The sequence below is a fragment of the Ambystoma mexicanum genome, chromosome 2q (assembly GCF_040938575.1).
Source record: "Ambystoma mexicanum isolate Mex_15411 chromosome 2q, UKY_AmexF1_1, whole genome shotgun sequence".
Classification (NCBI taxonomy): Eukaryota; Metazoa; Chordata; class Amphibia; order Caudata; family Ambystomatidae; genus Ambystoma; species Ambystoma mexicanum.
In genome coordinates, this window is record NC_090924.1 from 453,830,539 (window position 1) to 453,974,717 (window position 144,179).

A 144,179-nucleotide genomic window follows, 5' to 3' on the forward strand; every position below is an offset into this window, starting at 1 on the left:
TCCCACTTGATGCCCAAAAGGCATTCGACATGGTATCATGGCAATACATGTGGCACGTCCTGGAGACGATGGGAGTGGGCCCTTCATGATGCAATATATTAAATTGTTGTACATGTGCCCCACGGCTAGAGTACTGGTCAATTCAATGACATCGGCACTTATCACACTACTTAGAGGCACCAGCCAGGGATGCCATTATCCCCCATCCTTTTTGCTCTGGCCATCGAGCCTATGGCGGACTATATCAGGGCGAGGCACTCCCGGAAAGGTATTCGCTTAACAGATGCCCCTGAAATAATCTCACTGTACGCAGATGAAGTGCTATTATACGTTAGGGACCCGACCTCTCAACTGGATCCTATCCTTCAGGTCAAAACAGAAATTGGCACTTTCTCAGGCTTCACTATCAATGACTCTAAATCAGAGATATTCCCGCTCACCACCTCTACTCAGCAACCGCCTTGTGGATACCCCCTCCGTTGGTCCCCGGGTGGTATCAAATACTTGGGAGTTAAGGTATCACTGTACAGGCCATCCCTGCTCGCCGACGATTAAACTGCGACCGCACAGCATTTTGGATCTAAGATGCTGAGGTGGCGATCCCTACCTCTATCGTTGGCCGGAAAGTTATCTTTGATCAAGATGATACTGGTCCCAAAGCTCCTATACATCTTCGCTAATGTCCCAATATGGCCTGGGAGAAAATACTTAATTTACACAAACTAAGCTCACAGTTCCTATGGCATGCAGGTGCGGTCTGGAAAAAGTGGGAACACATGACATTACCCTCTGAGAAGGGGGGCTTCACAGCCCCTGACCTAACTCTATACTGGTATGCAGCCCAAGCCCAGCACGCTACACACTGGTACAAACACTCAATAGCCCCACCCCATGTCATACTCAAACAGCTGGCGACGGCCGGATTGCATACTATGTCTCTTGTCCTTAATTGCAAGTATGCAACTGACGGGTAGCTGATCCCATTGCATCCACACTTAGCGCGGGCCACCGTCTTATTGATATGTCATCTGACCGCACCCCTAGTGTTAGGCAGAAACCTGTGCAGTTCCCTTAGGGACCACTGCAAAAGGCTTAAGACTACAGGTGTTTGGCAGTAAACCCACTTGGTAGCAGTCTGTACCACACAGATTCACTTGGTAGCTGTGGCTGACCAGTCAGACGTCCCTCAAGAAGAGTTAGGCAGTATATAGAGTATACACAATAGGTACAGAGATACAGTAGCACAAGCAAACACTGACCAGAGCTTTGGGTAAAAGTATATAATTATTTATTTAAAGACACACTTGTAAATTACACTAGCATAAAGAGAAAAGTAAATTCAGCACACAGTCACTATTATATATATACAACCCTAATTGCTTATTAGACAAATCTTAGTGAGAAATGCCACTTATTTTCAGACAGAGGTGAGCGCTTAACATAAGATGGCACTCTAATAAGTTATTAAAAAGGGAGGGAAAAAGGCAGTTATGGAAGCACACAAATGTCAATACTTTTAAAAGAACCACAGTAAGGCAGGATAGGAAGAGTTCTACTGGAGAGCAAGGAAGTCAATTGCAAGGCCCACTCTTGGAGAGAGCAAGCAGAAGGGGTCCAGGTTCACACAGTGGGGTGATGCCCAAAGAGTCTTGTAGATAGTTCGCACACAAAGAATGAAATTAAAGTCAGGAAAATTTAGCTAGGTTGTCCCAGGCCAGCCCAGGTTAGAAAGTCGAGGCTTTACTGTCACCCCAAACGATCTGTCGCAAGGGAAGCCAGGCGGGACACAGTACCTTAAGTGTGAAGGAAGCTCCAGCGGGGGCAGTTCTTCCTGGCAGCGGGTGCAAGTCGGTGAGGAGGTCTCGCCGTGGAGGAAAGATGAAGGTCTTTGCAGTGCCAGGGAAGAAACCAGCCGCGGAGTTCTTCGGTTAAAAGGTACTACCCTTCTCTTCGTGGTAGTGGTAAACCGTGGTGTTCCGGTTGCCGGGGTGCTTGGCACGGGCAAGGCGGCCACGAGATGCTCCAGGAAGGTGAAAAGAAGGCAAAACTGGTTATCCCCACCAGTCAAAGGAAGAAGACTCTTCGGACTGGAGATCTCCTCTGTCGTCGGGAAAAGTGGTGAGACGGTTCAGCAGGGCTCCACCGGTGGTGTCGTCGTTGCAGGTCGGCTCAGCTTCTCCCTCCTCGGATTCTTAGGTCCTGTGCCGACTTCTGAAGTTCCAGTCCCCAAAGCCCTGCTTTTATGCAGCAAACCCCCATTCATTCAGCCTAGCTGTCAATCAAACATGCTAAGTGGTGAGCCGGCCGGCTCACCACTTGGGCCAATCACACAAGAGTGTGACTTGAGTTGCCAGGGCAACTCAGTCCAGGGTGCCTAAAACCCCTCCCACACCCCCTGTGGTACCCAGACAGAGTGGCACCACTTTTGGAGGCTTCTGTGGAGAAGCCTGCCAAAAAGTGGAACAAAAGGCTCGACTTGGGTTGGAGTCACAGAAGAGAACACAAACGACATTTTAGAATCGAGTTCTGGCAAAAAATACCAACCGGTGAATTAATATTAAATAAATAAACCGGCGGTATGTTTGAGGCTATACGAATTAAATAATCAAAGTTGGTAGCCTCGAACAATGGGAAAAACCCATAGAGATATATTTGCGGTCGAATATAAAAAGTAGTATCACTGCCACCAGCCAAAACTCGATCAGGGGGGACGGAGACGTGCCCCCTCGAACAACAGACCCCGGGCAATCGAATTGCCCCAACCAGTACGTCCACAATATGATAGTTTGTACTGGTTTCTGTTCATAATTTGGGAATAGTAAAGTCAATTGTGACTTTACATGCCCTGGGAGACAGTGGTCAGTCCCAGGGTATGGAGTCTATGTTTTGGGGGGTCGCTACGACACCCCTGGGTTACGGCATGGAGGGTGCTGTGTAACCGACATAAAAAACACATGAGACCCTATGGAGTAAAAGACCCCATAGCCCATAAAACACATGGAAAGACAAAGGAACACCTCAAATCATGTCTAAGAGTGGGAGTAAAAGAGTCTCACTCTTAGCAGGAGAAAAAAATAAACCCCAAAAATCCAGCAAAGCTGCTGGGGGACTCACTAGGTTTGGGAAATTAGCCTTTACAGAGAACACCCCTACTACAGGTGGCTCCCCATATGTGAATTCCCCGGCTTGAGCCTACACATGACGAGCTTTTATCTCACTGGTGGCAGGAATTGGGATACCAGGTTTCATCTGATCTATTCCCACCGGATCGGCAATGGAGATGTTGCAATACTACAGACTGCGCACTGCGGTCCAGTCCATATGGTCTTCATACCCAGATAAACCCCAAGAAACACCCAAATTGTAATATATAGCTAACTCTAGTAATAGTCACGGGATAGTCTCCTCCATATACAAATTGCTGCTGGCAAAGTCTCCGGGACTACCTGCTCGAGCCCGCAATGATTGTGCCGGTGAGCTTGGCCTTGAGATCACAGATGGCTTATGGAAAAAGATGTGTTTGCATACGAGTAGAGTCTCCCTGAACTTCAAATTCCGATGTATGCAGTACAAATTACTGAACAGGGTTTACTACACTCCGCACAAACTAAATCGGTTTGCCAGCGCCCATGCTCACGTCGGCCCGGGGTGCCGTCTTGAAGAGGCTGACACATGTTCTGGTCATGCCCTGAGCTCAATACATATTGGACTGGGATCCTTGGGGCTCTTTCTGTGATTGTGGACACTGAGGTGGACTTAGAGCCGCTGGGTGTGCTATTTGGGGTTTGGGGCAATGACGATGTCAAGAAAGTGTCCAAGTTTCTGAATGTAAGCATTATGGTGGCCAAGAAATGTATATTGCAGTTTTGGAAACGTTCATCTGCGCCTACTTTCACAATGTGGTTAAATGCACTCACTTGGACGCAAACCTTTGAGGAGGAATACATTGTAAAGCTGCCGGCACAATTGCGTCCCAAAACTGTTTTTGTTGCATTCAGCAGTTACCTTCACAAACGGATCGAGGAGCCACCGGACTCTCCACCCCCGAATCATGAACAATGGAACTGAATCACGTCACAGTCAATGTACCACGTGCCCGTTGTAGGATAAGTAATGTACCCTGTACCGCTGTACAACGAAATGTGAATTGCTAATTTTCTTTTTGTGAATCCTCACTGTGTGTAACTGCTACTAACCTCTGCCAACTGAAAATAATTTTTTTTTAAAAAAAAAAATACATACTTTAGGAGTTTCCTGAAGTGGGTGGAGCCTAGTGTCCCACTCAGAGTTCTGGAGGTAAAGTAGGATGATGAGGGCAGAATGGTATTGCTTTATGGACAACAGAGAGGTGTGTATAGTGAACACGTATGCCCCTAATCATGACGCTAGACCCTTTTTCACCTCTTTCTATCTGCGGTTGACTCCGTACAGAGGGGTCCTGTGGATTGGGGGGGAAGACTTCAATTGTACTTTGAATCCCATGATCGACAGGTCTGACACAAAGCATATAAGGCCGGCCCCACAGGCCATGGCCTTGACGGCACTACTGAATCATCTTGAGCTAACGGATACATGGGTAGACTCGCTGCTACTCACATTATTTGGCTCCATGCAAAGTGTTTACGCTCATAGATTATTTTTTCACTGGGGAGGAAACCCTAGGGGCGTTCGGGGAGATAGAATATCTGCAGAGAGTAGTCACAAACCACACCCCATTATTGGCCTTGTGGAAGAGGACGATACGTAGGCCGCTGATCCCTGCTTGGAGGTTGAGAGCCAAAGCCTTACTGAAAAACACTTTCAGGAGACATATGGCAGATAGCATTGAGGGCTTCTTTGAGAACAATGAGGGCAGTGTTGACAGTGCGGGCACGCAGTGGGAAGCCTTCAAAATAGTGATAAGAGGGGAATCAATAGGCACAGTGTGCAGCATCAAAAAAGGGCTCCTGAGAGCTCTCTTGGACACAGAGGTCAAGATGGCAGCGCCAGTGCGGAGGAAGGCAAGAAAGGTGGAAGATACTGGAGATCTGGTTAAGCTGAGCCAGAAGTGCCTGGTGCATTGGGACAGGTTGGGCAAGTTTGATTATGCAAGGTACACGGAAACAGCACGAGGGTGGAGATAAACCGGGAAGACTACTAGTGTGACTGTGTAGAGGGGAAGTGAAAAAGGAGATGTTTTGTGGTATTAAAGATCAGGAGGGTATCGAGTGGAGGATGCAAGAGAACATAAATGAAGTGTTTGCTGCCTATTATGAGGGATTCTACAGTGAGGAAAAGAAGGGAAATCAAATTGATATCTATGAGGCCTTGTTGCAGATTGAGCTGCCAAGCCTTGGTGAGATGGGCAGAGAGATACTGGATGCTCCACTGACGGCAGAGGAATTGAAAGAGGCCATCAGGAAAGGCAAAACTCTGGGGGCGGATGGGCTGCCCGGTGAGTTATATAAGGAATACCCTGAGGCCCTGGCACCCAGATTACTAGAGGTGCTAGAGGAGGTGTATGAGAGAGGGATGATGCCAGTGAGTTTACAGGAGTCTATAATAGTACCAATTATGAAACTAGGGAAGCCCCCGCTGGAGTGAAGCTCTTACAGTCCCCTCTCTATGGTAAACTCGGACTGCAAGATCCTCACAGCAGTGCTAGCAAACAGACTAAAGGGGGTGATAGGCACGCTGGTCCATTCGGACCAGACAGGATATGTACCGAGGAGGAACACCTCTGAGAATCTGAGACGATTACAGCATATCATAGACTGCACTAACCACATGCATGAGGAGTGCACGGTCCCCTCTCTAGATGCAATAAAAGCATTCGACTCTGTCCAGTGGGATTGGCTACATGAGGCATTGAGGCGCTTTGGCATTGGATCAGGCTTTCTGAGGTGGGTACGCATGGTTTACACAAGGCCCATGGCAAGGGTGCGGACGGGAAGATACATATCTAGGTGCTGGGAAGTCTAAAAGGGGAACGAAGCAGGGATACCTACTGTTCCCCATGCTATTTTTCCTGGCATTGGAGCCGCTGGCAGCGTTCTTGAGGGGGTTATACGTGGATGCAGGCATCATGGTGCCGGGGATCAGATATGTTGTCTCGCTTTACGCAGACAACATGCTTCTTTACATAAACCAGACGGGTGTTAACCTCCCATACGTACTAGATGTCTTAGACAGATTTGCAGACCTGACAGGGATAAGACTTAGCCAGGAGAAATATTGCTTGTCCCCGCTGGGTGACATGAAGGGGCTTAGGCGAGAACAGCTGCCAGAATTGGGATTGAGGTGGAAATTACAGACATTTAGGTTCCTATGGGTAAATATCCGACACGACATTGAGGCCGAGCATGAACAGAACACGCAGGGGGTGCTGGTCGTCCCTGAAAGGTCCATGCAGTTCTGGAGGAAATTGCTGCTGTTAATGGCCAGAAGTGTGGTCCTGGTGAAGATGGTGGCCCTGGTTGCTGTACCACCTAGTGAATATCCCATACAATATACCCGGGAAGTTTTTCCACGAGTGGAAATGATTACTAGGGAGTTTCGTTGGGGCAGGAAGAGGAACAGAATAGCGCTGAGGATGTTACAAAGAGATTATACTGAAAGAGGACTCAAACTCCCCAATTTCAAATACTATTATGTAATGGGACAACTGCAGTTTGTTGCGACCTGGCTGGCGGACGAGGTCTCGCTGGACATGCATCTCATGTAACCCTGGGTGGAACCCCACTATCTGAAAGAAATTTCTTGGATAGATGTGGCAAGCCTGCCCAGACTGTCGCATCTACTAGTGCATGGGAAAAGGATATGGCACAGAGCATGGAAGTGCCTTGATGACAAAGACCCTTTTTCTACACACATGCCCCTGGTGGCGATAGCAGGGCGACGCTTGGACATGGAAAAGGATATTGGAAGACACTGGGAAGAAAGTGGGATACCTACTCGGGGAAGGGCGGGTGATAGATTTTACAAAATAGCACAGGAGAATGGTATTCAAGCGGGACAATTCTTGACCCACATGAGCTTGGTCCAGGTGATTGCAAAAAGATGGCCTGAGATCAGGCATTGGACGTCCTATATGACGTGTAGGAGGGAGGCCACGTGGTATCAAGATTATATGAGTTACTTCTGAGTCAGGGCGGGGGAGGGGACCTGAAAGTGAGGGGGAGCTGGGAAACGGATCTGGGTAGGAAGTTCACTAATGCTGAATGTAGTGGGACCCTTCTGTACCGGCCAGAGCGTTTCGGGAAATGCCAGATTCAAAGGAGTACAACTGTACCTGACGCACCGCGCATACCTGACACCTCATAGGATATCTCAGTTCACTGGAGCAGCAGGCATGGATGCCCCAGTTGTGATGGAGATGGGGCCGGGATACTACATATGTTCTGGACCTGCCAAGTGATTCCAAAGTATTGGGAGCCGATCGCGGATAGGTGGTGGGGTGGAGATGCATGATTGGTCCCCTGATGCCAGCCTGCTGGGCATGTTTCCCTGGTGCAGTAGGGGAGGGAGGACAGGCAAGCATGCAATGCATCTGACGAAGATGAAGGACCATATTTGCGTGCTGGAAAAGCGCAGAATAGCCATGGCATGGAAGTCAGCAACGAGCCCCAACATTGATGCATGGTGGGGGGAACCTAAGAAAATGGGCAATGGCGCGGAGACAGTGGTCTAGCAAAGGGCGGTAAATAGGGGTCTGAGGCAATGTTTGACAACACGCTGCAGAACGGCAAATGCAGAGCGGAATGGAGGATGGCGTCTGAAAGGTGTTGAGAGCAATGAGAATGGGGGACAGGGTGAACCCCAAGGCATGCAGCTGGTTGGGGAAAGGGAGGCTAGTAATGTTGGAAAATGCTTGAGCACGGACAGTAACACTGCCGGGATGACCGGCCCCTCAATTCCCTCAATTGACACTAATACACACTTTTTCTGTGCAGAGATGAAAAGTACCAACAGGTAAACACTGTGTGATATTGAAATGGTCCGACACACTCACTCAGCCAATCACTCGCTCACATGAGGGCTGCAGGAACAGATGTTATGCTAAGGGGGTCCTTAAAGTACTAGGGGATTATATTCCTAAAGTCCTGAGGATCTCTCTTCTTATATACGAGGAGGTAGTCCCACAGCATACAATCTTAGATGTCTTTTTTTAAATCTGGAATGTTTATGGCTCACTGTAAATCAGGGTGGCCCCTCAAGAGGGACAATTCTCCAGTTACAGAATGAGCCTGGTCCCTGGTGAGTTTTTGGCCCAGATTGTTGCTGGTTTTGACTGACATTTACTGACAGATGAGCAGGTAGTGCCAGATTTGAAGAGGTGTTACCCATTGCAGGCACTTCTTAAATTCTACCACAAAACAATTGTAAGGTAATGGAAGTAAAGGACATGAACGAGCTTTGTTATGTCGAGATGCTTTGTTGTAATCATGAAGATATTCAAAGCATGTTCTATTGCCATTCTGTGTAGGTCCCCAGTTTCCCTGTGTAGGGCGTTGAAGGTCAACAAAGTCAGCTTGGCTGTGTAAAGGTGGTGCTTTCATCGTTCATTCCTTCCACCCAGGCGCAGCCCCATTCATAATGGATCAGAAGGTTAAGATTAAATTACAAAAAAGTGCATAGATGTATAAAGTTCAGTGAACGTTTAAGTCTTTTAAACTGTAGCATTTATTTTGAATGAAATAAAGAGTTCTGATTATCAACAAAAAACACTCAATGTTTTCTACTCTACCCTCCCATAAATCATCTACATAATCTACATAAAACAAGGTACAGTTATAAAGAACACATTTAAAAAAACGTTATTTCGCCAGTTGCCACAAAAGTCAAAATACACACATAAAATAAACATTAATGTCAAAAAGATTCATATTGAAAAAACTATAAAAAGTACGCGATATTAGGGGAAGAGCCTTTTTTACGAATCTAACTAGCAGACGTCCTTGTTATATACTAAGCTGATAAAAATGGGCTCTATGTAGTAACTCACTTTATTTGCCTTGGACAAAGGTGCAGATTTGTTAGTTAACTGGGGGGGGGGTTGTGTGGGCTTTCACTTGAACAGTTTTGAAGTAAGGCTAGGGATTGTCAATTTCCCCAATGACAAGCAAGAGGAACTGAGCCAGGGGAAATCCCCTGCACACAAAAATGGAAGAGTCCAAAAATATGACAAATCATATTGTCTATTGAAAGCTTTCGAAACAGGGATCAAGTTATGGACAACGCATGATTCTCCAATACTTTCCTGTCGGTTACAGGCTTGTCATGAACTTTTAAGGCAACGTGACATGCCAAAAATGAGACATTACAAAAACCTAAGGTAACATGGGATTGGTTAGTGAAGTAGGCTACATATAGGATATATATATGATGTTAGTAACCTTATTGGCCAAACTCTATCTGATGGCTCCTCCTATAACCACCCTCCAAATGTTGCAATTTACAGGCATGTCAGGTTAGTGCGTTGCCATTGGGCCTTGCGCCAAAGTGTGAGCTAGCGTGGAAGGCGGGTAGGGATTGGTCAGTGAGGGTCCTCTCAGCCATGGCGATTTGGAAAGTTACCAGCCCATTCAAGGTGGTGGGAACAGCCCCAAAGGTGCTGCTTGTACCCAATAAGCTACTGTCTCCGATCCTCTAGGCCTTGAGACAGAACATTAAGCTTTCAGCCTGGTATTACTTTTGGATCTTCTTGCCTTCAGTTGGATGGGAACAATGGTCTCCGTCTGGCTCAAATGAATAGTCTTTGTCTTCCAGGTTCAAATCATGTGTGTAGGGACATCAAATTAATTTTCCTGCTTGCATTTATGAGGATTTTAGGCATTTATGCATGCAGGTGTTCTATCTCTTCTGCTAATGTGAAACGTTCTCTCCCTCTGTTTCCTTGGTCTACTGGTCGGGGCCCCTCTGCAAAATTAGCATGTCAAACCTCTCTCTGTACTCTCAGGCTCTTTCAGTGCATTCAGTGCATTCCATTCATTTCAATGTGTTTGTGGCTTCCATCTTTACTTACATGGCCACTCATGTTAGTTGCATTCAGCGTCAGCAAGCAGTTAATGTGCATTCTTGTACAACTTGCGGTTACTGCATAGCAAAAGTGTGTCTCTCCTCTGTCTTAAGTGGGTCATAAGCAAGTTCTTCATATCTACGAGTGACTTAATCTATGTGTCTGCGTAACTTCATGCAGGAGTATATATGTGCTTCATGTCAAACCATCTATGTCATAGTCTCAGTGATGATGTCATCAGCCTTTTGTATGGTCACATTCAGTCCACCTGCTCCATTGACTGCAAAAGTATCTCTTCAACTACGTCATCAGGATTGGGTCGAAATGGCTGTTTGAGGGAATAGCGTTTCTCACATCGTGGTACATCGAGGATGGGGAGGAAGAGGCCAGGAACGATGTACACCTTTCACTTCTGTGATGTTGAGACAAGGGTGAAACCGGTGCAATGAGGGCCACATTCATGTCTCCCTCTTCAGTTTATTCGTGCATAAGAAAAAAACTGCTGATAACAGAAAGTTGTGTTTACAAACTGATTGCCAAGCCTTTTTTAGGGCCCTTCTGGGGGGCATTGTTTAGCTTTGGGAACTTGTCAGAGCAATGTTTACTATTCAACGGGAACTAAGCATGCTGTGGAATCTTCTGAAACAAGTGCATTAATGACTTCAACAACGTGTTTTACAACATTCCTTTAGTGTAGCAAGGTATAGCCTTGGAACGTGTACATAAGAATCTCCATGGTATACTGACCTGACAGACCTAAAGAGAATGAGTTTTTGTTTACTGGAAAGTAACTACTATGATTCTTGAAGCTTTCCATGAAAGTTTCTTATTGCCCTTTTTTTACTGGAATACATGCATATTCAATGTTCAAGTGGTTAAGGAATTATTGTATCCAATTCTTTGGCTTCAAGAAAGCCTAATAAAAACGGGCAAATGACAAAAAATGTAATAAAAGTAAGCCCTAGGGGCAAGTTTGCTCCCTTGAGCAATGCCCTAGAGGGTCAAGGTGCGGAGGTGGTGGGGTGTTAAAACAAAATGGTGCTGCGTGCCTGCATACATGTATGGGCACTTGCCTTGCATTTCGGTCTCCCACCTGTGTTCAGATTGTGCCTTTCTTAGATTGTAAATACTTTAATACAAAAACTAGTGATAAGAAAAAAAGACTGTCACCATGTTTGAACGCACCCGTAGGGCAATACGTTGATGCCTGAAGGACCGCACTGACAGCCTATGCACTGCGAGACCGTTTTTAGGGCCTATATAACCCTCTTTTTATTACAGTGCACTTCCCAACTTGTAGTTTTTAACAATAGTACTAGCCTAATAAGTTTAAATTACATTTTCCAAAATAGTTTCTAAAAAAAAAATACACGTTCCTAGATGCTACTCAAACAACTTGACCTGAAAACTCTCGAATTTTGATTTGGCTATGTGGCCTGTTTTCTTTCTCGGTCCTGGAGGCTTTTTTGACCCAGTCTGACCCTTCCACTTGCTTAAAAGTGGGCTTTTAGATATCTGTTTCCGGATTCGACTGCTGCCTCGGTATTTACCTCCTCGTTTGTTTGAAAATATCCTGGCAGTGTCTTCGGAATCGGGGCAGCTCACCATATTTTGCAGGGACACACCTCCCATTATTTTGTTTGTTGTCCAGACAAGGCCTTCTTCCTCAAACAGGTACAGATGTATGTTACTTTAGAGGTGAATGAGGGTGGACTTGGACCCGTTACCTAGACGTTCACACCTGGGCCCAGTCAATGATTAATGTGCGGTTATTAGGTAGGGCTTCTGATCGCTGCTGTGGCCGGTGCCAGAGGAAGCCTCTGGGTGGGGGCGGAAAGAGCTTCAAGGGAGTGGCAGTCGCGAGAGCCTCTGTTGCCTGTCATGAGATAGAGAGCGCAGAGGTTCCTTGGCGTGGGGGGCACGAGAAAAAGACAGGTACAAAGAAAGTGATATGGATAGAGGCGGTGGAAAAGAAAGCAACATGAAGACGGCGAGATAAATGAATTTGAACGGAAAATGAGCGAAGAACGGATCTCAGCGCCCAGCTGTCAGACCGCAACATGTAGACATATTGCAGAGGGAAAGGTAGGAAGTAGGGTGGGGAAGAAGGGAGGGCGAAAGTAAACGAAGAAGGAAGTAAAAGGGACGAGCGAGACCACCAGGGCCCTGGCAGAGCAGCCCATGAAAGAGAGGAAATGGCAAAGCCGTCGAACTGCTCTCTCCCAGGAGGCAACTTCCCGCTGTCCTCTGAGTTCTTCCAAGGTAAGGAAGCTGCCTGGGCTCTCGTCCTGTCAGGCGTCACGCGAAGCGCGACAGTGCTGCGCAGCTGCTGAGTTCCAGTGTAGAGCGAGTCCTGAGGGGAGAATGGATTACACCATTTTAACTGGGTCTTAATATTTTAGTTTAGCGAGTGAAATGTTCCACTTTGTGCTAACATGACTCTGTTTGCGTTCTTTATGAATAAATGTGTCCATTACCACATTTATTCATGAAGTCGGCGGCGTAAGAATGATTTCATAGCTTTACTACCTCTTGCCAAGATTGCGATAAGGACAAAGGCCCTCATTACGACCCTGGCGGAGAACCATGGCGCAATTTGCACCATGGTCCATGGCGCTAAGCTGCCAACTCCGCCATGGAGGTTGGCGGACTTACCGCCCCATTCCGACCTTGGCGGGGCGGTAAGTCCCCAATCCCCATTTTCCCTTCCCCATTCCCATTTTTGCCCCATAGGGTATAATGGGAGTGGGGAAGGCGTTAATTACGCCACCGTAAATTACGGTGGCGTAATTAACAAGTCCCGTAGCGCCATGGATTTTTCCGCCCGGAAAAAGCAGGCGAAGAAAGCACCATGGCGCTACGGGAACTCGTAGTCAGGCGGAAAGGTACGCCATGCATTACGCCGGCGTAAACCCCTTTCCGCCAGGGTCGTAATGAGGGCCAAAGTCGGACTGGGACAAAAAATGGTACCGGCAATGTCCGGCATGACGGCATCTAAAATAATCAGTTCGACTTTCATGAATCGTAGCAAACTTAGTTTCTATGGCACATTTTTGCAGACATTTGTTGGAATAAAATGTAATTTAAAAAAGAGAGGAAGGTGCACGGAAGGAATAATATATATGAAAGAAAATTAAATGTGACAAAGACGGAGGTGGAAGTGTGGTAAAGAAAGAGAGAGGTGGAAGTGAGAGTAAAGTGCAGTTGCAATGGCAGTGGCAGAGACAAATTTTTTGGGTGGTTGGGGATGGGAGAACTGAAGTTTGTTCCCAGTGACCATCCAATGCCTCTTGGGAGTGTTCACAAGCACCCAAAAGAACACGCTTGGAAAATACAGAAAAGAAACATACACCTTTCTCTCGCCTCATCTGACTGCCAAAAATAGTGAATGAACCCCCACACAATAAATAATAATTGTAATTTTATATTTATTTTCCAAAATGTCAGACACAATACCACGAGAAGAAACAATACGAACAAATACCTATTAGATAATAAACCAAATGTTACAACTGTAGAAACACACTTGTAAAGCTACAGGGGCTAATTTTTGTGTTAACCCATAATTCGGCTGCGGGGATTACGTGTAGACATAAGAGTGGGCTGTTGTGGACCCCATTGTGATGTTCTCATCCGCTGGGGCACGTGCGGATGTACGAGGCAGAGGCAGGGCCTCGGGCCGATGCTCGCGCTGATACGCGGTGCGCGGGGCGGCGCAGTACACAAGACGCGACCACTTTCTTGGTTGCTTAAACCCGGACTGGCGTTACCCCGCCAGTTCCGGTGATACCTTTATTTCTATTCTTCGCGCGCTGTGTCACGTGACTCTGTCCGTCCGGACACGTGACACCACATTCCTCCCCAACTTGGAGGCAAATTTACTACGGCTAACAACAACACAATTCACTATGGTTAACAACAGCACTAATGCTCAGTCTTACTTCTGAACAGGTAGGTGTCTCTACTTCAGTCTTTTACGACGTATTCTATCCACCAAGTATCCCTGGAGGCGGGATGACGGCTTGGGTCTTTCTCTCAGATTGTATCGGGTGTTTCTCTCCCGGGGTGGCTCTTCGGTGACAACCTCCGCTTCTATCTCTTCTTCTTGCGGTGCCTCTGCGCTCCGCTGTGGTGTGAGTCTTTGGGGTGTGCGTGTTACTTCTCTTCTCTGGGGTGACGGGTACTCTTCCCACATTTCTTGGGGCACTTTCCTGAAGTGGGAGACGTTCCTGGTTACGGTTTCTTCTCCTCGGGTTGCTGTGATCATGCTATGGTTGGTGGTCTTGACAGTCCATGGTCGAACTTCGAAGTTGAGGGACATTTTCTTTGGTGGTGCCCGGTTCCTGACGAGGACTGTATCACCTGTATTTAGTTCTCTGTGGTAGGCTCGTCTGGCGATGCTTTCTCGTTCATTGTGTCTTTCTCGCTTTGCATCCATCTCGAGGATGTCTGGATCTGGCGTTGTCCAGTTGGGGTGCACCGGTAGTACGGCATGTATAGGCACTCCAAACATGAGGGCGGCTGGGCTGACTCCAGTGGCTGAGTGTGGGGTTTGCCGGTGTGTTCTCAGAAACCGATACACAGTCTTCAACCAAGGGTGTCCTTGTTCTTTGGCAATCCTGATGACTTTGTTCAGTGACCCCATGAAGCGTTCAGCGTCACCATTTGCCTGAGGCCATCTTGGGGTAATGCGTTGATGCTTGACGTTTACTTCCTTGAAAAATTCACGCAGCTCTTGACTTGTGAATGATGGCCCATTGTCACTTTTTATTTTCCTCGGGATCCCATGTGTGGCGAACATTTTCTCTAGTGTGAGGATGGTGGTCTCGGCGCTGGTCGAAGCTACATGTTCCACTTCGGGGTATCTGCTAAATTCATCAATTACTACTAGCAGGTATCCTTCCCCTTCGATGGTGCAATGGTCCATGCTAACGGCGTCCCACCGTTTTCGGCTTCGTGGGGCGTTGCTGATTGGTTCTGGGTTTGCTGGTCTCCGTGATGCTTGGCAGGCTGCGCAAGACTCTACGAGCTCGGTTATCCTCTGGTGCATGTTTGGCATCCACATTCTGGATTTTAGGTAAGCTGTTGACTTGACGATCCCTTGATGTCCACTGTGGGCCAGCTTGAGCGCTCTTTCTTCTAGGGATTCTGGTAGTATGATTCGGTGTCCCTTCAATATCACTCCTTCTGGGGCTACTGAGAGTTTGTGTCTAATACCGAACAGGGCCCTGAGTTTGGCTTGGGCTGTGGCTGTTCGGTGAGTCATTGACATGAGGTAGTTTTTCCAATTTCCTGATTGGATGGCAGCGGTCGTGTGTTGCAGGACGGTGTCTTCTTCTGTTTCTTGCACTACTTCCTGCAGTGTCAGGGCTCGCGGTCGGGCACACGCTATTACATGACAGACGTGCTCGTCTGTTTCTGTTGCATGGTGTTGCTCTTTGTCTGTGGCCGGCCGCGGATGGCGGGACAGGTAGTCTGCCGGGTTGTCTGATCCTGGGCGGTATTCTACCTCGATGTTATAAGGTTGAAGTTGCAGCATCCACTTCTCTATGCGGGCTGGAGGATGCGGGGCAGAGCCCCGGAATATCGGGATTAGGGGTTTATGGTCGGAGAAGACCTTTGCTTGTTTTCCTAGCAGGTATACTTTGAAATGGCGACACCCACACAGGATTGCCAGGGCCTCTTTTTCGATGTGCGCGTAGTTCAGTTCGGGTTTCGTGAGGGCTCTACTGGCAAATGCGATTGGGAATATTCTGCCATCTCTATCTGTTTGGGTCAGCACTGCTCCCAGGCCAACCGGGCTGGCGTCGACGAGAAGCTCGGTCTGTCGATCTATGTTGAAAAACGCCATGGTGGTGGAAGCGGACAGGGTGTCTTTTATTAGTTGGAACGCCTGTTGGTGTGTCTCCGTCCACTCCCACTTTTGGTCCTTCTTGGTTAGTTCCCTGAGTGGGCTCGCAATGCTTGCGAGATCAGGAATGAAGCGTGAACAGTAGGTGGCCATCCCCATGAAACTTCTCACTTCCGAGGCGGATTGTGGTGGTTCAAATTCTTTTATGTCTTGTACCTTGGACGAGTCAGGGGATACACCTGCTGCGCTGAATATGTATCCGAAGAAACATAGTTCCTTTTTGTTGAATTTGCATTTTTCTGCGTTGAGGGTCAGGCCTGCATCTTCGAGCCTCTTTAGAACCGCTGCTAAGCGTCGATGCTGTTCGTCCTTGTTCGATGCGTATACTAGGATATCGTCGCTGATGTTGGTGGTCCCTTCGAGCCCTGTGATGACTTTGCGGATTTCGTGCTGGAATACTTCCGCAGCAGACGATATCCCAAAGTTGAGTCTCTTGTACCTCATCAGGCCAAGGTGGGACGAAAATGTTGTAATGTATCTGGATTCTTTGGATAGTTTCAGCTGGTGATAGCCAGACCGGAGGTCGAGCTTGCTGAAGATCGCCGCTCCCGTGAGGTCTACGATGAGTTCGTCGATGGTGGGAGTGACATGGCGTTCGCGGCCGATGTCTATGTTGGGGAGCCTCATATCGATGCATATTCTTACCGCGCCTGGTTGTTTCGGTTTCTGGGCTACTACCATCGGTGAAATCCACGGGGCTGGTCCTGACGTCCTCTCGATGATCCCTGCATTTTCGAGCTTGAGTAGTTCCTTTTCTACAGCATCTCTCAGATGAAACGGAATTCGTCTATGTCGTACTGCCTTGGGCTCGATAGTGGGGTCTATGTGGAGCTTGACGGTTCTCCCTTTGAGGCGTCCGATGCCCTGGAACAGCTTCTTGTGCCGTCCTAAGAGGTTGTGTAGTTCGTCGTGTTGCGCACTGAATGCGAAGTGTATCAGCTTCAACTTTTTGGCTGTTTTGCAGCTCAGGAGGGTCTCGCACCCAGCATCTACTACGTATATTCGGGCACGGCAGTTGGCGTTATTGTGAGCAAAGTCCGACTCAAACGACCCTTGTACTGGCAGGGGTTTCTTAGATCCATAGGCGTATAGCCTGACTTTCTTCTTGAGGAGTTCTGGTCTGGGGTTGAGTCTGTTGAACTCTGTCACGGGCATGACGTTTACTGTAGCGCCCGTGTCAATGATCACTTTCAGTGGGTCTCCGTTGGAGAGGACTGTGCATGATGGTCTCCTCTTCTGTCGTGACTTTCGTGGGTCGACCGCTGATATTAGATGTACTCGGTGTACTCGCTTCTTCCCTTTTTTCTTCCTCTCTTTGCCTTGCCTTTCAGGAGAGGAGTCGCTGTCGCTTTCGTCGCTGTCACTCGTGGCTGGTGATCTTTGCGATTCATCGACTGCTCTGGCTTTTCCTTTTTGCGTTTGTTGGCGGGATCCTCTGGGCGCGAATCTCCTTCGCGGTCCCCGTGTAGGCCGTGAGTCTGGGTCCTTGTCACTCTTGCCCGGCGGGTTCAGGCAGACTGCGGCATAGTGATTCAACCGGTTACATTTCCTGCACGTGGATCCCCACGCCGGGCAGGATTCGCCTTTGTGCCATGGGCCTCCACACCATTTGCAGGTTTGATCTCGTCCCTGTGATGAGTGAGGTCTCCGGTACTGTTTTGGGCGAGTGTCTTGTTGTCGGGAGATGGCTGCTACATCTTCCGCAGGTCCAGGGTCGTCCAGCGGTAGTTTCTGGATGGCTGCTTCCATTACTGCTACCTGGTCCTCTGTTTGTTCGCGGAGTCGCGCCATCTCGAGGATGCGGGATAGTCGTACATTTTTCTCCGAGAGTATCGCTCTCCTCAGTTTTTCGGAGGAAATTCCATTGATGATTTGGAGGCGGATGGCCAACTCCTCGTCTGGGAATTCACAGCCTACAGCCATTTCGCGAAGGCGAGCGTGAAATTTGTCCACTGTTTCTTTTTCTCGTTGTCTCGCCATGCAGAAATGGAAACGCTCGTAGTCCGGGTTGAGGTCTGGTTTGAACATGTTGGTGAGTGCGGCTTTTGCTGCGGCGTAGTTGGCGTCGCTTCCGCGGTTTGGCGTGGCGTTGAATAGGCGCAGGGCGGCAGATCCTATATTGAGTAGGAGAAAGGTACGCATCTTTTTGGGTATAGTGATGTCTCTGGCATCTAGGTGCATCTCAAACTGCTGTAGCCATATTTCCCACCTGATGGCCGCTCCATTGGTGAAAGGGTCGAATGGCGGCATGAAGGTAGTTAGCGTGGGGTCAGTGCGCTCGTCGGTGATGCTCCTCCTTGACGAAGACCAAGTGCCGGCCCCTGTTGGGCTAGATGTCGGGTCTGACATGCTATGCTGCGCAGTGTTGCAGCGCTGTGCTGCTGTTCGCCGTGCTGTTGCTGTTGGGCCTTGTGTTTGCAAGGGCGCGTGGTCCCACGTGCGGCATAGTCGGCAGGGCGGGCCGCGTATGATGGCAGGGCGGGCCGCGTGTGATGCGTGGGCTTTTTGCACCTCACATGTGGTGTGGGTGCTGCTGATGGCTTGTTTCAGCTGCCGGAGCTCGAGACATTGCTTTCGTTCGCAGCTGATGCGGGTGGATTCTGACGAAAACGGGTGGGGCCGGCGTCGGCGCATACCGGCCTCGTGGTTTTCCTAGGGCGCGGGTCCGTGGATGCGATAGCTCCCTTTGATCTCGGGGCACGCGAACCACTTACCGCCTCGTCGCCAGTGTGATGTTCTCATCCGCTGGGGCACGTGCGGATGTACGAGGCAGAGGCAGGGTCTCGGGCCGATGCTCGCGCTGATACGCGGTGCGCGGGGCGGCGCAGTACACAAGACGCGACCACTTTCTTGGTTGCTTAAACCCGGACTGGCGTTACCCCGCCAGTTCCGGTGATACCTTTATTTCTATTCTTCGCGCGCTGTGTCACGTGACTCTGTCCGTCTGGACACGTGACACCACACCCATCGGGATCCCCAGCATTAGCATCAGCATTAACATGCATGCCGGCATACATGCTGCAGTATTTGGATGACGATGAGGAAAGAAGGCAGCGGAAATGTAAGTTACGTTCCACCCCATCTCTCCACCATACAAATGGACGAAAATGAGCCATGACGTGAATGCATAACGTAAAAGCCTTACACAAAGATTTTAAGCCATCCATTTACGTTACTGCTCAGTAGAACGTTAGCTCTATAGTATAGTATACAAATCTCTACATGTTCCAGTCCCATAGGATTATCAGCCCTTCTTCAGGGGAAAGTAATAGTACTTGGTGTCTGTACAAAATGGGTGAGGATACCAAAAGTATGGCCCGGACGGATGGCTCATAGAACAAGAATATCCAAACATTTTCTAAAAAGGAATTGGGGACTAAAAATTGTGAAGAGTGGTTTGAGAGAATCTATTGTAAGTGCTCCTGCCTGCAGCCTGGTGGATTGCACCATACTTTCCCTTTTTCCTGAACCAAACTGCCTCATTAGGGTTTAGTTGTTCCATAAACAGTTTCTGAATACATACTACTACTTGCCCCTAAAGAAGGGCCCATCCTTCTAAGGACCTGAAACATGTAGGACTTTGTATATTACACTGTATCTTTAGAAGTGTGTTTCAACAATTTGAAGATTTTGTTTATCTGATATGTATTAGTTCACATTTTTTGTTATAGGGCTATTTTGTCTGACTTTTTGGAATATAAGTACAATATTACAATACTTATTGTGTGAGGATTCTGACCACGTTTGTCTGCAAGCTGTTTCATCACCATCTGTGTCTCGCTAGTGGTTAAAAAAAGTGACACATAGTATGTTCCCACTACCAGCTTTTGATTTTGTATACTCAGCAGTTATGTTATGCTACTTCACATGCACATTACTGTTATGCTTCAACACATGGGCATATTATGGTGTCCTGGGCTTGCATGATAGTACGTAGGAAAGTGGGACATTAGTAGAGTACTTATTGCAAAGGTTAAGCTGATGTTTCTGGATACTAGAAGAACATCTGGGAAGGTATTCCAGCAACCACAACAGTTAGACAGACACAATCAGAATACAAAAGGCAACACAGAAACATGTTGGACAGTGTGTGGAAAAATTCAGAAAAGAGAAAGAAAACATCAAAATATCTCTCAGCTCATTTGATTGCAGAGGAATGTGTGAAATATTCCTCACTCCTAGCTTTGTTTAGCATGTCATTGTGTGTTCCTGTACAATCATTTCATGTTCTAGCTATATTTCTAAAGTGTAACTGTGCATTGGCAAAGTCAGTAAATGTGCATGTGTTAGGCATGAATGTGTGTCGGCCCAATAGAAAATGTGCAAGCTCAAAGAACATGCAAGCAGAAGGGCCACTCACCATGTAACCGTTGTTAAGTGATCTGTTAGGCTCTGCTACCTGATTATAGGCTTCTAACATTTAACATCAGAGCAGACACACAAAGCAAGCAGTTTACGGATCTCAGTACCACCTGGCCTGGCATCTTCAGTCATCTTAAATCACGCCTTCAGTCTCTATGTGCCAAACGCTCTCAACTATCCCCAACTGAACAGTGTAACCCCATATCATCTGGTCACTAAAAGGCCAAGCAGTAGGACTGCACCACTCTGAAATAGAATACAAGTCTACATACAATATGGGCCCAGGTGGAGGGGGGTATGCACGGCTGTTTGCAGTAAAATGAGAATATTGTGCCGTACCAACATCCAGCAGCGGTTTACCAGCCATAACTGTGCAAAGAGTACATCAACATTCATGTCAACATGCTAGTTATAACCAGTGAACGGAAGATCTGATCAAGTGGAGGTGGTATACCTGTTTCTGGCTGGGAAACATTTAATCATCATTCATGACCTACCATTTAACTTGAGGACATGTGAAGCAACTGCTCAACTCAGTCATTGCCTGCAAGTTCCATGCTTAATACCAGAGCTTAATTCCATGCATATCCCAAACCATCCAACCAAGCAGGGGCCCCTTTGAGGAAATATAGGAATACTACCCGCACATCCATATGCAGCCTTAGGGTGCTTGTTTCAATGTAACATAGCAACATTTCTGTAGATTATGTCACATTTTATGCTTTCTGTGTCCAGTCTCTTACAAACTCTCCCTGCTAATTTTAATTCTTCCCCGTCATACACAGTTTTCACTGCAACCAGCACCACACTCCCCAGTGAGATGAAGGGAAAAAGAGCAAGCAAGGGAGAGAATAAGAAACAGGGCTATATGAAGGGGAGAGTACGAAAAAATATATTGGGCGTTACAGATGGGGAATGAGAGCGACTGGCCGAACAACTGCAGGAGAGACAGACAAGGACTTTGATGAAGTAGAAGGACTAGAATAACATATAACCACTTGTATAAAGGATTTAAGACTCACATCCAGAACAAAGGTGCATGACTGGGATTAAGTAGTGGAAGAACTACTTGGAGAAAGCAGAAGAAGGCCAACAAAGACGCAGACTCGATCGCAAGGACGGGAGGGGCCAGCACTTTTGAGGTTGAGATTCAAGCAATTACTTTTTTCGTTCTTACAAGACTACTTATGCATCAAGATACAGTTACTGGACTAGCCCTGATGTGATATAAAGTACCACCAAATGTGATTTGAGTGGTTCTTCACAAGAAATATTGTGTGGACCTTCATTTTTTCATGGCGCATGAACCTAATATGAAGCAACATCATACTATTATTCCTTGTTAAATGGGGTAGAGGAACCATAAATCTCCGTTTGCTTACCATATTCATGTGACAATATTTTGTCTGACTTGGATATAATCTTTTTAGGGTGCTGAGGTCTACTCATTAGTATCCACAGTAAAGGGTTCCTCAGCTATCCCCCAACAAAGACAAAGGGCTTGGACTAAAGCAAAAAGCTAGGACAAAGGAGAAAGACTGGACAAAGAAGAAAGAGTAGGATGAAAGAGAAGAAGTGGACTGAAAGAGAAACTGAGATGAAGGATAAGGGTTGAGGCAAAGGAGACGGAGAAAGACTGTGATGACAGAAGGACTTTGACAAAGGAGGGGTCTGAAATGAAGGAGAAGGACTGAGACAAAGGAGAAAGCGGGTTGGGATGAAGAAGAACTGGAAGAAGAACAAAGGAGAACTGGAATACAACAGAAGGACGTTGACAAAGGAGAAGGAGAAAGAAAAACTGGGATAACGAAGGATAAGGACAAGGGGGAAGAAGGACTGGGATGAAGGAGAAGGACTGTAGCAAAGGAAAAGTTGAAGGATAGGGATGAATGTGTAGAAAGACTAGGGTGAGAGAGGGGGACTGGCACAAAGGATGAAGTGAGAGAAGGACTGGGATGAAGTACTGGGATGAAGAAGAAGCACTAGAGAGAAAGACTGGAACACAGAAGAATGATTGGAATGTAGAAGAACAAAGAATGGAATGAAGAATCAGAATTGCGATGAAGGACTGGTATAGAGTAGTACTGGGATGAAGCAGAGGGGCCCAAATGAAGAAGGGGGACTAGGCAAAGGAAGAGGACTGCAGTAAAGAAGTCGAATGATTCGAACAAAGTAGGAGTACTGGAACAAAGTAGAAAGACTGGGAATGACGGAGAAGGACGGGGGAAAAGCAACAGAACTGGGAAGAAACATTAGGACTGGGATGAAGCAGAAGCACTGAGACAAAGGATCAAAAGGACTGGTATGAGGGAGAACAATGATCAGTACGAAGAAGAAGGATTTGGTTGAAGGAGAAGGAGCAGAACTGTGACAAAGCATCAGAATTGGCACGAAGGATAAAAACTGAGATGAAGCAGAAAGAAAAGGACGAAGGAGACAGACTCGGATGATGTAGAATAAGGACTGGGTGGAAAGACTTGGTTGAAGGAGAAGGACTGGGAGGAAGAGGGAGTAGGAGGAGGATTAGGATGAAGGAGAAAGACTGGGGAGGAGAAGAAGAAAACTAGAACGAAAGAGGACTTGGACAAGGAAGAAGGCCTTGGATGAAGGGAACGGAGAAGGACTGCCATGAAGGACTGGAATGAAAGAGAATAGGGACTGTGATGAGGAAGAAGGAGAAGGATGGGGACGAAGGAGATGAACTGGCATGAAGGAGAAGGATGGGAATGAAGGGAAAGGAGAAGAAATGGCATGAAAAAGCAAGACTGGAAAGAAGGAAGAAGACTGGCGTGAAGCAAATGTAAAAGACTTGTGCGAAGAAGGATTCAGATGAAGAAGGAATGCAATGAAGGCAAAGGCCTAGCATTAAGGAGAGACTGAAGGCCTGGGATGGAGTAGAAGGGCAGGGATGAAAGTGGAGGAGGACAGGAATGAAGGTGGAGGAGGACTGGGGAAGGACTGTGATGAACGTGAAGGAGGACTTGGAAGTATGTGAAGGAAGCCATGGATGCATGTGAAGGAGGACTGGGACAAATGAGGAGGAATACTGGGATGAATTGGAAGGAAGAGGACTGGGACAGAGGAGTAGAAACAGGACTGGGGCAAAGGAATAAGAGGAGGACTGGGACGAAGGCAGAAGAGGACATAGACGAAAGAGGAGAACTGGGATAAACAGATGAAGGACTGTCATGAAGAAGAGGAAGGTCTGGGATGAATGAGTAGGATGACAGTGACAAGGATGAGGAGTTGGAGGATTAGGATGAAAAGATAAAGGCCTGGTATGAAGAAGATGATGGACTGGGAGGAAGGAGGAGGACTGGGACGAAGGACTAGAGATGAGAGACAGACTGCCTCAGAGCGTAAATACTACCATAAGTTACAGGACTCGGCATATTTTATTTGCTTGTGCCTGTGCCCAGATATGCTACCAGAAGAGAGAATGGTGATCAGCGGGTCACAAACAAACTGTATACATGCACACCAGAAAGGAAACTGCAAGATGGCGTGCATGCACTAAGCTTGCATGTATGCACACTAGGAAAGGAAAGATAGCTGCATTACACTGTGTATCCTTGCACCAATCTGAAAAGCAATCTACACAGGAATAGTTTTGCAAAGTTGGCTTTGCCAACTTTCAGCCAGAACGAAGAGGTTTACTTTGTGATCCAATTCACTATGCAGGAAGGACACAACTTGGGACTATAAAATGTATATGTCACAACTGCAGTGTTGATTAACAATGATTAATTAATGCATTCCGCAACTGTTCAGAGAAATGGGTCTATCACAAACTGTTATCATCACTAGCGAGGTGTCGGCTGCAGTCTGTACTACAAAAGCTCTTCCTCTAAACACGCATTACCTGCTGGCAGTGTGTAGGTGAAGTGGGAGCAGGCTTGAGAGATCTTGTGGCCCTGCCCAGTGCTAGTTTGCCATGCTTTACTAACATTTTGGGAGGACCAAAGCCTTTCCAATCCCATATATGGTGGTACCCCTGTAGAGGTAGGTGGGGGATATATATATATATATATATATAGTTTATTTTTTTGAGAAAGAAGGAAAAGTAGATACACTTTTCCCCACAAGGACGGCACTAACTTCGAAAATGAATCAGTCCATCATCAGCCAATATTCTCGTTCCATGTCCAGCTTTATTAAAGGCATCACAACATACGACGCGTTTCGCAACGCTCCCGTTGCTTGTTCACATAGAAAACATGAGTACAATGCACAATGCTTTTAAATATAGACGGGCTCAGTCTCTATGGTTCTGCCCAGCAAGTTTTGTCCCTTTTCTCTTTCTCCTCTCTTAACTCCTTGTGGACACACTTTATCAAATACATGCGGCCATTTTGGAATGTGTTTGGTCTTACTCTCAATACATTTACACTTCCGTTTTGAATGTTTGGAAATATTTCACGTGCATATTTAAAAGCCATTGAGTGCACACCGGATACGTGAGAAAAGACTTAATTTTTTGAAAATTTTCTTCAGAGAATACATGATTTCTTTAAATAGACAATATATCTCACATTGATTTCCAATTCATGTGCACTACAATTATAAAATCATGCACAGCTAGCAGGTTTTTTTGTAAAACAATTTAAGGTTTGTGACCACTCTAATGCTAGGTGCACGAGATAAGGCCTGCATTACTGTGTACTTGCACGTTTTAACCCATTCAAACCCGGATCTGCAGTTGAATACTGACTCATAACATAATATTCTGCTGCCACCAATTAGCATATAATGCTATCCTGTTTATCAATTATGGATATATCGCGAAACATAGCGTTCTAATCCTTTGGTCATCCTCAGGTTCAAGATTGTAAAGTGCATAGTGCTGTAAACATAACTCTCAATCAATTCACCTTTAAAAAACAGTCCTAAAGTGCATAGTGCAGAGTGCTTAATATCTTGAACATTGTTCCTTATATATTGTCCATTCATTTTTCTAAATGATTTCTAGATAGTTTGGTTATCCTATGTGGCAGCGACATAAAAGGTTATTAAAGTGCTTAGTGCTGTAAAAATACATTATTCCTCACAGTCAGTATTGAGTGTACAGTCTAAAACCACGATTTGGGGAGTATAGATGAGAGTATAGAAAAAAGGAGAGAGAGGATTAAAACAGGGGCTAAAAGCTGTGCAATTCTCACTATTACATAAAAAGTCAATACACATATACACATATATACTGCAAATAGTTAAAATAGGCTCAACTACCTAGGTCAGCAAAAGTTTTTTTACATTAATGATTTTCAGAATTGATCAATACTACAAGGGATGAGGAAGTTTATGTCCCAAGGAATGTATACAATTCTTCATCCAGATTGTGTCCTCCTGGTTTCTTGGTTGGAAAGTCTAGAATAAATCGTGTCTCCATTTGACGTAATTCCAGCTCTCGGTTCCCGCCCGTGGATTAAGTTTGGCGTGATGCACTCTGAACAATCTAAAGTTGTCTAGTTTACTCTGATGTTGGTCTCTAAAATGTACTGCCATTGGGTAGGAATCATCTACATTTTTGATGGCACGCATATGCTGCAAAATTCTCAATTTTAACTTGCCAATGGTGCTTCCCACATACCAAAGATTACATGAGCAAAGTAGTACATACACAATGAATTCAGTATTACCTGTTATTTTAGTTTTCACCTCAACACTGTGGCCTAATATTGGATGTATAAAATTTGTTTTCTTCAGAGCAAATTGACACGCTTTACACTGCATTTGGAAAAGCCAGAGTTCTTCGTGTTCAACCACGTAGGCGCAGCATGAGTTTCTGTCTTTGGGGACATGAAGCTGTTAACTAATGTATCTTTAATGGAGATTGATTTTCTATAGGTTATGTTAACTCGTTCCCCTATGAATGGAAATAAGGCTTCATCAGTTTTCAAGACATGCTAGTGTTTATGTAGTATTTTTTTTATTGTATTAGTGTGTGAGCCATACGTGAGTATCAATCTTACATCGTCCGGTTCCAATGTTTTTTCTGGTATTGGATTAGTAGATATTAATGCACGTTGATCAAGATTACGTGCTTTAGTGTAGGCTCTTTCTATGATTGCCTTTGGGTATCTTTGTTTGGCAAAATTCTGAGCTGTGATCTTGCATTCTCTATCAAAGCAATCTAGATTGCTGCAATTGCGTCGAATTCTGACAAACTCTCTGTACGGTATACTCCATTTTAATAGAATTGGATGGTAGCTTGTCGCAAATAATGGCATGTCTGAACTTGGTTTTCGAGGAAGTTCAGTACTGATTTCTTTTTGATCGGTTTTCACCAGTACATCTAAAAAGATTAAGAATTCGTGACTATGAGTCTCTGTAAATTTGAGATTCAAATTGTTTACATTCAATATGGTTACAAAGTCAAGCCAGTCTTTCTCTTTACCATTCCATAGGATGAACAGGTCGTCGATAAACCGTAGCCAGAGGACTACTTGATTAGTATACTTGGTATTGGCATTAGTCCACGCAATGACTTTTTCCCACCATGCCTTGTCAAATTTGCATAAGACGGTGCAAAACTTGTTCGCATTGCTGTTCCCTGCAATTGGTTGAAGTAAATATTATCGAAAAGAAAGACGTTATTGGTTAGGCATAAGTCTATCATCTCCCTGATCATTTATATTCAGCAGCATGAATTGTGGGAATGAAACATTTATTATTATAGTGCGTATAAGAGAAGGAATGTGCCATGAAATTCTACTATACAGAAAGGAAATCTGATAATTGGAGGCAAGTAAAAACTGGGAGATGATGGAGAGTTGAGAACAGACAGCAGTGAGAAAGATAGCAGTGAGAGGTAGAGCTAACTTGTCAATAACTATTTGGATGCATCAGAATTGTCCAATCGTGTGAGAGAAGAGGTACAGAGAATAAGAACAGTGTCTAAAAGTAGTGAAAGAGGTGATAATATTCATTGCTTTCAATGCTGTCAGTGAAGCTTTCCCTGCTTTTGCCAGTGCTGTGCTTTTCAGTGTGGCCAAACCTCTGCTTCTTTTGCTTGTTTCGTACCTGTTGTGTGTGTATGTGAAGAAAAGTGACACTGAAGCTGCACTTGTTCTGTTTGTTTTGAGTATAGTTTGTCCTGCTGAAAAGTGACACTGAGGCTGCACTTGTTCTGTTTGGTTTGAGTATAGTTTGTCCTGCTGTACGTGCCGTTTCTGAGTGAAGCGTTCACTGCTGCTGCCTGTGCTGTACCTGTTTTGAGTGGGGGACCCTAGCAGTACAAAGTGCCTGCAAGGTACCTGCTGTGTGGGGGCGCAAGGAGCTAGCAATGCTGCTAACCACACTCTACCTGGTGTGAATGAAACTTGCAAAACTGTTGGCCATGCTGTACTGTTCTACAAAGGGGGAGCTTTCACTTCGGCTGCGCACACACCGCCTTTCGCGTGTGCTTTGAGTGTTTGATTGAACAGTTGCCTTTCCGCTGACTGTGCTCTGTAGCAATCTATATGAGTTCTAGCACTCAAGCAAACTTGTTGCTATAGCGCGGGACGTTCAGCAATGTAGTGCGTGGGCATAACTCTGCGGGTTCCCTTTACTGGTATAGAAGGGGAATGATTCAGTTTCAGCAGATATATGTTATGTTATGTTATTTTGCATTTATATAGGGCCTTATATACCATTGGTATGGTCTGAAGGCGCTGGTAGGTTGAACGCCCTCGGGAACCAAAGTTCGGGTCAGTAGAGACAGAAGAGAGAGTCAAAAAGTGCGTGTGTGCACCAGGTATGTGTGCAGCTGGTGCGGAATTCAGGTGGTAGCTGCTTCTTAGCGGTAGGTGAGGTGGTTGAGAGATCAGGAGTATGTGTTCGCTCTGGCTGGCTTTATCAAGGACGAGTGTGGCTGCGTTAGGCCTGAGGAGAACCCCTGGCTGGGGGGTGTAAAACCAGCAATGTTTACTTAGAGTGTTTTGGAGTGAGCGGGAGATGTAGATATGAGAACAGTTATACGGAATGGTGTCATAGTATCTCTGTGTTCTAGTTGAGTGGTGGTGTAAGGGAGAGAGTAAGCGTGAGGTGTGTTATGATAAGTACTCTTTCAAATGTTCCCTGCATTCCAAAGCATATTATGTATGTCACGCAGTTCCGAGCGGGCAGGTCCGTTCTATTCATTTTGTTTGTTTCAGGCGTTCGGGATTGTCCTACACATTCATACTTGCTTGACCTATTCTTTCTCCAGTGTGCCTCACGCATGCTCTCATGTGTTCCATAAGTGTGCACTCCTGTCTTTCTTGTGCATGCATTCCAGTCTACCCAGCGCATGAACTCCTGTCTGCCTACGCACTCATCCGCTCTGTATACTCAAACGCTTTCTATACACTCATCCGGCCTCCACATTCATCCGCTCCCCACACTCATCCGCCGGCCACATATAACCATTAATGTGGCCTTTTGGGGGTTCCAAGAGCAAAACAGCAAGGGTTCCGGTGCAGTGGAGGAGCCAGTGTGGTGGGGCGGGGGCACCCCTCATGTGCCCCCTCTGGTGCCCAATGCGCCCACCAGTCTCCCGCTGGCACCCGATTGTCTTCCCACCGGCACATAAAGCTGCCTCCGCTACTGTCCCAGTGGGTCTGATTTGTCCATTGTCGAAGCTCTGTGTATCAAAGTACTAAAATAATGGATTGCTGACTGTCAAGCCTGAGGTATTGTTGTTATTAAGCTACTGCACTTCTCTTTAGCGTCCTTATACCTCTAGCCAATCCCCAATATGAAGTGTCGACTGGGGCCATGAGTCAGAGGCCTTTTAGCAAAGAGCAGAACGGCTGGAGGCTGCCCTAAAGCTAGGGCAGGGTTCCTACACTGTCCCCCACTGCCTTCATCTCTCTCACGGTTCTGCTCCTCCATCCACCTGCCTGAATCGCTCTCTCTTTCCCGGCATCATGCTTCATGTCTTTCACCCACAAAGCTTTGCCGTAGATTGCCTGCCTTCTTAGGTGTAACCTTTTTGGTATTATGGTCCGCAACCTCTGCTTTAATAATATTTCACTCTGCACTTCTCTAAACCAGCTCCACCCCTAAAATGTTAACAATCCTCCTCTTTAGCTTTTCAGTACCCTCTGCCATTGCCTCCTTCACCTGCTTGATATTATTCAGCGTTTTCCTTTCACTTCTATCGATCACCTCCTCCTTAAGTTAACCTCATACACCTCTTGGAACAATTGTTCCATCAACTCTTCCTCCCTTTCCTCTATCTCCTGTTCTTTTCTTTCACACCCCTCATCAGTATTTTCCAGCCATCTACCCTCCTTCCCAGCTTCTTCAGCCCTCTGGTCATCTTCTTCACTTCAATGGACACTTCTAATATAGCAGTCAGGGTCACCTTTTTCTCTGCAATCACTCCCATCTCCTGGGCCTTCCTTTCCCCAACCACCTGGGTCTTCCTTCTGGGTCTCTCTTCCAGCCTCCTGTCTCCAGCTTTCCCCAAGCTCCAGCAACTCTCCTTCACTCTCCTATTCAGCTCTTACTCCTTCTCTAGCTTTTTATGTTCTCTTCTCCAGCCAGCACTGATCTTGCGAGGCCACGCTTCCACACCAGTTTTAGAAATACATAAATGTTAATTGAACTAAATTAATCCAGCGAAGCTAAAGCTGCATCTACAGGTAGGAACCTCAAATCCAAAACCACATCGAACGGAAAGGAATTGCTTTGCCCAGTTTTACCAAGATCACAGCAGGCAGCCACATTTCTCCTTTCCTCACTGCCCCCTTCGCCATCAATGACTTGCGATAACTCGTAGCACACACTTTTGACCTCTGTTAGGGAAGAATACAATTTTGAGGGTTCTGTAGATTCATGTTATAAGGCCCCCAGCCCACCCTCCCCTTTGGTTTTTAGCTTTTGACTTATTTTTGAGGTCAGAATCCTCCTGCCCTTGCAACACTTTTTTGTATATGGTCCTATGATTGCCCACTTTGTTCCAAGGACAATGGTGTTTTCTAAGTCATACAGTTTGGCCCTGGGGTGAACATCAACCTACATTGGGGTTAGGGAGTAGGGTTAGGGAGTAAGCTGGGGCTGCTGTACTGTAGTTTTGGTTTCACAATGCGTGCAAACTGATTTACCACGTTATTTGCCCACTGCCTACCTTTTTGGTAGCCATTGGTGCCCTTATGTATTTTTCCAATTCCGGCTGTTTGCTATTGTGTTCTAGAGGCTTTTCTCCCTGGAGTTTCACCAAAACTTGAATTGTGAGCTTCTACACCAACTTTGTGTTCAATTCTGTGCACGTCTTCTCATGGACTTTCCCAAAAACAATCTTTGGCAATGGCAATAATTCTGTCTCTTTGTCTTTGGACAATGAACCTATGAGATGTAGTAATGGATATATTAAAGTCCAAATAAATCAGGGAATTGACTCTCTCAAGTTTGATATTACAAACAGACTAATTCAAGATTTTTGGGGCCCTTTTCTTGGTAAAAAATCAAAATCTTGGATTTGGCTCCATTCATACGTAAATTGTTTAAATGGGTGTAAGAGGAAAACGCATTACATTTACTTTGCAGGAGAATCAAGGAACAAGGCGTCCTCATACGCCAACCAATGCAAATAACACTTTCCCAATTTAACCGGTATACAGTTGGTATTTCCTGTTGACTCTATCAAAAGCACTGGACATATCTATGCTTGCTATATAAGTTGTTAAATCAGAGTTGTTTCTGGTCTGTGCCTGCATTTGTGCTAGAAAATACCCCATGTAATGATGTACCCAACCTTTTGCAGAACCCAATTGGAAATTTAGATATTAAATCAAGTTTTCTTGCCCGCCTTTCAAGGCAGAAGGGATGAAAAGATCTTGCAATAGTTCTATAATTGGGGGGATTATTTCTATCTCCTTTTTTAAACAGTGGGATAATGTATGAGACATGCCAAGAAGAAGGAATAGTTTCCTGTTCGATAATATTCCGAAAGAATCTTTTCTAAATAAAAGACCAGAGCTCAGCATAATATTTAATAGTAATCGGAGCTATGTGGCCGGAACACGGGCCCTCAAGGCATTCGATTTCATGATGGCAGTCATAATATCAGACCTAGCAAAACCATTAGCCCAACTATTCAAATTAGACCACATGATCGTATTGTAAGTCTTCACTGCTATAGGAGACACATACATAGATTTAAATGTTAAACCCATTTGGATTCTTCAATTGGGCTAACATAATTCGACTCCTTAGGAAACATAGAACAGATGACAATGTCCCAGAAAGCTGAGACTTGTACTCAAGTACTTGAGGCTTTTACAAAAATGTTGGTAGTGCTGGCAAATCTTTTTTTTTCCTGTTTGCAAACCTCAATATTGTTAAATGTATTTTGTTTAAGGTCTCTAATTTGTGCCCTTTTTGCCCTCTTAGCCTTAGCAATCCTTGCGTTGTATGTATGGGCCAATTGTTTATTTATCCAGGCAAGTGCCCTCTCCAGATAACCTAACCAAGTATGAAAATAACATTTTACTAAAGTCATTAGCACAGCATAAATAATCAAATGTATCAGGAGAGAATACAGTAAAAAGGCTACTCAATTTGTACATGGATTTTTTCAAAGAGGGTGAATTCTGCTTCAAATTGATACCCCTTCTATATGGTTCAACAAAAGCCAAGCATGGCACGATCTGAAAAGCTCAACAATTTCAATTCAACAGTAAAATATAGCATGGCATGGTCACTAGGACCATTCAAATTAATATTTACCAAGGAGGACCTAGAATGGAAGGGGACGAAGAGAAAAACATAATCGATTTAGGAAAAAGAGTTCCGTCTATTCCAGGTATAGATTTATCAATGAGAGGCCATGACTAAGGTAAGAGAGAGAAATTCCAGGCCCCAAGACTCCATGAAGTCCACCCAAGATTGAGTTCTCTTCCCGGCAATAGTAGAAAAGAAATTCAAAGAGACATTATACAATTCTTATACAAGGTATTTTGAAAATACATGGCAAGTTAAAGTCACCAGCTACAATGATGGCCAATCCTCCAGAATAACACTAATTTCATTATGTATGTCATCCAAGATCCTGATGGCTATATTCCAATATATATTAAACATTAGAATTTCTTGGTTCACCTCATTGAATCCCAATAATAATTTAACAACCAAATGACTATCAATTAATGTGTCAATAGGAAAAGGGGAAAATCCCAGTTTTAGATCCATGTCAATGAGCAATCCATCATTAGGGCAGACCTTACAACCTCGTTTATCTTCCTTCATAAGTACGTGGTAGCCCTGAATCATTAATGGAGAAAGGTGCATCACTTCTTAGAAAAGAAGTATGTCAAACTCTGCCCAGTGTAAAGAATTGCCAACATTAAGAACATTTTGAGATCCCCAACTATTCCATGAAAAAATTATCTGATAATTCTGGCTAAACACAAAGGTCAATGATGTCCTTCCTGTTGTCTTTCAATAGGGCAGTAGTCAGCCATGACCAATCGGCTTGTTTATTGAATTGTGTTCCTAATTTATTTGCACCAAACACTGTCCTTTGACCATTTATATTCAGATCTCGTTTAATGGTAAGATGATTTGGGTAGTACTGAGAGTACTTAAGACATCTTGTTTAGTAAAAATGTCTATTTAAATTGTGAATGTCGAGACCCATAGCTCGAAAAAGGTCCTACTGATCCCACACCAATCTTGCGATGATAGATGGAAAAAAAATGAACCACAATTTTGTCCCCATCGCTGTCTGGTAAATCTACTCTGTCAATGTCCCCAGAGTGTAACGAGCGTAGAGCTGGAATCAGAGAGAAAATATGGCATATGGTTGACCTATTAAAATGGATATAGTCATAAAATTGGCTAATGTACTTAAAGCCAATAGCTCTTCCCATAGCGTCATCATAAGAGTGCAATAAAGGTATGGTTGCCAAATTTCTAGCACTGTTAGAAACAAATGAAAGCCGAGTACCCTTGTTTTTAGACGTATTGGAACCCACAACATGATGAACAGGCTCTTGTTGATCTGCACCAGAATCCTTAAGAAGGCACAGGTTGGTTTCCGTTCCGGATGTTTGAATTATTTCGGGGACTGGAGAGTGCCAATCCTCTGTTCTTTATTGTGAAGAAAAAAAGTTACTAATCTTGTACTATGATGCAGCTTTTAACTTTTTCTTGGTTCTCTTTGAAATGGTAGAAGATGTTTGTTTGGAAACTGGAGATGAGGATGAAGCATCAGCTTTCGATTAGAAGTTTAAATCGACAATCTCCTCCACATTAGACAGTGACCTAATACATTTCCTTTAAAACCAATTTTTATTATGGTACCTGGCCTTTGTGTTTATTGGTTTTTTTTAGTTGCACCCAGTTTGGACTTTTTCTTCTTTTTGGTATTCATATTGAACAGTTCAGAAAAGGACAGAGGGAGATGTTCTCCCATTTCTCCAATTTCAATATCAAGAGATTGATTTGGTGGTTCAGTTAAGCCAAACAGTTCCAGAGACATAATTAGTCTCTCAGTCTCCCTCAGGTGTGCGTCATTTACATTAATTAGTTGACCACTCCTGCAGCATTGTCCCTCTTCATCCCTCTTCCTCGTCCCAGTACTTAGGGAATTATGGGACTTGAAGTCCCTAGCGACAAAATTAGTTTTTCTCACATCTTGTTCATTCTCAAACTTATTTTTGTTCCTTATGCTTTCCTTTATTATTCACAGACTTCCTTTCACTGTCTCTTTGGGATGTAGGGGGGCTTTCAACTTTTTCCCTAGGTTTAGAAGGGTTTATATATCATTCAATGCCAAAGGATTTTGGATTGGTTTTATCCACATTAAGATGTTGGACTTGCGGAACAGACAGATTGCTATAACATCAAGCCATTACATACTTTGGCTTTTGTGAAATATGCTCCATAGTGGAAGATAAATACTGCATCTCATCCGACAGAATCCTCTCATTCACCTGGGCTCTTTCTCCTCCTAGGTGATGCTCCCACAGAACACCACCCCCAAGGTCAGGATCAGGAAGCGTCTGCCTTTCCCATGCCACCTGGAAGGAGACTTTAGGCTGGGGTTTAGTGAGGAGTGCTTAGGATTCATTACACCTCTCTGTAGTTCAATGCAACTTGTAGTTCAAATAATCTCGTGTGGCACAATGGTAAAGGGTCACCTACATAAGTATAGCATATAACTCTAATTAGCTGCTTGTAAACCACTGCACTTGGAGGAGAAAGCAGTTCTATATTGTGGATGTCCAACAATAAGGGTTCTCACCATAAGTCAGATGCTGGTTGGGATGTACTGTATCCATCCAAGGGGGAAGTGCAGGGGGGGGGGTAGGCAGCTGTTAAGTGACTTGGTGAGACTGGTCAACTGCCAATAAATAAGTGCAGGCCTGTGGAAGTGCATACCAGTGGGTGCCAAGGCAAGTGCCAGGGAACGAGGGGAGGCTGAAAGCGATTGGGTGTGTGAGGCCAGGGCCTGGGTGGACACAGAAGAACCCTGGTCACCAATCTCAGCAACTGTGGGATTTAGCAGAGGAGGGAGGAAGGGAAGGAGGAGGTGAAAAGGAAGGTCTTGAGGAGCTACTGAAATTTGAGGAGGTCTTGCTCAAGACAAAGTGGAAGGGGAGGCTGTTCCATAGGAGGGAGCCAGCCAAGGAAAGAGATTGGCCACCAGCTCGCTGTTTAGCAAAACGCTTGACACACAGAAAATTGCTGCCGGAGGAACGTAAAAATCTGGAGGGAGAGTATTTAGTGAGGGTCAGTTGTAGATAGTGTGGTGCCTGGCCCCAGACACGTGTGTGTGGACGCTCACGTTGGGTGCCCCACACAGGTGTGGGAGGCACCCCTCGCGGAGATGCCGCGCCACATGTTAAATGGTCCACCAGCAGGACGCCATCTTTCAATGAACTAACCTCGTACTGAATTAGAGCCCGAAGGCTCAGTATTCACAATAAAGGAACAACATGCATAAAACTTCAAGGGAATGCTACAGTCCTGACAGAGGACTGTCCAGGGTACCATTAACATAATTGTCTCATGTAGCGTATGCGTGGCAACACTACGTATGTTCTAGTGATTAGATGTATGTTGAGAGTACACGTGGGCAAATGTTCGCACTGGGTGCCGCCCCGCAAAAGTAGGGAGAGGCACCCAGCACGAAGGTGCTGCACCACATGTTTAATGGTCCACATCAGGGGATCATCCTACAATGAGAACATTTAGATCTCTGTCATCTAATGAAAGGTACAACTATAAACAATTTAGCAAAACAGTCCGATTCGTCTTGCATTCATCCCTCGGTCAAAAAGATATCATGACAGGCAGCTGTATTCTGGTGTTAGAACTGTCAATAACAGTTATACAGCACCAATAATAAGGCAGTTCACAAGTTCTTGTTAGCACACTAAAAAGACCACGGTATAGAACTAATACACATATCAATGTTATAACTGGATAATGAACATGGAATACAGTCAACAAATCCAACGCACCATAGCCGCCACGACAAAAGACCTACCAGGGAGGTCTTCAAATGTAGCAATGAAGGTCAAAGTCAATATTCATGCCTTGATTTTGGGAATAACGTTTTCTTTTTCTAAAAATGATTTGATATAAATATTTTCTGACACCTATTAAGAGTGTGAGGCCGTTTTTGACCTCCGTTCTGGACGATTCACGTTCAGACACTTCTGTGCTTCATTGTTTGGTTTGCCAGGTGATTCCTGCAGGCTCTCTCCATCTAAACCACTGTGCATTTCCCCGCAGTGATCAAGAATGAGCTCTGGATCTTCCTCATCCCGGCACTGGTTGCTCTCATCCAGCTGGCCCTCTTCATGGAGGAGATGGGCTTCTTCTTCCGGAACATTCGCTCCTCGCGTCGGATCTGCCTCTATCTCTGGATCTTGGGGGTCTACCCGGTGAGAGCCGCCATGCAATGGGGTGCCCATTTTATTTCCCTGCGCTAGGCCAACTACTCATACAAGTGGTGCCCCATGTCATCGCCAGTTGACCATCGATCTCAGTTCAATCTCAAGTTGAGTGCTTAACTGCCATCCACACATGTTGGCAGGTCACTAAAGTACACATGTGTCACGTTACATGACAATACCTTTTGACTAGACATTCTATTTGGAAAATAGTGGGCGCAACTAACCTTGCGTAGCCTTAGGGGTTGGTGATGCTGAAACACATCTGATACATCTTAGTATTGTGTCATATGTCAGCGTCACACATGCACATCACATGTGTCTGCATTTGTTAGCTACCCAGTCCTTAACATTGGCAATGGCAGTACGAGTCCAGGATCCAAATTTCATGGACACATGTGGTCTCCTAACAATCCTGGTGGTTTTCCTGTCCAACTCCAGATCTACTGTGGAGCGGTCTGCCAGACACCTGTTTGAATATAATCTCTAAATGGGCAAGAGTAATCCCTACCTCCCCCTCCACCTCTATTACCCGAGAGCCAGTACCACACAGACCACTTCCCATGGTCTTAGGGGTCGAAGAAACTATGGTTTGCTCCGTTGAAATGTTTTTTTCTGCTAACCAGAACCTTTGCCTGCCTTTTTCTGCAGGTCTTCTGCATGTCCTCAATTATTGGAATGTATGTCCCCCGTTCGTCCTTCGTCTGCAACTTTGTGACATCCATGTGAGTTGTGCACATCTGCTTCACAGTCGGTATTTGAGGAAAATATGAATGCATTGTTGATGAAATGAGCAAAGGGTCAACGCTGCATGACTCCAGTGACGACGGTCAGAGCATGGAATCTGGTTCCAATCAGGCCCTTAGCTAGAGCCACATACAGGTTCCCCCCAGGAACAATGGGGTGAGCCCATTTCTCAGTTGCCTGGTGTCCACTTGTTACCATGCCTAAACATACATTCCACCCAGTTAAATGTAATTCAAATAATATTAACATTCAACCTGTCATATTACGCAATGGCTTCCTCGTGATGGTAGAAATGAAGTTCAATAACTTGTATAATTAACAAGGGTTGACAAAGCCAATAGGTCTGGCTTGTTTTAGGCCTAAGTGATGTGTATTCAATACTTAGGCGATAAGGCAGAGTGTGGATGGATGTGTGGTTTGGGATGTGTTTGGTATGTGTTTCTTTTGTGTATGAGTGGATGGACGATTGGTTGTAGTGCACCAGTGATAGAGTGTAGGAATGGCACCATGTGCCCATGCTGTGTCATGACATGGCTAGATATTGTGGTGTAATGCTATGAACTGGTATAATATGCCAGAGCCCTCCAGCTACTCACATTATATGCCATGTACTGCTATTTTGCGACTGAGTACTCTCACCACATGTCAGGTATTGACATCACATTATTTATCATGCTTAAATAGACTTGAGAAATGCAGATAGGCGTCCACTTTCGATGCTCCCCAACATCACACCCAAATTACCTTTTTGCGGGATACCCCCAACTTTGTTTCCCCATCACCATTTTGGACTTTTTCAAAATCGGCACACTTTGCTCTAACTGGCTGCTGTTTGCATCACCTGATCAGGGATATAGAATACAAGAAAGGAGTTTTTAGTTGTAGCTTTCTTTAGGTTGCCCTTTAGGCAAATTAATTCCATAGAAGTGTAAAGGTGAGGTTTGGCATATGGAAGAGAGATATAGATCTTAGGTGATGCTTGGCAGCACTGCCTTGTGTCTCCTTTGGTAACCACTTTAGGGTCAGGCATTTGTCACTTTAGCGTTTGACATAGATCTTTTAGGATCAGCCAGTGGACGTGCACTCTGGCCACCTCCATTGCCAACTATATATGTACATCTCCAACCACAATCGACCACTGCCAACCATTATCAAATATTACTGACCGGGATTCCTGAATATTGTCAATGCTCTCCAACCATGATCAATCATATCCATCCTTGGTCAATCACGGCCTTCCATGCTTTACAATCGTACATCATGGCTAACTTTTGTGGACCATTGCTCACCCCCACCACACAGGCCACCATCCCAGTCTCTCTGCCTGGCGCCTGGTAGGAGGCTTAGGGGGCACGAGCTGTTATCTTTAACCAAGCCAAAAATGTTGGTTTTGGCAGTTGTGAGACATTCAGCTTAACCTCGATTGGAACTGGCATTGCTCCATGCTGGAAGTGAGCGGGCAGGCCTCTGTGACAAGCAATACATTTTAAACATCTTTTCCATGTCCATGCTTCCAGGCATCCTGAGCTGGCAGGGAACTGTGGTAGGTTCAGGGGGAACATGTAGGGGCTTCAGGCAAAAGGGTATACACAAATGGATATTTTATGTGGCCTTGAACGCCTGAGGTGGATACACCTGCTGTACCAGACACACAAACAGCTCACAGCACTGACAACGGTCTACCAAGAACTCCCTCAAGAGGACAAGTAGGGGCTCACAAAAGAACTAAGTGAGCTTAAAAGCACTGCATGGAATCTGGAAATAATGGGTGTGCTGCCAGGCCTACCAAAAGACACACGGACCCCCAGACTGAAAATGGATTGGTATTGGCGAATCACGCTTTGCCTCCTTAAAATTAACTTTACATAATTGTTGCGAAGCCAATTTAGTCAAATTTTCATCTGTACGTGATTTTATTCCCAAGGAGTCAGCCAACACGTGTTTCCACCTAATTCGTCCTCGAGGCCTTAGTTTTCAATGTTTAGTGTGATAACCAGTACAAGGCATTATGGTTGTATGGAATAATTCCTTGAAAAACTGTCTCTGATAATTCTTATTGATACTAGAATGATTCCTCAAATGAATTGTCAGTGGCTGGTGCTCTCGTTGGATACAAAAAACTCCCTTTAGTTGGTCTCTAGCGGTTGTTAGATGTGCTGGGTTAAGTCCCAAAATCGTATTTCTTTACCTTCAGAGTTGCCTTGAATGCAAACCTATTCCTGGTCCATGGGTTATATCCCTGGTCGGCTGCCTCTTTGGGAATAAAATCACGAACAGATGGAAATTTGACTAAATTGACTTTGCAACAATTCTGTATAATAAATTACAAAGAGGCAAAGCGCGATTCGCCAACCTCGGAATGGGGCGGTAAGTCCGCCAACCACCATGGCGTAAACTTACCGCCTGGGTCGTAATGAGGCCCAATATCTGTATTACACCTGCAGGCCTTTTGTCAAGGAGAGACCAATTCTCAATGGCGTTTGACCTATAATCTCTCATGATTTAACACCTCCTTCCTGGCTGCCTTTGTGCACCATCACTGACACTACATGTGACATCCGAACAAGAGCCTGCAAACTCATCATTGTATGCATGCATGTATGCGATTTATAAAGTCTCAGGTTGCCAGGTATCTGGGGAGCAAAGGAGTTCTTTATATCGGAAATGCACCTGTGGGTTACAAGTAGGGTTCCTGGGTAGCGGAGGGAGCTGGCATGGGGTGGGAGAGCAGGGAAGGGGGTGGCAGAGTGGGAGAGGCAAAGTTGAGACTTACAACTACAATTCCACAATTTACACCTGTACATGACAATTGAAAGTAATACACAATTGCCCTACTATTTATGCTGGGTTTTGAATTCTATTAGGAAGCTTATGTCTGTTTCAGCGTGATAACTAATTAGCCAATAAACTTGGGACTTGCTAACAGCTTCTTGTTTGTGCTCTTTCAGCTACCATTCCATCACACTGTGGAAGTTCCTGGCCCTCATTACCGATTTCTTCGGGGGCAAAGCTCAGATGCTGGAACAGCTGGAGGGCGAGGAGGTGGCTCCCAACCCGTTCCCTTGCTGCTGCTGCTGCTGCCTGCCCAACATCTCTGTCAACAGGTAACTGGAGCTTTTAAATTAGCCCACTCCTTTCACAGGCACGTTCTGGCCAAATACATCTCTCTTGGCAGGTTAGTAGCTGTGAAGGTTGTGTTCCATGTAATAAACTTCAGGAGTCAATGTTAGTTGTGCTTGCTTTGTTCCTCAGAAAATCTTAGAGTCGTAGGTATTCAATATTTTCAGTATTTGTGGCAAGTAAGAGGCATTATTCAGTACAACAGTGGCAGCGGCAGCTTTTTGTGTGAGGGGTCAATGAGCGCTCCAGAGGGTGCACCATGCTTCGAAATGATCCATTGGTCAGTCCTCACAGGTGGTGAATGTTTTCATCGTAGGGGTCTAAAAATGTCCACAAATGATTGTAAACAATCAAGCTTAGAACGTGACCTCAAAATTATTGAGGGGGGGGTGGGTGGTCGATGGAGTCATCTACACAAGAACATTTTTTAAATAATGTTTTGAAATGGTGCACCATTTTTTAGAAAAATGAAGGAAAAATCCATAGAATTTACAATTAGTTCTCTAGGGTAACGCCTGAAAAAAATCCAGTAAATTTCATGCTTCACAGTGAGGCATTTCTGGTGAATCTTTTCAGTGGAGGGGCCTAAATATTTCCCCAAATTAGTGTGAGTGACCGTAGCAGGAGAGCTCTGAAAATGTTGGTGAGTTCGGAGGATTGGGGTTCTCTCTCCGAGAAAATGCTCAAAATAGTGTGTTGAATTGGTGCATTTAAATACCACAATCTTTGATAAAAATTGGTAAAAAGCATACAATTTGTATAAATGGTTTTCCGAGGTAACACATGAAAGTATTCAGTAAATAGCATTTCACCAAAGTACACAACACTTTGAGAGTGAAATGCATTTAGTAATCTGCTCCTTTTCTATCTCAGACAACATTAATATATGCATTCCACCTACTGTGCTTTGTCAAGAAGATGCCCATTTTAAATGATGTTTGACCTATAGTTTTTCCTCAAATGTTTCAACACATCCTTCCTCGCTGCCTTTGTGCACAATCTTTGCATTATGTAGACCACTTTACATAATTTTCATGAGATATGGCCACAATCTGTCTATGCCAGTAATGGTCACTGTAAATCCCATGCATGTGCCTGTGGCCATCACCTATCTATGCCAGTAGTGGTCACTGTAAATCCTTTGTGAGAGCCTGCAGCCACAACATATCTATGTACTTAATGGTCACTGTAAATTCCCTGCATGAATATGGAGCCACAGAATATCTATACAAACATACATCACTTTAAATCCATTGCATGAGTGTGCTGCAACAACCTATCTATGCCAGTAATGGTTACAGTAAATCCCATGCATGAGGCTGCAGCAGCAACCCATCTATGCCCCTTCGATCTTCCCACACTTACTCTGAATGGTCTTCAAGAATCCTTTATCTTTAGCCAGGCATATACCCCAATGTTGACCTCAGTCCACTTCACCTGTCGACTAAGAATTAAAAAACAAATGTATTTCAGAAGATCACCCCGGAAAGCCACATCAGAATAATGCTTAAATATGCGCCCACACCATCCCCTTTACCCAAACATCAAAGTTATTTGTTTGGAGGTCCTTGTAACATACTCACATTCTACCGACCAGCTCCTGTCTTAAAAAAAATAGTCCTGTATGGAGAAGTATTGTGTAGGGACAAGCAAGTACTGCCTATGTTCCCCATGCTTCAGCCTCCAGGTATCAGTCAAATGAAAGGTAGCCCTTGATCACACAGGCTTACCTTGCGCCCGGCCCGCCCTCCCCATACTGCTTTACCCAGATTAGTATTCAACACTGTATTTCAGTCATCCCTAAAAATGCCATCATAATCTTTAAAGGGGTAATAGATGCAACCTTTTATTTTAAGGAAATCATTGTGAGCTGCTGGTCCTGCATATGAGATCATTTTTTGACTCAAAAGCCTGCAACGTCTGCATTTTTATGGTCAATGACCCATAACATTCCGCTGACTGGCATTGATGGAGATCCATGACCTCTGTTGGGCTTTTCCTTGTACTCTGGAGAAGTGTTCATCCCTCTTGAGTCTCCTTCTTCACTTCCTCTGCTGCTGGAGCAGTGAAATACCCTGTCCGGCGACCTCTGTGAAGTCATGCAGCTGATTCCTCTGCACCTGCTTTGCTGCTAGGCCGCCTGGTGAGTTCATTGTGCATTGTGCAGTTCTCCTCTCTCCTCCTTACATCTCTCTCCCCTCTCCCTTCATGGTACTCTCCATCTCCCCTAGTTACTCTAACTGCTACTCTATCGCCTATCCTACCCCTCTTTCAAAGACTGGACAGAAAAAGTTCAAGAAAGCTCTCCTGGTCTCCAACCTAGGTCTGCCCATTGGTGACACCTATGTCATCGCTTCTTCCAGGCAGATGCTCACTGACATGCTCTTTGTCGCTCCCTCTCTGGACTTACAGACTCCCCATATTGTCTCAGTCCTCTCCCCTTTCTCATCTTCGCCCATTAATGGTGGTACTATATGGGAGGTACTCTTGGCGCACTTCCCATCCTCTAAGGGCATCATTAAGGTCTACCAGAATGGTCTTATCATGGCACAGGGTTCTTAGCCTAACTTCCTCCTCCTTGATAGGTGTCTTCCATTTTGCTCATCAACTGCCTCCCTTCTTCTGCCTCTCCTCCTTCTGCCACCCCTCTCCCCTTCACCACCACCGATGGGCATACCACATCCCTGTACTCCTCATTGGAAGACCTTCAAAGGTGGCCTCCAGTTTCACTTAGCTACCCTCAACTCTCGCGCTGCTGTTAAACATTCCTCTGATATCGGTCCCCTTCTTGAAGACTTTGACCTTGATGTTCTTTCTCCCACTGAGACGTGGTTCACTGCCAGCTCTGTCGCTGCATTTGACACACTACAAGGGCTACAAGTTCCCCTTTAAGCCGATACCTAACCGGTCTGGAGGCAGAGTGGCATTGATCTTCCCTGAAATGGTCCCTGCTGCTATCATTCCCACTCAGACCTACTCATCCTTCAAATGCCTCGTCTGTAGGCTTGATGTCTCTCCAACCCTCTCTTTGACTGTCGCCACCATCTACAATACCCCTGCTCCAGTCTCCCTCTTCCTCTCGGAGTGGTCTGACCTCATCGCTTCTCTTCTTGCCTCCACCTCCAAGCTTCTCCTCCTTGGAGACTTCAATATTCACCTTGACTCTCCTGATTCATCCACTAGACTCTTCTGCAGCCTCTGTGACTTTCTTTCACTCACCATTCATCCCTCCGGTCTGACACACTCAGCCAGACACCTTGGTTGCTCTCTCCTCAGCAGACATCCCCATCTCCTGTCCTCTCACCTGGATCTCTTAGGTCCCCTGGCTAAGCCTCTGCCTGCCATGCCAGTCTCCTTCTCTGTCATTCGACCGATGAAGCGAGGTTCAGTTGCTGCTTTTGCCATCACTTTCATTCCCCCCTCCCACTCCTACCACTGACTTCCACACTGACTCTGCCCTTGCTAATCTTCATCTCTCTATCACCAACACCCTGGACATCCTTGCCTCTATCCTTAAGATCTGCATGGAGCCTGCCTCCAAGTGCAACCCCTTGTATGACTCCAACCTAGCCTCTCTGAAACACATGTACAGAGTCGCTGAGCGGAAGTGGCATGCATCAGGCACATCCTCTGACAAATTGACCTACCCCCTGCTCCAAAGGCAATACAGACTCTCCATCAGGTCAAAGTAGAGGAACCATAACCAAGCCCGCATCTCTGGGTCCACTAACTACATGGGTGAACTGTTTAAAATCTGCAAGGAACTCGCCAATCCTACTGCAGTCTCCACCTCTACCCTGCCTTCCCTGACCCTATGTACTTCACTGGGCTCCCACTTCCTAACCAAAACTCAGAACATCCTGTCCTAACTCTCTTCCATTCACCCCTCGTCCTTCCCCTGCTCTCAGGCCTCCCTAGGCTCCGCTTTCCCCTTTTCTCCTACTCTCTTCTTTCTCACCCATAGCACTGGATGAGGTCTCTAAACAAGTCCTCTCTATGAAAGTCTCCTCCAAACAGGTGCTCCCCTGCTGCACCATAACAATCAAGGACAACATTGCCACCCTTGTGCCAGCCCTGGCCGATTTCTGTATTCACTCCTTTGCCTCTGGCTCATTTCCGCTACCCCTCAAGCTCTCCCTTGTGCATCCTCTCCTCAAAAATTCCTCTGCCAATCCCTCCTGCCCAGCTAACTACCATCCAATCTCCATTATCCCTTTCCTGGACAAACACAAACTCCTGGAGAAGCTGGTCATCTCCCAATTGATCAACACATTGAATCTGTTGGTTGTCTCCACGACCACCAGTCTGGATTCAGAGCAGCCAGAGGCACAGAAACTGCTCTACCGACCACCCGTGAAGAATTGCTCTGAAATTTTTATTCCAACTCTCCATCCATTCTTATCTTTCTGTATCTTTCTTCTGCCTTCGACACGGTCAATCCCGCCACCCTGACAATTCGGCTTCATGACACCTTTGGAATCACGGACCTGGCACTTGACTGGTTGACTTCATTCCTCTCTGACCGACCTTCCCAGGTTCAATTGGGCTCTTTTCTCTCCTCCATCACGCTCTCCACCTGTGGCATCCCTCAAGGCTCTATCTTCTTGTCGTGGGTCTTCAACATCTATCGTGCCCCTCTGACCCACCTGATCTCCTCCTTCTCTCCTCACTTCCAGTGTTATGCAGAGAACATGCAGCTCTCCTTCAAGCTTACTCTGCTGCCTCCTCATCCTCCTCTTACATCCCTGACTGTCGGACTGCTATTCAGGCATGGTGTGCTGGCAATGATCTCTGCCTTAATGCCAGTAAGACTGAGATCCTTCTCATTGGGACCCCAGCTCTCTCCTTCCCTCCTACCCTCTTCTGCCTCCTATGGGTCCCCTCCCCCACACCCTATTGTGAGGCAAAAAACATTGATGCCATCTTTCACTCCTCTCTCTCCTTCTCTAACTACATCACGGATCTTGCCAAGAAGGCCCACTATTAGCTGCACCTCCTCAGAAGCATTCTCACATTCCTCACCTTGCCCCAAAAACCCAATGTCTCCGGAGCTCTGGTCCTGAAACAGCCTCTTCTTCAATCTTCCTTTATCCTCCCTTTGTCCCCTTCAACTAATCCAGAATAGGAATGCAAAACTTATCCTTTGCCTCAAGCCAGGGATCACATCTCTCCAGCCCTAAAATCACTCCACTGGCTCCCGGATGCTGCTAGGATCAAGTTCAAGACCCTCTGCATCATCCACAAGACTTTCTGGGGCCTGGGACCCCGCTACATCCAACTCTGCCTGAATATCTTCCTGCTAGAGCCCTTCGGTCTTCTAACTCGAACTTTCTGCAGATCAGACGCTTCTCTAAGCAAAGAGTGGGGGCTAGATCTCTTTCCTTCAAAAGAGCCTCCCTCTGCAATTCTCTCACTGCCCCTCTCAGGCTTGAGTCGGATCACCTTAAATTCTGTAGGCTCCTCAAGACCCAACCTTTCTCTTCTTCCTTCCCTCTCCCCCTCCCCTGCTAACACCCATGTCTGCCTAGTGAATGGCTGCCTGGTTCCCTCTGAGTTCTACAGGGCGCCAGATCCCTTCCTGCCCAGTGCACCCCCCTCGCACTTAGCATGTGCACTCTCACCCCCTGCACCCTATGCAACTACCTGGCACTTGCCCTCTGGGCCTCCCTTTAGCACTCACCTAGCCCCTATGGCCCTTTCCCCCTCCTACAAACCCCCCTTTCATGTACACTCTCTCCTCTATACCCTGCACTTCCCTTCCCACCCTAGTTCTTCGCAATCACGCAGACGGGCACTCGCCCCTCCCCCTCTGCCTCGCACTTCTTTTGCACAATCCCAATGCCACAAGGCCTAGTACGACCATTATTGCTATCTTTCTCTTTTGTCCCTGGTCCCTTTGTTGTCTTGTGTCGCCTTGAAACACCATGTGTAGTATAGGTGCCTTACAAATATCCAATAATACAAATATCCAATAAAATAAAAATAAATAAAATAAAATAAAGAAATAGACTGCCCAGAGAGTTTTGAATTTGAAAAACATGCCATCAGTGTCTCCCTTAACTATACGTACATTCCCTGATCTTAATTTTTCACATCTTGCAAAAATAAACTCCATAGATTTGCGAATAAGGGTGATTATCCCTCTCGATCACCTGGTGTATGAGGCAAAGTAGCCATACCAGATTGCCACCTCATTTTCACAGAGGCCATAATCTTCCCTTTCTTTATTTTGATGTGCAAGATCCTGACAGCCATTAGCATAATCTCCATGAGCGATGTACCCTCCGGCTCTCCCCCCTACACCAAGCACCCCAATCTCCAGGTGAATTGCACTGTCTACCCACTATCCCAATCCCAGACCACAGCCATAGTCATTGCGTGGTTTGCACTGCAAGTCACACAAATTCGGACCTTGACTAATGAGCTTCCACCTCTTGAAGGCTCTCCACAGCTCCACGAGTCTTACCTCCCCACTCACCAGTGTATCAGAGCACCCTGCCCTAGTTCTTTGTGCATTCATTAGAGTACCAGAAGATTCCCTTTATCTACCCTTGTACTGTGCGTTTAAATCATAGAAGTGTATCCCAATGTTGCGGGTAAACAGTGCCAGACCGCATCAAACATGAAAGGTGCAAGTAGTTAATTTGTGTAGGTGTTTGCCAGGGCTGAGTCCTGGGACTTATTTCTGAGTCACAGCATTCATTGTCCCAGACTCAGTTTGATGATGATGTGAAGCATGTTGACAACTTCATTATCCTAGCTGTTGGTCAGTTGTAGTGACACAACAAACAAAAACAGTATGCAAGGGCCATGTGTTTGCATTATTGGCCTGCACGTTATTAGTCATGAACCTGAGGTACTGCCCTGTGCTACTGTACTGGTTGTCCCTTTTCATGAATAACAGGCTGGGAAGATAGCTCAGGGGCAATGCCAACATGGATTCAAGCCCCTGTCTGGTGTTTAGAAACTGGAGGAGACTGGCTTTAAAAATCACATTATAAAGCACTAATAATAATAATAATGATAACAATGAGCCAGAAGGTGGAGCTAGTGCTGACCATGCCCGGACACTGCTTCAGTCAGCCTGCAAGACACGGGCACCAATACAACTCTAATAAGGGGCAGAATTGCCACAGCAGGGTGGTTAGCGTGGCCATGTGATACAGGCAGCAGTCACTAGAGACAGGGAAATTAACTAGTTCAGCAGGCAGGCTTACACATGCATATGTGCTAGTGGCGGTGATCTGGTTGGCACATGATACACACAGCTTTGGCCTTGCTGTGCCTCTGCAGGCCTGGGCTCTCATCCGGACGATGCAGCACCGTGTTAAACTGGGGACTAAACCATTCCCTTCTAACCATTCCCACTAATGTGCAGAGACATGTCAGGCCGCTGATTCGCAGAGTTTTAAACACATTCTAGCATGTGCCTGCCATCAGCGCTGCCCAGTTGCAAGTTCCATCAGTGGGCCCCAGAGTAGATCTCAGCACAGGGAAGACAACAACAAGACAGTCATCAGCCAAAGGCACCAGCATGAGGGCAACGCCAGGGAAAAGGCCAGTGCATGCTCTGAGTGCTGGCATATACAAGAAGGTGTTGCTGCATTGTTGGACAGGCAGGTTCATCAGTTCAATAATGATCTTGCCTGCATTTGTCCATCACTTTAACGTAAGAAAAAGACACATTATATGTGGACAGGTGGCAAATATGTTACACTTGTCACATAAAGGATCAGAAAAAGATAATATATATGATATCTTTAAAGAAGTGGGTCTCTGCTTCTGTCATTCCTATACAGGCCTACTCCTCCTTTGAATACTTGGTCTGCAGGCTCTCTATCTCTCCTGGCCTCTCTCTGACTGGGGCCACCATTTAAAGGCCTCCAGGTCACCATCTTCCAATCTGAGTGGGCTGACCACTCCTCTTCTCTCCTTGCCTCTACCTCTCAACCTCTCCACCTCAGAGGCCTCAACATCCACCTGGATGCTTCTAATCCCTTCTTGGGACTCTTCCACAACCTCTGAGACACTCTGGGGGTCATTACGAGTTTGGAGGCAGCCATGGTGCTATTAGCACCATGGCTGCCTCCAAACCCGGGTCCAGTCTGGCTGAATGGGGACTTACCGGGTCATTCCGACCTTGGAGGACCCGGTAAGTCCCCATTCAGTAGACCATTCCCCATTCCCATTTGAGCCCCGATAGGGCTCAATGGGAATGGGGAAGGCGCTAATTACGGGCCTGCAAATAGCGGGCCCGTTATTAGCGCCCTGGTCCCTTAGCGGGACCCGCAAAGGACGTGTGGTGACACCACACGTCCTTTGCGGGTCCCACTAAGGAAACTCGGAATTGGGTGGTAAGGGTTTACCGGCACCGGCATCCTTACCGGTGCCGTTAAACCCTTACCGCCCAACTTGGAATGACCCCCTCTGTCTTTCCATTCTACCCTCTGGTCCGACGCACTCTGCCAGGCAGACCTTGGATGTTCTCATCACCCTCTCGAACCCTCTCACCAGCCCTCTCTCTTGGACTGACCACTTTCTGCTCTCCTCTCACCTGAAGCTCTCTGTCCCCCAGGCAAAGCCCACCCCAGCACTGCCACCTACCTTTTCAGTCATTCGCCACATGAAGCGTGTGTCAGTGGATGCCTTTGCCGCCACTTTCTATGATATGATATTATGTGATGGGTTATTTATAACACGATTAATACCCAGAGGTTTCTAAGCGCAGACCCGGGGATCGAACCTGTGTTGCTCGTGTCGTCTTGCTTTCAAGGCAAGCACGTTGCCGCTGAGCTATGCTCCTCCTACACCTGTGGCTTAGCCCTCTCTAACCTGCATCTTTCTATCTCCAACACTCTTGATGTCACTGCCCCTTTCATGAGAATCCATCTGAAGCCTATCCTCCAAGTGAAACTTTTGGTATGGCTCCGACCTCGCCACTCTGAAACGCAAATGTAGGGTGGCTGAAAGGAAGTGGAGGGCGTCGGGCGCATCCTCTGACAAACTGACATGCCGCCTGCTCCAAAGGTAATACAGACTCTCTCTCCTATCCAAGAAGAGAACCCACATCCAAGCCTGCATCTCTGCGGCCTGTAACAACACGGCCAAACTCTTTATAATCTGCAAGGAGCCGGCTAATCCTTCTATAGGGCCTCATCACGAGTTGGGCTGTATTCCCGGCTGTAATATGGCGGACTGTAATAGCCCTAGCACCGACCGGTCCGGCTGTATTACCGCCAGATCCCGAGTTGGGTGTTAACGGTAAATACCCATTCCCCATTGGGTCCATTGGATTCAATGGGGTATTTTCAGCACTAATTATGCGGGCTAATACAGCCGGCGGTAATACAGCAGAAAACAGGGGATTTTCACTCCAGAGAAAGGCTGGAGGTAAAACAGCCCATTTAGCGCCCAACTCGTGATAGGGCCAGCCCTTAAATGCAGCTGTAATACCGTTACCACCGCATTTAAGGGCTACAGCCCAACTCGTGATGAGGCCCATAGTCTCCACCTCTTCTGTTCCCTCCCAGGCCCTCTGTACGGCTCTGGCTTCTCACTTCATCACTCTCATCCTCCTTTCTCCTTCTTCTCTCCGATCACACTTGACAAGGTTTCTAGACAAGTCCGATCTATGAAAGTGTCATCCAAACAGGTGCTCCCCTGCTCCTCCAGAACCATCTGTCTCCAGATCCCTGGTTCTCTCTACGCTGAACTACTGCAACAGCCTCTTTCTTAATCTGTCTTTCTCTACTCTCCGCCCTCTGCAACTGTTCTAGAACAGGACTGTGAGACTTGTCCTTGGCCTCAAGCCCAGCACTGAAATCTTTGCACTGGCTCCCGGTGGCTTCAAGGATCAAATTCAAGACCTTCTGCATCTCCCACAAGGCTTTTTGGGGCTGGGTCCCACACTAAATCCAACTCTCTCTTCCTAAACACCATCCTTCTTCAGCCACTCGCTCAGCCACCTCCAACTCTCTGAGGGTCAGACGCTTCTCCAGGCAGAGAGTGGGGGTAGATCTCTCTCCTCTGCAGGTGCCTCCCTCCCTCTGGAATGGCCTCCCTGCCCCTCTCAAACTTGAGCCGGACCACCTGAAGCTCCAGAAGCTGCTCAAGACCTTCCTTTTTGCCTCTGCTTTCTCTCTCTCTCTGTCTCTCTGTCTCTCTCTCTCTCTCTCTCTCTCTCTTTCTCTCTCTCTCCCCTGCTAACCTAGCTGTCTGCTATGCTAACTGGTTGCCTGGCTACACTCAGAGTTTTGCATGGTACCAGGTTCCTCCACGACCAGTAGCCTCTGCACTGCCTCCAGGCCTATTGCACCCTTAGGGACTGTAACTGTAACCCTACAGGCCACTGCCTCCTTGCACTTACCCAGAGCCGGGCTTCCCTGGCTGCACTTACTCAGAGCAATGCTGCCCTGACTGCACTTCCCCTTTCCCTCCCCCTGGCACCTCTCCTCTCCCTACCCCCCTGCACTTTGCATTACTGCACTTGCATGATCTGAATGACACAAGGCCTATTAAGATCGTTTGTTCTGTGCTCCCTCTCTTCTCTCTCCCTTGTCTTGTCGTGCTTAGAAACACGTGTGTACAGGCGCATTATAAATTACTTATCATATCATGTTTCTGGTACAAGGGAGAAGAGTTCCTCCAGGCTGCAGCCATTCAGGCCAAGCTCATCACGTTACCTTACCCCTCCTACTTTCCTATATTTTTGATTTCAATGCACGTGGTTAGCTATTGCATCGATTTAATGATATAATAATAGAAACATCATTCTAATGTGTTTTAAACTAAAGTGCTTTACAATAACTCATTAAAAACTGTGAGTAGCATGGGCTGTCATTCCTAATGTCCACTGCAATATGGTGTGAGTATATGTGCATTTGTCACCACTGAAAAGGCGATAGAGACCACCTTGAAAATCTGCAACCCCCCAAATAAGGTGTGGTTGACTCTAAAGCAATGTGGCAGCTTTGACACTTAGCACTGTGGAGCAGAGGCACCTGCATAGGATGAGTAGTAACATGAAGCATCTGGTAAACAACTAAAATCATCACCATGAGACATAAATATGGAAGTACATGTTTAGCTGTAGGCCTTTTATTATTCACAACAAGGATTATAGAAAACTCCAAAACTCAGATGCCTGCTTTGGGCACTACGAGGTCAGGAGTAGATGTGCCTTAATGTGCTAGCATTACTGCTTCCAGTCCAAAGGCCCATGTCATGTAAATGGGACCCTGTGGCCATTATGGCTGGTGCCTTCTCTTTTTTGTGCTGAGGGCCCCGTGCCGCCAATCAGAAGCCCACGACTTCCCAACAATGTCCCGTTGTCTTCTTTCCCAGGGTATTTTCCCGGTATCTTCTCATATTTGTTTTGTAGGGCGAGTTTGGGTGGTAAAGAATCTTCTTTACCATTGTGGGTTGAACTCTGGACACAGAGCTCGACCGTTGTGGCTAGTCCTTATGCCAAGGACCCCTGTACCAAGGGGGAAAATTGCCCTGGGGCCACATTACTTCTTCCTGTGAGGTGGCCTGATCAAAGGGGGGCCAGTTTCGGCTGCTGCCTCTTGCTGCGATTATTGTGCTGGTGTCATTTTACACCGACACTACTTCCCCACTTTCCCCCCATTTGTTCTCTCTTCCGCGGGTCCCCCTGCTCTTTGAAGCACAAGCTGTTACGACACCTTGTACTTCAGCACCTGGTGCCAGGATGCATCGCATCCTGGTTGGGGAGAGGAAACCCCAAAGGCTATCAATAGTGGGGGTTGCTGGGGGCGCCTGATAGTACCGGTCCCCGTGACCGGTTTTGCCCCTGCCACACTCCCCTAACACTTGTGGCTTTCAGCTCCATGCCTGGGGGCCCTCCGCATCACATGGCAGAATGTGCGGCGGGACCACCTAATACACAAGCTACGGAGCTCAGATGAGAGGCCACTGGCCCCCTCGAAGATGGGGCAAGGTGGGGTGGAGGGCGGCTGGGAGCCTCAAACTTGTATCCTGTCTTCTGACATGTTCTTTGACCGGGAAGCCTGCTAAGTAAAATGCTGGTAGAACTCCCAAGGCTGTAATGGAAATAGTCATGAACACTCTAGGGATGTTGGCCCACTTCCGGAAAGAGACTACGGAGGTAAACGGCTGGGTCTGGAAGGAGACACATTTCCTATCCTAAATGGTAAGCTGACTGCCTTCTAAGTGATGGGAAATGGATTCAAGGTACCCCAGGGAATTTTCTGCAATATGTCAAGACTCGTGTTGGTGAAGACAGGCGCCCGTGGAACCTCAAACTAGGGTGACTCTCACAATAAAAGCGGGCCTATTCTTTGTGGGCAGAGTTATATATGAGATATATAGAGCTCCAATCCAAGCCAAGTGTATAGATCTGGGGATGCAGCAAGGAAATGGGAGAAAGATTTAGAGATCCAACGACAGAAGAGACATAGGCAACGCATGTAGATATGCCAGGATCTTCTCCAGAGGGAAATGCTAGGATGATCCCAAGGTTTTCCTTATAATGAATCCTCTAATCCCTAGGGACTTCCCGAGATGTATGCATGGCAGAACTTTCTTCAGCATGGTTTGGGCATGCCTCGCTGTGCAGACCTTCTGGACCGTGCGCATTTGGAGAATCATTTCATTTTGCGTCACAATTACGTTACTGCATGCTGAGATGGCAATTCTCTAAGGTGAGGGCACAAGAGGATGTCAAAAAATCTTCTGGAGCCTGGGGAACACTGATAGAAGCCCTGGAGCATCTCCGGATTAATTGTTGCCATAGGTTAGGAGTATTGCTGACAGAAAGATCTGAACGCTAGAATGAGGAACTTTCACAAGGACATTCTATTGTGAGACAGCCTAGCTAAGGTCTGTAGGATGGAAAGTGTTGGAACCTGGTGGGTTGAGCAATGTGAAAGGGTCGCTGTAGTTTATCACTCTTTTTTTTTAAGGGGTGAAGTGGGTACCCTCGCCACCTTACCAATGCAGCTGCATTACAGCCAGCATGTATTTGGATGTCAGTGGTAATGCAATGGAATCCAATGGCATCTGCTTGAAATGATCACTTGGTAAAAGAAGGTGGATTCCATCAGAATCCATTGTCGATGCCTTCCATAATCATTAACTCTGGAAGGCAGTGAAACCTTTCCACGAACCTAGTTCAAAAGTGAAGCATAAAGATGATTTGGCCTAGGTCTTACTCATAACCTTTCCAGTACCACACAGGGCACATTACACACTTAAGTGAGGAGGGAAGTGCTCTGCTCTGTGCCATTTGCTCCAGTATTTAGCATGACCCACCGGGTCTCGGCAGAGTTGTAGGTGAGAGGTGGCGGACTTTGAGGATGGTGAGTAGGAGGATACAGGTACAGGTGTCTCTTGAGATGAAATGAAAAACCTCCTTTTGCAGTTTAAATGGAACCCCAGGTTTCCCGCTGAGTGGAGAATGGAGGTGGGAGGGGAGGCAATGGGGTATGTAAGAGACTTCCCAACTGCAAACATTACTATTTACACATGGCAATCATTGTGTTTTGCTGTTGTTAGGGTGACCATGAGGTGGATGACCATCGCTGTGTTCCAGCTGTCTGCTGTTAGGACTATCCTGTTCTTCGTTAACCTCATCCTGTGGACTGACGAGAAGTACGACTACGGAGATGTGGGTACCCTCCCCATTCCATACCCCTGCCAGAAATGAACGGTGCACCACAGTGGGCAACTTTGTGGGTCCCAAAATACTTTGCACTGCATCTTCTCATTCCTATAGCCCTACATTAATCTGTACTCACACTTCCATTGCTTATATAAACAAATCTACTGCACTCATATGTTTTTAGAATCCGTTTTGCATGTTTTCTCAGCATTTAAGTGAAATACATATATTCTTATGCCACCACATGTACCAATAAGAACATCATTTTGTGAGGTCTCTAGTAACTGTTTTAAACGTATCCTTTTGTATGAGCCCCTAAACAAAAACACCTTTCTCCCTTTGCTCTGCCTTACTGTTCTGTGCGTAACAGTGGCCTACTTGAATCTGTCTTATTCAGAGTCAGAGGTACAATACTGTTGCCCTACCTAAATGCATCTGGGAACTGCCACCAAACCAGTGACCTGCTCAGAGGTTTTTTTCAGCTATTTCTAGGAGTTCTAAACCATGTGTAGGACATGTGGCCTCTGGTTCTTCCACTTTACTAACTGGGCTGTTGCCTTTGGTGTTTCTTACTGCTATTTACCCACCCTTCTTTACATCATGTGACTGTTTACACTTTCCCCTCCAGGTGGGCTACACTGACCCCAACTCCTACATCAACGCCATCATCGGCCTGTCTACCACCCTCTCGTTCTATGGCTATCTCCTCTTCTATAAGGCTACCAAGAGTGCCCTGCAGGGCTACAGCCTGCGCTCCAAGTTCATCTGCATCATCCTGGTACTGGTGCTGTGTGGGCTGCAAAGTAGCATCTTGGAGACCATGGGGGCGCTGGGGGCCATACCCTGCAACCCGCCGTTCTCTGTGCAGGTCCGGTCTCAGAGTAAGTCCCTCTCTATCCCCCCGCACACCTGTTCATGGCCAGCAAGCGTGATATTGAATAGCTCAGGGGATCCTCCTTCTGTTTGACAGGGTGGGGGTAGGTGAAAGACCACGCTGAGTGTGTAATCTGCCATAGGGCTGTATATTTTTAGAGTGAGGGGATGCTCCACTTTCCTGCAAACACTTCACTTGCTGTTCAATGTAATGCATGGAATAGGTGTCTCTCATTGCGACAAAGTAGAACCACTGTAGGAAAGGCTTCTATAAAACATCACTACTGAGACCTTGTCAGGGTTATTGTGTCCACTGGAGGAGGCTACATGTCAAGTAAGGCACTGGCAGATTTGGAACAGAGCAAAGGATAACCACTGACATACCATTAAGGACCAGGGGCTGCACTAAGAACTCAATCAAGACCAAAGTACACAGCTTGGAGCAAGGCACCTAAACACCCACAACTTATTTAGGGGATCTAATATGTGCATCAAAATCAAGGCTTATACATTCAAAGACTGAATCAGATGACATAAATATGGGCACCTGGAATCAGAGGACATACATATGTGCACCCTGAACCCAGAAACCTAAATATAAGCACTGTGGATTAAGGCACCTGAATAACACAACTTGTATCCGAGGCTATAGTAAGTGCACCTATGTATGGGGTTTATATAATGTGACCCTGTCTAGAGAGCAGAGTGATGTACAAGAATAAGTGCCTGAATACAAAGAGAGAAGAAAGGAGGGATCAGAGCAGGTCTGTGTGTAGTGCTACGAGGGGGTCAACAATCGGCAAGGTTTACCTTGAGGTGTAGAGTCTTCATTTCTTTCCTGAAGTGTTGAAGAAGTGGGGCCATGTTCTTCTGCAGTCTCTGTGGGTGTGTATCAGGAGAAGGCCAGGTTTCAACCTTTTCCTTCTTGCAGCTCTTGGACTCTGCTCTGGTGATGTTTCGGCTTCTGGTGCTGCAGATGCCTCCACAGATCCAAAGATATGGATTTTCCAGCCAGATAGGATGAAACTGTGTTGTCATAGGCTTGCATATGATGCTAACTGTTTGGTAGACTTGGCAGGAGAACAAGTGCAGCTTGCTGATGATTGGGTTGATGTGGTTGTATTTCTTTAGTCTTGTGCTGGGACGTGCTCTGTGTGCTGCACAGCTTTATGTGGGCCCAAGGACGAGGTAGGGACTCCGCCAAACATGGTACTGCACCCATCCAAGTGGGAACGGACAAGGGCTTGGGCATTGGTTCTGCAGTGTGTGGCAGAAATGAAGTGTATGATTGTGTGAAGGAGTGGGAGCTGGTACGAGACTGTCTGGATTTGCTTTATAATGTGGGTCTTAGAGAAAGGGTCGCTGTTGAAGGTGAAGCCGATAGGCTAAGCACAGGATTTCAAAATCTATCAGGTTTAGATTCCACCAGCCAGTTCTGTGTTTAAGCATGTTTGGTAGATCCCAGAGAAGAAGGGCTTCTTGACTAAATATGCATAACCCGAATGAACGGATCAGCCTTGCCATACGCTGCACCAGAGTCATTAAATAAGCACACCCTGTATCAAGGAGCCTAATTATGCACACCTGCAATCGGCAGATCTAAATTCGCTTAATTCTAATCGAGGGACAAGCATAAATGCATTATGAAAAGGAGAACCTAGAATCATGGGACTAAAGTGGTGCATCCTGAATAAGATAACCTAAACAGGCTCACCACATATCAAGATACATATCATGAATTGGGACAAATACAACCCCCACCCCCACACCCACACCTTAAATACATAATGTAGCCCATCAAATGGTTCAAGGATGCAAACATTGGTTAGCAATTGTGTGTGGCTGAGCACAGAGGTAGCTGAAGCCACGTGGTCACAGACAGGAAACTGGGACCCAGGCTCATGGGAAGCACAAGGAAGAATTCCTTCATTGCTGCAACAGGTTTTCAGGTGGTTTGGCAGGGACCGTGCAACACCAGGCTACTGTTGGTACCCAGTATGCCATGTTTGGGACCAGCCCTTTAGGTGCGGCCGCTTTGGTGTGGCACCTTGCGCGTAGGTCCCATTTAGGCACGTGCAGGGACCTATGTGCCTGGATATTGTTGTTTTCTTAAATATATTGTCATCCGAAGCACAGAAAAATGCATTGCCTTAAAAGACAGTATATTTGGGCAAACACTAGCAAACAGATCTAGTTAGAGAGAAGAGTGTGTGCACTGTCAGAGACTGCGCTTGGCTGTAACGCCTGCCCAGAGGATCTGCAACTGCTGGTCCTCTCACCCAATGTTCACATAGTACCCCCTCTATAACCTTGCATTAAACAACATACTACAACGTAAATAATCCAACAAAGGTCACTGACCTTGAGAACCCTGGAGTCTCTGTCTCTATATTGCAGCTAGATGACCACATCAATGCTAAAATACAAAACAAACAGCATACTAGGCCTATAGCAAGACCAATGCAAACTGGTTCCATTAAAATTTCCCTTTTAAACACATGCTCACTAAACAGTCATGCTATCGACATACATGATTATATCCAGGAAAAGGAACTTGACATAATGTGTGTCACAGAAACTTGGTTAAATTATTCCAGTCATCCCAAAATAAGTGTGCCCCTCCCCCCAGGCTTCAGATTGTTTGGAAAGAATCTGGAAAATGGCACGGGAGGTGGGGTGGCATTTTTATATATAAATATATATATAAATATATATATTTATATATATATATAATCTTTATTTGTTTTGGTTAAAAAAAAGTCAACCTTTTCAAAATACAAAATTTCAAAACTCGATTTAACCTTTCTATTACAAACACATAAATACATTTCATACAAATTACAAAACATTATGAATCAACTAAATTTTTATCCTCTCAGAATTAATGGACCTCATAACATCTTATAAAACCTTATAAAAATCTAAAAATCACATTCCTTTAAATGCTTTATCTCTTTCATTTACACTATTATGCATCATTTACAAAAGTTTCAAACTCCTTAAGAAACTTACAGAGGCAATATTCAAGGATATATGAACTGCACTAAACATTCTTGCCCACATTTCAAATCGTGAAAGCTCTCTAAAATCACCAAAGAATTTATAAAAATCTATCCTTCCTAAATTGAGCTAGGGCCACACATTCCGTAAACAAATGCTATAGGGCTTCAATGGCTTAAACACCATTAAAGAAACGACATGTACTATTTTGGTCCTGCTCTTTTGCCCTTATTGCCAATACCTTTTTAGTGGGCCACAAGTCAAACCGAATTCGTAATAAAGCATTTTGATATTCAGGGTCAGGAAACTTTAATAGATATTTTAGGAGTTGTTTCCTCGAGTTAGAAACAAAACAACCAATTTTCATAATCCTGTATTTTTGACATGACTCCCACAAATGTATCCATTCTAGTTGGTGCAATTTTTGCTTAGACCGATCTGGGTTTTCTAGCAATAGCTTTTCTTGAATGTCCGCCTTATCCATGATTGATAAACAATAGTTCTTCCAAACTTTAAAAAAGTTAGTGTGGCTGGCAGATATGGCTGCCACTAGTATTGGGATTAAAGTATTTTTGTAGGAGACATTTCCTATATAATGAGAGCGTTTGCCACTCAACTATAATTTGTAATGATGTTAACACTAGTTAAAACCTGATCATTTGGATTTGTGTACTTCTCGGGAGGCCCAAAATAGGTTTCCCAGATATTCCTTCGAGATAATCCCATTTTGGAAGTGGTGCACATTATTTATAACATCCAGAGAAGAGAGCACATCTCCCACGCCAGGAAGAAACTCCACTGGTTATCGGTGTCAGCAATAACATGTTTTAAAGCCTTTTCCCTGACCCACAGATGCATCTACGGCAAGGCCCCTGCATACTTAAAGGAAAAAATGAAACCTTACACTCCCACAAAACAGGTTCAAGCTTAAGTGTCCTGTTGACTGCAGGAACAAAAAATCAGAGGCCTTGGTCGATCCTTTCCTGTCCTTACATCCCAAGACTGGAACAACCTACCACTAGCACTGGGTTTGGAAACACACTATTTAGTGTTCCGGAAAAACTTGAAAACACTTTTGTTCGACTGATTGTTTTGATCTATAGTGGACTGGTTACCTACTCCCTATGAATATCTGTATGTCCCGTCCTGGAAGCATGGTCGGACTGGGCCATAAAATTGTCTCTGGTCTGGCACCAATGAAAAAGTGGCCCACAGTTGCAAATGGCTATTCATTCCATTTGTGACACTGTTTGAATAGTAACCAAGCAGGAGGTTTTTTTTGTAAAGTGTGATGCAAATTGTGCATTTTCAAGAATATTTATTCAGCAACACTTGTTAAACCTAGTAGCCGCAGAGTGAATTAACTCATCAAACTGGCCAAGAAAGTTGCCCACTTTGACCAAAGAAACTGGCCCACACCAGCATTTTGTGTTTTTGGTTTGGCCCTCGGCCTCTTGCCCTATAGGCCAGTCCGAGCCTTCCTGCAAGTCTCTGTGTGTATATGTTAAGCACCCTGATGTTTGCGAGCTTTCATCGCTCTATAAATACATACATAAAATAAAATAAAATTGTCTCTCAAATCTCACACTCTGTGATCCGAACATAAAGCACAAAGTAGTCTATCTTCAGGTATGAGCTTATTCTGGAAGCTGGAGTAGCCACCCCTTTAGAGAGCACAGGTGTTTATCCAACAATCACTCAATTCAGAATCTCTTCTCTTATAGAAGGGACTGGCTTAGGTTGTGCTGATTAGTTGTGCTGATTATCACCATCTCACAACCCTACTAATGCCCTGTAGACCAGGAGTCTACAAATCTGTGGTTCTCCAGATGTTACAGACTATGATGCCTTTTACCTTCGACAATGGCTATGCTGACTTGGGCTGATAGTAGTTGTAACCCGAAACATCTGGAGAGCCAAAGGATCCAGGGTCCTGCTCTAGAGTGTAATCCAGGACCGCAGTAGAGAGGTACGTAATGGAAATCGATACCTAGATTGTATAGGGAAAGTGAGCTCAGGCAGGAACACAAACAGAGTCAAATACAATAACCTGCCAATACCATTCAAAGGATCCGATAAGGACATCTCTAAGAGTTTGCATGCCCTCCCCACAAGCATGCGACATGATGATGCTTACACAGTAAGATGGATGGGGTGGGGTCAGGAGGGGAGCTGATTGGATGGAACAAGGGATAGGGAATGGAGTGGCCCTTATGCCAGTGTGTCGGACACCACACCCATTTGAGAAAGGAGAAGGAGGTGCCTCTGAAAACTGGCCATCTTTGCATCATACTCAGGGATGGACACCTTGATAATCTACTTGTTTAACTTTCGAAGGTCTCCTGGAAATACAGGCAGCTATAACAGGACAGCTCAAAACAGGAAAAACTCAAACTATGTAAACTAAAGCACTAAAATATGCACACTGGTTAGCTCGTCGGAAATAAAACAATGCGCCTTTGATCTTAAACTGGTTTTAGGGACTGAGAGAGAGCTGTCGTTCAAACGACCTGCAGTTCCAAGATCAAAGACATACAGCTCAAACCAAAAAACAACAGACTCAGGGTGGTCATATCCCTTGTGCTAACCAAGTAGCAGTCGTTTTGACGGAAACTTAACACTACACCTTCAGCAACAAGAAGAAACCTCCAAAACTAATAAAACGGAATTTGAGCTAGATCCAGGAAGGCCACACTAGCTTCGAAGATGACTGATTAAATGGCAAACCCATGACCATTGAATCCTATTGGGCGGAGCATACGAGGTTGAGACTATGGGCCTCATTACAAGGTTGCCGGTCCAGAAACAACGGTGGCGGTAAACCCGCTGCCACCGTTGTTTCCGGACCGGCAAACTACGAGTTCTGCAGGCGGGTGGTCTTACTCCCACCTGATCTGACCTGGCGACAGTAACGCTACCCACCTGCAGACGTAAATGGAAACACTGGCGCAGTTAATTAATGTGCCAGTTTTTCCATGGTCCCCATTCCCATGGAGTCCTATGAGTCCTGTGGGACTCCATGGGAATGGGGAGTAATGGAATGCCGGCTCCGGAATTACCAGATCACCAGTGTTGTAATGCCCCGGTGATTCCGGCAAGTCCGGAGCCGGTAATTCACTACGGGTGAGGCCCTATGTGTGTCAGTATATTTCTCAAATTATGTTTACCCTACAATTTGAGATGTACCCGCAATTGCGAAAACCTTGAACAATAAAATATCCGAATGGAAAGGCCAGTTATAAGGCATGCATCCCTTGAAAAAGGTGGTCTTGACAGTAAAAGGAGGAGTGCGAGTGGTTCCATTGCTTGCGGTATAATATGCAATAAGGCGCTTGCTAAATTCTATGTTACCCTAAATGTAACCCACAAAATGTGCCCAAAATTGACTTAATCCCCACGGGGTGTGTGAAGCACAAGATAGCCTTACTGCATCTGATGCGGGAATGCTGGGATGCAGGTATTACTCTGCCAATCCATTTTTAATTTTATTTTCACATATACCAGAACATGATATAGACCAGAGGAAGGTCAAAGATCTGATAATAGGAGTAGGCAAGCGTCCAATTGTTCTCATTTGGATGCAGTCTGGACCCCTGGATTGTTCAGGATGAACCGGAGACCCGAACCCTTGCTTAGGGTGTGGCGGCCACAGGAAGAAATGTGGTAAGAGTCATCGTCACTTTTTACATTCTGCCTAATTATTATTTAGGAGTGAATTACGAGGAAATACCTCCTGCTCATGCATGGAGGTATTTCCTCCATAAAATGATGGAATTATGAGTTAATTACTCCAATCCACAGTGAAGTCTTGTAGAACTCTATAATGGGTAAACACTGTAATGTGTAATCTTGCAGATTATCCACAATCACAGCTGGCGGAAACAGTAAAGTAGCGCAGCTAATACAGCCAAACTCATAATGTGCTACATAACGATGTGGATGTGTGCCTTTGATCTCTGGCCCATTCATAACAGTTCCCCAAGGATATATGGGCAGAGTTTAGGTTGTGCCTCCTTGCCAAAATCAACATTACTCCCGATTCGAATTTACTGAGGTTCAGAAAAGTTGTAACCAGTTTACGACAGTGCCTACCACACCAGCAATGAGACTGGCACAATATCACAATCTTCCATGACCGTTACTTCAAAAAGGAAGAGAGCTCCGACCCCACCTTCATCAGCGGTCGCAAGAAGGTCGTCCACATGTGTGAGCAAGATTGATGCTGCCTCAGATATGAGGTAAGAATCAGACTGAAAGGGGTGGATTTTTGCCAACACAGTCAAAAGGAAGATAGGTCTAAATGTGGACATGGTTTCTGCAAGAGCTGGTAACAAAGGCCATAAGAGTTCAGAAAGGAACCAATCATTTAGTAAGTAACAATCACCATCTTGAGTTTAGCAGTGCTAACAGAGGCAGACTGAACCATGGAATTACCTGACTATACCCACCTTTGCAGGATCAAGTTCATCTGAACTTTATCGTAGGTGTAGCAGTTGTTAAGAGTCTCCACTAGTATCTTTTATTGCGTGCATCTAGATATAAACCAGTAAAATTGGGGATATGTGGCTGTGCGTGACCTATACGATGGAAATGTCTCTTGCATGTAAAGGTTACCCAATGTGGATTGGATAATTCAATTAATGGGAATGTTTGTAAAGACATTGGGGCTGATTCATGGAATTATTTACGCCAAAAAACGGGGATTTGTGCGCCATTCTGCCCGCAAATCCCTGTTTAACAAATGGGGATTTGCTGGCAGAATGGCACACAAATCCCTGTTTTGAGGCGCAAATAATTCCATGAATCAGCCCCATTGTGTGGTTGACGGGCTGGCACAGGACAACGCTATGCCATGTACGCTTACTGGGGCAAGCGATACAATAGAGTTTGCAAGAAACATAGCATTGATCAATCTCCCGATTTGGAATGAAAGGTGGCAGAATTAATCTATATAAAGCGGTTACATATCTCAACAAAAGTGTACATTAACATCATGCTACAGGAGACACTCCACTCCAAAATCAAGCATGGATCAGATGTAAAGGCAGCTTTTCTGTGAGTGGGTGCTTGTCACATTGGGAAGCTAGCGACTCTCGTTCGAGAGTCCCAACAACCTAAATTTACAGAAACACCTTTTAGATTAAGGTTTGAAAGAGCTGGTAGCTCCCACCAACCAGACCCATTTGTGTGATGAGGGAAATCAGCATGTTCGCTTGACGCAAACAAATTTGAAACATTGGAAGATCATGGTTAATAGTTATGTTACTGTGTTCCGGCAACATTGCAGAGGAAATCTCAGAGGGTCGGTCGTAAGTGCTGTGCAAATACAATGTGTTGGGTAAAGAAAAAGAAACAAATGGTCTCTTGTGTGAAAGTGAACTGTAGGAAACAAACTTCACTAGCTCTGGCAAGTGTTGAGGCTGATAACATCTTATGAATTCTTTGTCACAAACACGTTTCACAGAAGATAAAAGTATATTTTACCTTCTATAGCTTACCAAGAGGTTTATATACATTGAAACAAAAGCTGGTCTCACAGAGGGATCCCTAGGAAAGTAGGCAGCCTTGGGTAGGGGGATGAGAAACATCACCAGTCCAGGCCAGTTTAACATCCAAAATGACAGCTGGCCCTTTTATTACTTTAGTTCACCCCACCTGTGAAACCACCTGACCCCAATCATATGGTCCAACCAAAGAACTTACCGCACACCAAAGGGAAGTAGCTGCCACCCTTTAAAAGATTGCCAGCCCAGTTGGAACTCCTCATTCCCAAGGAGAGCTGCCAGCAGAAAGGCTGGAGTGCTGGAAAACCCCAAGCAGGGAGGCTTGATTAAACAAGGTTCCAAGAGAATTGTCAGTCCTGGAACAACCTTGAAGGAAGAAGGCAGATCCTCGGCCATCTCATGTGAGGACACTTGGCAGAAGTAAGGCAGACCCGGAGAGAGCTGGCCAGGGTGGCAGAGCAGACCCTAAGAGATCTAGCCCAAGGAGGGTCCCCAAGAAAAAGGGAGCATGTTTGCAACGGGATTCAGGAAATAAGCACTGGCGAATGGTGACTTGGAAGAGGTGTAGGAATGTATAGAGAGAATGGGTTAAAAAAGAGAGAGAAGTAATAGAGAAGAAGGGCAACTGCTTTAGAAGTGAGTCACCATCTGGGAGATAAGAGAGAAAGTGATACAGAGAAAACAGAAGAGATTGTTTGGGACCAGAGCAACAAGGGATGAGCTTGAAGAGAAAAGAAATGGGTACCACCTGGGAGTTAAAGAGAAAGTGTAACTAAAGGTAACTTTAGAGTGTTTAGGGAGAGAGAGGAAGTGATGATTTAGTAACAAATCGAGAAAGGTATCAGCTTGGAGGGAGAAGCAAGAGGTACTGTTTGGGAAGTGATGGATAGGGAAAGCAGAAAGAAGAGAGAAGAGGTTTTTAATGAAGAGAGTGAGCTGGATAGCACCATGGTGAGAGAAGTAAGGGGCATCATCTGGGAATTGAAGGAAATAGTAGATCACAGAAGGGAATTGCAGCAGACTGGGATTGGGAAGGCAACAGAAGAAGGTATGGTAAGATTTGAGAAGGAGATGGAAGAGAGAAATATCGGTGACCGTAAAAAAGAGCAGGGGAGGAAAACTTGCTGTGGCCAGAAAGGCGAGAAGTATTACCATTAACATTACCCGTAAAGTGAAAAGAAAGCAAACATGCTAGAGAAGTTGAAGGCATAGCAGGAGAGATCTGTAGGGAGAACCACCCGTCAGACAGAGAAAGTTGGAAGACCAACAAAGATTAACCAAAGATATTAAAGCCTTGGAATCAAGAAGACATGAGAGATTATCAGAGGAATAAGGAGCAAGAGCTACATAGAGTTCAGAATAGGAGAGTTCCTGAGAACCACATTGGTCCTGGGGAGAACCTAGAACAGAGTTGAGGCTTCAAGATGCCAACTTTACACCAACAAGCTGGAAGAGCAGAAGAAACTCTATGGGGAAAGCAGCCTAGGATGAAGAGGACAGCTCAGAGCAAAGCCAAGCTTCTCCAACAAACCCCACCAGGGCCAGCCAGTCGCTCCGGCAATCAGAAAACAAACACCCCATGGGATAAGTAACTCCTATTCCCATGTTTTGGAGAACTAGGAGGGAAAGGCCTAAGAGACAGATGTCTGGCAGACTGCTAAAGAATCTGTCTGCCCAGGAGCCATGGGACCACAACCAAGAGTTTTCCATGGGGCAAGGAGAGAACAGAAGGATCAAATTACCCTCCTTTCAGGTTCGTCAGGAGGAGAAGAGATGGTCTCTTTCAGATGATGTATGCAATATGCTTTTGTGTGGGCACATGAAAGTCTTTGCTTAACTTTCAGTTTTGCGTTACAGTGTACTTTTTGTGTCGAACTTTTGGAATACTGGACCTTTGGTCACGGACATGCTGTGGAGCAAGAGGGGCAGCTCCTGTTCTTTAGCAGTTCCCTGTTAATGAACCCCTGTTAGCCCTATTCTCACTTTAGAGAGAGACACTATGGGAACATTAACCAGCTCTTTAATTTAGCCACATGTATTATCCTGACAACCTTAACTTTTCATTTGGCAAACATCCTGACAGTTTATGGTCATTTTAACACAAGTGTAAATAAACATTTAGGGTCATTAAAGTTTTGCCGGTATACTGCCAGAAATTCTGGCGGGATACTGGCAAACGGTATTACTGTTCCCGCAGCCTGATATCCCGGAATTTCCGGGATATTACAGGCAGCGGGAATACCAGTAAATCCCCATTGCATGGAGTGCTGTAGGACTGACTCCATGGGGGGATTGCCGGTCGATATTTTCGGCACTGCTAACACCGGTGCCAGTAATACCGGCTGTTTAATGCTGGTGGGGGCCTGATTTACCTCTTGGTCTTGACAGTGCAGGAAAAGTGGCGGTCATGGAATTACCACCCCTTTTTTCCAGCACCGCCAAACTTATAACGAGGCGCTTAAAGTTTTTCCTTTTTTCTGACTCGACGTCTCATAGCACAAGTGAAGAGCTGCGGAGACCCAGAGGCCACACCACAGTCACTTAACATAAATACGAAATTGAGAAGAGACGTAAATATCAATAAAAAATGATATTGGTTTTAAGCTTTAGGAGAATATCACAGACAGGTACATTGTTTACAGTCGAGTGGTAGATAGCAAACATTAACACCCTAATATGGCTATAATAAGCCGGGTGCGACACAGGAGCCAACACAAGAAGCACATGCTCATGGATACCGTTTTTTTGGCACTGTTCTTGACGTCGACCTAGACAGACTACCATTCTCAGGCAGATGGCTATCAGGAGCGACCAGGCTAGTTCGGCCCTGTTGCAGCATTACGATCTGAGGGCTTACTGAAACATACACGTGACTATTGATGATTCTTACACTCAAGTACACATTATCCATAATAGTCTTTTCCCTTAGTTTACAAAACATGTTTCACACAAGTAACTGCACTAACTAGTGAAAGGATGAGTGTGATTCCAGGTATTTAAATGCAGATAGCATACATGTATTAGACGGAATGCTCATGAAAATGCATGGAAGAGGCCCCTGTTCCCCTGCACCTGTTTTGAACAGTCATTCCGCCTCCTCCTTCAAATGCCTCTCGGTTTCATGACTGCATGAGATTTTCGTGGAGGCGTAAAGCGAATGGGTCCTATAGGGACCCATTGTAAATGCAGTCTGCAAAGAATAGTTTTCAGGCAACATTTACATTTTTTTTTTTAACAAAAGGAGGCTTTTATGAAAGAGTAAAGGCGATTTCACCTGATTTTACTCTCTCATTTGTCACTCTAGAACAGGGGTGCACAACTGATTTTGACAGAGGGCCAAAAGTACCTTACGTGAGGGCTATAGTGGGCCGAAAAGTAAAAGTGGGCGGGGCGGTAGGCGGGACATGTCAGGAGGCTTTGTCAACCCCCAATTTGTATTAAACACATGGAAAAAGATATGTGTTTGAGGGGTAACGATTTTTATTGCATTTCAAACTTACATTTTGTACTACACATTTTCCATTGCTATCATTTATTTCGATTTAGTTATTGTATATCGTCTGTTTAATTAAATTATATATATTTTATTGACCCTTGATTGGACATTCCGTTATTTTGGACTGCTACATCTCCTAACTGTGCCTGTTTTAGCTTTATTATTGAGTTCACTCTTGGAGTGCAACCCTATGCCCCATGGCTCCCATCCCCAAACAAACACTATGCCCCATGGCCCCCTGACCCCCAACCAAACACTATGCCCCATGGCTCCCATCCCCAACCAAACACTATGCCCCATGGTCCCCTCACCCCCAACCAAACACTATGCCCCATGGGCCCCTCACCCCCAACCAAACACTATGCCCCATGGCTCCCACCCCAACCAAACACTATGCCCCATGGCCCCCACCCCCAACCAAACACTATGCCCCCTGTCCCTCACCCCCCAAGCAAACACTATGCCCCCTGTCCCTCACCCCCAACCAAACACTATGCCCCATGGCCCCCTCACCCCCAACCAAACACTATGCCCCATGGCCCCCTCACCCCCAACCAAACACTATGCCCCATGGCCCCCTCACCCCCAACCAAACACTATGCCCCATGGCTCCCACCTCCAACCAAACACTATGCCCCCTGTCCCTCACCCCCCAAGCAAACACTATGCCCCCTGTCTCTCACAGCCAACCAAACACTATGCCCCATGGCCCCCTCACCCCCAACCAAACACTATGCCCCATGGCTCCCTCACCCCCAACCAAACACTATGCCCCCTGTCCCTCACCGCCAACCAAACACTATGCCCCATGGCCCCCACACCCCCAAACACTATGCCCCATGGCCCCCAACCCCAAACAAACACTATGCCCTGTGGCCCCCTCACCCCCAACCAAACACTATGCCCCATGGCCTCCTCACCCCCAACCAAACACTATGCCCCAAACACACTCAAGCATGCACCCATACAGACCTGAACCCCCACCCCCCAAATCAGCACACACACAAACATGTACCCATACAGACCCGAACCCCCCACCCCCCAACTCAGCACACACACAAACATGCACCCATACAGACCCGAACCCCCCACCCCCCCCAAATCAGCAAACTCTCAAACAAGCACCCATACAGACCCGAACCCCCACCCCCCAACTCAGCACACACACAAACATGCACCCATACAGACCCGAACCCCCCACCCCCCCAACTCCAAACCCCCACCCCCAACTCAGCACACACACACTCAAGCATGCACCCATACAGACCCGAAACCCCCGCCCCCCCAACTCAGCACACACACAAACATGCACCCATACAGACCCGAACCCCCCACCCTCCAACTCAGCACACAAAAAACATTCAAATCAAAACATTCATACACATCCGACACACCCCCCACCCCTGCATCTCAACATACACAGAAAATACATTCAAATACAAACATTCACACCCCCCCCACATCTCAACATACACACAAAATACATTCAAACACAAACATTCAATCACATCCGACACACCCCCCACCCCCGCATCTCAACATACACTCAAAATACATTCAAATACAAACATTCATACACATCCGACACCCCCCCCACCCCCGCATCTCAACATACACTCAAAATACATTCAAACACAAACATTCATACACATCTGACACCCCCCCACCCCCGCATCTCAACATACACTCAAAATACATTCAAACACAAACATTCATACACATCCGACACACCCCCCAACCCCCGCATCTCAACATACACTCAAAATACATTCAAACACAAACATTCATACACATCCGACACCCCCCACCCCCGCATCTCAACATACACTCAAAATACATTCAAACACAAACATTCATACACATCCGACACCCCCCCGCAACATACACACACAAACATAAAGCAAAACAAACCCGACACACAAACACAAACAGACCACTTACCGGAGACATGCTGGAAGGCAGGCAGGTAAGCTGGAATCGCACTGCGGCTGGCATGGTCCAAGGCTCAAATGCCTTCCGGCATCAAGCCTTATGGACCACGCCAGCCGTAGTGCTGGCCCTCCATTGGTGCAGCACACACGCATTACGTGGCTCGTAGGAGCGACGTGATGCGTGTGTGTGCTGAGCCAATGAGGGCCAGTGTTTTCACCGGCCCGGAAGTCAACAAAGACTTTCCTAATGGAGGGCGGCCGCGCGGGCCGGTCAAAAGGGCATGGCGGGCCGCAACTGGCCCGCGGGCCGTATGTTGTGCACCCATGCTCTAGAACAATGCGTGCAGAGGACCCAATGGTTGTCCCTGTCTACAACAACCACTTTTAACGGAACTAGACACCCTTTGACTATTCTCTAGTGGGCATGCACATTATTTTTTTATTTGTACTTATTTGAGGTTTTAGAATGTGCTTCATGCGAAGCAAAGCACCCCCAAGCGCAAAGAATCGCAATCTCCCACATGTGCGCAATCCTGGGTGCCATTGTGAAGAAACTCTGTGCATACTCTGATTCGCCACTCAATTAGCATGAATATGATGAACATATGTCCTTATTAAACATGCCCCACAATTTGTGTGAACAGTTTACTTTTAAAGATTGAAAAGTTCAATTAAATACATTGGTATTGCTATAGGCAGAAGTGGCTGGACTTAGGTGTATTATTTATTTTTTGATGAACAACAATGTTTGCAATTGTAGTTACTTTCGCTTTTGCTGGACGTTATGCAGTCACTCTAAAAGTCAGATTTTAGAAAAGCAAACGCATGGCCGCTACACTCCACTTTTAAAACATGCATACAAATGCCCGTCTGGATTCGTCTGTCCATGCAAATTATAGGCAGAGTTTAATGAACAAAAATGGCTAAACTACCATAGTTTCTGTATTCGTTTTTGAACACAGGAGCAGAGCTACCTAAATAATTTTATCAGACTGAAGAAGGTTGATTAAGTTAATATGTGGGGAAGAACCTGGCCAGATCAAACTTGTGAGCCGTGGCCTGTGAATCCTAACCTGGAGTTATAATAACTTGTGGGTGGCAAAGCAGGTGACGTGACTATACACTCATGAGAGAGATGTGAAGATGGAGAAAGCAGATGATGTGGCTATAGATTCATGAGATGTGAAGATGGAGAAAGCAGATGACGCGACTATACACTCATGAGAGAGCTGTGAAGATGGAGAAAGCAGATGACGTGACTATACCCTCATGAGAGAAATGTGAAGGTGGAGAAAGCAGATGGCGTGTTTATAGCCTCATGAGAGGGATGTGAAGATGGAGAAAGCAGATGACCTGACTATACCCTCATGAGAGAGATGTGAAGATGAAGAAAGCAGATGACGTGACTATACAGTCACGGGAGAGATGTGAAGATGGAGAAAGCAGATGGCATGACTATACACTCATGAGAAAAATGTGAAGATGGAGAAAGCATGAGAGAGATGTGAAGATGGAGAAAACAGATGATGTGACGATAGATTCATGAGAGAGATGTGAAGATGTAGAAAGCAGATGACGCAACTATACACTCATGAGAGAGCTGTGAAGATGGAGAATGCAGATGACGTGACTATACACTCATGAGAGAGATGTGAAGATGGAGAAAGCAGATGACGCGACTATACCTTCATGAGAGAGATGTGAAAATGAAGAAAGCAGATGACATGACTATACACTCATGAGAGAGATGTGAAGATGGAGAAAGCAGATGACGTGACTATACCCTCATGAGAGAGATGTGACGATGGAGAAAGCAAATGACGTGACTATACCCTCATGAGAGAGATGTGAAGATGGAGAAAGCAGATGACATGACTATACACTCATGAGAGAGCTGTGAAGATGGAGAAAGCAGATGACGTGACTATACCCTCATGAGAGAGATGTGACGATGGAGAAAGCAAATGACGTGACTATACCCTCATGAGAGAGATGTGAAGATGGAGAAAGCAGATGTGCATGACTAAACACTCACGAGAGATGTGAAGATGGAGAAAGCAGATGTGCATGCCCTCACTAGTCAATAGCCTACCCTTACCGACTGGGAAAGGTGTCTTTATAGTGGGATAATAACCTGCCCCAAAGTTATGGCCCCAGGCGAATAATGACCCTTCCTGAGGTCTCCAGGCCTATTAGCTCATAGTTGTATTGAAAAGAGCAATATAGGTTTTGGAGTTGTGGTGGTGAAGTAATAAATCTCAGTTTAATAGCGATTAAAGTAAATAAACGATAAGTGTTAGTAAATTGTACTTTCATTTTTCATATTTAAATAAAAAGGTTGTTTTTATAGGGTAAGCCTTTTCATCATGAGCTAGGTTTCATTGGAACAGTGTTTGCATGAGAATGCACAGTGAAAGAAATCTTGATGGATAATTGCATTTACTTTTCTTGAATGCAGAAAAATACCTTCTGTTTGAAAAGTTGTCTATAGTAGTAGTTACTGACTGCATTCTGAGCATTCTGCATGGATCGGAGGGAGTCATTTATTAACTTCTAATGCTAGTGAGCAAAATAAGAAATTAACCCATTTCGATGTATCGATAATGACTGATAAGTACAGACAGGCTTCTGATGTACAATTTACTCATGACTAGAATATGCCAGGGCGTGCGCAGCCTTATCAATCGCATTGTTGGATATGCATCTAACCTAAGCTGCTCAGCTATTGGTGCTGGAGTGGGCGGAGCCTACAATGATTCCTTATGGGAATTCAGGACGAACATAGACGCACTTAGCACCTAAAGTCATGAGTTCTTGAGGGGAAAAAAGGCCGAGATTCTAACCGCTTCAGTTATGTCCAAGTGGGCGCGGTGTGCAAGTAAACTGGTCTCCACAACTTAAACAAGAGCTGTGTCAGACACAGAAATCACCTTGATGATGGCAACAGAGAAGTGGAGCAAAGTGTGTGAGCAGATGGAGAATATTTCTTTCAATTACAAAAACAAGCTAAAACAATTGAAACCCTAAAAAGGGCTTTATTAGATGCCCAAGCACTTCAGTAGTAAGGACCGATAGTGCCCTGATCAGCCCCTCACTGGGATTCGAGGAGGTTGGTTCTTTTCATCTAGCATGGGGATGTGCCAAGGTAGAAGGGTTTGGGAGGAGAGTGGCATTTACATGGGGCACTACAATATCAAACCACGTGTAGGCCACACCAGTGCCATGTTTCTAAGGCACGTGTGTAGACATTACAGAAATTAAGGCAATGTTGTTGAGGAGCACTACAGCAAATCATGAGATATGGTTTCAGGACTTACCATAGTGTAAGTGGATCGAAAACTGACTGTGATGTAATCGTCTTAACCTCGAGACCTAAGGACATAGGGCCAAAGCAGGACTTCCTGAGCTTTTCAATCAATATTGATGACCAAATTCTAACGATGAACCAGAATTTTACATTGACCTAACTCTCCCATCAGTTCATTTAAAATCTTGAAACTTTCAGCTATCTTTATCAAATGTTCTGGATCTGTTCACCTATCTATGCTGGAATTCAAGTCTGTGAGATTATGTACATGTTTCTAAAAATGTCCATGTTAATCATGTGTCTGTCTTTTGCAGCAATCTTTTATTACTCCTTAACCATGGAGATGTTTTTCATCGGTCTATATGCGCGTTTCTGCTTCCGGAGAGCAGAGCCCTGTCCGGAGAGGGATGGAATGGACGTCCAGGCATCACTACCAGGGAAGAACAAGGCTTCACAGACAGAGCTGATAAACCAGCACAGTCCTTCTGGATACCCAGACCATGATGACCTCTGGGTAGGGACTAATCCGGGCTATTTCAGCGACAGTGAGGACAGCCTGTGCCACATTGAACACACACCGCTCGACAAGTTTGACTTTAGCTCGGTTCAGGGCATGGCAAATGGAAGGTATGCAGTCAGCCTCTGTCCAGATGAGCAGGGTCAGGCCAATGGCAAACCTGGTGGCTCGCATGGAAGCCCAATAATAGAGCTCAACAACCTTGGCCTAGCAAAAACATCCACAAAGATGAAGGAAAAGCAGGAAGAGTGTGACACAGAGGCACCAACATGTGAGGCGTCCCAGAAGAGAGCAAATAACATTCAAGTCAGTGCTCAGATCAACTATGTAAATGCCAATGAGGCCACGGTGGTCTAACAACATGGGAGTGGGGCTGAGCAGTTGTGCTGGTTAAAGGGCTCATGGTCTGTCATTGTAGGTGTTCACTCCACTCATTCACCATCTAAGCCTGTCTTAGTGCTCAATGACAGCCCAAGGATGCAATAGTAATTGAGTGGTTTCTTGAGCACTCCACCCTTCTCTATCAATATTCCATGATGTGCACTGACCAGCCACAATTACACTCCTCCATAGTGACCACTCTTTTACCAGTGCTGCAAATCTCCCTTGTATGACCCTCTCACCTCTTTAGCCCCGTCCTTGGTGGTGGAAGGCTTCTCTGCGAAGAGCCCACCACATCCACCATTGCTCCCTATCACCACTCGCACGGCTCCTCTTGTATCACTCCACTATCAGCGCTTAATTGTGCCGCATTTCCATGTTGTCTATATACTCCGGATGGCTTGCATCTTCCATTCCAAGTGCTGATTTTATGACATCCACACCTAAGCTGTCAAACCTCACTGTTCCCTTTTCATCATTCCTTTCTGTACCTCATCTGTAGTAAAGAAAATACTATTCAGGACATCATCCAAAGGCGGCACCCGAATCCTGCTGCTGATGTCATGAAACAATCCTAACTTGATCAATTTGAAAAAAGAAGAAATTCTACCAAAACACATAAACACATTAAACACTTGTCAGGAAAAAGACAATGGCCCTCGTTGCAAATATGGCGGTCCGGAAATAAGGGTGCCGGTATCAGCGTACCAGCACCCTTTCCAGACCGTCATACTACGAGAATTCCGGTAAGGGCCACGGATTCCCCGGCAGGCCTGACCTAATGGGTTTTCAGGCCCCTTACTGGTATGTCTCTCACTGAAGCACTGGCAGCGGTGCCAGTGCTCCAGTGACCCCATTTCCATGGAGTCCTGCTGGACGCCACGGAAATGGGGGTTTACCGTTTCCGCCACCTGCCGTAAAATATCCCGGTGGCACTTAGAAGTCAGGCCGTGGAAACGGTGTTACATGGTTGCCGGTAGCCCACTGCATAGCGGTGGGTTTTCTGGCAACCCCGTAATGAGGCCCAATGTCACCGAATGGCAGCACACTCCAATTCTGAGCGGAGGCCTGTAGTAGATGAATATAATGTGACTAATATGTCTACACATTGACAATGACACCCCGTGTAACCTCGGCAGGTTTAATTATCCTTTTGTAACAATAAAGGCTTCTATGGGTTGAGACTAGGTCTTAGTATCCTTTCTTTGTTAACCCTAATTAATGAACAAGATTATCAGATTCTCTTCAATGCCCATTGTTGAGCGTGCATCCCTTTGCGAATCAGATCTCCCGAAAATGCCTTCAGTAGGGAAATGTGTATTTATTTGGTTTATTTTACGTGTATAATTTATTTCATGATCTTGTATGTTTTTCTCAAATGTTTTATTCAGCATTTTAGTGCAAACAGTTTTCATGACAGGCCTTGTTACATGTTTATATGTTACCTAGCCAGGCCTATTGTAATCTCCGACATCAGTGTATTGTATCCTCCAGATGTACCTTTAAGTACTTTGAGTAAAATGTTTTTAAAAGGGAACTCGGATACAGAACACATTCTCCCTCCAATGTCAGTTGGGTAATATATTATCAACCTAGCTCGTCTCGTAGTCTCAATTCAGTGATCCTATGTTACTCCATGTTTTAGCATAATCTATAAAGGCCTGGACAGCATCTACCTCTCTGAAAAAAGAAAATGAGGCCCTTAGCTTTGCACTTTAGATAAGATCCAGAAAGAACAAGAGCCTTTTAAACTGGTGTGTCATCTCTTAATATTGCACCATTATTCTCAGGATAACCTTTCTCTCAATAGGGTGATTCAGAGGATCCACCATTGTTTCCACTCTCTTCTCCCCCAGTCCCACCCTTAGCTTCATATGGGGCTGCTGTATGCCTTTTGTAGGTCTTGCTGGAGCATGCTTTGTTCCCTTTCTGCCAGACTAGTGAAAGTACATAAAGAAAGGGGCCCTGGTGGCAGTCACCTGCTTCTTCAGGTATGATAAGTGCATCCTGCCGAAAGCCTGTTACATCAGTGCCATTTTGTAAGTGCCAAGGGAGCTGCATTGTGCAGTCGCACCTGGACAGTCCCAGGTGACATATGGAATTACCAATAACAATCTCAGACCCAAATAACCAGACAGACTCAAAGAATATGGCAAAATACTACTTTATTATCAGGTCAATAAAGTAGGGAAACCTGCGAACAACTAATGGTAGTCCACACACTCACGATAATAATTTGCTTATACAAAGGCTTTATACCTCAATATACGTCAGCTATAACGTCATTCTACGTGGCAAATTCAAAAACCTATTGACGGGAAGGGCCGGGTATGGGAACATATGTACCTAAGGTTCGAATAAATGTTAGTGACATTATTGGCTGCCCCTTATCTGGTAGGCATGCCTCGAACTACCTCTAAATACATATAATACAGATTAATAGCAGAGAGCAACGGATTGGCTTCTGCAACATTGTATAATGCACTGCTACATAGACCCTTGTGATTGGTTGGCATAATCTCCCAACCTTGGACTTTTGTCTCGTAAGCAGCACGTAAGCAAAACGAAACCCAGGTGCAGAGAACAACGTCAGACTATACCCACTCGCCCAATTAGTGCATCATCTCTCATCCTTCAGGCCTTAAGCAAGGCTTCTTCTTTGTATGGACTGTTCCCTTCTCCGGAACCTTTAAGGGAGTGTAGGTACACCAATATCTTCGTCTGGGCTTAAAAAAATATCCATTGTGAATTTGAACAAAATTTGATTTTACACACATATATACCCTGTAAATACATTTGTCAAAATAAAACACACATAACTACAGTCTAGATACATTTATCAAAAAAATAAAACATTTCCATAACTCTTCATCTAAAATTATATTACGTATAATCCAATTCTGAACGTATCAACCATTTATACAAACAAACCCAATTCATCTAACATTTGTACAATAGCATGCATTAAACATCTTTCCGAACCCGCACACATGCAATTTCTTAAATCATCAACATTAACAAGTGCACAGGAGGTGCTTAAGAAACGGTCCAAAAATGTAATTTTTACAGACTTCACAGCCGAACATTCAAAAAGTATGTGGTGCAAAGTTTCAGATGTATCCTTAGTATTACAACGCACACAGGTATTGTTCTCCTTGTCATTTTGATCGCTTCATGCACATTTTATCTTCCCTGTTAGCAAAAGGTTCAGAAGAATTCTTAGGAATCGCTGTCTTGTAACGGGACACAAGGATTGGTCAAGATAGTTTGGTATTTGTCCCAGTGGTTTGTCTACCATTGAAAAGGTTGAGTAAAGTTTATTTCTACTTGTCTAATCAATGGTTGCAAACCAGTCCCTCTCCTTTAATACCTTCCTTATACTCAGTGGATTCTCTACTCATTCTTTGCAGTCGTTATCAATGTTTGCTAACAATCTCTCTAACACTGATTACATCATGTCGAGGAGTGGGGAGCCTTTCTTTGTCATATACTCATTTAAATTTGAATCAATAGTGTTTTTCATTGGTGACACGATTTTAGCAACAAGGGAAAGTACATACCAATTGAATCAATGCTGCAATGACAGAAGCCCCAATTCAAATCGTAGTGAAGCTATCGGAAGACAAGAGGGCAGACCCAAGACCTTCTTCCAAATGCTGTCCTCCAATCAATCCCATTCGATGCCATAGGCAGCAGAGTAGATTTCCATACTATATAAGTTCTTCGGTATCACTTTCCCCACATAAAATAGAATAAGGGGTTTAATGGAAATTAGTACCCGGCGAGGGTCAACCAGAATGTAACAAACATTCTGATTGGCCCTCGCCCGGTCCATACCTCGCCGAGAATCCCACACCCCACGGGGGGTTGGGGAGGTTTGGCAGCCCCTCAGCCAATGAGGAGGCTCGGAATAGGGTAATCCCCACTCCGAGCTTCCGCAAGGCATGAAGGCTGCCATCCTCCCTCGCCGGGGATTCAGGTGAGAGCTGTATCCAACCCCGCCCCCCACAACCCCCAACAATCCCCTCCCTGCCCTCCCAACCCACTTATTTTTTTTTTTTCAAGAGCAGACGTGCTGGGGGCTCTATCCCAGCGCGTTCGCTCCCGATGCCCGCGATTGAAAGGGAAAACGGACTCAGTTTCCCTTCCCCGGCGGCCATTTAAAAAAAAAATGTTAATTTGTTTTCTGTTCCGAAACACAGCAGCGTTTCGGAACAGAAAAAGATTGCTATTAGTACACCGGTCTTGCGGGCCGTGGTACTAATAGCAATATGCCCCTCGCCGTAGGGCCATTACCGAGTCAGGTAATGCCCAGGGCCTTCGTTAAGGTCCTCGCTTAACTCAGGCCTGTAACTATGGGCCCTGGGGCATTACCTGACTCAGTAATGACCCCGCCGCTCGGGGCTTATTGCTTAAATGTGCATAATTTAATTTGCATCCGCTTCATCTGGATGGCTAATTGATCTATTTTTCCTTCAAGATTCTTCACCGTTAACAAGCAATTTGAAGATCTGTACAGGTTAAAGCTCAAATATACTGCTGTCTCCCTAGACTCTACCTTCATTTTGTCGATAGTCCAACCCACTCTCCTACTGCTCTTTTTACAGCTTCCAAATACAATAATGTTATTTTTGTTTGTATTAATGATCAGGTCATCCGTCTTTGTGTACAGAGTCTGTGCTCCCAACAGCCTCTGAACAGCTCATAGGAGTTGTTTAGGATCTCCAGTGGTGGGATCATAACAGGAAATCACTGTGTTCAAATGTTCCATGAAAGCAGTGGGGCTGTTTGGCAACATGGGGAATTGTTGTGCCATATGGTATGTCAATGGAGCTCCAGGCTGTGTGAATTCTCATAGGTACAGCATCGGTATTGGCCTGAGGGTAGGTGCGCATAGGCATAAGGGTGGTGGTAGCAGTGGTAGATGAGTCAACCATAGTATTCAGTGCCGGAGGTGTAGACATGAAGGCATGTGACAATTGGAGGTTGTGTTTAGTGAGTTCCTGCAATGCAGCAGTGTATTGTGGCAAACCTGGGTCTGCTGCAGCGAGTGATCTATGTAAGTAGTCAGAGGTCAACTTGTGTTCCAGGCTGTAACAGCATTGGTGTTGGAAGAAGCTTGAGGTTTGGCTTTGGTGGTAGAAAGTAAAAAATGAAGTGCTGATTTGTGTGCAGAGGGTGGTGTGGGAACGAGAGGAGGGCTCTGGGGGTGGGTGCGGGTGGCTGTGGCTGGGGATGAATGGCAGTTCTTTATGGCGTGGAGGGTCTCTGGTGCGGCGTAGGTGGTGTGCAGGCACTCACGAGAGACGAGAATGGTGGTAGTTCATGTAACAGGTCAACAGGTTGCCCTGTAGGTGTTTCTGAAGGGGAGTCTTTCACAGTGTCTGCAGAAACACTTGGGTAGAGGCCTGTTTTGTTAATGTGGCACACACGCTGTGCGATGTCGTGTTGGGGAGGGTTCTGCCATGGATGGGGTCACCATGTGCCTGGTGTCTGTAGCACAAACAGGGATAGATGGCAATTTTTGCTCATGGGTCGGGCTGGCTGGGACGAGGGAGTCACATATTTCCTTGGTGTGTGCCGCTTGTCATTTGTGGGTGGTGGAGGCGCTTGGCACTGACGCGACTTTGTGCCAGGGCTAGCATGGCAGATACACACCAATTTTGCTGTGGCAGGTGGATGTGTGTCTGAGTGGCAGCAGGAGCATGTTCTGTTGGCGATACAGGGTGCCCGTGCTATGTGTATTTTTGGTATGAGTGAGGTTTTGGGTGAAGGTGTATGTCATGTGCACCCAGGTTGCAGGTCTGGTGGGGGGGGTGCTGGCAGGGCTGTATTGGTGTTGTGCACGACGCACTTGGCATATTTACGTGTAATCACCAGCCTCCTCAGATGTAATGGCTCTGGTCTCCACAGCTCCAATCCCTTCTATTGACTTAAGGTACAGCAGGGCAGCAGGTGGATAGTGGATGCGCTGCCATACCCTGTCTGCGCTGGGCCGACAGGAGATTGTGTACCCTCAGGCGCAGGTTATCCCACCTTTTGTGGCAGTCACGCACAGTGCGGGGGGTTGTGTCAACTGCTGTCACTTTCTGAGCAACCTCCTCCCAGATGGTCTTCTTACGCAGCTGGGCCTGCCTGCATTGATCAGTGTAGAAAAGGTAATCTGCATGTTGGACAATGGTGTCCGCTAACATGTTGAGCTCTGCCTCAGTGAAGCGTGGCTTGCACCTACGGGTTGAACAGACTCTTGATTCCATGTTGTTTTATTTGATTCTGTGCTCAGGATTTTGGTCTGTAGCCTGTGCACTCAGGATTGCAATGGATTGTGTTTTAGTAATGGCCGCCGGTCGATTTCCTGTTCCGGCGATCATTGTATTTCCGGTCACAGTAGTTGCTGCACCATTGTTACTGGTGCCGGTGGCCTCGGGAGTGTGTTGCCGGATACGGAGTCACCGGCACAGAGGATGCCAGTGTTGGCATTTTGGGGGGGTGCCACTGTTTCCGGCATGCCAGAATGCACAGGCACGCCAACACCGAATCATCCGGTGTTTCCGGCATCAAGGGTTGACGGACACAGTGGCACCGACGTCCTGGTAATTGGGATTTCTTACCAGCAAACTTGTCTTGCATGATGTAGGACCATTAGAAAACTAGTAGTATTATCAGTACAGCAGGGTTTATCAGCAGACTGATTTATCACTTCTTGAACTTGAGTTGCTGATTTCTTATTATTCTTGGTCTGGAAAAAATGTGCATTATGTTAATTTGGTTATTCGAGATAAACGTGCGTCAGGAGACCGCTGTTGTTGCATTACTTGGAAATGGACATGCCAGCACCTTTCAATGCAGGCGGGAAAACACAGGCAGGGTGCCAGAGAAATATATGCATTTGTACACTTGAATGTATGTAGCAAGATGCAAGCTGCACGGGTCTCGAGCACGTAATGATGTGCTGATTAAGCAGGATCAACATGCAGTCACAAGCAATGTCAATGCGATTTACAGGAAAAACCCACGTGGTGTGAGCAATTATGTAAGTGCTCTTGTGAGGCCGCAGGGCTGTCGATCGGCGTTGGGATTAAATGCTCAGTCTGAGGGGCTCTGCGGTGTATGCTGGCAGCCTTGGGAATCTCTTCCGTAAGCACATGTCCCAGCAGGGCAGTAGTATGACAAACCAGGCATCCGGCAGGGTGTGCAGAGTACAAGTACATGTAGAATATCCGCTTAACGCCAATGTTATATTTTATTCCTGAAAGACAATTTAATAATTCAATGGAACGCCACGCATACGACAAATGCTATACATGTGTCTTCGTAATTTTTGTCTTCATTTCCCCATTTGTAGCAAAGACACACTTCTACCCTAAGGAGCTGGAGATATTTTTAATGGAGTGGTTGAATGCTGCATTGGTTAATTGTCGGGTCTTAAGCCAACATGATCCAGACCCAGTGATTTGTGGTCATCCGCTCCCATGCGTGGGTGAATGGGGTTACCCAATCTTAAGAGTGTAACATGGGAGGGGACCTGTACCACAGAGTCATTGCTCTGTGACAGATGGAGCCCCTCTTCCCAGTTTCTTACCATGGCATTGTGATCTGTACTGTGACTAGTAAGAGTTTGACTGGAAGCCAGTAGTGCCCATCCCCCAACGTGTATGGGTCTACTGTGCAAACTCCTGGGTACCATAGGTATGCTATTGCTGGCCATGAAAAAGTCTACTGCCCCTGCATCCTGACGACGCACGGTTCCTGAAGCATACAGTGCATTTTCGATTAGGTGTTACCGGAAAATTGACCCTCTTGAATGATGGCCCATCATGAGGAAAGTCTGGGATATCCTTGCAAAGTGAGTCGAGGCCATTCCAGTGCACCAGATCATAGCAGGCCATTAGTCCTGTGGCATTGGACACACATACTAGAAGCAGCAGTGGTTGATACCTTGTGCTCACTGGTGTAAATTATTTTGGTTTTCTTTTCCAAAGCAGAAAGTGGGCCAGTGCACCTTTTCCATGCTGTTGTTGTGACTAGGAAGTCAGGTGTGTGATGTACCGGAATATAGTTTGGGACTCATGGTGCAGGTTTACACGTCTCTACTCTCATTAACTGTCCTTGAAAAGGCAGGTTTTTGGAAGGATGTTGTCTTTTACTCTTTTATAAAATTGAGGAGAGATAAAGTGAGCTATAGGCTTCTGCTCCTGTCTCCTGATTTCTAATAGTATACCTAGACACTGTCCTTTGCAATGGCACTGTGTATCCACATTGATCCTAACAGAAGAGTCAATGGGCCTCATCACGAGTCTGCCGGTCCGGAAACAACGATGGCGGTAAATCCGCCGCCACTGTTGTTTCCGGACCGGCAGATTACGAGTTCGGCAGGCGGGTGGTGTAAAGCCACCCGCCTTCAGACGGAAATGGAAACACTGGCTCCGTCATAGATGGAACCAGTGTTTCCATGGTCCCCATCCCCATGGAGTCCTATTGGACTCCATGGGAATGGGGATTAATGGAATTCCGCCTCCGGAATTACCAGGTCACCAAGGTTGTAATGCCCCAGTGATTCCGGTAATCACAGAGGCAGTAATTCACTACGAGTCTGGTGGCAGCCTGCCGGTTTTTCCGGCACGGCTACTGCCAGACTCGTAATGAGGCCCAATGTCTTAAGAAGGGTCCATTGGGTAATCAAATTGGTCTGCCAGGTAGTCACCCTCATGAGGTTTTATCCTCAGTGTCCCTTAAGATGGGTGAAGCACCAATGTGCAGGGACAAGCCACCCCTAGTTCCAAACCAGAGTGCTGTGGGACCTGACATGGCCATCGTTTGGTGGGATGTTTTGCAGTGCTGAAGCGGACTCTGGCATCAAGGAGCAAGGGGGGGCTAGTTCGTACAAAAAGGCAACAAATATCAGGGAGACTGGGAGATCCGCTGGCCTGATTAAAAATCTGGTTCTGAATCCTTTCCTTACTTCCCATTACAAACAGAAATATAGCACTTAGCTTATTGTGGGCAGGGCAGATGGGCTAGACATGGGCTGGTTCCCACTACAATGGATTGCTCAGGTTTCAAAGTAATTCTGCAAGAGAGTAGGGCCTTTAAGCTACAAGACGTCCAGTGTGAGCCATGAACTGAACATGTGTGGCTGTGCCCAACACAGTGGGCGAAGGTTTTTTCCACAATCACTGTAAAATTCCGAAACTAATCAAGATTCAGCATTTGCCTAGATGATAAACTAGAACATTGCTCAGTGAGGTGAGCACCAGCTGATGAAATCTATAGATCACTTTGCAGTTTCATAAAGCACACAGGTTGAATCAATTTTTTAACTCTTCATGGTCAACGAAATGAATATCAATTTTGATTGGGTAGTAATAGCTACATAGATATGATCCATGCAAAGCAAAAGGTGCTATTTAAATGGCAAGGCAAAGCATATTGCCCCCAAACTTCTCTTGCAACTCTGAAGACTCAATGAAGGATTTATTTTATCATTTGAGAAGGTCACTAACATTTTGATTCGCAGATCCTTGAAAAGTCTTATGAAGAAATGTCAATTACTTTGCTTTCCATTCTGCAAAGAGGTTTCACATGATTTTCTTAAAGGCACTCAGAAGTTTACCGGTCCATGCTTTGTAAATATGGATTTCTCTACATAAATAATCAAAGATAATAATATTCTTTGTTTGGTTAACTTTCTTGTTATAATGACACTCTTCAGTTAGGTTTGCTTTTCTGAGTATGTTATATCAAATAAAGGAAATCCTTATTTGTTTTATGAAAAAAATCGAACTTTGTCATAAAATGTTTATGTTCGTAACTTTCAAGGAGCTGGCGCCTGACTAGCATGTCTCATCAATAAGCCTGGCTTTCTCCGGCCTGGACACCTCAGTAATTTCAAGTGCAAATGTCCAAATATCAATCAAAAAGATAAATATTCAAAAACATTCTCATTTGTGGATTTTACTTCAGCGTGTGCAGTTACCCTCTACTTACTTTATCAGGAAGAACAACAATGAATTCTTGCACATGCCAGATGTTTCTGCGATACCGTGATGCTTGTAGCTGCTAGTGATACTTTTCTTCACTGCTGCACACGCCTGAGCCAACACATGAGAAAACTGATCTGGTGGTAGCTTGAAATGTTCTATGTCTGTGACTGGAAAGTTAATTTTATAGTTGTATTGCCATATCCAACATTTCTCTATTTCTACTTGATGGTTAAATCTTGTATTATTGGCAACTTGTGCGCAATGTAGAGTCATATTCAACACTTCTCCATCTCTATTGTCTATAGTATGGTTAAATATATAATACTTACAACAGATGTGCAATGTATTAAAGAAAATATTTTTTTTCACATAGAGGGTTTCCTTGGTGTTGCCCCCAATTGAAATTTGAGGTGTTGTGAAATAGTTTTCGTCATGTTAATGGGAGTCTAAGTTATGTGATTGATGTACGTTGAAAGTTCTCTGAAAACCAAGACGAAATAACGAACATCACCACAAAAGGAAGAGGATGCCAAATTGAAATGAATGGGCGTGGCAATGGTCAAACTTGTTATTCTGGAACACCCTCCAGGTCGAAGATTCAGGAAGACTTCTGAAAAGGACAAAAGCTAAACCTTTTTAGGAGTTGAACATTTTGAAATGGAGAATGCAAAGATCTGCCAGGCGACGGATGTGACGAATGATTTAATACTTTAAAGGGAGGGAAGTCAGCTTGGGTGGCACTTCAGGCATAAGGCACCGAGGTTATAGCTATGACATAAATAGCATCAATCGGGAGGCACTTGAACCATTATTTTTAGTTTGGGCTTTTAGGTAATGTTGAAAGCGCGACCTTTAATCCAAAACCATTGTTATTAAAACAAGAGCTTTAACATAAGTTCTTCAAATATGGGCTTTGAATGAGGGTCTGTAATGCTTTTAATGGACATGACATTTGAGTAGGGATACACAGTTGTTTGGTTATTGAATCCACCCTACTCCCTGCCCCTAGCCATGCTAAACCTTATGGCTAATCCCACACATTCCTGCCCATCTCGGAACTCTTTGAGCTCTTCCATGGAGGGAGCCATTTTGGATGACTGTCTCTAAGGAAGCTCTCTGAAAACACACGCCTAGAAACACTTGTGTACAGGCGCGTTATAAATGCCATATCATATCTTATCATATCATATCAAACAAGCCAAAACTAGCAGCCATCTTTGAATGGGAAAGATACCATGCATCTTCCAAATAAAATGATACAATCAATCAAGCAAGTATAATCTTTTTTAAAATAGCTAAATCAATTTGCATTATGGGAGCTTGTTTTATTTTAATATTGCAGATTGCTTTATAAAACTCTTTGAACTGAACTTTCATTTAGATGGAACAAAAAATCCTTTTGAAGCCTTTCTTTCATTTCCAGCAACTAATGTAAATGGACGTGTTCCTCTTTTCTCCATTCACCAGCGGCTTCCTTTTACTTGGTGACGCTAAAAGGAGGACCCCACTTCCACTCGGCTCCGTCATTCCGTTGCAATGCCCGAAGCGTACAGTTACCGCATCTTTACCAGTGCCGCCTCTCTCTGCTCGCACCGGATGTGAGAATTCAGCATTTGCTCTCCTCACCGGCGAGGAATTGAGGAGCAGCTGCAAAAGCCATTCAGGTAGAGAGGGGCGCACTACTGTCAGCCAATGGGGAGCCGCTTGGGGCAGGTGGTCGGATATAGCATGTTATTATACGCGTGTCGCCCCTAGTGTGTGTAATGGAGACCCCATCCTCTACGGCTATATTTTTACACCTTTTTTTTGACAGAACGATCTGGATTTTATTTTCACCTTTTAATCGTGGGGAGGACCTGGCGGTCAGCTGCAACACCACAGACAGAAAGAATTGCTATCTGTGAGTGAAATTTCACAGCTATGCAAATGACTAAATGCTTTCTACTACCCTTGCAATACGAGGGCTCCTAAATATCATACAACACACATGATTAGAAGTCACATGGCTGAGCATAAACAAAACCAAAACTGGGCTGCTGTCGGAATGACCTTCAGACTTCGGGCAGTCTAGACCTCAATCCCAGTTGAGATTTCGAGATCCTCGCAAGTACGAACTCTGAGCATCTTTTTGGATTTCAATGAACCATCATATCAACAATAAAAAGAAATCATCACAGTTCATTCTAAACCAGATGAGACATTTCCGATGGTTTCGTTCTGAGCTCCATTCGTTCATTATCGTTTGGAAAAGTAGGTATGAAATTTTACTTTTGAATTGTACTACTGGTGGTCAATTCTAGTGACTAAAAGTCATTGATTGTTCTGGGGCTAAAACTGAGATCAAAATCTGAAGGGAACACGTCATCAGGCCTTGAGTGCATTCACTAATTGCAGGTGAGGTGTTCTTAATATATTTAGAGAATTTTCTTAGCATTTATTTTGGAAACAATAGTTTACATATGCACAGTTTAATTCATAGCCTTCCATCAAGGGACACTTGATCGTTGTGCCTCCTCCCTTTCAAGGGATTAAACGCAAGAGGACTAATTTCATGACACAAGATGGTGGATGAAGTCTCCAGTCAACATCTACAAATGGAGCATACACTCTCCTTCAAAAAGCCAGTTTAAATATTCCAGGATTAGGAATCAATCTTGTTACATACCCAAGGATCATTGTGCCGATGTATGCCCCTTTGAGGATTAAGAAGCCAAAAATGGGGTTCTGTTAGCTAGAACCAGAAAGGAACTGTATATGGATGATTACATTTCTGAGATAAACATGAATGCCTTGGTGCATTGCAGCACCGACCATGCTCACCCTGTCAACACTAACATGAAATTACCTTCCTTTTGTGAAGTGCTGGAACAATTTTTGAAATAAAGGAAGGAAAATACGACGATGCAAAAAGAAAGCACAATTATTCCAGCAACTTGAAAATAGGGGAACTCGTCAAAACTAAACATTCAATGTACACCAAGTGAGCTGTCATGTTGACTTTCTAGTCCGGGGCAGTGGGAGGCGGGAAGCCAGGAGTGAAGTGACGCGAGAGGGCGGTGTTAGTTAGTTTGTGTGAGAAAAGGAATAAAGAAGACGTGTGAAGAGACAGCTCTCTGTCCGCCTGTTATTCATACGCTGCGGTGTGCGCGCACGAACGAGATAGCTCCAGGCAATCAAACTGACGACGAGGGGGTCGCACTAACGGTGCATGGACCCGTGTTGACACACGCAATGGAGCAGCTGTCAAGAGACACAGCCGTCTCACCCGCCGGGTAGAAGGAACTGCAACATTCCGAAGACCCAGGCCGCACGTGATGGAAGGGTGTCCCGCCCACATAAGAACGCTCGAGTCGAGCGAGTGGATTCCCCAGGTCGCAGTGGTGATGAGCAGTGCAGCGGTGAGTGGGGAGGAGGAAGGGCAAGGCAATAGTGCTTGTGCCAGGAGGCGGGCATTGCAGGTGCAGCCCTCCATATTAGAGGCCCACACAGACACGGTGCTTGCGCTTAATAGGCGGCCATGTGGATAAGCAAGAGAAGCCAGGCGCCAGCCAAATAGTGGAGGATGTCTGCCCAGGATGCAGACCAAGGCACATATGCCCAAGGGCCAGTGGCTCTACAAGGGCAGGCCCCTTATAGACTGCCAGACTCCCTGGCGGGTCAGATGCCAGGTGCTTTTGATGTCGCAGACACCAGCACTTTGGTGTCGAGGTGGGCCAGATGGATAAGAGACTTTGAATTATACATGTGGGCCACAGCGCCCATTGACAAGGACAGACAAAAATGTCTTCTCAAACTTGCGGTGGGACCGGCCACACAAGTCATTAACAATGAGATGCCTGCAACAACTATTGACTCCATACAAGACCTAAAAATAGCTCTGTTGGCATACTTCACCCCGCATACTAATGTAGATTATGAGCGCCACCTATTTCACAGCACCAAACAAGCTAGGACACTCCAACACGGAAGTGCTGAAATCTCAAATCATTGCGGTATGTGAGTCCCAGACGTTCAGACGAAAGCTGCTACAGAAAGCCTGCACTCTGGACGAAATACTAACGCTTGCAAGGGCAGAAAGGGCTGTGGACTCGCATAGTGGAAAGCTTTAACACCAAAGCAATGGCTAAAACAGGAAGGCAGACAAGACTGGCCATACTCTTTTGAAGTGTGGTTTTGAATACCCTCATGAAGGGACCTGCCCCGCCGTTGGCCAAAGGTGTGCCACATGCAGCGAAGAAGGACATTTCAAGGCGGTCTGCCGATTCAATAGAGACAAAGGAAGAGAGAGAGCCCGAGAAACATTACCCAGATCCAAACCAAGACCTCTGCCCTCAACGCCCCAACCATTGGGAACAGCATCACATCCCTCAACGAGACTGATGGAGCCTGAACCAAAAGATCGGGAATCCGGTGATGAGAGATATAGGAGAGAGAGAAGAGAAAGGAGAATATACGTTACTCGTGTGAGACCAGAGCGAAGATCCAGACGCCACGTGCAATACGTGGTAGAGCAATCCCAGTCGCAATCTGAAGTAAGCTCATCAGGGAGCGAACAACGAAAGAAGGCATATGTATACGCATTAGGCAATGAAGAGGCCACCAAACACAGTCCCACACTAATAATAAAACTGAATGATAGGCCCACTGAATTTCTCATAGACACTGGGGCGACGTGAACGTGATCAGTGAGAAGATATTCAGAGAGTTGCCATACAGTCCAAAACTAAGCCCGGCCACAGTAGAGATATATGCATTCGGAGCCACAACACCCCTCAAGTGCACTGGACAATTCGAAGGGTCGTGCTGTTACAAGGGGTAAGAAAAGAAAGTGCTGATACATGTGTTGGCGACTGGAAATGAAAGCAGCTGCGCACTCAGCTTTAAGATGGCCATAAAAATCAGTCTAATACATGCACTCTACAAAATCATGGTACATACCAAGTACACATGATAAAGGACCGGTACCCCAGGTTATTCAGGGGCATCAGAAAACATCTGGAACAAATAAAACTGCACATTAATGAAACGGTGCACCCCGTAGCCAAACACTAAGGGCCATACCAGTGAACATCCAGAAGAAAGTGGAGGATGAACTGCAGAAGCTCTTACAACAATACATCATTGAGATGGCCACGGACCCCACCATGTGGGTCTCACAGATCGTTCTGGTGCCGAAGAAAGGTTCTGATGCAATTTTACTGTGTGTGGACATGAGATGGCCCAACCAAGCAATTCAAAAGGAAAGACACATGACTCCACGTGCGTATCACCAATATGATACATCTGTTAAATGGGGCCAGGGTCTTCTCAAAATTGGACCTAAAGCAGGGTTACCACCAATTGGGGCTAAATCCTGAAAGTCGGAACATCACGTCATTCGTCACACACCTGGGGTTGTACCGATATAAAAGACTGAGCTTTGGGGTCTCGTCGGCGGCCGAGATATTTCAGGCAGAAGTCCACAACATAATTAAACACATCCCGAACTGTATAAACTATATTGACGGCATCTTGGTGTTCGGAACTGATGTGGGAAAGCATGAATGACGAGACCCTAGCTAAAGTGTGCATGGCTCTTGAAGCTGCCAACCTCACTCTCAAGCAAGAAAAGTTTGAATTTAGAAAAGCATGCTATGCTTGTTTGGCCATGTGTTCTCTGAAAAGGGCATGACACCTGATCCAGACAAAGTCGCTGCGCTCATTGAGACACCACCACCAACCAATGTCTCGGAACTCTGGTCTTTCTTAGGCCTCGCGAGTTACTGTACAAGATACATAAATGACTTTGCCATGGTCAGTGAACCCCTCAGGACCGGAAAACAGAGCTAACAGTGGATACCAGACAAGTGGGGCTGGGCGTTATCCTGGCCCAGATCGACGCAAAAGATCTGACACAAACTCACATTGTTGCATACGCCAGTAGTAGCCTCTCTGCCACTGAGCAGGCCTACTCTCAGGCGGAAAAGGAGAGCCTTGAAGTAGTGTGGGCGTGTGACCACTTCCACTTGTTTCTCTACGGCAAGCCATTCTGAGTTGTGACGAATCATCAAGCACTCTTATTTCTTTATGGCAACCCATGCAGGACTATGCATTCGAAATAATACACAGACCGGGAAAAGAGTAGAACCCTGCTGATTTTCTGTCCTGGCATCCCCAAACAGAATGTACACCTGAGCTGTCAGTGGCTTACCACTATCTGTGATACCTGATCCAACGGGCCATGCCCGAAGGCATTGAACCAACCTGTTTGGCACAGGAAGTGGAAGCAGATCAGACCTGCCAGATCGTGTGCGAGGGACTAACATCCAGTCAGTGGAGGAGTGCCAAGGAACGGGGTCATCTTGCATCGGAAGAGGTATGACAAGAGGTGGACAGACTGCTGCAGGTAAAGGAAGAGCCAGCGCTCTCCGAGGACAACCTCCTGCTAAAAGGTCACAAGGTGGTGATCCCCACATCTCTGAAAAGGAACGTGATTGACTTGGCTCACGAGGGACATCGAGGAGTATGTTGTGCCAGAAAGTGTGGTTTCTGCCGCTGGACACCATGGTGGAGGATCTCCTGAAGCAATGTTCCACCTCCTGTCTTCTCACACCAAATCAGCATCCTGAGCCATTGAGAATGTCTGAACTACCAGAGGGCATATGGGATGCAGTGGCGGCCGACTTCTTTGGCCCTATTGAAGGGGGGAGGTATGTGTTGGCCATCATGCATGAATATTCAAGATATCCGGAAGCTCAAATCATATCGTCGACTGCAGCACACCACGTCATTCCAGTGTTGGACCGCATCCTCAAAGACTACGGAGTTCCTCGAAAGGTGAAGACAGACAATGGGCCCCCGTTCAACTGACACGGCTTCACCCAGTTCAGCAAGTACATGGGGTTCCACCACCACAAGTTCACTCCATTATGGCCCAGGCCAATTATATGATTGAAAGGTTTATGGCAAATCTGAAAAGGGCAATGCAGGTGGCTTGGCTCACGGGGCAGCCCTACGAGCAAGTACTCCACCAGTTGTTGAGGCACTATTGCAGCACACCCCACAGCACCACCGGGAATACCCCAGCAGAGATCATGTTGGGGAGAGACATTAGAACCTCAATGTCTCAGGCTAGTCCCCAAGAGGACCGATCGACAGTGGACACCGAAGTGAGGGAAAGAGATCAGGCTGTGAAGGAGCGCATGAAGCAGTACGCTGATGGGTGTCAGAAGGCTCGGAACCCCCAACTAGAGTTAGGGGACATAGTCGTCGTAAGACAACCACAGACCCACAAGCATACGTCTGCATTTCACGAAAAAACCCTAATCATACTAGAAAAGAAGGGCTCCATGATTATGGCCCAAGGAGACCGAAACCCGTAATCATACTAGAGAAGAAGGGCTCCATGATTACAGCCCAAGGAGACCGAGGATTGACCACGCAAAACTCTTCCCATTTCAAGAAGATTCCCCTGTCAGGGGCACGGCAACTCAGTGGAATAGCGGAGATACTCAGTGACAATTTGTCCGATGTTCCATACAATGGAGATCAAGAGGACTCCGAAGTATTGATACCCCGGGTTAGCAATACGGGGCTAGTGGATTGGCTGAACACTTCAGCTGTCGACCTCAGAGAGCCAGGAATAAGCCTTGCCACCTCATAGAGGAAATGGCTTAGCGAACAGTGTTCCTGCTTGTTTATCACCCCTGTTGGGTGATTGTTTAAATTGGGGGGGGGGTGTCATGTCGACGTTCTAGTCCTCGGGCAGTGGGAGGCGGGAGGCCGGGAGGGAAGTGACGCAGGAGGGCGAAGTTAGTTTGTGTGAGAAAAGGAATAAAGAAGACGTGTGAAGAGACAGCTCCGTGTCCGCCTGTTATTCATGCAATGCAGTGTGCGCACGCGAACAAGATAGCTCCATGGCTATCATAGGAGCAAGATTCGGCTAGAATTAAATTTCAGAAAATGTCTTTTATTTGGAACTGCACGGTGACAAATCTCAAAATAAAGAATTTGAGCAAAAGAGCTTATTGTAGCCACAGATACGGTAGCCTGGCAAGTCTCAATTCTACAGAACTTGGGCAAGCACTCCTTGAATATGGTTAGTGCTGGGTGTGGTCTCCAAACCTACACACGTTTGGCTGAGTTTAGGCGCAACCCTTCTTTTTCTTAGGTCAGCACGCACGGGGCCACGTTTTGCATCATGAGTGCCTCAGACGTGCGCCACGTACAGTGAGAAGGAAAATGCGCATTCAGTGGGGTAAGTGCACATTTCCAGTTTGATGCTCCCTTTAATGGACAGGACATCTGCATGTGCAGTCTTTCAGACGCCATGACCATGCTTCACCGGGAATTCCTGATATCAAGGATGTGATGTGCTATCTCAAGATCCAAGTTATAATCAAAAACAAGGCTATTGTTTTACACATTTACTTCACTTATTTCTTTACATTTGAATTTGTGTAAATGATCCGAAGGGCAAAACGCTATGTTTTGTTTATGTTAGCGGATATTTGCAAAGTGCAGCTATTTGCATTACCTCTTTCTGCAGACAGCTAGCCGTATGTGATGTTCTAGGATGAATTTGACTGGGTTTCCCATCGGGATCAATCCCAGCAGGGTTAGATTGGGTGCCACAGGAGTGGTTGGGCTCTGGGTGTTGTTGGCTGCAGCATGGATATGGTCAACCTTGAGGAGTTTAGTCTGATGACGAGACAAAAACTCTCGTTATGAGGACTAAGACACTCTGCAGACTGGTCAAGATAATGCTTACAAATGTTTTTTTGACGAGTCACTACATTCAAAATGTAGGAGGAGAAACATTTACGTTGATCAGATTCAATAAGTGCGTGTGGTGTTAGTATAGTAAATATAAAATGCATGAGAGTCAATGGCCAGTCTTCAAAGTCCCTTTATTTAAAAACCCTTCCCGGTTTTGGGTGGAGAGAGGCTGAGCCCAGCTGTGACTGGAGGGAGTGTATACACCGTCACATCTCCTTGCTGGTTAACCACCAATTCAACAAAAGATTTAAAGCACATACACGTTATAATATGGTAATTCTATGTCAAGACCGGCGGCTCGGATTATGCTTCTCTTCCAAATTTACTGATCAGCAGTAAAGAATAACCAATAAAACATGAAACACAAAACTCAATAAAAACTACAATAACCATGGTTTTAGAGTCTTTGTAGTTCTGTTCAAATTCGTCCTCAAACTGACCACGTGATATTCTTAGCCAATCACCATGTTCCTTGTCCATAAATCACTCTGTCCTTCTACTATTCCTCCTCTTTCTTTGCTGCTCAGCAGCGAGTTAAGTGCCCTTTTTTCATTACTTATATGTATGTGTGGTGATATGTGTGTTTTTACTAGGCATACTTGCACGCACACGTGCGCACTATCAGGAGTGTTTGGCGGAGCATATCCGCATCAGTGTAGAGTATTTGAAGTTGCGGTCGTGACGGGGCTGGAGCTCGGGCGACCGCAACTCCAAAGAACTGACACAGAGGGCACTGTGGTCACGGAAGGGAGAGTGCGATGGGACCGCGTAGTTCCGGCGCTCTCTCTCCTCATTCCACGACCATTAGAGGAGTGTTTCAGTCAAAGTATACGAGTGCTGAGATAATTCTCATATATTTACGAGCTTGACGATTACTTTCAATTTGTTTTGCTTTCATAGCGCAACGTTTCATCAGGATTGCGCTACGCGATCAAAGTGCCCAGCGCCCCTGCAGGCCGTAATAAGGTACCGCAATAACCATACGGGCACAGTTCCAAGTAAAACCTGTTATATAATTCATATATATCATCTATACTTATATCAGACGAGGTGATCATATTTATACCTCTCAACAAAAAGAGAGCATATAAAAGATCATAAAAATTCCTGGTATATATTTTGAAATCCCCAGTGCTCTGTGCAGACATGAGCTCCTCTAGTGATGGGGGAAAGGCTAGCATTAGCCAGAAGAGGAGCCATGCGGAGAAGACTCAGGTCCTCCAAAAAAAAGTGGGGGCCTCGTTGGGACAAGGGCCACAGCAGATAGCTCTGATGGAGTACTGGCTCAAGTTCTCACAGGGCCTGGAGGAGTTCAAAGGGCGGAAAGCACAGGGGAAAACAAAAGGGGGCAGAAAAGCAGCCTGTAGGGCAGAGGAAGCACCCCCCCCGGCTTACCACCAAAGAAGAAGGGTGGTAAGAGAAGGAGAGTAAGAGTAAAGGCGGGCCTAGCAGGGGACAGGATAAATCCTCAGACACCTCTGATGAGGGTGAGGAGGACTGGGAGGAAGAATAATCGGAGGAAGAAGAGTTATAGGGCCTCATTACACGGAAGGCGGTAAGGGTTAACGGTCACCGGTAATGGTACCGTGACCGTTAACCCTTACCGCCTGATTACGAGGTCCCTTTGCGGGTTGGTACTTTAACTCATGCTTTTTAGCAGGCGTTAAAAACCAACTCACAAAGGGACCAGGGTGCTAATTACGGTGCCACAATTTGCGGTACCGTAATTAGCACTTTCCCCATTCCCATTATGCCCTATGGGGCAAGAATGGGAATGGGGAAGGGCAATGGGGGAAGGGGGAATTACCGCCCCGCCAACCTTGGAATAGGGTGGTAATTCCCCTTTCCTCCAAGGCGGTGCCGGTATTTTACCGGCATGGACCAAGGTGCTAATAGCACCTTGGTCCACCGCCTACCGTGTAATGAGGCCCGTATTCTATAGCTTCCTCAGAAGAAGAAGGCCACAAAGTGCCAAAGAAAAAGAGGAAGGAGAAGACAGAGGATGGTGCAGGGGATGATGACTTTGATCCTTCCTGAAGCACTAATCCACCCAAGGTCGTCCGAATGGGAGCTGCCAAAAAGAATAGCTGCCTATTTAAGAAAGTATCTGAGGGCGCCCCTAGCTAAGGAAGCTAGGAGTAAAATGAGGGCGGAATGCCCGAGACCTCACCTCCCAAAGGGTGCAGCAGATACACCCGAAATAGATGACAAAATGATCACGTTCATGAGTAAGTACACTAAGGACGTGAGGAAAGTTCTAGATAGGTCCTGGCGTTCATGCCAAGACAAAATGCTGGACATGACAGGACCCCTCACCAAGATTCTACAGATTGGAGAAGAGGCCAGAGAAAAAGGTGAGCCAGTGGACCTGACGATCCTGATCGGGTGGGCCCAGAGGGCAATATGTATGTTGGGAAACGCCAACCACGCTATCACCTCAGAGAGAAGGAGGTCTCTGCTGGTTAAGATAGACCCAAAGTTAAGTGAGTTAGCTTCTTCGGAGTCAGCGTCAACCGCGAAGGGAAAACTCTTTGGAGATTCCTTCATTAAGGAGATAACTAAGTTTGCTAACTCCTATTCGGCGCTGGACAAAGCACAGGCCTCTCTCAAGAGAGTGTTTGGGAGACACATTTTTGGACGGGCCAGCAGAGGCAGGGGTCGATTCCACTTTAACAGATCCTACCAGGACAGAACACAGTGTCGAGATCAGGAGGTTCGAAGACAAACACCCTTCTTCCTATCAAGGGGCAGAGGAAGGGTCAGAAGCTTGCGACATGGAGAGTGTCAACAAAATAACCCAGCTGAGAGCAAGCAACCCACGCTTAATTACCCCAGAAGTAGGGGGGAGGACAGCAGAATTTATACAAAATTGGCTCACTATATCGGGGGATACCTGGATAATAGAAACCCTACACCGCCAAGGGGTTTAGAACTAAACAGGGAAGACAAATTATTGCTGGAAAAAGAGCTGAGAGGACTAGAAAGCAAAAAGACTATAACACCAGTAACAGATTACTCAAAGGGGTATATAAGCAATATGTTTCTCGTGAAAGGGAAACACAAGGTAAGACCAATTATAAACTTGAAAGGTTTAAATAAATACGTGGTGTACATACACTTCAAGATGGAAGGGATACACCTGTTAAGAGAAACAATAATTCAAGGGGATTGGCTAGCCAGGATAGATTTAAAGGATGCATATCTGACCATACCCATAGCAGAGGAACACTGCAGATTCCTGAGGTTCATCTGGGGAGAATCGACATGGGAGTTCGATGTCTGTGTCATGATGCCTACCCCCGGGCATCTGGATCAAGCCCATCAGCCCGGGAGCAGGCATCCAGGTATTTAATAAAACCCCAGCAGCCCCGGCTGAGGGCTGTCTGGGTTCAGTCCTGGCGCCTTAGGCGCCAGGCTCATAATAGAAATCAGTCCTGGCGCCATAGGCGCCAGGCTCATAGACTTTACTTACCTCATGCAGACCATGCTGCAAATGAATCCAAGCCAACGTGAGGCCTGGATGGGACTATTTTTCTACAGGGACTATTTTTTACTCGGGTGTGGTTCTAGGGACTTCTTACCTGGAACTACTTTAGAGGCTATTTAAACCACACCCAAACAGCAGCACATGCTTCGTGTTATTCTGCATCCAGCAGCGTAACGCTCACCGTGCCTGCAGTCAGCATCCAGTCTTCAGCCACGCCCGTCTCGAATCCAGAGCTCCTAGCAATAGAAGAAAGAAGAAGGAAAGGTTAGAAAACAGATATTATTTCAATCCTTACCTGAATTCCGGCAACTAAGCCAACTATGGACAAGGTAACTGTCATGATCCCTGCTTCCAAGGGGTCAGGACTTGCCTCACATCCTTGGAAGCAGGCCCATAACCTTGATCCTTGGTACCAGCCAGTCCCTATCGGGACCTTTTGGACCTTGTCCTGGCGCCAGTGGCACCAGGCTCATAAAGATGACCGGTCCCGGCGCTGGAAGCGCCGGGCTCATAATGCTTAAGAGTGCTTGGGTGGACCTACCTGCAGCAGACCATGCTGCTTACTTACCAGCTCGATGGTCTTCTGATCCTTCTCTGCCTGGAACTACTTTTCCTGTCTGGGTGGGGCAGGAGCCACTCCCTGAAATCAGAACACAGGAACTCTTTTCTTACCTGGGCGAGGCTGTGGAAGAAGACGCCTAAGCACTACAGAAGGCTATTTAAACCACACCCGATTGATGAAACGTGCTTTGCGTTATTCTGCATCTGCAGCAGGACGCTCACCGTGTCAGCTCCAGTCTTCCTGAGATTCTTCAGCTCCAGTTCCTGTGAAAACGAATTCCTTACCTGCTAGAGATCCGATCCTCAGCTGCACCTGCCAAGACAAAACAACAGGTTAGCAGAATTCAATTCGAGAGCAGCGCTCTTACTTACCAAATATGGCGGCATCTTCAAAAGCCTTCCGCCGCTTTCTTCGGCTCCCCATCGACATCTGCAAAGAAAAGGACTTGATTAAGCATTGCATTCTTGAATTGCTTACCTGCGCTCCGCACGTTCTGAACTTCAAGAAGCGCTGCATGCCGGCAACTGCAAAACAAAGGGAGACATTTTAAGGCGCATTCTAAACCAACCATAAACTTTCTACTTACGCGCTCGCACGTTCGCCGGCATCCATCTAGCAACGCTCTCTGCATCCACGATCTGCAAGGACAAAAGGGACATTAAGGCGTGCTTTTGAAACAAACAGCAGTCATTTTACTTACGTGCACCGCGCTTCATCTTCTTCGTACATACGCGCTTGCACGATCCTGGGCACTTATTCATCAGCGTCCATTGCACCTAAACCTGCAGGACAAAGAGAGACATTAGAAAGGGTGACAGCAACCGGTCATCTTTCCTACTCACCTGCTCGCTGCATCATTCCTCTACAATTTCAATCTTTACACCCTGAGACTGAGCAAGGGACTAAATTAAGGGTGCTCCAATAACTATCAAGAAACCGCTCGTGCGGTAAACGGCGGTATCTTCCAACATCAACCTCTGCAATCAAGAGGATTGTCAGTGAACCAGTGAAGTAACTGGTACTTGCGCCCCTGCAAAGACGCAGGATGGAGAGCCCGGCCTTAATATATCTAAGGTGAGCAAGCCACGCCCTTGGTTCGAATAAGAGGACTGAGGAAGGAGAAGTTCAGTCAATCCAGTTCCTAAATCCTTGTTCTTCCGTCTGCAGACACCTCACTCTACACGTCCGGTACATCGTGAGAAGGGGACCAGCCCTAGGAGAAGGCCGAGATCTACGAGTCACAGTAGAAGACACGGCGACAGCTCAGTCCAGCCCAGCGCCTCCTTGGAAATCAGGTGAGCGTTACAGAACGCGAAGCCCACCACAAATCCTCCACCCAGGCGCAATGGAAACCTCAGATACTGACCAACTAGCCCAGTTGCTAGGGGAATTAAGAGCAGAAGTACTAGCAGCGCGCCAGGAAACGAACGCCCTAAGGAGGGAGCTAATTGTGTCCAAAGAGCGCACAGATGATCTTGCTAGACAGTTGTTACAAACGCAGGCGGGGCAAACGCCGCTGCCGACCCCAGGGGGGGGTAATATCCCAGCAACCTCCACTAATCCTGTACAAATTAATCTACCTGGAAATGTGCCTTTGGCTCCACCCGAACGCTTCTCAGGCGATCCCAAAAGGTTTGCAGTGTTCATCAATCAATGTCGTCTGCACTTCCTGTGTAGGCCAGCTGCATTTCCCGCTGATCAGGCCAAAGTGGCCTTCGTACTTTCATATCTAAGTGGCAGTGCTGCAGACTGGTCAATTCCCCTGGTAACTCAGGATGACCCGATTCTTCGTAATTTTCAGGCCTTCCAGTCCAGTATGGAAAGACTATTTGCCAGACACTCTCAGGGACAGGCCTTAGATAACGAACTCCTCTCTTTACGACAAGGTAATCAGGTTCTTCTGGCATATATTGCATCATTTAACAGACTGGTAGTTGAAGCCAGATGGCCCGAGGATAAAAGGATTACGCTATTTTATAGGGGGTTGCGTGGAGAACTCAAAGATGTCCTGGCCCAAGTAGTAAATCCTCCGCAAGATTGTTCTGAATATATTGACCTGGTGGTTCAACTGGATCACAGGTTACAGAATAGGAAGGCTGATCGCTCCAGATTCGAAGCTCGGGTTTTTTCAAGACCACAGAGTTCCGCCAAAGGAGTCGATACCGTAGAACCCATGCAAATAGGAGTCGTGAAAGGGCCATTAACACAAAAGGAACAAGAAAGAAGAAGACAGCTGCAATTGTGCCTCTATTGTGGGAATTCAGGACATTTTCTTCGTGAATGCCCGGTGAAACCTGCTAAGAAGACCGTGGGAGCTTCCGACAAAAGCATCGAAAAGCCAGAATCGGGAAACGACCTCGCCCGACAAGTGTAGAGGTCCGCTTGCCGAGCGTTAAAACCAGTTCTTTGACCTCGCATTTCATCGTGCCCATGGTCCTAATAAGCCCCGAGAAGCCAGATCGTTTGCATGCCATCAAGGCATACATTGACAGTGGAGCAATCGGCAATTATGTGGATCGCGAGATGGCATCCAGGATGAATCTACCTCTCTGTCCTAAAATGGTTAAAGACGTTATTACCACAGTGGATGGTACGGAAATAGCTTCCGGACCAGTTACCCATACCACCGAGGGAGTGACGTTAGTAAGCCAAAATGGACATCGTGAGGAGATTGTGTTTGATGTGATCAAGGCCTCTCAGTTTCAAATTATCCTGGGGATCCCTTGGTTAGAAAAACACAATCCTCAAATTGATTGGCGAGCAAAGACGATTCAGTTTCCGGAATGTGCCTCCACTTGTTATCTGAAGTCCGACATTAAGCTGGCAGCAATTACATCCGAGGGTCCCCAACTGCCTCCTGAATATCTAGAGTTCCAAGATGTCTTCCAGAAAGAACAAGCCAACTCCCTACCCCCGCCAGGTCATACGACTGTCAGATAGACCTGGTACCTGGGTCCACTCCTCCATGTAGTAGGATCTATGCTCTCACCGAACCAGAAAATCTCCACCTCAGGCAGTATTTGGACCAATACCTGGCCAATGGATTTATTCATCCTTCTAAGTCTCCAGCCTCTTCAGCTCTGTTCTTCGTTCCGAAAAAGGAAGGGGATCTCAGAACATGTATCGATTATCGCGCCCTGAATCAGATTACAGTCAAGAACAGATATCCTTTGCCATTGATCCCTGAACTTCTAGACCAAGTCAAGAATGCTCGCATTTATAAGAAGTTGGATCTCAGAGGAGTTTACCACTTGGTCCGAATAAAAAAGGGCGACGAATGGAAGACGGCCTTCCGCACCAAGTATGGATTATTTGAGTATCAAGTAATGCCCTTTGGACTATGTAACGCCGCGGCCGCCTTCCAGTACTTCATGAATGACGTCCTCAGAGAACTAATTGACGTGTGTACAGTTGTCTACATCGACGATATCCTTATATATTCGTCCTCTGAGGACGATCACCGGAAACACGTCAGGGCAGTTCTTGAGAGGCTTCGCCAACATAAACTCTTTGCCAAGCTTGAGAAGTGCGTTTTCCATGTCACCGAGGTCGATTTTCTGGGATTCATTCTGTCACCAAATGGAGTCCACATTGATTCAAGAAAGGTAGACGCTATCATTAAGTGGCCATCACCAATGTCGGTGAAAGGAGTCCAAAGCATGTTGGGTTTCGCCAATTTCTACCGTAGATTCATTCCAGAATTCTCCCGAATAGTCCAGCCCATTACTGCCCTTCTAAGGAAAAACAAACGCTTTGTGTGGTCTACCGAGGCGGAGCAAGCCTTCCAAGAGTTAAAAGCCAAGTTTATCTCCGCTCCTGTTTTGAGACATCCCTGCCCAGAGCTTCCTTACATCGTAGAAACCGACGCCTCCAGTCTTGCGATGGGTGCAGTCCTATCGCAAAGAGATCCAGAAACAAATCAGTTACACCCCGTGGCATTTTGGTCCCGCAAATTCTCGGCTCCTGAAATCAACTACACCATTACCGATAAGGAACTTCTGGCTATTAAGTCCGCCTTCAAGGCCTGGCGACACTATCTTCTGGGTGCCAGACACACAGTCACAGTGATTACAGACCACCGCAACTTACAATACCTAAAGACAGCTAAAGCTCAATCCTCCAGACAACTCCGCTGGGCACTATTTTTTGCCGAGTTTGACTTTGTCATTACCTACCGACCAGGCAACAAGAACGGTAAAGCTGATGCCCTTTCCCGGATGGGAGTGGAAGAGCACATGGTCAATCCTGAACCCGTACCTATCATTCCCGAACAAAGAATCCTAGGTCTAATCGGCACACAATCCATCGAAGAAGTTGAAGCCAAAGTTAAACAACTTATAACTCCAGCAGATATACAGAATTGGCATCTTCAGGGAAAAGACTTCACGGTGAAGAACGACCTATTGTACTTCCAAGAACGGTTATATCTACCCTGTGCTAGTTTACAGAATCAAGTCATCTCTTGTTATCACGACTCCCTAATGGAGGGACACCCCGGTATGGCCAAGACCTCAGAAAAGATCAAGCATCACTTCTGGTGGCCGTCTTGGAGAAAGGATATCAGAGACTTTGTAATGTCCTGTGGAGTGTGCGCTCAAAATAAAAGTCAAAAGGAGAAACCAGCAGGCCTCTTACGCCCACTTGACATCCCACCTCGTCCCTGGCATACTCTCTCCATGGATTTCATCACCGACTTACCTTCATGTTCCGGATATAATACGATCTTAGTAATCGTGGACCTATTCTCCAAGATGGCGCACTTCATCCCACTGAAAGGTCTACCGTCAGCAGCAATCCTGGCCCGGGAGTTTCTCGAAAACATTGTTCGGTTGCACGGCTTTCCTTCAGTTTTAATCTCGGATAGAGGAAGTCAATTTGTCTCCCACTTTTGGCAGAGTTGCTGTCGGTTGGCTCAAATTGATGTAAGGCTTTCAACCAGTCACCACCCCCAAACCGACGGACAGACCGAGAGGACCAATCAAACTTTGGAACAGTACTTACGCTGCATGCTGCAACAAACAGAAAGAACTTGGAAGGACATCCTTTGGATAGCCGAGTACGCTTACAATAATTCAGTCCACTCTGGAACCGGAAAAACCCCGTTTTTTCTTTTATATGGTAGCCATCCTCGAACCTCTAATCTGGATCCACCTCAGGATCTAGGGACACCAGCAGTAGACCACCTGCATTCTGCAATCACCCAAGCCTTTAAGGAAACCACTTCTCATCTGCAAAGGGCTAAGGAACAATACAAGAAAGGAGCAGACCAACATCGGAAGGAGGCCCCTCAATATCAAGTAGGAGATCAAGTCTGGTTATCCACCAAACATTTACCCCTAAAAGGACCGCGCACCTTCAACCCAAGATACCTGGGACCCTACTCAATCACTACCATAATAAACCCAGTGGCAGTCAAGTTGGACTTGCCCCCTCATATGAAAATGCACCCAGTCTTCCATGTCTCGCTACTAAAACCTGTGCAGCCAGAGACCCGATTGACTAAATCTCCAGAACCTATCCTAGTTGATGGAGAACTCGAGTTTGAAATCAAAAACATCTTAGATTCCAAAATCTCCAAATCAAGGCTGTACTACCTGATTGACTGGAAAGGTTATGGCCCCCAGGAAAGGTCTTGGGAACCTGCAGAACATGTCCACGCACCTCGTTTAGTCAAGAAATTTCATCGAACATTTCCTAACAAACCAAGACCCCCGGAGAAGTCAAGCTTGGGAGGGGCTTTGAGGGGGGGTGCTGTCATGATCCCTGCTTCCAAGGGGTCAGGACTTGCCTCACATCCTTGGAAGCAGGCCCATAACCTTGATCCTGGGTAGCAGCCAGTCCCTATCGGGACCTTTTGGACCTTGTCCTGGCGCCAGTGGCACCAGGCTCATAAAGATGACCGGTCCCGGCGCTGAAAGCGCCGGGCTCATAATGCTTAAGAGTGCTTGGGTGGACCTACCTGCAGCAGACCATGCTGCTTACTTACCAGCTCGATGGTCTTCTGATCCTTCTCTGCCTGGAACTACTTTTCCTGTCTGGGTGGGGCAGGAGCCACTCCCTGGAATCAGAACACAGGAACTCTTTTCTTACCTGGGCGAGGCTGTGGAAGAAGACGCCTGAGCACTACAGAAGGCTATTTAAACCACACCCGATTGATGAAACGTGCTTCATGTTATTCTGCATCTGCAGCAGGACGCTCACCGTGTCAGCTCCAGTCTTCCTGAGATTCTTCAGCTCCAGTTCCTGTGAAAACAAATTCCTTACCTGCTAGAGATCCGATCCTCAGCTGCACCTGCCAAGACAAAACAACAGGTTAGCAGAATTCAATTTGAGAGCAGCGCTCTTACTTACCAAATACGGCGGCATCTTCCAAAGCCTTCCGCCGCTTTCTTCGGCTCCCCATCGACATCTGCAAAGAAAAGGACTTGATTAAGCATTGCATTCTTGAATTGCTTACCTGCGCTCTGCACGTTCTGAACTTCAAGAAGCGCTGCATGCCGGCATCTGCAAAACAAAGGGAGACATTTTAAGGCGCATTCTAAACCAACCATAAACTTTCTACTTACGCGCTCGCACATTCGCCGGCATCTATCTAGCAACGCTCTCTGCATCCACGATCTGCAAGGACAAAAGAGACATTAAGGCGTGCTTTTGAAACAAACAGCAGTCATTTTACTTACGTGCACCGCGCTTCATCTTCTTCGTACATACGCGCTTGCACGATCCTGGGCACTTATTCATCAGCGTCCATTGCACCTAAACCTGCAGGACAAAGAGAGACATTAGAAAGGGTGACAGCAACCGGTCATCTTTCCTACTCACCTGCTCGCCGCATCATTCCTCTACAATTTCAATCTTGACACCCTGAGACTGAGCAAGGGACTAAATTAAGGGTGCTCCAATAACTATCAAGAAACCGCTCGTGTGGTAAACGGCGGTATCTTCCAACATCAACCTCTGCAATCAAGAGGATTGTCAGTGAACCAGTGAAGTAACTGGTACTTGCGCCCCTGCAAAGACGCAGGATGGAGAGCCCGGCCTTAATATATCTAAGGTGAGCAAGCCACGCCCTTGGTTCGAATAAGAGGACTGAGGAAGGAGAAGTTCAGTCAATCCAGTTCCTAAATCCTTGTTCTTCCGTCTGCAGACACCTCACGCTACACGTCCGGTACATCGTGAGAAGGGGACCAGCCCTAGGAGAAGGCCGAGATCTACGAGTCACACTAGAAGACACGGCGACAGCTCAGTTCAGCCCAGCGCCTCCGTGGAAATCAGGTGAGCGTTACAGTAACCACCGTGGATGGGACAGAAATCGCTTCCGGACCAGTAACCCAGTGCACAGCCAGGGTAACCTTGCTGTGCCAGGACGGACATCGGGAGTCTATTTCATTCGATCTCATCAAGGCACCTCAGTTCAGGCTAATACTAGGGATGCCATGGTTGGTTGCTCACAACCCTTTGATAGACCGGCGGGCACGAAAATTAACCTTCCCCGGTGACTGCTCCTCTGCCTGCTATTACCAAGAGGAGAAACCCGACGTCTGTATCCCCATGACTCCCGGAATGACAGTATCAACCCTGGGAGCAACTAATACCTTGCCAAGTGAATACCATGATTTCCAGGATGTTTTCCAAAAGGACCAAGCCAATACATTGCCGCCGCACAGGCCCTATGACTGTCAGATCGACCATGTTCCTGGTGCACAAATCCCTTGCGGCAGGATCTACTGTAACGCTCACCTGATTCCCGTAGAGGCGCCGGTCTTGACTGGGCGTATACCGTATCTTCAAAGGTGATGTGTAACACACGGCTGGCTCTTTGGGCTGGACCTCTGTGCACTGTATGTCTGACTCGAAGGGTAAGATGTCTGCAGATAGAAAATATGGGATTAAGGAACTGGGTTATTGAATGTCTCTCTCTCCTTCCCTTTCTCTTCTCCTGTAGAACCCCAAAGGTTAACGCTCTCACCTTAGGTAAGTGAACGCCATGCTCTCCATCTGCCTCGGGCAGGGTGCTGTAACCAGTTTCTTCACTGGATAAGGGGAGCAGGCCTCTTGACTGCAGAGGACTGCTGTCCGTTGTTTACTGCACGAACGGTAAGTTTCGAGTAATTCTAATGTCTTTAAAGTCTTTAGTAATGATGTTTCTTGTTTTGCAGGGTTCCGGCGATGGCGGATGACGGGCTGAAGTGAGTTGAAGATGGAGCCCATGTGATGAATAGAAGCACCTGGAAGCACGTAAGTAAGCGCTTGTTGCCTGCTTCACGATGCGCTCTAACTGTCTTTTTATTTTGCAGGTACAAGTTCGGAGCGGCTGCAGGGTGCCGGAATACCCACTGGGTTAGATGGGGAAAGGAGTAATGGCACGTGAGTATTAAAGTTCCCCAATGTCTTTAAACGCACCTTGTTTTGTCTTTCAGATGCGGGATGCAGCGCCGAAGGCCTCCGGAGCGTGCAAAGAGTTGGTAAGCTTTTGTCTTTCAGATGCCGGAATGCAGTGTGAAGACCTCCGGAGCGCCCGAAGAGTAGGTAAGCCTTTGTCTTTCAGATGCCGGAATGCAGCGCGAGGCGTTGGTGACAGCCGATGGACCAGGTAAGTGAAGAGCTGTCACTGAAGACCGTAATGCTAACCTGTTCTTTCTTGTCTTTATAGGTGTTGCTGAAGACTGGATTCAGGATGGTAAGCCTTTTTCCTTAGGCCCAGGATCAGATGCAGAAGACACGATGAGCGTTCTGCTGCAGAGGATGCAGAATAACGCAAAGCAAGATTCATCCATCGGGTGTGGTTTAAATAGCCTCCTGTAGTGCTTAGGTGTCTCCTTCCACAGCCACGCCTAGGTAAGAAAAGAGTTCCTGCTTTCCAGAAGAGTTCCAGTGTTCTGAATCTAGGGAGTGGCTCCTGCCCCACCCAACAGGAAAAGTAGTTCCAAACAGAAGAGGATCAGAGGCTCAACTGGCAGGCAAGTAAGCAGCATGGTCTGCTGCAGGTAAATCCACCCAAGCATTATGAGCCCGGCGCTTCCAGCGCTGGGACTGGGCATATTTATGAGCCTGGTGCCACTGGCGCCAGGACTGGGTCCAAAAGGTCCCAATTGGGACTGGTTGGCACTCGGAACCTGGGTTATGGATCTGCTTCCAAGGGAGTTGGGAAAACCCTGACCTTTTGGAAGCAGAAACCGGGCTTCTCCGGGGGTTTTGGCTTGTCAGGAAATGTTCGGTGAAATCTTTTGATTAGGCGAGGAGCGTGGACATATTCAGCAGGTTCCCAGGATCTCTCTTGGGGGCCGTAGCCTTTCCAGTCAATTAGGTAAAATAGTTTAGATTTGGAGATCTTGGAGTCCAGAATGCTTTTGACTTCAAACTCGAGTTCTCCATCAACTAGGATAGGTTTTGGAGATTTAGTTAGTCGGGTTTGAGGTTGCACGGGTTTTAATAGAGAGACGTGGAAGACTGGATGTATCTTCATGTGCGGGGGCAAGTCCAACTTGACCGCTACTGGGTTTACTATGGTAGTGATGGAATAGGGACCAAGGTATCTTGGGGTGAATGTGCGTGGCCCTTTTAGAGGTAGATATTTGGTGGATAACCAGACTTGATCCCGTACTTGATATTGAGGGGCTTCCTTCCGATGTTGATCTGCTCCTTTCTTGTATTGTTCTTTAGCCCTTTGAAGGTGAGAAACAGCTTCCTTAAAGGCTTGGGTGATTGTAGAATGCAGGTGGTCTACTGCTGGTGTTTCAAGATCTTGGAGGGGATCCAACTCCGAGGGTCGAGGGTGACTGCCGTACAAAAGAAAAAACAGGGTTTTCCCAGTTCCCGAATGGACAGAGTTATTGTAGGCATATTCGGCTATCCAAAGGATGTCTTTCCAAGTTTTTTCAGTTTGTTGCAGCATGCAGCGTAAATACTGTTCCAGAGTTTGATTGGTCCTCTTGGTTTGTCCGTCGGTCTGAGGGTGGTGACTGGTCGATAGTCTCACATCAATTTGAGCCGACCGACAGCAACTTTGCCAAAAATGAGAAATAAATTGACTACCTCGATCCGAAATTAGAACCTAAGGAAAACCGTGCAGTCGGACAATGTTTTTGAGAAATTCTCGAGCCAGAGTTGCTGCTGTTGGCAAGCCTTTGAGCGGAATGAAATGCGCCATCTTGGAGAATAAGTCCACGATTACTAGAATCGTATTGTATCCGGAGCATGGAGGTAGATCGGTGATGAAGTCCATAGAAAGCGTATGCCAAGGGCGAGGTGGGATGTCAATAGGGCGTAAGAGGCCTGCTGGTCTTTCCTTTTGACTCTTGTTTTGGGCGCATACTCCACAGGACATTATAAAGTCTCTGATATCTTTTTTCCAAGACGGCCACCAGAAGTAGCGCTTGATCTTTTCTGAGGTCTTGGCCATACCGGGATGTCCTTCCATTAAAGAATCGTGATAACAAGAAATTACTTTTTTCTGTAAATCTGTGCTGGGTAGGTATAATCGTTCTTGGAAATACAATAAGTTGTCCTTTACTGCAAAGGCCTTTCCCTGCAGATGCCAATTCTGTATGTCTGCTGGAGTTACAAGTTGCCTGGCTTTATCCTTAACTTCCTCTATGGATTCTGTGGCGATTACACCCAGAATTCTTTGTTCGGGAATGATTGGTACAGGTTTAGGGTTGATCAAGTGTTCTTCCACTCCCATCCGAGAAAGGGCATCAGCTTTACCGTTCTTTGTACCAGGTCGATAGGTAATTATGAAGTCAAACTCGGCAAAGAATAATGCCCAACGGAGTTGTCTAGAGGATTGGGCTTTTGCGGTTTTCAAATATTGCAGGGCTCGGTGATCCGTAATCACAGTAACGGTGTGTCGGGCCCCCAGCAGATAATGCCGCCAAGCCTTAAAGGCAGACTTGATAGCCAGAAGTTCCTTGTCAGTAATCGTGTAATTGATTTCAGGAGGCGAGAATTTGCGGGACCAAAATGCCACGGGATGCAACTGATTGGTTACCGGGTCCTTTTGTGATAGAACTGCCCCCATGGCAAGGCTTGAAGCATCAGTTTCCACGATGTAGGGGAGTTCGGGGCGAGGGTGTTTTAAGATTGGTGCAGAGATAAATTTAGTCTTCAAATCCTGGAAAGCTTGTTCCGCCTCGGTAGACCATTCAAAACGTTTGTTTTTCTTTAACAAGGCAGTGATGGGCTGGACTATTCGAGAGAATTCGGGGATAAACCTGCGGTAAAAGTTAGCGAAGCCTAACATGCTTTGCACACCTTTTACGGAGGATGGTGATGGCCATTTGAGAACTGCATCGACCTTCTTTGAATCCATACGCACTCCGCCAGGTGATAATATGAATCCCAAGAATTCAACTTCAGTCACGTTGAAAACACATTTTTCCAACTTAGCGAAAAGTTTGTGTTGACGCAATCTTTCGAGGACCATTTTCACGTGTTTCCGATGTTCAGATTCCGATGAAGAATAAACGAGGATGTCGTCAATGTAAACAACAACACACACATCTATGAGCTCTCTGAGGACATCGTTCATAAAATATTGAAAGGCGGCCGGGGCATTGCAAAGTCCGAAGGGCATGACCTGATATTCAAATAGCCCATACTTGGTGCAGAAGGCCGTCTTCCATTCATCGCCCTCTTTTACTCGTACCAAGTGGTAAGCTCCTCTAAGATCCAGCTTTGTATATATGCATGCTTTTCTGACTTGGTCCAGGAGTTCAGGGATCAAAGGTAACGGATATCTATTCTTAACGGTGATCTGGTTCAGGGAGCGATAATCTATACAAGTTCTAAGGTCTCCTTCCTTTTTTGGAATGAAGAACAAAGCTGAAGAAGCAGGGGACTTGGAAGGACGAATAAACCCATTTGCCAGGTATTGATCCAGGTATTGTCGAAGGTGAAGGTTCTCAGGCTCGGTGAGGGCATAAATTCTACTACAAGGAGGAGTAGATCCAGGTATCAGGTCTATCTGGCAGTCATAAGACCTAAGAGGAGGTAGAGAGTTAGCCTGATCCTTCCGGAAAACATCTTGGTATTCTAGGTATTCGGGAGGTAACTGGGGAGTCTCTGAAGAAATTGCTGCCAGTGCAACACCAGGTGGAGGGTGACAAGTAGAGACACATTCTGGAAACTGGACCGTTCTTGCTCGCCAATCGATCAGAGGATTGTGTTTCTCTAACCAAGGTATTCCTAGAATAATCTGAAACTGAGGGGCCTTGATCACATCGAACACGATCTTCTCATGGTGTCCATCTTGACTTACTAGCGTCACCTCTTGAGTGGTATGCGTTACTGGCCCGGAGGCTATCTCCGTACCATCCACCGTAGTAATGATGTCCTTTACAGCCTTGGGACAAAGAGTTAGATTCATCCTCAAAACCATTTCATGATCCACATAATTGCCGATGGCACCGCTGTCGACGTAAGCTTCAATTGCATGTAATCGATCCGGATTATCAGGGCTAATGAGGACCCTAGGTATCACGAAATGCGAGGTCACGGAACTGGTTTTCACGCTTGGCAAGAGGACCTCTATTCTTGTCGGGCGAGGTCGTTTCCCTGCTCAGAGTTTGTAACTTTGGTAACTGCAGCTCCTACTGCCTTCTTGGCAGGTTTCACCGGACAGTCTCGAAGAAAGTGCCCTGAGTTTCCGCAATAGAGGCATAATTGCAACTGTTTTCTCCTTTCCCGCTCCTTTTGTGTTAGAGGACCTTTCAGACCCCCTATTTGCATGGGTTCCCCGGAGTCTACTCCTTTGGAAGGAGTTGGCGGTTTGGAAAATACTCGAGCATCAAACTTGGAACGATCGGCCTTCCTGTTCTGCAGTCTGTGATCTATTTGAACGACTAAGTCTATATAGTCCGAACAATCTTGTGGGGGATTCACTACTTGGGCTAACACATCTTTGAGCTCTCCACGTAGACCTCTATAAAACAGCGTAATCCTTTTGTCCTCAGGCCATTGAGTTTCCACTATCAGTCCGTTGAAAGACGCAATATAAGCCAAAAGGTCTTGATTACCTTGTCGCAACGAAAGAAGCTCATTGTCCAAGGCCTGCCCCTGTGAATGTCTTGCGAACAGTTTTTCCATACTGAGCTGAAAAGCTTGAAAATCATGGAGGACCGGATCATCTTGATTTACTAGAGGGATCGACCAGTCTGCCGCATTGCCACTAAGGTACGAAAGCACGAAAGCTACTTTAGCTTGATCAGTTGGAAAGGCTGCTGGCCGGCATAAGAAATGCAACCGGCACTGATTGATAAATACTGCAAACCTCTTTGGGTCACCAGAAAATCATTCGGGCGGAGCCAGAGGTACATTCCCAGGTAGGTTGATCTGCACTGGATTCATAGAGGATGTAGAAGGAAGATTTCCCCCAGATGCGGGTAACGGGGTCTGTCCGGCTTGTGACTGTAGCAATTGTCTAGCGAGATCATCTGTTCGCTCCTTGGAAATAATCAGTTCCCTTCTTAGAGCGTTCGTTTCCTGACGGGCTGCATGCACTTCTGCCCTTAGTTCCCCAAGTAACTGGGCTAGCTGGTCGGTATCCGAGGTTTCCATAGCGCCTGGACGGGAGTTTTGTGGTAGGCTTTGCGTTCTGTAACGCTCACCTGATTCCCGTAGAGGCGCCGGTCTTGACTGGGCGTATACCGTATCTTCAAAGGTGATGTGTAACACACGGCTGGCTCTTTGGGCTGGACCTCTGTGCACTGTATGTCTGACTCGAAGGGTAAGATGTCTGCAGATAGAAAATATGGGATTAAGGAACCGGGTTATTGAATTTCTCTCTCTTCTTCCCTTTCTCTTCTCCTGTAGAACCCCAAAGATTAACGCTCTCACCTTAGGTAAGTGAACGCCGTGCTCTCCATCTGCCTCGGGGCAGGGTGCTGTAACCAGTTTCTTCACTGGATAAGGGGAGCAGGCCTCTTGACTTCAGAGGACTGCTGTCCGTCGTTTACTGCACGAACAGTAAGTTTCGAGTAATTCTAATGTCTTTAAAGTCTTTAGTAATGATGTTTCTTGTTTTGCAGGGTTCCGGCGATGGCGGATGACGGGCTGAAGTGAGTTGAAGATGGAGCCCATGTGATGAATAGAAGCGCCTGGAAGCACGTAAGTAAGCGCTTGTTGCCTGCTTCACGATGCGCTCTAACTGTCTTTTTATTTTGCAGGTACAAGTTCGGAGCGGCTGCAGGGTGCCGGAATACCCACTGGGTTAGATGGGGAAAGGAGTAATGGCACGTGAGTATTAAAGTTCCCCAATGTCTTTAAACGCACCTTGTTTTGTCTTTCAGATGCGGGATGCAGCGCCGAAGGCCTCCGGAGCGTGCGAAGAGTTGGTAAGCCTTTGTCTTTCAGATGCCGGAATGCAGCGCGAGGCGTTGGTGACAGCCGATGGACCAGGTAAGTGAAGAGCTGTCACTGAAGACCGTAATGCTAACCTGTTCTTTCTTGTCTTTATAGGTGTTGCTGAAGACTGGATTCAGGATGGTAAGCCTTTTTCCTTAGGCCCAGGATCAGATGCAGAAGACACGATGAGCATTCTGCTGCAGAGGATGCAGAATAACGCAAAGCAAGATTCATCCATCGGGTGTGGTTTAAATAGCCTCCTGTAGTGCTTAGGTGTCTCCTTCCACAGCCACGCCTAGGTAAGAAAAGAGTTCCTGCTTTCCAGAAGAGTTCCAGTGTTCTGAATCTAGGGAGTGGCTCCTGCCCCACCCAACAGGAAAAGTAGTTCCAAACAGAAGAGGATCAGAGGCTCAACTGGCAGGCAAGTAAGCAGCATGGTCTGCTGCAGGTAAGTCCACCCAAGCATTATGAGCCCGGCGCTTCCAGCGCTGGGACTGGGCATATTTATGAGCCTGGTGCCACTGGCGCCAGGACTGGGTCCAAAAAGTCCCAATTGGGACTGGTTGGCACTCGGAACCTGGGTTATGGATCTGCTTCCAAGGGAGTTGGGAAAACCCTGACCTTTTGGAAGCAGAGATCATGACATCTACGCTCTCACAGAACCAGAAAACCTTCATTTGAAATGCTATTTAGACCAGTACCTTGCAAACAGATTTATCCATCCTTCGAAGTCCCCCACAGCCAGTCCTTTGTTCTTTGTACCGAAAAAGGAAGGAGACTTGATAACCTGTATTGACTACCGCGCATTGAACCAGATCACCGTGAAGAACCTTTACCCCTTGCCACTTATCCCTGAGATGCTAGACCAAGTTAAAGATGCCCAGATTTATACCAAATTGGACCTTCGAGGAGCGTACCACCTGGTCTGAGTCAGAAAAGGAGATGAATGGAAAACCACCTTCCGTACTAAGTACGGCTTGTTTGAATATCAAGTCATGCCCTTCGGGTTATGCAACGCTCCTGCGGCATTCCAATATTTCATGAATGACGTCTTAAGGGAGTTAATTGATGTGTGCACCTTAGTGTACATAGACGACATCTTAGTATACTCAGCCTCGGAACAAGATCATGTCAGGCGCGTTCGTTCAGTCCTCACCAAGCTCTGTCAACATGGCTTGTTTGCAAAGCTTGAAAAATGCTTTTTTCATGTCACCGACGTAGAATTTCTTGGTTTTATCCTTACTCCAGGAGGCATCAGAATGGACATGCACAAGGTAGATGCCATTCTGAAATGGCCTTCACCGACGTCTCTGAAAGGGGTACAAAGCATGCTGGGCTTTGCAAACTTCTACCGCCGGTTCATCCCAGACTTCTCTCAGGTTGTGCACCCAATCACAGTACTATTATGAAAAAACAATAAAAAGTTTGCTTGGACCGAAGAAGCAGAAGAAGCCTTTCAGGAACTTAAACAAAGGTTTACCTCCGCTCCAATCCTGCGACATACTCGTCCAGAGCTCCCTTATGTCAATGAAACTGATGCGTCCAGTCTCACAATGGGGGCTGTCCTTTCACAGAGAGAGCTGGAAACCGGCCAGCTACATCCTGTGGCCTTCTGGTCGAAAAAGTTCTCACCTCCAGAGATTAATTATGCCATCACGGACAAGGAACGCCTGGCTATCAAATCCTCCTTTAAGGTCTGGAGGCACTACCTTCTGGGAGCCAGACACATCATTACAGTCATCACAGACCACCGAAACCTGCAATATCTCAAAACAGCCAAGGCCCAGTCCTCGCGCTAATTACGGTGGGCCCTTTTCTTCTCCGAATATGATTATGTAATCACATTTCGACCAGGAGTCAGAAACGGAAAGGCGGATGCCTTATCTCGCATGGGCATAGATGAAATAGTATATACAACTCCAGACCCAGTACTTATTATACCTGAAGACAAACTCTTGGGTATCACGACAGCCTTAACACAAGCAGAACTACGAAAAGAAATCCAACGGACAATGAATCCTGATGCCTACCTCTCATGGCAAACTCAAGGAGAACAATATACCATCAAGGACCACCTACCCTTTTTTAGGGATCGCTTTATGTACCCAAGAAGGAATTACAACAGCATATTATTTCAAACTATCACGATTCACTGATCGAAGGGCATCCTGGGATCGCCAAAACCCTAGCTAAGGTGAAAGAGAACTTTTGGTGGCCTACCTGGCGTAAGGACATCATTCAGTATATTCAATCCTGCGGAGTCTGCGCACAAAATAAATCAAAGAAACAAAAACCATCTGGTCTCCTACAACCATTGGACATTCCTCCAGTTCCATGGCACACTCTTTCCCTTGACTTCATCACTGATGTACCTCCAAGCCAAGGGTTCAACACCATCCTTGTAGTTGTGGGCTTATTCTCGAAGATGGCCCATTTTATACCTCTCAAAGGCCTCCCAGACGCAGCCACTTTAGTAAAAGTGTTCCTGGAGTGTGTGGTTAAGCTACATGGCTTCCCTTCTGTTCTGGTCTCTGATCGAGGCAGCCAGTTTGTTTCAAACTTCTGGAAAAAATTCTGTGCAATGGCATAGATCGACGTTCGGCTATCTACCAGTCACCATCCCCAAACGGACGGCCAAACCAAGAGAACCGATCAGACACTAGAGCAAAATTTTTCGGTGCATGCTGCACCACGAACAAAGGAATTGGAAAGACCTACTATGGATAGCTGAATATGCATATAACAATTCTTTGCATTCAAGCACGGGACAAACGCCCTTCTATACCTTTCATGGCAGACATCTGCGTACCTCTGAACTAGACCTTCCAGCCAGCTTGGAAATGCCAGCGGTAAAGACTCTACACACAACCATTACTCAGGCTTTCAAAAGGGCAAAGGAACACCTTATTCATGCCAAAGAAAACGAAAAGAGATTCGCCGACCAACACCGGAAAAAGGCCCCTGATTATCAAGTAGGAGACAAAGTTTGGTTAGCTGCTAAATTCGTACCCATCAAGGGAACCCTGGACCTTTCATCCCAGATTCTTAGGACCCTATACCATTAAGGCAATTATCAACCCAGCAGCCGTGAAACTGGATTTACCACCTAATCTACACATCCACCCGGTATTCCATGTGTCCCTCCTGAAACCAATGCAACCCGGCACACGGATTGGGATACCACCTAAGCCCATACTTGTTGACGGAGAACCAGAATTCGAAGTCAAAGATATCTTGGACTCTAAATACTCTAGGAACAAGCTATATTATCTCGTCGATTGGAAAGGATTTGGACCACATGATAGATCCTGGGAGCCCAGTGAGAATATCCATGCACCATGTCTAATCAGGAAATTGCATCGGAACTTCCCAACCAAACCTGGGCCAGACAGAAGGAACACCATGGGAGGGGCGTTAGGGGGGAGTGCTGTCACGACCCTCGCCCAAAGCCCCCTCTGGCAAACCCATTGGACAGGTGCAGTCAGGACTCGGGCCTCTACAGCCTGGCATCCTCTTCAAAAGCCCTCATGGGGCCAGTCCTGGCGCCTATGGTGCCAGGCTCATACACCATGAACAACAATGCACTTGGGAACTACTTTATTGTATTGTCAGCCAACATGGAGGCATCCAAATAGCTTGGTTCCCTAAGAACCAAGCTATGCTGTCTAGTGTTTTGGGTGTGGCAGGCCTGGAACTACTTTCCCTGGTACTACTTTACCTGGGCTATATAAACCACACCCTGACTGAAGAACATGCTTCGTGTTACTTTGCAGTTTACAACGTGACACTCACCATGTCCAGCTATTCCCTCGACCCTCGGAGAAGCAGAACCTGCAAGGAGACAAAAGGAACATCATTAGCAGCAGCATCTTACCTGCAGTCTTCATCTTTAAACACTCGCAGCTACTGAGAACAGCTTCCACGAATCTGCACGCCTCCCGGACAGAACAACCTGAAAGAGGAAGATAGAGGCAACATTTGAGAAAGCTGTAGGGACATTTACAAATTACGAACTGCTCAAAAGGCTTACCTGGCTGGTCGCCTCTCGGCTGGCACCACTCCGGACATTCCACTTGCACTGAAGAACACCGCAACCTACAAGGAAGGAAAACACAGGTTAGCAAAGGCAAGACTCTGTAGCGCTGCGTATAGCGCTTACTTACCACATCATAGCGCTCTTAATGCACCATCATTTACCAGCGGGGCTCAACCAATCCAGTACGCCGCGCTGAAGCTCCGCATACCTAAGGGAGAAAAAAGAGACATTTTAAACAAAGAAAGGCATGCAGGATAGCAACAAAACTAAAGAACAGCAATAAGACCTACCTGAACAATAGCAAACGGGCCGGCGTCAGTGAAGTAACTGGACCGCACTCGCCCTTGATAGACAATGCGCCCCTGCAAAGAAGGCAGGACGGAGAGCACGCCTAATTCTACCACAAGGCAGAACCTTCCCCGCAGACCACATCAGGGCAAAACTGAGAAGCATACCAGCGAGTAACCTGGCTGGGTGGCGTCCCTGTGGATACCAGGTGAGCGTAACATTGACCTATTTGCATCGAGACTAATAAAACAGTTACCCCGGTTCTTCAGCTGGAGACCGGACCCAGAGGCAGAAGCGACAGATGCCTTCCTACAGCCATGGGGTCACCAAACAAACTACGCGTTCCCTCCTTTCTTTATGATAGCGAGGACGCTAGCCCAAGTGAGGCGCCAGAAAGCATCCCTAGTACTAGTTATGCCAGACTTGAGGGGGCAAGTGTGGTTCCCCAGTTTACTGGATTTATCACACCACAACCCAGTGGCGCTACCCATTGACGATTTCATTGTGCGAGACCCCAGGGGTCTCAGCCATCCACTAGTGAGGTCAGGCAGACTCAACCTAATCGCATGGACGATTTCAGGAGATCTTGGGTTTGGTCAGGACTATCGAATGAGGCTGAAAACATCATTAACAAATTCTGGGCCCCAGGAACACACAGAGCTTATAAATCTGCATGGGCTAGATGGAATAGCTGGTGTTTGGAGAGGAATATTCATCCCGATGGAACGGATGTAGTACACGTAGCCAATTTCTTAGCGTAGTTAGCAGCCCAGGGAAAGGCATACAGAACCATTAACACGGCCAGGCCCGCGATATCGGCAAGACACCCTAGGATAGAAGGTATAGCAATAGGTGAACATCCCCTGATCTGTAGATTAGTAAAGGGAGTAAAAATGACTAGATCTCCTAGTGAAAAATACACTCAATTGTGGGATGTAGACACAGTGTTGAGATTATTTCTATCATGGCCAGATAATCAGGATCTATCTAGAAAGGCTATTTCAGGGAAACTAGCCATGTTACTATGTCTTTTAACTTGTAAGAGATCATCAGACGTTAGAGCACTAGAAATCAACAGGAAGAGTGTTTCACCTAACGGAGTGACCTTTCTCATAACGAGAAGGACCAAGACAGGTTTGAGATACATATCTTACAAATCTTTTCCAGGACAACCAAAATTATGCCCGGTCAGATGCTTAACAGCATATGAGGACATGAGAAGGGAAGTAAGACCCACAGGAGTATCTCATTTACTGATAGCAATTTCTAAACCCTTCAAAGCCATAACTCTGGCTACTATATAGCCAGATGGCATAGATGGGTAATGGAACAGGCAGGCATTGATGTAGTAAAATATAGCGCTCACTCGGCTAGAGGAGCAATGGCTACCAAGGCTTTCAACATAGGTGCCAGAGTAGAGGACATTATGAAGTCGGCAGATTGGTCGAATGAATCAACTTTTAAAACTTTCTATTTTAAACCAACGGAAGGTGTGGCATCGTTAGTGGTGAGTAAGCTTTGAACAAGCATAATCCGAGCCTCGGGTCTTGACATAGAATTCAGATTTTCAACTCATTTGTTCCAGAAAGTCATAATTCTATTAAAGACACAGAGGCAAAGGATTACCCCCCCTATTCAATCGTAAGAATGTAATGTAATAAGAAAGTACTGAAATGTTTTACATGTTTTTTCTATAACTACCGAAATGATGCATGATGAATACAATAAGATGGTACAATTTTGTGAAATGCACACAAAGATAATATTGATAAATTGTGGTTGGATTTACGATTGTCCCACCCTCTTTCGGTTTATAGTCACCATTTTACTTTATGTTTTCTATAGGTACGGTGGCGGACAACAAACAATCCAGAAATTGAACTCTTATCGGCATGGAAGGGACGGAATTACAAAAGTTCACTGGACGCACCCTCGGCTGGACAAAGAAAGAGGAGGAATAGTAGAAGGACAGGGTGATTTATGGACAAGGAACATGTTGATTGGTTAAGAATATCACGTGGTCAGTTTGAGGACCAATAAGAACAGAACTACAAAGACTCTAAAACCATGGTTATGGTAGTTTTTATTGAGTTTTGTGTTTCATGTTTTATTGGTTATTCTTTGCTGCTGATCAGTACATTTGGAAGAGAAGCATAATCCTTCGCCTCTGTAATAGAATTATGACTTTCTGGAACAAATGTGTTGAAAATCTGAATTCTATATGAACACTTAAGACAGATCTCTCCCGGGAAGTTTGAACCCTCAACCTTTCAGCTAACAGCCAGATGCACTAACTGGTTACAGCACAGCGACTACTTGGGAAATGGTTTCATAACAAGGCCTCAAATCGCAACCATAGCAGAAGCTCGTTTGTTTTTAAACATGCTTGCGGTCACAGCTAAATCTCACTGCTTTATATCCAGTGGAATGTCTTGAATCTCCCTGCATCCTAAGCACACACTTAGTTTCCCATTACTGAAGGCTAGCCGCTGTCAAATGGCATTGCTACTTTCATTTCGGTTGCCCGTCTTGGTTTTTAATTTGGAAAATCTGGTCACCCGTGTGTGTGCTGTAGGGGATCACACTTGCCCTACGTGAACGCTCTAGTGCGTGGCAGTGGCCTGTTTCACGTGGTCCAAATAACAGGGTTTACTTGATTGCTAAGTTTCATACACCCATGCACCTTTTAACAAGCGTGCCTTTTCATTCACATGAACAGTACAGTATTTCCCCAAAGAACAAAATGCATCTGTATGCACACTGCCAGACATGTCACTCAGAGTCTCATTTCTTTTCTGCAAGAAACCAAGTGTGGTCACCTTTTCTGCACCCTGTGGTTACATCCATGTCAATATACTGTCCACTCCCAGATTTCCCTGCCCCTCTGGAATGTCAGTCAGGGGCAGGGAAATCTGGGAGGGACATCTTAGTCTAAATGTAATTATAATGTTGCTTGCACCCTTACTATTGTCACCATTGCTTTATTTGCATTCTGATTCATTTGCATAAGCGCATTCTCAGGCTTAATGGATGGCACGAAGTTGACAAATAGAAACTAAACCCGTAGTAACTATTCAGTGAGCACAAAGATTGTCTTAAAGCCTCTACCTTAAACTTTTTTAAAAAATCATACGAATGCTCTTTTTAACAATAGACGGCCACAAAATCAATATGGCTTGTCTTTGATATAAATTATGTTATCTAATTATATAGAGTCAGTGGATTATGACTAACAGGCATCTTCCGTGATATTCCATTTGGGCCCATCCCCCACTAAAAACAAGCATTGGCGATGCCAATAGTTGTGGTGTTTATTGCTATTTTTTGCATTTTGCATTTATAGGCAGCAGGGTGCAAGGAGGAGAGTGCAAAGGTTGAAAGGAGGATGCAATAAGGTGTGCAGGTGTGCAATAGAATTAGACGGGGGATAGAGCAAAGGAGAAAGCCATTGACAGAGGGTGCCATTGATGATGAGCAAGAAGAAATATGAGCGATAAAGGGTGAGAGTGAGAGAGTATGAAATAAAGCAAGTGTGTGAGAGGAAGGATGAGAGTGGAGAGGGGCTAAGTTGGGTGGGTGGGGAATAGAGGAGGTAGGATGGGGTAGGGTAGGATGGAGTAGGGTGCGGTGGGTGGGGTGGGTGGGGTAAAGGGTGTATGGTGGTTTGTGGGGGTAAAGCTTGGTGGTAGTTTGGAGTAAGGAAAGAGGGGATAGGATGGGTGGTGGTAGGGAGGGTGGGGAGAGAGGGGGTAGCACGTGTGGATGGGGGTAGATAGGGTGAGGGTAGGGCGGGTGGGGGTAGAGAGTTGATAGGCTGGGTGGTGGGGTAGTGAGAGTTGGTAGGGTGAGTGGAGGCAGAGAGAGTTGGGTAAGGTGGATGAGTGGGTGTTGGGTTGGTGGGAGTAGAGCGAGTGGGGTAGGGTGGGTGGCTGTAGAGAGAGTGGGGGTAGGGTGTGTGAGTGCAAGAGAGAGTGGGGGTAGGGTGGGTGGGGGTAGAGTGTGGAGTTAGGGTGGATGGGTTAGAGAGTGGAGGAAGGGTGGGTGGGGGTAGAGAGAGTGGGGTAGAGCGAGTGGGGGTAGGCTGGGTGGGGGTGGGGTGGGGTAAAGAGAGTGGGGTAGTGGTTGAGAAGATGGGTGTAAAGAGAGTGGGGTAGGGTGGGTGCGGTAGAGAGTGCTGCAGGTGGCTGACACAGTGTCCCTCCAGGGTTTTAGAGCGCACCAGTTGCTGCTTAAAGTAAAAAAAAGTCGGATAGTTGAAGCCACGCATAAAAAGAGAGAAAGAGAGAGAGCAAAAAGTTCTATCTCAGACCCTGTGCCCCTCGATTTGCACATGGGGCTATCTCCTTCCACAAAAGAGTGGTTCTGTGCATGCGTGCGCCCCACATTGCATAGTTGTTTAAAAATAATGCTAGTCTTCATTTTGGAGCTGCCTCTAAAGCCATTCATCTTCCATAAGTATCTAGAAAGGCCCTGAAAGTTGGCAGCTATTTCCAAGCAAGATTTGCATTATTGTATTAGGGTAGGGATGATGAGGTCAGTTGGTGAGGGGCTTGCTTCCGCAGACACTGCAGGAACGCCACAGGTGCTGTTTTCAAACGTGCCGATAGGCTGCAGATATTCACCCCCAACGCTGCACTTTGGGGGCAACAGGCAGGTTTCAGATGGCAAGATGGGCAGCAAATGGTTAATGAGACATGCCCTGCCACTAACATGGCTCTTAGAGGAATTGTAGACTCTCTTGCACATTTTTGTAAAAGGTGACATTTTAGCCAAAGGTGGCATTTTAGTCAAAGGTGGCTGTCCACCCCTCGGAGTGGAATTGCAGACTCTCTTGCACATTTTAGCAAAAGGTGGCTGTCCACCCCTCTGAGTGGAATTGCAGATTATCGTGCACAATTTAGGTGGCTGTCCACCCTGATGGGCTCGAATACCTGCCCTTGGTGTTAGCACGGCCTGTGCCTTCCCCACTAGCAAGGCCATCCCGAAGAAGGCACAGTCTCACACTACAAACCTGTCGGGTGCTTCATTCCCACGAGAGCGCCTGGGATAGACTAGTCTTTTTTCCATATATTCCCTGATTCCGAATCTGCTGCATTTACATTTTGAGAAAAGCCTGGATTTCCCCACATTGATTCCATTGGGGCCCCGGCGCACCATGGCGTCTGTCCGTGTTTCAGGCTCCCGATTGCTGAGTGGGAGGGCTGGACTTGTAAGTGGGAGGCCTGACTATATTTAGCTTGGGTATGAGGCCATACCAATGTCTGCAGCTTTCATATCCAAGATCTCGTCTGCACCCACCTCTGTGGCGTGCCCTGTCCGCCGTCAAAGAGCAACGGTGGGACCACATTTGGAGACAGGCTGCCTTGTATTGCAAACATTGCTGCAAGAAGTTAAAGGCCAGGGGAAAGAAGGCCACCCTTACACACCATTATTGCCAGGCCACCCTTACACACCATTATTGCCAATGACGTTGAGTTATATGCATTCAGTACCTTGGCCAAGGCTAGGGAAAAGATGCAGACTACGCAATTCCAATTGTGGTTAGCTAAAAAAGAAAAAAGAAAATATATTCATTTGTACTCCATTGTGTCACCTCGCTGTCACAAGCCTGAACGTCTTGATATTGGTAGACAAATGCTCTAACCATTGAGCTATCAGAGACGTATTTGATACAAAGAAGGAAACGGGATTAAATGACAGGCAGTGCAACACCCAGAGACCGTCACCAAATTATTAACAATTGGAGCTCGTTCGCATTCCGCATTAAGCCCCAAAACAACCAAAAGATGTTATACAAATTTATAGATGGTCCCAAACCCAGGAACTGTCATGGAAGCCCGGAATTTCCTCGCAAAGGCGCGGCCGGCAACTAGAAAGAAAGAGATCAGTCCGCTGCTTAAACATTGTCCGACAGGATTTAAAACAAAAAAAAGCAATGGTGCACACAAATGAAAATCTAACGGGCATACATTAATTTTGCTTTTACTTTGTTAGCGCGCGCAACTCCCCAACAACAGCAGCAGGCCAGCAGACATGGGTGAGATGGTGAAGGCCCAGCTGGTGCTTTAGCCAGTTCATAGCTAAGCGATGGCATGTTGCCATGCCAACACCATACACTGCAGCCGAACTCCCCTTTACAGCTGATTCGCAGTAGATAATATTTTGACAATATTTTGGTGGTTAAACCACCAAAATGCGCCAAAACCAAATATGCGGTCTTGTTTAAGACATTTAAAAGCAATCAAAAATTGTAAAAATAAATATCATCTTTTCTTAGTAACATTCCTTTATTCAAGCATCTCGTGACTAGCATTCCTGATCATCTTGCTTGAAGGGAGTTCTCTCCTGCCCATCCACCAATCAGCTCCAGTAGTTCAAGCTCTAGGAGGCCAGGGCAAGGGACGTGATTGCTTTTATTTTGGTTCCATCACAGGGCAGAGCCACCCTCATTTGTGAGGGGGCTGCATGACAGTTTTGAAAGCTGCCCATGAGTGGGGCCATTAACCCATTGGGCTGGTATTAAGAACGAGGACCAGGAGACCATTGGTGAATGATGGTACGTTTATTGGGATGGAGAGAACCCCCGCAATGCAGGCTGCCTACCGCATCTACTCGCTCAACTTTTCTCCCTTGTCGTGCCCGAACCCGGGTGGAGGGCTCCGGAATGACACAGAAGATCAAATAACATATCCCCCTAATGGGCAAACAGGGACACAAGGCGGGGAATAAACGGTTGGGGTGGGGTGTGGCAAAGAGAAGGAAAAAGAGAATAAACAGCATGGAAAACAAGATAACTGCAAAACTAAAATGATGGCTTAAAGACAAATAGGGTACTCAACAATCAATAATAAATAAAATCACGTTGGGAATAATTCTTCTGCTCCTGGCAGGTATCACTCGGGTTTGAATATTGCTATTTGTTGCATGCGAGTGTAGTGGAGGGGTCCACCAATTGGAGCATAATAAAAACGACATACTCAAAAAGTGGAGCAAACACCGGTCAAGGAGCAACGCTGTTTATTACAGCTGGGTGAGCACAAATCAAACAGATCAGTGGATAGGCTATGATCGAAACGCTGACATCTGAATGGAATACGAGCAGTAGTTTTATACCATGAAATACAATGGTTGGAAATCCATTGAAACCCTTGCAGGTTAGAGAGTTCACTTTTTCTATGTTTCCCAGGGATTCAATTGGTTCATAGACATCAACTCCTCGAAGGTGACATTGATTAGTGAAACATAATTTAAGCAGTTTAACAGTTTCCCATTATAATGCCTCTTCCTGTGGTACCACATTTATTCACACCCCACCCCGGAAAACAACTTATTACTGAAGTAACATTGGTGCAGATCGCTGTAACTTTAATACACTGCCATTGGTCAGCTCCATTGAGAACGGAACACGAGACACCCTACAGCTGTGGCAAAGGGGACATTCACAGGATACCTTTTGGATAATGACCTTCACCAACTCTGCAGTAGATACTTTGGAGGCTGGCCACCTCCTCAGAGCTCAAGAACTTACCGTCTGATAGGTTGTTCCAGAAACACCACTCCATCCAGTGATCCCTTCCCACAGCTGCCTGCCGATGGGCATCAGGCGCCATGCGACCAGCAAACTGGTTCAGTGCCACCTTCCCCATTGCCATGTATGGCAGCTATAGTTTGGCTGACCGCCCTGTAATTACATCACCAGTTCTAGTTATGTTAGCTTTCTCATGATGAGCAGCTTGAGCGCCACCCCCTTTGCAGATCACTGTCGTATTGGCCACGTGTTACAGATTGAGGTTTCCCTGGTCCAGGCCGCCCTGAGGGATTTCCCACTACGTGTGTTTAGGATGGAGCTATTTTTAACCTTCCCCTTCTTGAACTAATCATTGGGCAGTATCTTGGACTGTGTGTACACCCAATGCATCATTACCCCCAATCGTTCCCAGTGAAGCCCTTTGTACTGGACCTCTGTGGCTTCAGACCTCTACGATAACAGTCCGGGGTTGGAGACAGACCTCGCATTGTCAGGAAAACGAACAACATCATCAAAAGACCATTTTCTCTCATCATCCAACGTTACAATCTTTTCTTCTACCCTTTCCACATTCTTTGCACCCCTTAACGTAGAGAGACTTTTGTAAACTCTCCATGGTTCTTTGACACTGACCCAATTTGATATCACAAGTGCCCTTGCAGCGATCATAATCATTCCTGTACTTCATTTGACTTTCTTTCACATTTCTGCGAACCTCTTCCATGTTTATTATCTTGCCATTCTTTGTGGTTAACCATCATAGGCTCAAACGGTTACATGCCGTTCTATCCCTCATCATAACAAATGGTTCAACATCAGTGGTGAAATGGAGGATGTGGGGCCATCCTGTAAACGTTTAAGGCTTATTTTAGAGTATCTTTCCACAGTAATGAGTTTACAACTGACAATTGAATTTTGCTCTTGACAAAACTGTTCATGCATTCCACCAACCCATTCGCCATGGGATGGTAAAGTGATGTGCGTCTATGCTCAATCCTTCCATCTTTCAAGAAACCCTGTATTTCCTCTGAAATTAACTGTGCCCTATTATCAGTCACTATTTCTTCTGGCTCTCCCTCCCTGCTGAAGATCCCTTCCAAGAATTTCACAATCTTTCGAGACATTACTTTGTCTTCCATCACACCCCACTCCACCCACCTAGAGGTATAATCCATTAGTACAACTATGTGTCTCCAATGTCTTGAAAGGTCCGGCAATATCCATAGCCGCTTTCCTCCAAACAGTGCCAGAAATCTGTATCGGTTGTAGTCGTGCGATATGGGGTTTCTTGGATTTATCAGTCAGCACAAGCATGGCAGTTTTTTTACCAGTTCTTCCAAATCACTCAGCACCCCCCGGCCACCAATACATCTCCCTACGTTGTCTTTTGGTGAGGTGTCTGCCCATGTGACCCTTATGAGCACGTTTTCAAGTTTCTTCCCTTAGGAAATTTGGCAGTATAATGCAATCACCTCTAAGCACACATAGTGTGTTCTCCGCAATCTCATCACGTATCTGGGAATAATCTGCGAGACTGCTCCCCATTACATTGCACCCCCATCTATAGCCGAACGTAGAGGTTCCTGCTCTGTGTCTTCTGTCGATGCTTTGATCTAGTCTTCTATTGAGATTCCCGGTTTGATGCGTGCAGTGATGCATTCACCATCCGCTTCTGCACATGGTTCCTGCGCTTCACTGCCTCATGGTAATCTGGAGAAACAGTCTGCAATTATATTTCCTCTCATTTGGGTGTATACTATCCTTACATTATACTGCATAATGCCCAGTGTCCACCGGTGCATCCTTAGAGAAGCTAAATGTGGGTTTCTTGAGTTCATGATGTGGATTAAAGGTTTATGTTCGGTCCTGGCAGTCACTATTAAGCCCCAAATCAGAGTCCTGAAATGTTCCAGAATTCACTTCACAACTAGCACTTATTTTTCTATATTTGAGTAGTTTAATTTTGCCGACTTCAAGACACAAGAAGCAAACGCTATTGGTACCACACCTCCTTCTTGGACTTGTTCTAATTCTCCACCCAAACCCACATTGCTGGCATCTACAGTGATGACATTTGAGGCAGTGGTGTTGAACATTTAAAGGGTGGGTGCCCCATTGACAGCTCTCTTAATATCCTCCAGTTCTTTTTGACACTGAGCAGACCAGAGGAATCTTGCAGATTTCTTCATTAATTCCCTCATGTACTGTGTTTTGTCAGTGAAATGTGGAACAAATTCAGAATAATATTCCGTCATACCCAGAAAGCTGCATAGCCGATATTTGTTGGTGGAGACTGGCATGCTGGATATTGTCTCTACTAAATCCTTCTTTGCTCCGATCCCCTCAGAGCTAACAACATGTCCTAAATACGGGACTTAATTCACCTTAATTTTGCATTTCTCAATCTTTAATGTGAGTCTTTATCCTGTATCACTTGTAAAACGCCCAATAGGTTTGTGTCATGTTCTTCTTCTTTTGGTGTTGCTAAAAGGATGTCATCCGGAAGTAATACATTCCATCCAGGACACTGAAAAATTGCTGTGTTCTCCTCTGGAAAACAGCAGCTGCTGATGCCAGACCAAATGGCATGCACTTGTACCTGAATGCACAGAGGGGTGTAACAAACAAGGTCAGAAGTTTTGAGTCTTCGTCCAGCACAACCTGATAAGCAGAGGATAGATCCAGCATTGTAAAATACTTAGCTGGTTTCATGGTGATAAACATTTAATTGATATTTGGTAGGGGATGTCTATCTACCCAGATGTTCACATTTACGTCTCTGAGGTCTACACACATCCTTGTCGAATTGTCAGGTATACACACTAGAACTATGACGGACAGCCACTATGATGATTCAAGAGGCTCATTGATATCATCTTCACATAATCTCGTTAATTCCTTTTGCAGATCGTCTTTGCTACCAATGGGTATATTTCTCACCCTATGTCTGACTGGTTTGTCTGCCCTTTTCAGCACAATTCAATGTTCCAAGCCTTTAAGCAGTCCTATCTTATCATTGAAAACAAGTGGAAATGAGTTGGCCAGTCCATCCCTGGAATTGAGGTCCTGGGTTGTCACACACAGAACCCGACTCATTTCACCTAGATGTGTCTTAATTTGGAGAGCTGCTTGCTCTCCCCATCCCCCAACAGATGATCCATTTTCAGCCACATATAATTTGCGGAACATTTCTCTGTTCTTGAATTTGAGGTGCACCCACTTGTATCCAAGAATAGTAATGGAGCTCTTGCCATATCCTATAGCCCTGCCATTGGTGGTTCTCAGGTAATCTGATTTTCCTCTCAGTTCTTTTCCATAGGTAAGGACCTCTACCATCGTGTATGGTGATCCTGTATCTACCATGATGTACAATGGACTACTGTTCATTTCCATGCGTTCCCATGGCCCACCCTTCCTGGAAGAGCAACCTGTCAAGATTTGAACAAGATTCCCATCATCATATTTCAATACAGTAAGTAGACTGCTAGGCCCACCAACCTATCCTAAGGCTCTGATGCCAGTGCTCAAACTCTCTTTGGGGCTCTTTCATGCTACTCCATAATGCCCTATATTTCCACACCTAAAACATTTTGGGTCCATCGGTGGACATTCCTTATCTCTGTTGATATGTCTGGTGCACTCACACCTATGGGACCTCCATTGTGGGCTAACATTCTGTCCATTGCTGCTACAGGACTTGTCCTTCTTGACCTTGTCATGTGTGTTGGACTTGTGTTTTGGTGTTGAAACAGATGTTTTACTTATTAGTGCTACAGCATCATCACTGTCGTCATCTCCTTCAATTTGTACTTTTTAAACTTCCAACCATTATAATCTTGCTGGACAGCCTTCATGCACTTGTTTCCTAACTCCATTGTCCTTGCAATTTCTATTGCTTGGTCTAGCGTTGAGTCTTTAGCTTGCCATGGCTTTTGTTGGATGTGTGGGTTCTGCCATATGCAGCATCAACTGATCTCTGAAATACTCATCAGCCACGCCCTGAATTTACATGTGGCTAAGAGGCATCCTAAGGCAGCAATGTAGCCGTTTACGGTCTCCCCCTTGCTCTGTTGCTTTGCGAAGAAGTAATATCTTGCAAGAACAACATTGGTCCTGTTCCCCCAGTTTTGCAACAGCAGTTTCATTTCACCCATTCGCACTGGACATGCCAGAGTCACCTGCACCATCAAGGCTAGGTATTTCGGGAAGAGTGCAGAAAATGTGTAATGCCTCCACCCCAATACAATTCAATAGAGAGGTTTCTTTTAGGTCATTTAACATTGTAACCGCAATGGCCCTTAGATAAACCTGGAACAAATCTGTCCATTGTTCCCATGGTGTATAAGGGTTTCCAGGAGTGGCGAGGAAAGGGCATGGGACGGGCACGTTCTGCATGTTTCCCTGAGGACAATTGTTCCATGCAGTAAAACGGGGCTGCCAGCAGCATCCACTCAAGTTGGTACGTAATGTCTCTGAAGTCTCTTTCCTGTTTTTGAACTTTACCTTGCTATGTTTCTTCTTCCTCCTCTCTTTTTCTTTAGGACACTTTTTTTTAATTTAAGGGCACTGAGACGAGGAATATTGTCCCTGCAGTGCGAATAGTCAATGAAAACAATGACAGCCCTATTTTTCTTATCTTTCTTCTTTGCTCTCTTTCTTAGTGTATTGGTTTGGTGTTGGTCTACGTGGAGTCTTGTGTCTATGTATGTCTTCTGATAGGAGGGGTGGTTATATTTTTTTGAGACTCTTGTAGTTTACATACACTGAAAGTGATTTAGTGTGGCTATGGGGGGTGTGTTGGATTGTAATGTTTGCTTTGCATTGTATACTTATTGGAATGTAGTTGAATGATGTGTTTATGCTTCTGCTAAAATCTAAAAAACCCTTGTATTATATTGATGTGATTTGTATTTGTTGACATGCTAATAAATAGATGTTTTAAAAAAAAAAGAGCTGTACGTTGTAGAGACCTTTTTGCTAGTCCTGTGTGTGTGTGCATTCTCCCATTTTTGTGATTCGCAACTTCATCAAGGAGTGGAAGAAGCAACTCCTGCCTCTGTCACCGTGACCAGCTTGCCGCAGGTGCTGCCAGCTACCTCGCCGCTCAGCTACACAACTGATCCATGGTGCCTGGGCTTTCATCATCGCTCCCGCTCTTCGCCAATTATGTTAAGAATGAGCACCAGGAGACCATTGGGGAATGACGGGCAGTAAGTTTAATGACACAGAGAGAAACCCCACAATGCAGGCTGCATACCTCGTCCCTATACTCGCTCAACTGTTCTCGCGCGTCATTCCCGAACCCGCATAGAGGGCTCCAGAACAACACGGGAGATCAAATCACAACGGCTGTCAACCTCCCACCCTTTATGCGAGCCCAGGAAGCTTACATTTCGTATGCCTTCCTTTGGCACATTAGATGCATCATTCGCCCCAATTCAGACGATATTTAGTTTCACAAAGAGATGCTAATCATTGGAGGCCTGGGCCATCTCAAAGCTGAGCCCAGCAGTTAAGCCTTTGGCTTTGTCATGAGGTGGTGTAGTGATATCGCTTGTGCAGGCTTTTCTCCTCTGCATGTATGCTGCTGGCATGTTACTGAATGTTTAAATATAAACACTCTGCTCTCCCAGGTGAAATGTTTTAAAGGGTTTTGCAGTACGAGCACCCATTTCCCATTGCAGGCCCAGTCTTAGTGTCATAGCGGAGAACTGCCATCTGCATGCAACCTTCTCCATTTGGGAGGGCCTAAGGCCCCTCCCCAAGCCAGGGGCTGGCGCCGCCCCTGAACACTCAGGTTTGAGATATCTGATGATGATGGGAGCAGCTCCTATCCTCTCAATTCTGTGCAGCGATATGGATTCTTACTGCCTCCTTTCCTGTGGGGGAGGGGATGCGAGAATGGTGCTAGTTCACCCTCATGTGTACACTTACCAATCCTTGTACTTGCAGTGGACTGTCCCTTTGAGCTGTGGTTGTCAATGTGTTAATATATGACCACTTCAAAGTGATTAGCGTTACACACACTGCAGGGATCAGCACTCATAAATCTTGCCTGACATCTGGATTACACAACCTTCATACACCTGGCAGATTTAGGATTCACCCCTTTCACATAACTCTGCACCCTGACATCATTATACTATGTGAAGGACTCACCCCTCGAAAGCTCCAGTCGCTGTGCGTCCTGTGGAGAAGTTTACCCACATGTGACCACAGTGCTATCTCCCATCCACTGACTGACTGTGCCCGGCCTAAACTCACAGGAGGGCATTGGGGTCATTAAAACCTTTCTGGTGGAATTAACTTGCCGGTATTTCCGTACAGCGGCACGTTTCCGCAACAGCAAAGTACTAGTTTGCCGGTGGGTTGGAGGAATTGCCTCCAGCTAAGAGCTGGAGATAATTCCGACACCCTACCAGCAGAAAATTGTTGGTATTACCGGAATGAGGATTTACCACCCTTACTGGCGCTCATAATCTGGCGGTAATTCCCCCAAACTGAGAGCCAGTAACGGTATTACCATTTGCCGGTATCCTGGCAGATTTACCGCCAGGATGCCGGCAAAGTTGTAATGGCCCCCATTGCCCCTTACACCATTCTAAAACTATGATTTAGCAAAACCACGATCCCAGATAACAGGGGAGTGGATGCTGCTGCTTAGTCTGATCCTTACCAAAAAGGAAGATATATATCTAAGATTAGACCTGAGATTCTAGAAAATATGTGGACCAATCTGAATTTTCCCAGACACGAATTGGGCCAGAAGGCAAAAAAAGCGAACTTGTAGGACACCCTGTCCCCTGTCCAACATTCTGGTACTTTGCTGCTTATATAACATTAACATAACATAAGCATAAAGCGTAATGCCAATAAAGGAGAAAAGATTTTCTCCTTTATTGGCATTAAAGCCTGGGACTGCTGCACACTTCATCATTTCAGAAATTGTCAAGTGATCAATCCATTAAAGAATTGGGCGTTATCCTTCGGTTTTGGCAGGTAACGATGGGCAAGTATCTCTGGAGACGTTACGCCGTTCTGAGGCATGCTGCTAGGTATTACGCTTTATGCTTACACGGAATTAGGAGCTACTACAGGCCCGCCTTGAAAAAGACCTAAGAAGGTCGAAACACGTGTTGGCTAGAAATAGGGCCGACTTTATTTGATTATCTGTGCTACATTAAACAATCAGCCCAGTCAGGGCTCGGATTCTCTCTGGAACATTATTGTAACTTGTGTACTTTGGCTCAGCTTTGTATCAAGTGCTGTCACACTTGCTATCTTTGAGTTGGATTTCATCAACACTTTTTCCTAAACATTTTTTTGTGTATGCGCACATATCATAAATACCATCCCAGTTATAGTGCACTTTTGTAGGTTGGGATTTACCTACAACTGTATGGGGGTGCAGCAGACCATTGTTTTGTAATATTCAGGTCAATTTCCGTATCCATTACCTAAGCGCTCATTACCTGATTATCCCACTTCATTCTTGTGGAGTTTGCAAGTCCTACTCAAACATAAATGCTCATAGGTGCGAGTTTAATATAATTGGTGGTAAAGTCTTCCTGCCCACGCCAAGAGCTATCAAGCAAAGGAAGAAAGTGTAGAGGAGGAGCCAAGTACCCCCACTCCAACTGCCCCGCCTACAGTACCTGAAACATATGAACCAAAGTATGTGACGTACACAGAACAGTTAAACCAACAAAGAGAAGGGCGTGGACTCTGTGCAGTACCCATAAGAGTACCTATACCTAAGAGAATATGGGAGGTAAAGTACCCATTAAGGAAACCATACATGCAAACAATACAATATGATGGCCATTTGAACGAGATTCCTGAAGAAACAGACAAACTAAAAGGTAAAGATGAATGGTGACATCATACAAAATCGAATTGACACCCATAGAAGAGATGAACAGACCAGAGGATGCAGACGATTTATAAACCATCAAGAAAGTATCAAAGACAAGTGACATCTTGGGGTCAAGGTGAAGAAACATATGCCATAGATCTGATGAAGTTATTTAGTTTAAATGTGTACAGATGCAATGAAACGCAAGCAGCAAAGCAATCATGAAGCTAGCCACATGCTTTTGAATAGATTAGACCGTGGCAAGCACCAACATATATATAGATACATATGGACAAGTAAAGGATGGATGTTTCTACTACGCATATAAGCAGTACTGAATAAAGCAAGAATGTCTCATTTTAGTGTTTCAGTTAAGAAAAGCAATTGAATTAAACAGAATAAAAGCTCAGCTAAGGAGTTGACTGAGCCGAGAAAGCCAAGGTCTTATCAAACTGGAATTGGCTGACATTGGATACAATTAACGTGAAAGAACAGATGCTCCTGTTTAGAGAGTTCAAGCAAAACAAAAGACGTCAGAGGACTATTGGAGAATCCCGTATTAGCACCAAACCTAATGTGAGGAACGTTCGCTCTTCCTCTGCGATCATTCTCAAACATCCTAAATTCAGGACAGCCAAATTTGGAGGTACTACGCTTGACGCTCAGGGTCCCCTTCTATGGAGCACACTTCCAGCTAGGATACGGCAGATCTAGAGCTATACCGTGTTCAAACGTGCCATAAGGACTCACTTCTTCAACTTGGAAGAACCCTCTGACTCTTCTCTCCTTCTGCCTCTTATGCCTGTTTGTGTTTGTCTTTGTATTGTTCTGTGTGCACACTGAGGCCCGGGGGCATGTTGGCGCGTTACAAAAATTAAAATAAATAAATAAAATAAATAATAAAATCAAATACAAGAAAAGCTCGATTTCATGGTGTCCAGTCACGTGGTAGAGGGAGGTTGGACAGGCAAGATGGTCACACCTATGCACGAAGGCTGGCTGGTGCACACACGCCCTAAAAATCAGAACACAGTACAGACTCAAGGCCAAACTTCAAACACTAATTGACACTGGACCATTTAGGTGATGATTGATGATATGTTAATTGGTGAGAAGCTGGTGCTAAAACAAGCTCATCTGCACCTAGTTGTTCGGCCAGCGTGCTGCTAGACGTAGGTGGAAAAGTACTGACGGGGGTTAGGAGCTAACCAATTGTATGGGATTGCGTAATTAAGGGTCCTATAGTTTGTGTAGCCAATGGGACGTTGTACATTTAGTGACATCCATGGTGGCCATTTTGAGGGGAGGGCTTAGTTGCCCCACCTGATGTTAAGTATCCTACCACTTTGCTCCACTGCTCTATACAGATATAGAGCCTATACGTAGAAATACACTTAGACCCAACCACACCCTCTGTTAGGTTTTTGTAGTTTGCCACGTAGGATGACGTTGGTAGTGACACAGGTCAAAACATCAATGATAACCAATTATGGGTATAAAAGCCCAGTTTTTTATGAAGTAACTAGAGTCAGAGGATCGAGCGATTGCTGATGTTCGTTGTACTCCCTGTTTTAGATATTGACATTAAAACACACGAACCTTGCCAAACTATTTGTGTCATCTTGATTATTGATGTATGAATAAAATCTGCATCTCCAGGGTATCGCAACTTATCTTAAAGGGCTGTCTGAGAGAACACCCAGCTCATTTGGTAGCAGAGAGAGGATGGTTTGATAACATAACCATTGACCGTCGACATAAGTAACTTTAGAGTCTCAGCAATATCGCACGACCTTTGCCATTCGGCTGACAGGACGTGAAGCTCCCCATAGATAGTAGATAGTTTAAACAACCTCTTGCAAGGGACAGTTTGATGGGACCCCTATTTTCAGATTTAACCCCTCCCACATCTACGAGAAGCAGATTGAAAAGCAGCTCAGAGAGGCGGTAACGAAAGCGCTGATCCCGAGGGTCAGAAGAAAAAAACATGCGAACAGTGAGTAAATAGACCAAAGAGTGAGGCAAAGGAATACATGTATATTAAATAACAGAGAGTAACGGAGGGAGGTGGGATAAAATATAACGTAAGAGTGTAATATATATGTATATGGGAAAGAAAATATTGTGAGAGTGGCTGAGCAATATATAAAGAAGAATAGTCGTGAGTGAGGTCACGATAAGAAGATATGCCCTGTTCCTAAGCTTTAAAGAGTGTTGGCAGAAACTTTAATTCAGAGCCCCTTAGCGGGTCATATAGAAGACAGGTCCGGTTAAAGATGGTCCTAAAGGAATTAGTTTAAGTTCCAATTGGAGCAGATTTTAGAGGGCAAGACAAGTCTTAAGGAAAAGATTGTGAGTAGTATATGTGGCCGGTCAAGTCTGTTTGTTCGTTTTATGTGAAGTGAAAGGAGTGATGACGTCAGAGTTGAAAGAAAAATGTTCATGTAATAGAGAAGTGTGAAGTCGAGACAAGGAAATTGATTGTTTTTAAAATTGTATTCTGATGGTTGTTTTTTAGCAAGATTAAAGTACACAATTGTGTTTTGACGGGTTTGGAGCTTGCGACGATTGGTGCTCGCTCATATTGTATGTTGATTGAGACGTATTCAAAAAATCTGTGATTATAAAATTAAGTGTTAGCAAAGAGAAAAGTGAAAGGTTAAAAATAGAAGAGGTTACTCCATTAGTGCATCTTTGCAAGCAGCTGCCGAAACATGCACCCAAACTTAGACAGAACAGTGCAGAATGGGTTAAAGGAACCGCAGATAAAATGTTTATGCCATGGCCCCAAGGCGGATCATTATCGAAGGCAGTCTTGCAGCATATGACGACATATTTGCATGCAGCATACACAGGAAAGAAGCTAGAAAAGCACCTAGCGAGTCTAGAACTTTGGAAAATGTACAAACAAGAAAAGGAGGAGGAGCCTCCTTTAGATTGGATACTCAATGTATGTAAAGAGGGGAGTGAAGAGCCTTCTGCTCCGCCCACCCCGTCTGAAACGAAGTTAAGAAAGAAGATGGGTTATACCCATTAGGGGAACTTAAAGCAGCGGCGGGATATAGCAATACCTTATATGAGTCATCTACGCAAAGTAGTGATGAGGGCCCAGAGAAAGATACTGAGAAAGATGTATCCTCCAAACTCCCGAGAGACAAGGAGAGACGCGACAAGGAGAGAAGGGATAGAGCAAGCACATTTCTAGATATAAGGAGAGAAATAAAGATATGGAAAGGATACAAGGATAAAACTGATGAGATAGCGCTCTTACAGAACGATTGGATGGGAGGTCAGATTTTACTTAAACTTGATGGTAAAGGCATCGAAGATGTAAGAAAACAGGAAGATCAAGACAGACAGGATAAAAAAAGATAGGGAAAGAGAAGAACGATTGAAAGATGAAGAAGCGAAAAGAAAAGATAGACAAAGTCAGGAACAGTTATATCAAGATGAGCAAGAAAAAGAACAGGAGAGGGCAGAAGAGCAAAGAAAACGTGACAATAGACAAAGAACGGCTGATGAGCAGGATAGGATAGAAAGACAAAGAATAGATGATAAATAGGAAAGGATAAGAGAGAAAAGAATACAGAGACAAAGGGATGAGGAGATACGAAGTGCATATGAACGAAGGGATATGAAAAAGAAAGAGGAAGACAGAGTAAGAGAGGAAGCGAGAAAGCGCAGAGAAGTCAAGGACGACATGGAACGTAAAAGAAGACAGAGAGCATGCGATCTTGAGAAGGGAAGTAAGAAATCCTGATCCATTGGTAGAATGGAAAGATAGAGGAATTTTTTCTCGAATACGAGTCATTACCAGGCACGTCTAGAGCAAATCTAGAAGACAAGTTTGACTCAAGAAGTGTTGGGGAAGTGATTGATAAAGTATATCATGATATGAGAGCTCAGAAGGAAGCTCAGGGGAAAGGAAAAAATTATCGTCTCGAGAGCACTCAGTTGTATGACACGGAGGAAGCCTCATGTAGCACGAGACATAAGGGGCTGTCTTTAGACAGACTGAATAGAAATGATGACGAGAGAAGTTGCAAGAGTTGGGCAAAGGAAGTGTCAGACGAAGAAAGGGAAACCTTCCAGGGGGAAGAGAGAAGTAATGTATGTTGTCCAGAGGGATGTATGCCTATGGTTAAGGGAGTAAGATGGACGGATTTAAAAATACCTGTGTCTAAGGCATCAGAGCCACTGACACAGTCATACCGATATAAGTGGCAACCCCACGGTCAAAGGGGGGAGACCCCGCCTTATGTAAGCAGGTTAAGATCACTGCCAGGCAGACGGCGATGTGGGAATATCACCCCATCAGTGGATAGACAAATGATGAGAGATGAGAACAAGTTTGGCACGTCACAGTTCCCTTTGCTACAAAAAAGGAGGAACGAAACCAGAGTATATACCATGGCCTCAAATGGACAGAGATAATCTAAGGTGTAAAGTCCCGACTTCTGGTGCTGGGAAATGGATACATGAGCTAGAAAAGAGAACGGAGGAAATAGATTGGCTATAGGGGATATTAAAGGTCTTCTGATTGCCATACTTGGTGAGAGAGCTGACGATGTATGGACACGGGCCAGCTACCCTGGTGGGACTACAGTCAACACTGTGCATAATGGAGCGCCGTTTAACAATTGCAGAGCAGCAGTTTGGAAAGCGCTTCGAGTACTCTATCCGTACACGTCCGATATGGGAGCTATAATGACAAAAATATGAAAGAAGGAGAGGACCCTTTGCTTTACATTCAACATTTCCAAGATGCTTGGGCACTCGAAACTCGGGAATCTTGGGGGAAATCTATATCTGTGTTCTATCACATATTATGCCAAGGGCTGCCAGATCAAGTGCAGAAGCATCTAAAGAAATGGGTGGGGTTAGAAGCTAAACCGTGGTTGGAAATTTAGTTGACCATTGCACATTACTGCAGACTTCTGCAGGAAAAGAATCGCAAAAAAGATGATACTCGAAAAGGCGAGGAGGCAAAATTGGTTCAGAAAAAACTGTCCAAGTACACCATTGAAGGGGCAATATTAACTTGTACAGACGGATTCAATTCACAACAGATAACGAACATGTCACAAGCAAATAACCAAAGGCAGTTCGATCAAAGCAACAATGGATATGCTCTACGAGGAAGGGGATTCCGAGGAAGAGGTTGGCAAGGTAATCAAGGGAATTGGCAGAATAATAGGGGAGGTTTTCAAAGCAATCAAGGTGGGTTTCAAAATATGCAAAATGGGCAGATGGGAAAGCCAGCGCCTATATGTTGGACGTGTGGAATGATAGGACATTTTTCTCGTACATGTAGAAGTCAAGGCATGGTACAGAAGAACAAGTTACTCCTTACCTGGTAACGTTCTTTCGATGGGATGTTCCTCCGACGTATTCCTTATCTATGATATTTGTATCTCCAGCTTGCTGGCCTCGGAAACATTTTTTTCCCAGTAGAGGGCACTGTGCGTCGACGTCCGTCGAGTAGGTGTTCCTCGACAGCCACCGTATCGACGCCGACGTCATCATGCCTATAAATGGCCACACGCAGCGTCCGTTGCTCAGTTCCGTTTTGTAGAGTAAGGTAGTTATTGCATGAATGGTTACTACCCTTGAAGGAGCGTAAGCTGCAACCACAAGGGAAATGTTACTGCGGGGATGGATGGGAGGGGCGATAAGGAATACGTCGGAGGAACATCCCATCGAAAGAACGTTACCAGGTAAGGAGTAACTTGTTCTTCGAAGGGATTGTGTCCTCCGACGTATTCCTTATCTATGATAGACTCCCATAGCAGTGGTATGTGATTGGAGGCGGGAGTAAGAGATGCCATATTACTCTTTAAGAATGAACAGAGTGTAACATAGCTTTGCCAAATCTAGTCTCTTGACTAGAGGAGGAATCCAGGCTATAAAATTTGGTAAAGGTATGTGCGGACGACCATGTGGCAGCCGCACATATGTCTCGAATTGGTACCCCTCTTTGAAGAGCTGAGGAGGCTGCGATACCCCTGGTCGAATGAGCCCTTAGATTTTGAGGGGGCTCTTTCCCTGCCAGTTTGTAGCATTCCAGAATGGCTAAAATAATCCATCTGGAGATGGTTTGTTTGGTTATTGGTAATCCCAATGTATGTCCTGCCTAACCTACAAAGAGTTGGTCTGCTTGTCTAATTTTAGCAAGTCTACAGATATAAAAACTCAAGGCTCACTTAGGGTCCAGCCTGTGTAGTCTCTCTTCCTCTTTCCCCGGATGGGGAGGAGGATAGAATGAAGGTAAAGTAATCTTCTGAGTAATGTGAAATTCAGAAACTACCTTTGGGAGGAAGTTAGGCTTCACCTGTAGAACGAGTTTGTCCTTGTGAATAACTGTATGAGGAGGTTTACAAGATAGGGCTTGTATCTCGCTAACCCTTCTAGCAGATGTTAATGCTACCAATAAAACAGTTTTGAGGGTGAGAAACTTCAATGAACAAGACTAGATTTAAGTCCCATAAGGGAACTTGGAATGGTCTTGGAGGGTAAACATTAGTTAGACCTTTCAGGTATTGTATTACCAATGGAATTTTGAAATATGAAGGCTCCTCTGCAGTGCGCTTAAAGATCGATAGCGCTGCGAGATAGCCCTTAATAGTGCCAACTTGAAGGCCTGAATTTGCCAAATAAAGTAAGAAGGATAACACCGCAGGTGTACCACATGAAAAGGGTACGATATTCTTTTCTCTGCACCAGCTGCAAAATTTATTCCAGCGGCAGCGGTATAGAGTTTTAGTTGCTGGCCTTCTGGTCGAAAGCAACACCTCCATGACGTCATCTGGAAGGTCCCAATCCTTGTACCTCAACCTTTCAGATACCAAGCGTGAAGGTTGAGGGTCTTGATGGCTGGATGGAGAACCTGACCTCCCTTCTGCGAGAGAAGATCCTCTCTGTACGGTAGACGAATTGGAGGGTGGATGGACATGTCCAGAAGGTCCGGGTACCACCTTCTCCTGGCCCAATCCGGGGCAATTAGGATCATGGTCTTCCAAAACCTTCTCTACCTCCTGATCATTTGAGGAATGACAGGGACCGGAGGAAACGCGTACAGAAGTGGGAACTCCCAGTCCACTACGAACGCGTCTCCTAGAGCTCCTCTCGGGGGAAATTCCCTTGAGCAAAATCTGTCGCACTTCCTGTTGATACTGGTGGCGAACAGATCCACTTGAGGGGTTCCCCAAAGGGCGAAGATCTCTTAAAGGACTTCCTGAGCTATCTCCCACTCATGGGAGACTGTGTTCTGCCTGCTCAGAGCGTCCGCTGTCAAGTTCTTCTCTCCGGCTAGGTGAATTGCCTTCCTGAATTGCCCAAAACCAGAGCTGCATCGCCTCTCTGCACAGCGGCAGTGCCCCTACGCCTCCTCTTTTGTTGAGGTAGTGCATGGCCACTGTATTGTCCGTCATTATCAGGACGTTTCTCCCCCGTACAGACGGCATAAAAGCCTTCAGTGCCAGTCTGATGGCTCTCAGCTCCAACAGGTTGATGTGTAGTCTGGACTCCGATGGAGACCATCGACCGCTGATGGTCAAGTCATTGGCATGGGCTCCCCACCCCGTGAGTGAGGCGTCTGTGACTACTGTTATCTCCGGCCATGGTTGCCAAAACAGTTCTCCTTTCAAGGTGTTCTCTGGATAGGCCCACCATTGAAGGTTGTGGGCTACCTTGTCCGGAATCCGGAGGAGATCTGTCATCCTCCCTGAGAATTGTGACCACTGAGTCCTCAGTGCCCACTGAAGGGATCTCATTCTCAGGCGAGCCTCTGGCACAAGGGATATGCAGGATGCCATGAGGCCTAGCAACCTCAAAAAGTCGTAGGCTGGGAGACATTGGGCATTTTGAAACCTGGTGACCATCTGCAGAATATCTTGAGCCCTCACCTCTGGTGGCGAGGCTTTTCCCAGGGACGTGTCCAGGACTGCTCTAATGAACTGGAGTCTCTGTGATGGTATCATCTGTGACTTCTTTAAATTGAGGGAGAAGCCCAGCTTGTGAAGGAAGTGGCAGACATAATCTAGTTGGATCCAAGCTTGTTCCGAAGAAACTGCTCTGATCAACCAATCGTCCAGGTAGGGGTAGACGTGAATCCCTTCCCTCCTTAGACTTGCAGCCACAACCGACATTAGCTTGGTGAAGACCCTCGGGGCGGAGGTCAGCCCAAATGGCAGAACTCGAAATTGATAATGAGAGTTGCCAATTGCGAACCTCAGGTACTTCCTGTGCTTGAGATGGCTTGGCACATGGAAATAAGCATCCTGAAGGTCCAGAGATACCAACCAGTCCTGAAGCTGGAGGGCCTGAACGATCTGCGAGAGAGTTAACATCTTGAACTTGTCCTTCCTGAGGAACTTGTTCAATTCTCGTAAGTCCAGGATGGGTCTCAGTCCTCTGTCTTTCTTTGGTATGAGAAAGTAGGGGGGGAGTACCAGCCCTTGTTCCTGTCCGCTACAGGTACCGGTTCTATGGCACCTTTCTCTAGCAGGTCTACAATTTCCTGCAAGAGGAGCGGATCCGGCACTTTCAGAGAGCTGTTCCCCCGGTGGATGGCTCTGAGGGATGCGTAGAAAAGGCTGGCAGTAACCTTGGGCAACTGTCTCCAATGCCCAAGCATCTGACGTAACAGCCAGCCATTCCGTCAGATGGTGGGTGAGTTAACCTGCCCCCTACAGGTGTCTTGTGATGGGAGACCTCAGAGTGGTTTGGGAGCGGCTGATGCAGTTGCCGAAGGTAAAGCGGCTCCTGCTCCTGCTGATGTGGCTTTCTTTCCTCTACCCCGACCACCACGAGTAAATTTTCCTTGGACTCTTTGAGCCGGCTGTCCTCTGCCTCTTCCATATGAGGAATAATAGCGAAAGGACCTTCCTCTCCAAGAGGATCCAGAGGGACGAAAATTAGTTTGGCGGATTGCAGCTCCTAGTGACTTGGCTGCTGCTTTAGACGTTTGCAGTTTTTCCAAACTGTCATCCGCCTTTTTACCAAACAGGGAAGAGCCGTCAAAGGGCATATTCAAAAGTCTGGCCTGTACGTCAGAAGCAAAGCCGGACTTTCTTAACCACGCATGCCTGCGGATTGTGGTACTTGCCGCCATTGCCCTGCTGATACTGTCAGCAGAATCAATGCCAGTTTGAAGGGACTCACACATTCCATCTTTACCATCTCTGATATTTAAAAATGCGTCCCTTTCTTCTCCTTCCTGGAAGCAGTCAGCCGCTGATGAAGGACACTCCCAAAGAATGTGGCTGAACCTAGCGAGCGTACAAGTCGCATTAATAGATTTTAAAGCCATGCTACAGGCCGAGAAGACTTTCTTAGCCATGGCATCATATTTTTTATCATCCCTATCCTGTGGAGCAGTGGGGTATGCAGATGTACTGCCTGATGAAGTTGCAGCCTGGACCACCAGACTCTCTGGAGTAGGGTATTTAGATAGGTATTCAGGGTCAGAAGCAGATACCCTATATTTCGCTGACAACTTCTTGTTAACCGCAGGGATAACTTCAGGAGTTTCCCAGTTAGTTAAAATCTTTCTCTGTAAGGCAGAGTGAAATGGAACCACAGGATCCTCCTGTGGACCTTTATCCAAAATGTCAGTGAGGTCATCCTGCTGAAAAACAGGTGAAGGTGCAGACCAACCCATGAATTCTATGATTCTTGACATTAGGGTTCTATAAAGGGTTTCAGCATGTTCCCTTGGGTCTAATTTGACAAATTCCACTTCAGGGGAAGTGTCTAAACCACTTGCTTCTTTAAATACATCCTGAAGGTCTTTCAACCTTCTTTCCTCAGGGTCAAAAGTCTCTGGTTCAGGTGATGTGGTCCTCTGCAGGTCAAAAGGCCTTTCTTGATCTGAGTCTTCCCTTTCCTCATAAATTGAGGTTAAAGGGGGGTGTTCTGAGTGAAAAGGGACAAAACTCATTTCTAAAGCAGAAGGAGCCATCATCACTGGCCTTGAAAAGGTCGATGTCGTCGACACCGATGTAAAAATCCTCGAAGGCGCCGTCAAAGGCGTCGAGAAAACTGGAAGAGTCCCCGTAGAACTCGAAAGGATTGGAACCCTGCTCGAGGATGTCGACGACGCTCTCGGCGTCGTGTCGGAGGCTCTTGGCCTAACCGTTGGCTGTGGAGTAGCCGTGGTTTTTTCTTTTATCAGTGTCGACTCAATCGACGGATGCGTCGAAGAACCCTTCGATAACGGCGTCGATGGCGCCGATCTATGCTTCGAAGGGGCTTTCGACGATGGCGTTGAAGATGCATTACTTCCCGATGGCTCATGGCGCTTTCGGGTCGACTCTTTTGCCGGGTGCTTCGACTTGCGGCGTTTAGATTTTTTGGGCTTTTCACCCAGGGTATCACCTTCAGCTGACTTCGAGGGGGTCGAGGCTGCTTTCTCGAAGACGCTTAGCATCTTTTTTCTGAATTCCTCCCACTCAGCGTGAGAGCTCTGTTTTGTGGGGCAATGTACTCTTTCAGGGGAACTAGAAGACGACGACGAAGGAGATCTTCTACGTCTCTTTTTCGAGTTCTAGACCTCGACGAGTGGTGGGAGCCACTTCGAGACCTAGACAGAGAATGCTTTCGACGGTGAGGAGACGAATGTCTCGACTCTACCGTGGAAACTTTCGATGAAGTTAAAACTGACTTACCTCTCTCGAGCTTCCCCTTACACTCCTTCAAGGCTTTCGCCGTCATGGATAGGCATTCCTCACACTCCGAACACTGGTGTTCGATTTCCAGACACCACAAACAGATCCTGTGAGGATCCGTCAACGACATTTTCTTCCCACAGTCTCTGCATTTTTTGAAACCGGACCGAGGAGTCGTCGGGTCGGAGGAGGAAGCCATCGAGTACGAGTCGGTTTTCGCGAGGAAATATGAATATATTTCGACTGACGAACTGAGCAACGGTATTCCGAGGCACACGAAGCGCGGAAAAACGGAACTGAGCAACGGACGCTGCGCATGGCCATTTATAGGCATGATGACGTCGGCGTTGATACGGTGGCTGTCGAGGAACACCTACTCGACGGACGTTGACGCACAGCGCCCTCTACTGGGAAAAAAAAATTCCGAGGACAGCAAGGTGGAGATACAAATATCATAGATAAGGAATACGTCGGAGGACACAATCCCTTCGAATGATGAGTTTTTAAGAGGGGAATGTCAAATCCACCTGCGTACTCGCAGGAGAATGGAGATGGGTTTGCGTAAAATCAAACAGTGCAGCAGCAAACGCCAAGAGTGCAGCATGGCTTGCAACCACAGCAAATGACAGGTAACCCACTGCAGGGACAATCGCAGCAGTCCCCTATGCAGCTCCAACAGAACACAGTTACAGGACAGGTATCGAATCCTAGAGTAGGGAACGTCACCGTTGATGGAGGAAATCCTTTTACAAATAATGGGACAAGGCTGTACATGAAATAGGACAGCGCACTGGGAGACCTGTTGTGTTCTATACTCCTGTTACACCAAATCCTCACGAGGAGCCAAGGGTGGATGTCAGTATAGGAGGCAAAAAATGTTCCTTCTTAGTGGACACAGGTGCAATGCGCTCATGTGTACGAGAGGGCACAGTTTCAATGTCTGACAAGGCCATGACTACGTAGGGATTTACAGGAGCTACAAGTTGTGTTCCTTTTACCGAAGCACTACCAGTCTCTATAGGAAAATGTGACATGAATGTGCCACTACTTTATTCGAGGCAAACGCCTGTCAATATATTAGGAAGAGATCTGATGACTAATTAAATATCACAATCTCGTTCAATGATGAAGGCATAATATGCTCAATACCAGGAATGCATTATTTAAGCGTGTGCAAAATAATTATGGCATACGCAGGACGAATGGCTACAAGAGCAATACCATTAGAAGCAGAGATTTTTCAATATGGGGTGCACATATTGATGTCCTGGCTGCCAGGAATAGCAGGCAAAACACCTCCTGATGAGTTTTCGTTTAGACCAAGGATACCCATGATTGAAGAAAAGGGACAAGTCTTTCCCCTTATGATACAAGCAGCCATACTGCGAGGAAAAATAGCATTATGAGGGCAGGCAATGGTGTGCAGTAATCACCATTGGAGAAGGCTACAGATCGACTGTCGTCACGGATGAGGATCTGTTTGAAGATCACCCATCTGATGACGAAGCAATATTTGAAATGAACATCACTTACTGGGTAAAAGCAAGTAAAAGAAAAGTGCCTCAGAGAATGATGTTATCACTGAAACACCCTGAATATTTTGACAAAGACATGGCAAAAGTGCCAATCTCATTGTGGACCACTGGCCCCTATGACATAGGCCTACTAAAGGGGGTCGGGGAAGTGAAGATCAAATTAAAACCAGGAGCAATTTTACCTCGAGCACAGCAATATCCCATGTCTCGAGAGGCAGATGAAGGAATTTTCAAGACAATTTCCGCCATGGTGGAGCAAGGTATCTTAGTGACATCAGAGTGACCATGTAATACGTCAGTTTATCCGATCAAGAAATGTAAGGGGGGTCGTGGTGTTTAATACAAGATTTGAGACCAATAAACCAAATTGTAGAGGCTGAGTTACCTTTAGTCCTGAACCCGTCTACAATTCTATGCAATATACCTGTTGATGTACAATATTTCACGGGGATTGACTTGAAAAATGTGTTTTTCCCAATCCCATTGCACAGAGACTCACAAGATTTGACTTTATTTACCTCCAGACAAGTTCACCTGAAAAGCACACGGCTGCCCCAGGGGTACTGTGAGTCCCCATCGATTTTCAATAGAGTCCTTCAGACGGACTTGAGCAATATTGCCTTAGAAAGCGCTGTGCTGCAATACATAGATGACATTTTAGTTTGCAGCACCACAGAGGAAGAGTGCAGACGCGATTCTGTTCAGCTGATGATTATACTTGCTGACAAAGGATATAAGGTTGACAAGGAAAAGTGACAATATTGTCAACAAGAAGTGCTGTACATAGGCCAATTGATCTTGCATGGAGGAAAGAAAGTTACTCCTGAAAGAGCTGAGGCCATTTTAAAAAAAGCTAAAAATGGCCTCAGCTAAAAAAAGCTAAGCCACACACGATAAAAAAGATGCAGAGTTATTTGGGAGTATGTAACTATGTCAGAGCATGGATATTTGACTACAGCTCATATGCAAGGCCTCGATTACAAGCCTTGAAGAAAGCACAGGCAACGCAAGAAAAAATTGTGTGGAGTGAGGCAATGGAAGAAGGGTTTGATGAATTGAAAAAAGCCATTTGCACAGCTCCAGTTTTAGGGATCCCCAATTATGCACAGGAATTCTTTTTATTCTTGCATACAGATGGTACTGATATGACAGAAGTGCTCATGCAGGGAACCACGTTGGGTTACAAGCCCCTTGCGTATTACAGTGGAATCTTAGACCCAGTGACGAGAGATCATTTTGAAGTTTGGCATCCGCCGCGTTCACCACAGAAAAGGCTACAAGCATAGTGATGGGATGCTCTATGACGTTATTTGTTGAACATGCATTATTTGCCATTTTGGAAAAACCAAAAGGCACGTTGACTTCTCAAAGGGCTTCTGCCTAGGAGGTAGTTATATCAAATCCGACAATGAAAATAGTTTGATGTAAAATAGTGAATCCAGCTATGTTTATTGCTGAGCCAATCACAGAAGGAGAGCCCATACACGATTGCACAAACTATGAAGAGTTCTATCATGAAATCCCTAGAGTAAAGGAGAATGCACTAGCAGGGGGAGAGATTGTGTTTATTGACGGGTCTTTGAGAATCGATCAAAATGATGGACAAAGATACACAGGCGCTGATGTGGTAAAACACCTGGCAAATGGGGAGTTTCAAGTGCTCGTTAGTACTCGACTACCATCTCATTATTCAGCATAAGCTGCAGAATTATTGGCGTTGATACTCGCGCTCGAGAATCACGCAGACCAAGAAGTAACAGTGTGCAGCGAGTCCGCCTATGTGACGTCGACGGTGTACGCAGGATTAGCGGGCCAGAAAAGGAGGGGTTACCTCTGAGCTGACGGCACCCCAGTGCAGCACGCAGGCTTATTGGACAGGCTCATTAAGGCACTACAACTCCCAGTGGGCATAGCAGTCGTTAAATGCGCAGCTCACACGAAAGGGACAGATTTTCTCTCACGCAGAAATCAAGCAGCAGATGATGAAGCCAAGCGCATAGCAAATACAGATATAGGAATGATGAATGTTGAAATATGTAATCTGAATGAAAGAATGACTGTAATGATGACTGTAGTTGAAGGATATAATCATATTACTAAATCGCAGACAATGGAACTCCAAGGGGAGGCACCTCAAGAGGAAAATAATTTATGGACGCGAAGAGGGTGTTCTTTAAATCCCTCTGAAGCATTGTGGCGACAAGACAGCACTGGTAAACCAGTGATGACTATAGCCTTATTAAGGGTGGCGCTGGAACAGCTACACTACCCTCCGCACACTAGGGAGAAGCTTGCTGTAACTATTGCTGAGGAATGGTTCGTACCTAATGGAGCATGTTGCATTTTTTATGATAAACTGTATAGTTTATCAACAGTTCACGGCTGGGCATACACTGCGCACAGTTAGGGGAGTCATTCCGAGACCTAATGGCCCTTTTCAGCACTTGCATATCGACTATGTCGACATGATACAAGTATGTA

The 144,179-nt window shown here is 46.0% G+C and overlaps 1 protein-coding gene across 1 annotated transcript; it reads left to right on the forward strand.

Annotated features, from left to right (window-relative positions):
- Window positions 1–11,863: 11,863 nt before the first annotated feature.
- LOC138568973 (organic solute transporter subunit alpha-like) lies at window positions 11,864–73,826 on the forward strand. Its single transcript, XM_069646719.1, has 7 exons — window positions 11,864–12,259; window positions 35,979–36,130; window positions 36,791–36,864; window positions 39,835–39,990; window positions 53,543–53,654; window positions 54,277–54,529; window positions 72,074–73,826. The coding sequence occupies exons 1-7, from the start codon at window positions 12,193–12,195 to the stop codon at window positions 72,631–72,633; spliced, it is 1,374 nt and encodes a 457-aa protein (XP_069502820.1). The 5' UTR covers window positions 11,864–12,192; the 3' UTR covers window positions 72,634–73,826.
- The last annotated feature ends 70,353 nt before the right edge of the window (window positions 73,827–144,179 follow it).

Bases quoted from the DNA above. Each gene is read 5' to 3' on its own strand.
- LOC138568973 (XM_069646719.1), top strand. From the start codon at position 12,193: ATGGCAAAGCCGTCGAACTGCTCTCTCCCAGGAGGCAACTTCCCGCTG. The intron at 12,260-35,978 runs GTAAGGAAGCTG...ATTTCCCCGCAG, and splicing joins GTCCTCTGAGTTCTTCCAAG to TGATCAAGAATGAGCTCTGG. The intron at 53,655-54,276 runs GTGGGTACCCTC...TTTCCCCTCCAG, and splicing joins AGAAGTACGACTACGGAGAT to GTGGGCTACACTGACCCCAA.